Source organism: Miniopterus natalensis, chromosome 12, assembly GCF_054644295.1.
Source record: "Miniopterus natalensis isolate mMinNat1 chromosome 12, mMinNat1.hap1, whole genome shotgun sequence".
NCBI lineage: Eukaryota > Metazoa > Chordata > Mammalia > Chiroptera > Miniopteridae > Miniopterus > Miniopterus natalensis.
In genome coordinates, this window is record NC_142092.1 from 8,571,388 (window position 1) to 8,715,566 (window position 144,179).

At 38.6% G+C, this 144,179-nt stretch overlaps 1 protein-coding gene across 1 annotated transcript; it reads right to left on the reverse strand.

The window, feature by feature from the left end:
• Window positions 1-2,036: 2,036 nt before the first annotated feature.
• On the reverse strand, window positions 2,037-108,294 carry ERCC6L2 (ERCC excision repair 6 like 2). Its single transcript, XM_016206654.2, has 19 exons — window positions 108,228-108,294; window positions 102,971-103,395; window positions 93,228-93,350; window positions 82,826-83,019; window positions 80,284-80,445; window positions 79,662-79,869; window positions 76,748-76,888; window positions 75,697-75,810; window positions 75,294-75,413; window positions 67,174-67,245; window positions 66,486-66,631; window positions 58,372-58,467; window positions 50,127-50,226; window positions 46,366-46,518; window positions 42,029-42,109; window positions 39,833-40,994; window positions 34,691-34,845; window positions 10,770-10,951; window positions 2,037-3,815 (listed from the first exon to the last, which is right to left on the reverse strand). Exons 1-19 carry the CDS (start codon window positions 108,271-108,273, stop codon window positions 2,864-2,866), a joined length of 4,632 nt encoding a protein of 1,543 aa, XP_016062140.2. The 5' UTR covers window positions 108,274-108,294; the 3' UTR covers window positions 2,037-2,863.
• Between the last annotated feature and the right edge of the window lie 35,885 nt (window positions 108,295-144,179).

A 144,179-nucleotide genomic window follows, 5' to 3' on the forward strand; every position in this document is an offset into this window, starting at 1 on the left:
TGTCAGTTTATTCAAAGAAGTGGTTTCAGGGCTTTAAGGGAACCCGGAGGAATTCAAGCGCAAATGTCTCTCAGCTTCGTGCCTCAATTTCCAATATTAATAACTGTGTTGAGCCCTGGCTAGGCGGCTCGGCTGGCTGGAGCATCGTCCCATGCACCAAAAGAAGTTGGGGGTTTGATGCCCGGTCAGGGCACACACCTAGGCTGTGGGCTCCATCCCAGGTTGGGGCGCAGCTGGGAGGCAACGGATCAGACTGATGTCTCTCTCACATCAAGTCTCATTCTCTCAAATCGATAAACATCCTTGACTGAGGATTAGAAACGAAACAAAACACTGTGTTGAGTGCTAGCAGCCAGAAACTGATTCCTTTAAAGAGAAGTAAAAAGACATGTTATGGCATATAGATGCACAAAACTTGAATTTGGAAGGTTTTTTATAATGATCTCATCCCTGTGGTTTTCAAACTAGTGCTCCGTGGAGCCCCAGCGATACTACTTGAACCAAAGACCTCCATTTTAATTGCTTTAAATAGTTGAATTCCCAGTTAAGATAGAGTTCAACTGCTTAAAAAATGCCTGAGTACTGATTCAGTCCATCTCAGATATAAAGGAAACTGAGGCTGAAAGAAGCCCCAGGGTTTCCCCAGGGCCGCCTGTCTAATTGGCAGGACCTGGTGGCACAACAGTGGCTCGGGCAGGAAGGATTCTTATTGTCGACGCTTCACTGTCCACTCCCAGATTCACCGATGGTTGAACCAAATCTTCCACTGCTCCAGTGTCCCTTCTGGAACGTTCTGACCGGCTTCTTTTCACACTGGACCCTGTGCTCTGCTCGGCACAGTTTCTGCATAATGACAAAAGTTTCACTGGCAGCTGTTGGAAAGTAATTTAAACCCCAGGTCTGTGTTTTTGCTCCCATTTTTTACTATTACTGATGAAAATCTCTTGTAATAGTATTTTATTAATTTGAAGAGTATAGAGCTAATATGTGCATGACTCTAAGGTCGGGTCTATGTAAAAATTTAATAGGTGTTTTATTTTGTGAAAGATACACTTTTATTAAAACGCCTGAACTCTACTATCTGGTATATAAACTGAGACGCAGAGGCATCTGCTTGCTTATCTGAGACCCTGCACAGCTGAGCGCATGGGCTGACGACTCGGTCTCCTGGACGGCAAACACGTTCGTTTTGTAGCGAGCACCTCGGTGGTGAAATGGAGCAGATGATACGATGATAAGTCTGGACACAACTCAGCTGCAAGTAGCAAAAAAACCCTGAAAAAACAAAACTTGATGTAACCTAAAACAGTGATTTTTCAAACTCTGGCTCCCAATCATTACTGGGTCATGAAATGAACTTAGTGAGTTATGAGAACACTAAAAATAATACATGCACAAGAGCCAAAAGTGCAATAGAAAATATGAAAGGATACTACACGCCTTAAAGGTAACTAGTACTTTATAAACTTTTATTTCAATCCTATTTATGTATTGACCCATATATACTGGAATGATATAAACTATATTTCACAGCCCTCAGTGCTCCCCTAGAGAAGAACATACTTGGCCACTCAGCCCCTTGAGAGGGGACTTCTTTCTGACCCTTTTGTCATTTCTGAGCAGTGGCTCCTCATCCTGGTCCTGAGGGCCCCTCCTCTCAACACCATGACAGCGACCCCAACCCCGGAGCACCCCCATTTCCTGGCTCCCGGCTGTTTTCTGGAAGCTTCCTCCTATCAGCCCGCGATCCACGGAGGGCACGTCGCTACAGTACCTCTGAATGTGGTCAGGGACACCGCAGGTCCCCGCTACCCTGCGCCAGGCACCGGGCCCGGGCCTCAGGGACCTGGCTCTTCAGAGGCAGCTCCGTCTGGCCCCTGGGTAGCGGCTCCTGTTACCTGAATGTCTGGAGCTCCCGGCACAGAGCACTCGCGGGCGGAGCGCACGTTTCCAATGAAGGAGCTCGGCACTGAGCGCGTTCCACTGGGTATAAGCCAGATAAATTAAATCCAACAAAGTAAAAGTTACAAATAAAGCAGAGTATCTACTCGTTTCTTTATTCTTAAGAAGTACAAAAGTACTATACAAAGCTTTATGCTGATTAAATCCTAAGAGTTGTATAAAAAGTTGAGATTGGCATTCTGTGGCTAAGGTAATAATAATCTTACTTCAGCATCATATCTCATATGGTAAAGATGTACAACATTAACTCTTTGATTTCGAGCAGTTATAAACTTACCTTTGAACATAATACCACGTATTTAGTTTTAGTAATTACTGTCACCTAATTTAACAACAGTAGTACATGATACTGAGGGTAAAGGAAAACAGTTAATGTAATAATTTTCCAAATGTGGCTGAGAAAGAAACATACCAATGTACACTTGAATTGGGGGAGGGTGTGAACATAATTTGACCTATGATTTAACAGGCTCTGGGAGAGTGAACAAAGCTTTTTAAACTAGAAGTGTGCTCAAGTTGATCAAGTTCAAACACTTTATCTTTCATATTAGGAAATGCTGTACACCAGGGTAAGTGACTTATCTAAGGTCACATTATTGCTCAGCAAGGGAGATGCCCCAGGTCTGATAAATACAGAATCTTTTCTATTCCATAAGAGGTTAATGGAATAAAATCATATTTTTATTCTATAAATAAAATCATATTTTTAAAAAGATCCAATAAGGTGTCAAGGAGAGAAATACATAACATTTTAGACTTAAAAAACAACCCTAGAGCAAGAATTTAATAAAAATATATGTTGACAAGTGTGTTTGAGTCAACATACTCAGCGTGGGACACGGTGCTGCAAACACTGATGACAGCAGCTCACAGTGTAGTGATTCACTTGCACGTTTATATATTATTCTTGCGTATTGGTTGTGTTTTCATCTGTATCACCTGAATCACATTTTTTCCACAAAAAGTTCTCGTTTGATTTCCACAGGGAAGTTTCTAGATCCTCTCTCCTTCTGGAGGGTGCAGCCCGGGGCACCTTCTCACACAGAGTCTCGATCACTGCCAAGTCGGTGAGTCTGCTGAGACTGTCGTCATTCGGCTCATTCAGGATGTCCCAGAAATCTTTCGGTCTCTGTTTTGCTTTTTCCATGGGCCCTGAAAGAATTTTCTTTGGCGGCCGTGTGGGACTGTCCCTGTGACTTTTGAAGAGGTCATCGAGAATGGAGGTGTCCCCGAGTAGGCCTGCCACAGAAGCCTTTTCTAACCCTGGGCTCTGTAGCCTTCTGTTTTCCACTTGGAAAAGGGGTTCGCTCCCTGAGGCGCCCGTTCTTGTGCGGTTCTGCTGGCCTCCCCTGGTGTGTTCTAGCTTTTTCTCAGATGCCTCAGGCTTGCTGCTCAGGGGACTGGGCCCTGCAGCGCCTGTTTCACTCTCAGCCTCTTGGGAGGAGCCTGTGGGTAATTTCTGAGCCTCTGCAGCATTAAAAAGCGCCTCTTCTCCATGGAAACCATGACTCTGAGGCTTAATTGATCTTTCTTTATATATTTTTGCACTGCAAATGTGAGAAAGTTTTTTGGTAGAATCTTTAAATGACAAAGGTTTGGAATCTGGCAGCCTTTCTTTTAGAAAAGATGCTCTCTTTTCAGACTTCTTCCTGACTCTCTTTCCTTCCTCATGGGCAGGTTTAATGACTTCTGCAGCAGGATCTACAAAAAAATCTTTTACCTCTGGATACTGAGAAGCATAAAAATCTCTAAGCATTTTCTGTCGTTCTTCTGATGTGGCATTAGTTATATGTTGAGCAAATTCCTTTACAGAAGACGAATTAAAATAAGAAGCCATTTCTTCAAATTGTTTTCTGAAGATTTAATGAACAAAACCAGTGGTTATTTTTATCACATTTCATTTCCAAAGAGCTTGTCATCATGACATGAGATGTAGAAACACAGCAGTCCTATTCCTTAGCATATATTGCTTTAATTCCACAATAAACGTGCATTTTACACTAGCAGAACGTGACCTCTTTTCTTACATTACTGAAGCAAATATTTTAGCTCATGAAATCACCAGCTTTTAAAATTATTCTGATTTATACTATTAGGTATTTCCTGGGCATTATGGGATCCCAGCACTCTACTCTTCCAGTCAGCCAATTTATGACTGACATGAGAATCATAACTCATATAATCTGTATTTGAAAATCTATATTGCATTCAAGTTCCATAAAATAAAATTGTCAAAGAAGGGTCTTAATAAGCAGAAAACATTCTGAAACTAGGAAAGGAGTTTTTTACTTCTCTGTCCTATTTCCTCTTCTCCCAAACAAATACAACACCGAAATTCCACAAAACTTTTTGATGAGCCTAAATGAAAGTTCTAAACTGATAAACCTAGATTCTTTCTTCCCCCAATTGGTCCGACTTCAGTATAGACAGCTAAACTAAGAAGTGAGATGCTATTTTTTTACCCCACAGAACTAGAACAAATAATCCTAAAATGTTTATGGAACCACAAAAGACACCAAATAGTCATAGCAAACTTGAGAAACAAGAAAGTTTGAGGTATTGCAATACCTTATAACAAACTCTACTACAAGGCCATAGTAACCAAAACAGCACGGTACTGGCATAAAACAGATGCACAGATAAATGGAACAGAATAGTGAGCCCAGAGATAAAACCACGCCTATCTGGTCAAATTAGTATGTGACAAAAGAGGCAAGAATATACAAGAATCTTCACTAAATGGTGTTGGGAAAACTGGACAGATACATGCAAATAATGAAACTAGACCACTTCCTTACACCATACACGAGAATAAACTCAAAATAGATTAAAGACTTAACTGTGAGACCTGAAACCATAAAATTCCTAGAAGAAAACATAGGCAGTAAACTTTCTGATACTGCTCTTAGGAATATTTTTTTTGGATATTCCTTTCCCCTTGGGCAAGGGAAACAAAAGAAAAAATAAACAAATGGGACTACATCAAACTAAGAAGGTTTTGCACAGCAAAGGAAACCATCAATAAAACAAAAAGACAACCTACCAAGAAGTAGAAGAAGATATTCGCCAATGATATATCTGATATCCAATGTTTATAAAGAACTCATACAACTTAACACCAAAAAATCCGAACAATCCAATTAAGAAATGGGCAGAGGATCCAAACAGATATTTGTCCAAAGAGGACCTACAGACATATGAAAAGGCGCTCAATGTCACTAATCATCAAAGAAATGCAAATTAAAGCCACAATGAGCTATTACCTCACACGTGTCAGAATGGTCATCAGCAACAAATCAACAAGTGTTGGTAGGATATGGGAGAAAAGGGAGCCCTTGTGCTCTGTTGATGGGATTGCAAATTGATGCAACCACTATAGAAAACAGTATGCAGTTTCCTCAAAAAATTAAAGAGAGAACTGCCTTATGACCCAGTGATTCCACTTATGGGCATTTATTTGAAGAAATTCTAAACACTAATTTTAAAAAATATATGCATCCCTTTGTGCACTGCAGCATTATCTGCAACAGCTAAGATATGGAACAACCTAAGGATCCATCACTAGATACTTGGATAAAGAAGATGTGGTACAATAGAATATTACTTAACTATAAAAAAGAATAAAACTTTACCATTTGTAACAACATGTATGAACCTAGAGGGTATTATGCTAAGTGAAATAAGTCAGACAGATAAAGACACATACCAGATGACCGCACTTACATGTGGAGTCTAAAAAACAAAAACAAAACAGAAACAGACTCATAGGTATTGAGAACAAACTGATGGTTGCCAGATGGGAGAGGGGTTTGGGGGCTGGGTGAAAAGCTGAAGACATTAAAAAGTACAGATTGGCAATTACAAAACAGTCACGGGGATGTAAAGTACAGCATGTGGAATATAGTCAGTAATAATGTAATAACTACGTACGGTGCCAGGTGGGTACTAGACTTATTGGAGGTGTCACTTCTTAAGTTATATAAATGTCTAACCACTATGCTGTACACCTGAAACTAATATAATATTGAATGTCAACTGTAATTGAAAAATAAAATAAAAACACAAAAATAAAAATACAAGTCACTTCTAATATTAGGGGAAAAAAGATGAGAGATGCTACTTGAAGAGCGACTTTCATCTTAGTATGAGATACTAACTAAAGCTGTGATATGCATGTGTGGGAAATGGACCTTCTGGAACCCTGGTAAGACAGAGGCAGAAAGGTTGTTTCAGGACCCTGGGCACTAGACTCTGCTCTTTTTCCCAGGCAAGGGTGCTGTGGACTGAACTGTGCCTCTCACCAAAGCCATATGTTGAAGCCCTAATCACTCCCCTCCTACCCCGTGTGACTACGTTTGGAGACAGAGTTTAGGAGGTAATTTAGGTTAAATGAGGTCATAAGAATTCACCAGAGAGCTCTCTCTGTGTCATGAGAAGACACAGAGAGGAGGTGGCTGTCTGGAAGCCAGGAAGAGAGCCCTCATCAAATCAACTGGCACCTTGATCTGGGACTTCCCAGGCTCCAGATCTGTGAGAAATATCTGCCATTCAAACTCCAGTCTGTGTACTTTGCTATGACACCCTGAACAGACTAACTAAGACAGAGAGTATTGCTTTGCTGATGCTGTTTGGGCCATGAGTCAAGAGAGCCCAATGTTTGTAAACATTCCTTTAAACAAAAGCCATAGATGGTGCACAGCACATGATTGAAAGTCCCAAAGTGTTAGAATTACATCTATATTTTATATGCTATTTCCTTAAAACATTAATTTATTCACTCAACAAATATTTATAGAACCCTCTCATATGCTGGGCACTGCAGTAGGAACAAAACAACAGAAAAGCCCTAGTTCCCTATCTTCAAGGACTTTAAGAAAGTCAAACCAGAGCCCATGGTAAATCCCATGATGGGGGCACATGCAGGGTGCCCAGAGGGTACCTAAAGCAGTGACTGGCAGTAGGCAAGGCAGTAGGGAAGGCTTCTACGCTGTCACCTGAAGCCAGTCAGGCAAAGGTGAGGGATGAAGCCTTCCAGGGAGAGAGGGCCTGTGCACGGGCCCCGTTCTGCGAGGACGTGGTGCACAGCGGGGAGTGAGAAACTGCCAAGGACAGGCTGAAAATCATGAAGGGTCTGCATGACACTTTCAGTTTGAATTTTGCACACAACAGAGAATCCTGAGGATAAAATTTTTTAAAATGTGTGTAAATAGGAGCTTTAAAGTCACTCTTATTTTTGGCACCCAGACCAGGCTGTGTGTTTCCTTTGATTTTAGTGGCGATCCATACCCCACGCTCATGACTGCCTGCTGTGGCTTCGGGTGAGCACACGGCTTCTGGTCCTCACCTCACTGGGCCTGTTCCTGTTTCCAATCCAGGTATGACCTCTGCCTGATCAGCAGTCATGCTCGCTGCCAAAAGAATATTTAATAACGCAAACACAGGCTTCTAGATTTCTGTCCTGGAAACTGCCCATGTTCCTGTTGGAAAGCAACAGCATGTTCTTAAAAGGGCCTGGTTTTTACTTCACATGAAGCAACTGAGGCAGTATTATTTTGATTATTAATCATCTCCAAATCCATTTTCATGGTCTTTCTAGTAAATATTTATGCTGTGAGGACTGTTATTGGCAAGGTTGTAGGCTGATGTCTTTTATTTATCCAAGGCTTGGTGGTATCTCAGCAGCTGCCAAAGGACTTTCGCCTTTGCCACGCTGACCTTGTCCATGACCCTGGGACTCTGTCCCCTCTGGGAGGAGGTGCTTCCGACCCCAATTTATCTGGGTGGTATGCAAGGCAGTTATGCAGTGTGGCTGCCTGTTACAGAATGAGTTATAACTGTAGTTCATTTTGTTTTGCATTCTAACTTGCCTTCATAATTCTTGCTTGTAAAAGAACTTTCTGGAAAAATTTAAGGAACGTGAGGAAAATTTAGTAAACTAGAGTGGACAGTCATAAGCCACTTAGAGAAAAAAAGAAAAAGGAAACTCAAAATAGGTATCTTTCAGCAAGAGTATCCAGAGCAGTTATATATCATGGATAAAATTCAAATTTCTTCCCCGTTTTCTTGAGGAATTGGGGAGCAGGGGTGGAACACAGCTAAGATCTTCTTCTCTCGGCCTAAGCTTCCTGAAGGGAAGGCAGGGCTGCCCAGGCCACTCAGATGGCCCACCGGGCTGTGGCAGGGGAACCTTCATTCTCATAACACAGGATGGTTAGCAGGAAAGAGGTGTTAGCAGTTCGGACGCTGTTCCTAGTTCAGATGCTGGCACCCTAACATTAGACACCCTTCGCTTGCTTACGTAGCACGAGGCACTTACTCCCTAGGCTGGGGAGAGACAAAAGGGAGAGGCAGAAGCTACTCACTGTGAATACTTTCACGTTTACATACACCATTTAAGAAGATGAAGATGCAAGTGCTCCTCAAAGATTGGCTTGCCGCCTAGCAAAGTCCTTGCCCAAGGGGAAGGGCGCCCCTCAAAACCCAGGGCTGTGGATCTGCTGGGAGGAGACACCCTGCGGCAGCGGTGGGGGGCTCAGGGGCAGCTGAGGGCTGCGAAGGAGCTGAGGGACCAGCCTTCCCGGCACAGCCAAGGACGAGGCGCTGGGATTGCCAAGCCCCCGAGGGAGGCATTTGGAATCCACAGAACCACCGACATTCTCCCACTGTCCCCAGATGCCATTAGGACCAATTCAACCTCACCTCCCATCCATGTTTACCTCAGTCACTGCTCCATGGTTACCATAACCACTGGCCTCTCATCCCCTCCTCCACATCCTTGATCTAATCCCACCCCCATCCTTCCAGACCATTCCTCAGTACTCACAGATCCAGCTATGATCTACCAACCCCCTGTGTCTTCTATGCCGAATGGCCCCTCTGTTGCCTTAGGGCACTGCCTTCCTCCCACGTGGTATTTGCAAATCAAGGCTTAGACCTCACACTCTTCAACGTCAGGGCTCATGCTTCACATTGCTGCTTCCAGATCATTATTTACTTAAAAACTCCTTTCCCTCCAAAAGGTTTATGCTATCCAGATGAACCATTCTCTCCCCCATTTTGTTAACTGACCCCTTAGTTGCTTCCTGCTAGTAACTGAAAATCAAGACCCTGGATTAGTGTTGCTTCCACCCACCTCCTGCCATCATTCTTGGATCTTTATTGTCAATATCCATGCGGATGTCCCGTCCAACTCCTGGCCCACCAATTTCTTTACCTCACCTCCAGACTCAACTCCATGCCAGGCCCCTGTTCCCGACGTCATACATTGCCAGTCAATACCATTAATTGTACTACCTCCAAATCCTTGAATTCAACCATCTCATGCTCCAGCTCAACTGCTCAATTATCTGCATGACAACAAGGCAGGAATGAAGTCCTGCAACTCACTGACTTCTGCTTTCTGGTTATCCCCTTGGCCAGCTTGGGTTCAATTTTTAAAAAAAATATGTATGTATTGATTTCAGAGAGAGGGAGAGGGAGAAAGAGGTAGAAACATCAGTGATGAGAGAGAGTCATTGGTCAGCTGCCCCCTGCATGCCCCCTGCTGGGGATCGAGCCTGAAACCAGGGCATGTACCGGGACCAGGAATCAAACAGCGATCTGATCTCCTGGATCCTAGGTCAATGCTCAACCGCTGAGCCATGCCGGCCGGGCTTAGGTTCAATTTTATAATCACTCCTTTGCAAACATCCTTCTGCTTCCTTCTGTCTCTCCTGCCATTCTAACCCCTAGCAAAGCCCAGCCATCTCCCTATTCTGTGCTTGCGCCTAAGCCACTGGTGCTGCTGCGTGACGTCTGCAGGTCTGCACCGGTAGTGTTGCTGGAACTGCTCTCCGACAGGGGCTTACCATTACCCAGGAATTCTAGTCCCACCGAGCTTGCTTTCCTGCTTTATAAATGATTTATTTCAAACCTTTTCTCTCCCTACATCTCTCTCCCTCTGAACTGATGACTAACTGTTCATTAACTGAGGAAACGTCACTGAGTCTGTGCCCTTCACCTCTTCTCTTTTAGTGCCTTCCCAGGGGTCGAGACTCTACCCTCTCCTGCCTCTAGCGCATCACTCTTTTCAGCCACTCTGGCATGATCTCCGTTTTCCCTATTAGTCTGTTTCCTCGACACACAAACAGGGTCTGTTATCTTACCAACTTAACAAAGCCTGCCCTTGATTCCACAGTGCCCTCCAGCTACTGCTACTTTTCATACTCAGACTTCAAGAGCTGTTGCCAGGTCTGCCCATTCACTGTTAGCCCACCGCATCCCAGCATCTGTCTCCTCCGACTGCTCAGGTCAAGCAGCCAATGAGTTCCCTGCTGCCCACTCCAGGGGGCACTTCCCACAACATTTGATCAAGTTAGGAGCTACCACCTTTTTGAAACTCACTTCTTTTGCACTTCAGGACCTTACACTGTGCCTCCTACTCAACAGGTCACTGTTGCCTCCAAGCTCAGTCCTGGGCCTTCTCCTCAAGATATAAGAAAGGTATAAGAAAGGTTTATCTTTCTTAAAGACAAAGTAAAAGTAATGGCAATAATATGGTATTTCTACTGTCAAGACTATGGGCATAATGATACACCTGCTGATACACCTATATAAAGTGATTTTCTTTTTTATCAATTCAGAGATTAGCCTTCTTAAAAAATCTAAAACATTTGGAATCTATTTTTTAAATTGTACAAATTCAGATTTTTCTGAAATACTAAGATTCCAAGTATGGTTAAAATTAAAATAATTTGTTTATTTTACTAAGGACCTGTATTTCTTTTGAGAATTATTCTTAAAGTCCAATGTTGTTACAGATAACATACCTGCGAATCCCTTTTGGTGTTTCTCCAATTATGAAGGTGGTCTGGTCTGTACGGTAGACTTTTTTCTTCTTCTGGCTCACAGGGTGTGAAATGTAAAGGGGACTTGAAATGCCTCCTTCACTTGGTTGTTGAGCTTGCTTTGTAGGTGTCGATGTATCTGCCTTCATTTTGTCTTTATATGTCTGAAAAAAGGGAACGAAGCAAAACTAAGTCTCAAAACATAGTCATTTTTGGCCAAATGAGGAGACTGTGTTACATTTTCAATAATCAAGTATATCATCTTCTCCAACTCATATTATTGTCAGAAGATGTTAATGTAGATATTTTAAAAGAAATATTTTTTACATCTTTGTTAAAGATACAAAAGTAATGGGAATACTATAACGTTCCATTGTATCTATGGTTTAAGATATATGTTAAAGGTATATCTTTCTTAAAGACAAAGTAAGAGTAATGGCAATAATATGGTATTTCTACTGTCAAGACTATGGGCATAATGATACACCTGCTGACACCCACTATCCTAAATAAGGGTAAAAATTAATTATTATGTAAATAATGGGATAAAAATGAGACTTAAAATTTTTTATTTTGGTAATTTTTCTCAAAATGATTAAGCAGACTTTCAGTTATTTAATTTAATAATCTTTATGTGATAATTAAATACTAAACCATTTTCACAAATCCCACTTTTCATCTCTAGTGGGTTACAAGAATATTTAGTGATTTTTAAGATGCTAACTACAGTTCATTGAAATTATAGATAGAATCATATTTATTTTACAGACTATGGGTTGTTTGCTTAACATAAATTGTTAAAAACAGTAGGTCATTTAAACTATATGGTTCCAACCTCCCTGATAAGATGGTACAGTGAATATGTGGAAAGTTAACTGTCCCAAAGAGAAATACTGGATACAATTTGACAATAAAAAATTTATATTTGAGCTTAAAAGTAAGAAAGGAAAATCTCTAGGTGCCAAAAGCAAAGTAGTAACATAGTGGTGAGTGGGAGCTGAAGCTCAGTAGCCACCAGGGATAGAGTCTTAAGTTACAGTTTGCAGGACCCCATATGTGGAGGGGAGATCGAAAATGATTTAACTCCTGAATTTAAAAAACCAACCAGCCAACCAAAACACAGAAGGAGCTAAAAGGATACCCAATTTGCAATTTAAAGCAAGAAAACCTCAAACTGGAGACACAGGATGGAAGCAGGTTACCTTCTTACTCTATCTAGATAGAATCACTGGTGAAAAAGAAAAAAATGAAATGCCCAGCCTGTGCCATTTGTGGAATCTGATTTTGTAGCACCTGGAAAATGTAAGCTAAAGACTAACATAAAGAACTGGCCTAGAACCAATGAAAATCTCAATCAGGAGTGAATACAAAAAACATACCATAGGAAGACTTCCATAATCTAGAAGATGCTTGTGATTCCAATTGGGGGGCAGAGGGAGAGGAGTTCAGGCAAAAATGATTAGGATCATATAAAACCCACTATCATGAAAGTGGGCAGATGCAACAAATGTGAGAATCTATATCTGAGGAACTATAAATAAAGCAATCTGAAAAACTTTAAATCATTAACATGTCCAGAAAGACAAAGGAAAAGACAGAATCCATCAACAAGAACTATATATTATATAGGCAGTTTTGAGAAAGAATCAAATACAAACTCTAAAAAGGAAATATAGTTCTGAAATGAAAAAATAGAGATAGAAACAAACTCAAAATATGGGTTAAACAGCAGACTAAACAGCCCTACCTATAATGACAGTTGATAAACTGGTAGAATAAAATTACTCAGAATGCAGTGCAGAGATTAAACAAGAAAGAAAGAAGTAGAGAAAAAGAAGTAAAGAGACAGAATGTCACATACCAGAAAGAGAGAACAGAGAAAATGGAAGAGATAATGCCAAGGAGATAATGGCAGAGAATTAAAGAAGGCATGAATCCTCAAATTAAAAAAGGAGACTCTTTAGTGGAAAAAATAAAAATAAATCTGTACCTTATTATATTATGATAAAGGGAATATCTTTAAAATACCAGAAAGAAAAGATATCCCACAAAGAAATGACCATCAAACTAAAGGCAGACTTCTCATTAACACCACTTACCACCACCACCACCAGAAGATACTGAGATAATGTCGTCAGCATGTAGAGAGGGTAAACTGTCAACCTAGAATTCTATACTTAGTTAAACTATCACTTGAGAAATTTCTCAGACATACAAAAACTATAAGAGTTTACTAGATACAGATTCTTGCTAATGACATATTATTTTTCTTTTATGGGAGTTCAATGGAATTGAAGTGGCATATATCAATGAATGTGGGTAAGGGAATAGCTTTTTTTATTTTACAAATATTCACTAAGCACCTATTATGATCCTGTCACCATGCTCTGTGGTTGAGAACAAAGATATTTACAAATACAAACATACAAAATACCCTTACATGTACATACACAAAAAAACCTTAAGGGACTTAAAATTGACAAGCCTATTTTTTAAAAAAGATGGCACAGTTAAATCTTTCTTTTAAAAGTAAATGATTTATCTCTTTAACTTACATTGAGGTTCATTTTACTGAAGTAAACTGAACGTAAGACAAAACATAAGACATAACTATATGTGCTTTAGTAGCAGGCCATTTCTAATGAAAATAAATTGGCTTCTTTCAAAATCTACTGTGACTCAGATGAACAAACACAATGTTGAAAGTACTTTTCTTAAATACAATTTCTTAAATCTTAAAACATTATTAATAAAGGGAGGAAAATGCTCACCTTTAAAGATAAGTTTGAAAGAGATTTGATGCATTTATTTTACATCACAAGAAAACAAGATGAATGTTAACAGTTCCTCATAAAAAGGATCATTATCTTAGATGATCTCCAAGAAGGAATTACCCATTATTGTAAGGAGAGATGGGAATGTTTGAATGAGGGTAAAGGGAGTAAACAGAAAGAGAAGGAACTGTGCCAACCAAGAATACTCCCTCCTCATATACTGCAGTTTCTGAATCCATGGAGAAATTGTGCCAGAAATGGCAATTTTTAGTTATTTACATGATTACTATGGGTCTTTCTGACCCTGGAAGCAGTACAAAGCTCACATTTGTATAGATATATTTTTCATAAATCAGTTTTACAAACTCTCCAGAAGATTCAGCCTTTCCAACCATAGTTATCAGACATGTGGATCTTTTTGTTTTTGCCACATATTATACATTTAAAAACCTCATTATTTTACACAATAATAAAAAGGAAAAAGCATTCATCTCTCACATAAGCTCAGTGGTTCAGATTTCCATTTTAGTAGGGTACTTTAACACTTTATTGAAAGGAGGCTGTGAAACAAAATTTTGTTAATTTAATACACATTTGGTGTTCTTGTTATAAAAGCTGGTTTCATTACTTTATAGTAAAACAGTACCCTTTACAATAGTATCCACTACAATACAGATGAAATCATTTATGATAGATTGCTTTACAATCTTTTACAACTGATACAAGGAAAATAGTGCCACCATGCAATTGCAATTGTAGTGACAGTTATAATTTATTAAAAAGCAAAGTACAAGGTCTAGCCAATATGAAAAGATTCCAGATTATGTGAACTGGACTCAAAACGCATTCATTACTACATATATCAAAGCTGCAAAGTTATATGACATTGAGGGTAACACTATAAGGTAGCAACAGTACTGAAGACTCAAGCAACAAAAAAATTCAGTAAAATTAGCTGGATTAAAACATTAGGATAGAAGATGAGGTTGCTTGCTCAGGAAAGCAAAATAAATCTACTCTTTCCTCCAGAGAGTAAAACGGCCAAAAACTGGAACACTATGTCTGTATTTGATAAGAAATTTGTGATTATAAGACAAAGAAAGCAGAAATTCCAGCTTTTGCAAAATCCCCTAATTGTTTCTAACTTTTCCTTAAAAACTTTCTTCAAAATTATCCATCAAGATTTGCCTTGAGAAAGTACCTCTATATTCTGTGATTCTGATGGCTTAACTTCATTTTAAGATTTATGGTTTTAATAATAAGAAATTATGAATACAAGAAGTTTGTACAGTATTTGTATAGTATAAGTATTTCGCTAATAAGTATTTTAGAAAGCTTGACACAGAGTATAATTTATGACTTAGTAATTGCTATGCTCATGATTATTTCCATAAGTTACTGGATATTGTTAAGTATTTCTACTATAGTATTTGTATAAAAAAATCAAATTCAACTTACGGAATCTTTATTAAAAAGAAAACTTAGTAAGTGTAAGGAATGCAGTAATCATTTCTAGGTAATGTAAACATACAGTTAAAAATCCGTTTAATGATGAGATTAATTGCATGGAAATGGAGGATTGCTCAAGAAGCTGAATTTATCAGAGAATACTGAAGTAATAATTCTAATTTATGAGTGATATATCTTTCTCCTTAGGACATGCACATAGTACATAAAGCAGTCAGTTGAGATTCCAAAAGGGAAACCCCATCCCCTTCAGACCACAGTCATTAGGTCTAAAGGGGTAAAGGGTGGACTATGGCTGATTATGCAAGTCCTAATTTGACTCATATAATTGAAAACTTAAATACACAATATGTTATCTTTACAAAAGAAATTATTTGCTATTAAAATAAATTCAGAATATAAAAATTGTTTGATGAAATTAAAACATTAAATATATATTATTTCTATAAATGGTAATTGTTCCAATATATTTTGGCAAAAATAGTCTCCTCAGTTACCCACAATTAAATGTTTAACTTGGAAATGGCTCACTTCAAAGACTTCATAAATACTTGCTTTGATTTAATTTTGATAAAGTTATAAAATTATTATTTATTTTTCTGATGTATCTGTAAAATGTGTGTGAAAATATATCATAAAAATTACTATCTAAAAATGTATAATGTATATATTCTATAAAATAAAAGCTATAATTATTTTAAGTTATAAAAGATATATATTAGGATTATAATAAATGAGAAGGCACTTTTATATGAAAAAATTCCTTCTATAGTAGCCAAAGTGTATCCACATTAGACCTAATCAACTGTGTGCATTTCTGTACAACTTATTTCTTCTTTAACAATTTCATTTTTAAAGTACAGTTTACATTCACTAATGTATTAGTTTCAGGTGTACAGCACAGTGGTAGACAAAGCACACCTCCAGCGCCCACCTGGCACCATACAGAGTTACTGCAATGTACTGGCCGTATCCCCTGTGCTGAGCTTTCCGTCCCTGGGACTATTCTGTGACTAACAATTTGTACTTCTCAGTCCCTTCACCTTTTCACCCAGTTCCCCCCGTCTGGCAACCACCAGTCTGTTCTCTGTGTCTATGAGTCTGTGTACAACTTATTTCTTACTGTCAAGTTTCTGGTTTCTGTTGGTTCTACCAGGAAAGTTCCTTCAGACCAATAGCATGACACATTCAGACGATCTTTGATAACACACATTCTTCATCCTTTGATCCACAAGTGCACTGTCTATATTTCAAGGCATTAGATCTAAGCCTTACGTTATTTTCACTGAATAGTTATTTTCTGAAAGGCACACTTAAAAAAAGAGATAAGGTATAAGTAAACTTTCAATATGAAAGAGTGAGAAAAAATAAAACTGACTCTTAGAAAGTTTTCAGAGAGTAATCTTTTATGCCAGTGTACTGAGAAAAGATGAAAATGAATATTCCCCCCACCTCTCAGCCATATGACTACATTAGCATTTTTCTATTGACTCTTCTATATATGAAATCCATGTCTGTTTACCAGGACACTTCCCTGGGATAGTGCAGAGGCCGTTTAAGGAAAAGAAAAACTCTATTAATAGTCTTTGAAGTAAAAAGTTATTTTGGAGGTGAATTACTAAAGAACTGTAGAGGGCACCTATGTAGGAAAAGCAAGGAAATGAAAAGAGTTGGTAGGGATCACTCTCCCCCCCCTAAAAAAACCGGGCAAGAAATACTACAATGGAGGAGAGTGAGTTTCAACAGCAGTCACGAGTAGTCTCCGGTTCCAGGTTGGTCCGCAAAATGCTGCTGGAACCTCCGCCACCTTTCCCAGCCTCCCGAGGCTGCTTCCCGGAGGCCCCGCAACGGCTGGCGCGGATGCCGCTGGTCTCTCCTCTGCTCAGCTCCGTCCCAGGAAGAGGAGCCTGGGAGGGGAGCGGGCACAGTGAAGCCGACAGCCTGACAGGATGGGCCGGCTGTCCACGGTCAGCTACCAGAAATGACTGAAATGTTGCACTGAGCAGCTTTGGAGGGAGTCTGTCTGCTGAGCTGCTTTCTCCAGAAAACATTACGACAGAATACACCAGAACAAAGAGCAGTGCACATGGAAGTCATACGTACTGCTTTCCCTTAACCACAGGATTAGGCTTGATTAGTTAGAGAAAAATGGAAGCAAGAGGGATATTTGCAAAGGTGTTAGAAGGTCCTGGTGGCTCTGACCCACTGAGAAGCCCAAGGAAGGACTGAGTAAAGTTTGGACTCTAAGATCACCGGCGGGTCTGCCCGTCTACACCTAGTTCCTGAGAAGAGCACAGAGCTTCGTAAGCCACCCAGGTCACTACCCCCTGTGGGCAACCACGTGCCACTGGCCCTCAGTCTGACCTGATCACACCAACTCTGTTAAGTGTGCTTTCATTTTTTTTCTTCACTGAACCTTAATTAGTGAAGTCTGAGAGGCAGCAATGCTTTTCTTTAAACATCTGTTCAAACAAAAGATTTAAAAAGCAATCTCTTTGGGTAAGTGCCAACCCTGTAAACACATAAAAAGTCACAAACTTGCTTGTCTTTGCAAAGCAGGGAATCAGGGGTACTATAAAAACACAGAGCACATGCAAATAAATGTATTCAAATGGCACCCGAGAGTCTAAAACGACAAAGACTTTTAAGGATCTTTACACAGGTGTGAAGAGACCCTTCCTCAAAGAAATCATTCAGGAGACCTGGCTGCAGGTAGGAAATGTTTCCCAGCACAGCAAAAGGCTAAGGCGGCTGAGGGCTCCCCTGAATTGTCTTCACTCTCTAGAGAAAAACCAGCTGGTTAGAGGATCTACCACAAATAGATACTCGTCTGGTTTTCTGTATATATTAAAAATTACATTCAAATCTGAAAAAAACACTTAGATTCAAACCCAAAACCTTTTTTTGGGGGGGGGGGGGATAGACAGGTGAAAGCTTGTAACTATAGCTACAATCTCTCTCTCTATAGAGGGCTGGGCAAAAGGAGGGTTTCTATAATAACTGTAAATCTACTTTTGCCAACCCCTATATATTTAATACTTTGCTTTCTGAGTGAGCCACAAAAGGACAACTTTATATTTACTGCTCTGAGCGTAGGTTCCTTTTTATCCACAACAGTCCATTTCTCATTATCCAAGGAACTGACCTATTTAAAAGGCGGAACAAAGTGACAGTCTTGGGAGAGCACACACTTCAAACAGAAGCATGTAAGCCCCGTCTCCTTGGGATCTGCTAACCTCGGCACCGCTGGTCATGCCACAGTGGGGAACGTGTGCGAAGGGCCAGGTGCGACAGTGCCAGAGCCTTCCCCAGAGCCGGCAGATGGCTCACTAATACGCCCAGGCCCCCAGGCAGGAGGCCAGGCGCAAAGCCCCGCTAATACTCCTACAGATAAGGCGAGGGCTGGACGGCTGCCTCTTGGGGCTGCTGTCTGAGGACTGGATTCAGCGCCACAGGCCCAGGCCCAGGCCTTATCTGGACACTTTCTATAAACTCGGGGGAGGCCTTCTACCTTTTGAGCCCCATTAGGATCTAGAAGGTAGGGAGTTTGGCTCTGGGACTCCCATTTGCCTCTTCCTATCTAACATTCACAATTCTACCAGCCTTTAAGGGGTCTCCAGTAAGCAAAATGAACAGGTCCTTAGCATCGTACAGCCTTGATCCTGACTTCAATCTCTGCATTGAGTTTTATTTATATTACTGTAAACTTTAATGACTACTTGAAGGTCTTATACTAAATAATACCTGTTATGTGAAAAGATCACAGAAGGGTGGTACTGATGGGAAAAAAACTTTAAAAGCCTTTTTTGGCAGGCACCTTCACCCCTTGCCTTCCCAGTGGCTGGCACTTCCCCGGAGGAGCTTAGGCTCCCCATTTCCCTCCTCCGTGGCGCCCAGGCAAGTGCAAGCTGATCGGTTGCTAGGCCGAAGGCTCTCCAGTGGCCAGGGAAGAACACTTCAAGCAACATGCCGCGAATGACACCGAGACACTGAGACATAGCAACTAGTTGTGAGGCATGATACAGATTATTAACAATTAATAATAATTAATAAAGTACTTAAAACTCTAAACGATTAACTCTTTCAGTAAATTAGTCGAGTCCCTATAACCACATCACTTCACGCTTCCTATTCTGATAGGCTTTCCTGAGTCTACAGGAGAGGAAGTGAAGCTTTCACACAGAGAAAGACCAATTGGAAGCATGTCCCATGAGAACATCTGACTCTCCTCACAGGATCTAAAATAGCACTTCTGAAACTTTTTGGTCTGTGGGGGGTGCAAAAAAAACCCAAACAAACTTTCCTCCCACCTTCTAAGTTCTTCTACCTGGGCTAATAAATCAACAGGGACAGATAAACAGGAGAAATCGTCTAAAATTTATTTTATGGATGTATATTTGGGGGTCCATAAGATATGAGACCCAAAGATGCTTTGGGCAGTTAAGGTTTGTTTATTTGCCATTTTGGACAAAGGAGAAGGGGGCAGGGGTCTGGAATTTCAAGGGGAAGTAGGCAATTCACAGGTAGGGAGAAAGAGCAGGCACATGGCCAACAAGTTCCTGCTGGGCCCCCAAAAGGAGTGGGACAGGGGAACCCAGCAGGACAGGTTTCCACAGGGGCCCTTCCCGTCTGCACAACTGACCCAAACAGGCTAAGAAGATTCCCTTCCTGAAGCAGGTGCTTCCCTCTGGATTCCTTTTAGGCAGGAAGGGGGGGGCGCTGTCAAAGGTTTTTCCTGAGTCTTTTGTTTCGTAATAACCAGCTTCAAATCAATGTCCCAAAAGGCACATTTTGGGGTGGAACAACTTTGGTCCCTTCAGGTCTTAGAACCCCTTTATACTTTAAAAATTGAGGACCCTAAAGTTCTTTTATTTATGTGGGTTGTAGCTATTAAAATTTAAAATACTTATTAATTCATCAAAAATAACAAGTCAAGCCCTGCCCATGTGGTTCAGCTGGTTGGGTGGCATCTTGTGCACCAAGAGGTGGTTGGTTCGATTCCCGGCCAGGGCTCAATCCTTGGTAGGGGGTGTGCAGGAGGCAGCCAATTGGTTTCCCTCTCACATTGATGCTTCTCTCTCCTCTCCTTCTTCTAAAAATCAATTTTTAAAAAGTCAATTACATGTTAACTTAAATACCTCTTCTTTTTAAATCCTCACCCAAGGATGGATGGAGATATAAGAGAGAGGGAAAGAGAAACAAACATCAATCTGAGAGAGAAACATCAATTGGTTGCCTCCCGTATGCACTGGGAATGGGGCTCGATTGAACCTGCAACCTAATATATGCCCTGACCGGAATCAAACCCACAATCTTCTGGTGTAAGGGCGATGTTCCAACCAACTGAGCCACCTGGCCAGGCCCTAACTAACTCTTTCTAATAACAACAAAAAAGTTCCTATTATCCAAAGCAAATGAAAAAATGAGAGAGAAGAGGGGCTATGTTAACATTTTTGCAAACCTCTTTAATATCTGACTAAATAAAAGACAGCATATCTCATATCTACTTCTGCATTCAATCTGTGGCTACAACGTTGTTTTGGTTGGAGTATACGGAGATCGGTGTCACACAGATATGTGGAAATAAGTATTTTAATAGCCTTTTCAGATAATTGTAGATATTCTTTTCTGATACTATATCAAAACTCAAGGTTAATTTTATGTAAAATATGAAACCGTATCAGTGTGGATGAAAAAGGAGCCACGTGCTAAACCTGACAAGCTCAGGGGAGGCTTGCGTGGTGGCCTTAAAACTCAGAGACCTGAAATAACCACATAAGATGGTCTGAAATTAAAACCTCCTAACTAACTAAAAGTGAGCCATGGTGGGTAGACATGTCATAGGGTGGTATTTTTCCCTGACAAAGGTCAATCTTCACCTTAACTGAGCCTGTCTGCTGTCTTTTTTGCATCTACAATAATATACCAGATAATATACCTTTGGAATATCAAAGTAATTTCCTTTTTTCTGGACCCCTCAAAGCACAACCACTGTACCAGAGCAGAGACCACAAACTCCCTCATTGTTATTGTTATGTTAATTGTTGGCTGTTAACTATCCTAGACCCACCAATGTCAAAGATGTATGTGTCTGTCATTTGGCTTTTTATTCAATCCCAGAGGGCTCCCCCCATCCCCCACTTTGCTTTCTCCTGCATCCCTAATCCATCACCAGTGGACTTCATATAGCTTCCTCCTTTGACTGTAATGTATAAAGTAAGGTGCATAACTGCCATTCTCCAGAGCATTTTCCCAGTCTGGTGAGATTTTGCTTTCTGGCAATTGTGGTCAGTTTGTCTCAAATAAACTCATAAAAATTCTTATGGTTTTGGACGTTTCTTTACATTAACATTAGTAAATTTTTTATACTGTTAAAATTAAAATTCACTGGTATATCTTGTACTTTAACTGAACTTTTCCCCCATACATGATTTTGTAACATTCACTGGTCATTTGGAAAATATTAACTGAGTCACGCAGATCTTCCAAATGTTGACATTGTAAAATCATATTAATTGTTATCAACACTTATGGCATCAGAAAGATCTTTATGGGGAGGGTGTCAAGGTCATGGTAGCAAATACAAGATTTTCAATGTTTTAATTTTCACTTGAAAGCATAAATTTTATCACTGGCAACAAGTATTGCCTGTTGTTTTCCCTGAAGTGACATGCTAAGTTCATTTTAAAGAACATATCTACTAAATACACAGGTCTAAATAACCATAGTTCTGTGGTGGGCAGTTAGACAGAAGGTCACCAGGGTGAAAAGCCCCGGGTGCCTAGCAATGGGCAGCACTGGGAAAACAAGGACCTCGCTTCCAGGGTGACCTTTCCTCCCCCATCACAGGTCATGTGGTTTAGACCCCCTGACCTTCATAGTGCTGGTCATGCGGTTGGGACCCTCCCCTCCCCTTTCCTCCCCTGGCATGTTGCTAGTCATGCAGGTTAGAACCTCTTAGAGAGGGAATGAATAAGAGGGCTAGAGATTAGCCCTTAAGCATAAGCCCGCAGGACAATGAGGTTCTGTCCTGCATCAAATACATCTAGGCCTCAGTTGTGTTTCAGGACCAGAAAAGCAGCAAAACCAGACAAGCAATGCCATGGCTGACCTCAGGACCAGCTGCCTTGACTAATGACCCCCTGCCCTGGTGCCAATCAATCATGGCACCAGGACCCTGAGACCATGACCCTGAAAGGACACCTGGAAAGCTGATGAATATTCTACTGAAATCCTCCCCTAGGATCCCTACTAAAATCCCCACCCTTAAAAGCCCTTAGGCCCAGTCAGCGTGGCTCAGAGGTTGAGCATCAACCTATGATCCAGCAGATTGCAGTTCGATTCCTGTTCAGGGCACATGTCCGGGTTGCGGGCTCGATCCCCCGTCGAGGGCGTGCAGGAGGCAGCCGATCAATGACTCTCTCATCATTGATGTTTCTCTCTCTCTCTCTCCCTCTCCCTTCCTCTCTCTGAAATCAATAAAAAAATATTTTAAAAAGCCTCCCAAAACCCTTAGGGCTGAGGACCCAGCACTCTCCCTTGGGAGCATATCCCTGCCTTTCCCCTCCCCTTTTTCTTCCCCCCAGGTGTGTTACCTTTAGCCTTCTCTCCCCTAAGCTCCAAGGACCCCTCTTTTGCCTCTGTAACTTGCTTCCTGAGCCTTCCTTCTACTGCTCACCTCTTCTACCTCTGTGACTTTCTAAATAAATTTTCTCTTATAGTTGGAGTCTTGGCTCTGAATTCTTTCTTAGCCAGAACTCAAGTACTGAGGTTGCTGAACCAAGGTCCCATTTGACTCCAACAGTCTAACACCTGGTGCTGTTTTCACTGCCATCAACAGTTTGTCAACTATTCTTTCAAGTACAAATGGTGTTCCACAATAAAGTGGCTAGTTCAGTTTGCAATGCTTATGCAATGCTTATTTTAATGTTCAATTGTACAATGCTTATGTATACCTCCTAATTCATCAAACAGAATATAAAAAATGTGAGAATTAAAAGGCTGACATTTAAAAAATGCCCAATTTTTACTGCTTCATCAAAGATATTCCTAAGAGAAACTAGTTTTCTTTTTCTGTAAGTGTGATAGTAAAGAATCCAATGACCACTAGTACAATTTAGGGCCAGTGATTCAGGCTGAACTTCCAGCAGTTTCCCACCATTACTTTTGCACTGTTTGTGAAAATGTCAACAAGTGAAAAGGCCACTTAGTATTATTGTGAAAATAGTCCTGACCTTGCAGATCCCTGAAAGAGTCTTGAGTATCCTAGAGGTCTGTGGACCACACCTGGAGAACTGCTTGTCTCCAATAAACTGGCATGTCTTCATTCAGCACACACCTGACACTTCCATACTGGTCATTTCACCAGCATGAACATGAAAAAGCTCCTTCCTTACTGAATGAAAACTGTCTAGAACAATGATTATATCTACCTGCTCCAGGCTGGCTCTTGGCCTTCCCCAACCATGGAATGTTAGATGTCTACACATGTTTGAAAGTTACTTGTCAGAGTAACTCTAACATTTCAGTCTGTTCATGTCAGTTTAACACTTATTATTTCTCTAAATGGCGGACCTGTCATGGTCTGTTACCTACCCACCCCCTATGCAGCTTTACTCTCCTTGTTGTCCAATACAAGTTGTCCTGGTTAGGCCAGTCTTCTCACTATTGCCAAACACATCATGGCGTTCATTTCTGGTGCCAAATTTCTTCAACCTTGTCTCTGCCCCACACAGTCTTACCCGTGCTTAAAGGTCCAGGTTCATGAGACTTTCCTGGAGTACTTTTTTCTTGCACTGTTATTTCAATTTCTCATTTATTATATAAATGGAGTCTATCTTGAGTTAAGATTTTATATTATCACACCCAGCATACCAAACCAAGCAGCAACAATTCTTCATGTAGGTCAAAGATTCTAATTTCACCTTCTAAAAAATACAACAAAATGAAGGGTCTTTCTTTGATTAGGTAGGGCCCCTGTACTGCTGGAAACTATTTTGATTGTTTAGATCTTACCTATTTAAAATAGATCATATATGCCTCCAGTCTAGAGAGCAACCACATATATATTTTTTGTGTTGAGTCCTGAGTCATGTACCCTACAGGCTCTCAATAAATGAATATAAATTTATACAACACAACTTAAAAAAATACTTTTTGCAAGGTATTTACCAAATGATTTTTATGAACAAAGTGAGAAGTTCTTCCTCTTCAGGTATTCATTATCTTACCTGGTAATAGTAACAGGACAGCCTTAAATACTGAGTGAGAGAGTAAGATATGGCTTTCCAATTTTGAAGCAGTTAATGCTAAATAGTTATAAAAACTGTTTACAAATTAACTGAAATTTGATTCTGATAGTAAGTTGGCTACAAGATGACTGACATTTTTAAAATAAAACATCAACTTACCAACAACCTTGCTGTAAAAGCTGTGAGAATTGACTCTGGTTGTGTTAAAATGAGTATTATCTTCATCAGGAAATTTGCAAAAATATAAAAAATTCCATATTAGGTCAAGGGCCACAGTTCAGACATATTTATCCAACCGAAAGCCAATCCACCACAGAAGAATTCATACTTTTACCAATAAATTAGGGTAAATCTTCACATTTTTACTTATAAAACCTCTTTGAGAAAGCTTTACTCAGTATCTACGGAAATTCAATTAAAATCAGTAGGTCGTGGGAATAAAAGACAGAGTCAGATGCAGTTCCTAATGCAAAGGTTTCCCAGTCTCACCAGGGACATGGGGTCAGGCACTGCTGATGACCTGTTAAGAGATACTGCCTCGCCTTTGTAGTCTGAGCAAAACTGGGGTTTTCCTAGAAATGTGCCCGGGGAAGGTAGCTTGTTCTCTGTTTTATGGGGTAAACTGAGATTTGTGAAGCCAACATGTTCTGCCAGGGAGATTTTCCTTCCCAATAAAGAGAGAGATGAAGCGAGCCGTACCTTCCCGCCTTTGGGTGCAACTGTGAGGAAATGAGTTCCTGCTCACCACCCTGCAGCGCACGGCCAAAGGCCTCGTGACTGAGTAAAAGTTAACTAACTAAGGGCACAGGGGCAGACAATGAAAGAGCCCAAATCCTTATGGTGTCACTGGCCTATAGCACCAACCCTGGAAGTACCTCCTCCCAGACCTGCTGATATTTTAATTAATGACCTATTATGTAGGCTGCTTTAGGTGGCTTTTCTATTCCTTGCAGCTAAATACATCCTGACACATAGATACACTATCATATAATATAATGTGGTAAGTGCTACACAGACACACACACACAAATAAAAAGGAAGATGAAGATGACGTTTACACTGCTCTGGAGAAGCCTCAGGGAAAGTTGTCACAGATGATACAAGGGACAGGAGGCCAACAGGCAGGCACAGGTGAAATGGAATTGTAAACAAAGGAACCACAGAAGCAAAGGCCTGGAAAGGGAAGATAAGCCCATGGGTGCTTGGAGACTGAAGCCTGACTAGGAAGAGGCTGTTTGCTTTTATATCCCTGGTAATGTCCTGAATGAGTGTCTCGGAATGAGACTGGACAAGCAGGCAAGGGCCAAACTGCAATAGGCGTTGAGTGCCATGGAAAAGTAACACAAGACATTTCACACAACTGTGGAGAACAGAACAATAAGCTCCCCGGTGACTGCTCAGATCTATCAGTGCTGGATGGGGAAGGCTCACACAGCCATGGATGGGTAGGAATATCTTGCTGACACCATTCTCTATGCTCTCCCTTCTTGGGTGGGTTTCCTATGCCAGCACCATGGCCCACAGATGACAAATACTGAGCAAAGGTGAAGAATACCAGCACTTAGGCTGCTCCAAAATGACTCATATCTTTAACATTAACTGGGAGAGCCGAGGGCCAGGGAGCCCTTACTTGCAGTGAGAATGGCTGTGGGGATCTGTCTATGTAGTACTTCTGTACAGAATTACCGATGATAAACCCTTTCGGAACTCCTATTCTGTGCTGACTGTTGCTAAGTGGTGGTGTTTACAGACGTGCACACCACGGTCCTGCTCCTTCAGCAGCTTGTGACATACATGGAGAGCGAATACATGAGGTTAAGTGACAGGAATGTACTGCCCGGGTGTCTACAGTGATGGCTGGTGGGAAAGGAGTCTGGAACAGAGGGATCTCTGAAGACTGGGGCTCTGTGGAGGAAGTGGAGCTTGAACTGGGTTCACCTGGATGGAGGCTCAGACAGATGGCATGGCTGGAGGTGCAGGCTGAGTATATTCATTGCAGACGCGAACGCCAGGCAAACCTGAGAACACTGCCCATTCAGAGGAGAGAGGACTGTTTCCCCTGGCTGATTAAATACATTCAGTGGTAGCGCTGAACAATGTCAAGTTATCTCAAGAGAATTTCCAGGAAAACTATGGAAGTTGGTCATGGAAAAGATAGTTTAAACCACTTAAAAATTCTCAGAACATAGTTATGGGGCTCATTTTATCCTATAAACAACTGAAAATCTATAAATGTATTTAAAAAGTATCAGTTATATGCAAGACACTATTTTAGGTCTTTGGGATTATCAAAAGTGAATTAGAAATATATCTTGCTCTTTCAAAGCTCAGAGTTTATTAGAAAAGAGAAAATGTGTACTTATATAACTATAATAAAAATTTGGAAACCATACTTTAGAATAACAGGCCATATAAAGTACTCTTGGGTGACGCAAAAATAGTATAAGAGTAAAGATAGCTTACTTCCCACTTAGGAAGAGACTGGGGCAGCTTTGTGGGAGAGATGCCACATCTGAGGTAGGTCCTGACAGGTAGAGGAGGTGCGGAGATTTGGGGGATTAGAAAAGTAAGGCTATTCCTGTAGAGAAAACACATAAGTAAAGACAAAAAAGTAAAATCATCATGCCTTTACTGAAATGTCTTTGGCAGAGCAGATACTGCCAGCAGTCTTGCTGTATTTCTTGAGTCCAGATAGAGGTGTTATTGTTTTTTTTAAATATCTTTATTGTTGAGAGTATTACAGATATCCCCACAGATAGAGTTTAACTACCTAGAACACATTTTTTAAAGGAAAGGATGCACTCAGTCCACCTGATTATTTTTGTTTGTTTAATTGCTAAAGTGAAGGTAATTCCTCACAGGCAAGTTATCTTGAAAAATTAGACTGATTTGTCATATTGGAAAAGTAAAATGGAGTTTAAAAAAAAAAGTAAAATCTCCCTAACAAAATAGAAACCAAAGGAAATAAGGGATTGATATATAGAGATTTAAGTTAACTGCCATTGCTGGGCCTAATGGAAGCCACTTACCCTCTTATTTTTAAAAATCAGTAAAATAAGATGTTTGCACTAGTCTCTAAGAATCCTTCAAAGTCTAAAATACTGTGATCCCCTAACCTTCTAGTTTTGCTTTATCCAGCCTATAAAAATTCAGAATTCATATGTGCAGAGGCAGGATTCCCAGATGACAAGGCAATAGGTGTTTCCACTAAGTGTCCATGTCCAATTGATCCTATGGTTTTCATAGAGGGATAAAATATAATTTGAAAAGGGCTAAGTGCTTAGCATTCTTTAAGGTACTAGGTGGGTGGAGTCAACCAGAGCTCAGTGAGGCCTTATATCACTAAGCCTTTTTTGTTTTTTAAATATATCTTCATTGATTTCAGAGAAAGGAAGGGAGAGGGAGAGGGAGAGAGAGAGAGAAACATCAGTGATGAGAGAGTCATTGATCGGCTGCCTCCTGCACGCCCCTGACTGGGGATCGAGCCCGCAACCCGGGCCTGTGCCCTGACCGGGAATCGAACAGTGTTCTCCTGGAGCCTAGGCTGATGCTCAACTGCTGAGCCACGCCCAGCTGGGCTTAATGCCTTTCTTTCAAGAGATGAATGTGTCATGTGCACATTAGTCCTTCACTCCTCTAACCCTGGTGACGTCACTGTGAGGCAGGACGCCTCAGCTTATCCAGCCACTGGCTAGGAGGGGACAGGTATGCGTTTATAGTTAACATCAGGGTCTCCTTCCTCTGACGAGGTAACAGGTGTCCTTCACAATTGACAAAATATCTTTCTGAATCAATCCTAGTTTTAAAGATAGAAACACAAAAGCCTTTTTTTATGCCAACACTAGTCACATAATTTCATACATACAGAATGGGGCAAAAGTGGGTTTACAGTTGTGAGTACACAAAACGCAGAGTTTACTCTTGTGTTATTTATTATTGTACTATTTTCCATACAAACAACTGTAAACCTGCTTTTGCCCCACCCTGTATGTACACAACAATTTTAAAAACCTTGATCTTTACTAAAATTACTTGAAAGAATAACTTTCTGGTACAAACACCATAAAATCAAGAGCTAGATATAGAAAGGAAAAGAATAAGACCATGAAAAATCCCACCCAGTAAGAGCTAATTCCATTACATGCTGACACCATAAACCTCACTTACTGGACTGCTTCATAAACCAGTCATTTGTGAACAATTACTTTAAACCATCCTGCCACTCACGATCCTGAGAAGCGGGATAATGGATCGCCGTATCTCCCCAAAGTCTGCACTGTAAACAGTCCAGCCCTCCTCGCAGGCTCCGAAAGCTGTGTAAACACAGTGCAATCAGATCCACCACAGCTCATAGAAATCCTTTCTTTAAGTCATCTACAAAATGCCACGCTAATACAAATACAAGAAAGAGAAGTTCTTACTAACACAATATTTTGTATTTACAGTACTCTGAACAGTGCTTAAACCTGCGCTGGTTATATGAAAGCGCTTTCCCCGCGCCCCTCCGCCCCAGGCTGACAGCGTGCGTAGCTCTCATTTACACCACACTGCAATAACATAAAGAAGGGTTTACTATTAATCCAGGTTTTACTACAAAGCGACCCGTTATTTCTCTGTCAAATACTGGCGAGAATGCCAAGTGTCTGTCATCCAATTCAGGGGATTAAGTCTTCTTTTATAGTCTGATACTTGTACCAATTTATAAAAATACAGATATAGTTTCTTCGAGTCGGTCACAGTCTATATTTTGGCTTGGGCTCAGGCGCAGCGGCTGACTATGACAGCTGGCAGGAAGCTGAGGGGGGACACATCCTCCCCCGTTCAGTCACCACATTGCAGTTGCCATAGTGATTAATCCTTAATTGAATGCTGTCTTTGTACACTTCTTTTCAGAAAACTTTAAGTAAACTTAAGTTGAAAACATGCAGCTGATTGAAAAAATGAGGCACCACATCACACACAGGTATAGCTAAGTTTTGTGACATACTTCCATATATTAAAAGAACAAATTAACGCTAATAAAGGTATTATCAGCTCCTTTAAATATTTAAAATATTTTTTGGGGGCTCTGAAGCTTAACCCTAAGTCACACAAGTTTTCCCTCTTGTTACCAGACATCTCATCTTTTAAAATAAGCTGTCTTCAGAAATGGTTCTAAAATATCCAAGTACAATTTAAGGAGAAATCAATCCTTATTTTATATTGTTTGTATTACTATATAACAAAGGTATAATTAGAAATTTATTTTAGGAGAAATAGGTTTTCATTCAAGACATCTATAAAATGTGTTCCATAAACAGAAATTCTTTATGAAAGCATGAACTATAAGAAACCAAAGGAAAGGTGAAAAGATAGTATATTAGGCCTTTTTAAATATATAGTTGAATTTGAAAAGTGGGTTCACAGCTTTTGTCATTTTGGTTATCAACAATTCTATCAAAAGGCCTGAGAACCTCTGAAAGACCAGGCTTGCGGTATACATTACCTCTCTTTTGTAAGTTTTCTGTTTAGTATATCCCTGTGCAACTCAGTTAAAGGCTTTAGCTTAGACTCAACTTTGTATTCCTTGGAAGGTGAAATACTTGCGTATTGTGATCACTGTCAATCGTGTATTGCCGCCATGCAAATAAATAGGATTTGTTTTCTTAGGAAGTGAGGCAACACATCTGCACCGGCTGCAGACGCACGTGCACATGCACAGACCACACACACACGTGCGTACACACAGACACACAAAATCTTTTCAAACACAAGTAGAGGTCTCTAATAAAACTTTGGTGACAGACATGAAGCACTCAGAAGAATTCTCAGTAATCCAAAGATTCTTGCTGTGAGCCCCAGATGAAAGAGCCTGTACTGGAGGTGGGGGGTCTGGGGCTTAGGAGCGTTCAGAGGCAGGAGGAGTGCAGGTCTCTCTAACACTGTGGACGAGTCTCTGTTGTCTTCCCCTTGTTCACTTCCCCTCACCTTCGTCTATTCTTTTCTCCCCATACCTACTTTTAGTTTTTTTCAAAACTGCAAATTCACTATTGCCACCCACCACCATGCTACAAGCTGCAAAACCTTTCAGTGAGACACGTCTCCAACCAATGCTTCAATGACTTACTCGTCAAAGGTGCGGAGGTAATGCTGACAGATATGATGAAATCAGTGGTTGTGAACATTTTTTAGAAATTCTGTGAGATGGCTTTGAAATGTCATCAATGCCTCATCTACGTGAAATATTATTTTAAAAGTCTCTTCAGAAGTCTTTAATTTAACCATCTTTACAAATAGTTTTAGTAAAGAGAAAAACAACACTGCCATCACCCTACCTCTCCGACATTACTGAAGTAGTATTTAGCTTCCAGAAGGTTATAAAGAGGAGACTCAAGACTATTATGTGTGGAGATTGCAAAGGAACCAGTCTGAGGGCAGAGTGGTGTCTCCCTCATCTGAACGTCTGTCAGCAGCTATGGAGATGTTGTAAATGATAAGCAGTCACGTCAATTGAGGAATCAAAAGAGAAAATAAGTCTATCAGCTTTAAAGAAAAAAATTGCTAGTAACTTCAATTCTAATATAGATTACCATAAAATAAATTACTATAAATTATAAAGTACTGAGTGGTTTTCTAGTTTCATATGTGGTTGCATACAACTATTTATGGATTATTCCCTGTCGAGCCCTCGGGGATCAACAACTGCAGAGGTGCTAAAAGGGACAGCAGCCTCATCCAGTGGGAGCCGTGACAGTACAGTAAACCCTCGATTTTGCTGATCTCGATTTAACAGGCTTCAGATTTAGAACAAAATTTATGGTCTGTATGTCATATGTGAAAATTAATACCCTGTTAATTTTAAAACGCTTTTAACCAAGATTTGTTTACAGTTAAATTAACAGGATATTTTTTATTAATTCATTGTTATTTTTAACAAATTTTAAGCAAATAGGCCGGAAAAAAAACTGTAGTCATTTCGCCAACATAAATAAATATTACATATCTACAACTATAGTCAACATATTTAAATCCCAGAGTCACCCCGCGTAAACAATGTTCAGGGAATGATCAGCACATGGTCACACCACAGGGCAGGGTAACTGATTCTATTGTCATGTCACATGACTTCTGCACCAGTTTTAACACGTGGGGCCAATGTCCCACGTGTGCTAAGAGCTAAAACCACGCCCCAGCCGCGTGCATTTGTTTACTTGAGGTGACTGGTGAATGTTCGAATTTATTAGACCTATTCAGTATAAATTAAAAATTACTGTAATACATGTAGATATCTTTTCTGTGAAATTAAACTTTTCATACATACTTAATATTAATTACACAAACGCGTCTACATAAGTAAAAACAGGTAAACTAACTTGTCAATGTTTTTAACATACACATTCGGAAAACCTACCTTATTATGTAACAGACCTTCGGCTTGAACAGATACCCCTCCTCGCCCGAATTAGTCCGTTACATCGAGGTTTTACTGTACTTATTACTCATCGAGTGCTCCTTTGTGTCAGGCACCGTTCAGAGAATTTTACAGGTGTTATTTCATTTAGTTTTTGTAAAAATCTTTTGAGGTAAGAATGATAATTATTTGTATTTTAAACACAAGGAAACTGAGGCGCAGAGAAGGTGAGTGACTTTCTCACGGTCACCAGGGAGTGTGAGGCAGAGCTAGAATTCAGACCTGACACTGAGTCGAGCCCATGCCACAGGCTGGCGCTGCCTCTGGAAGGTGACACAGCTCAACACGCTGAAGGTGAGGCCCGCTGTATTTCTTTTATTTCTTTATTTCTTATTAAACTAAAAGGAGGGAAGCATGAGGTATATCAGGGGTTGTATTTTATGTAAAAAATACAGTAACCTTAGTTTTTGACATTGGAGAGAAACTAAAACATCACAAATAGATATGATCACAGTATATTTTGAAAATTCTGACTTTCGTATATTAAGTAAGGCCTTTCTTTTTTAATGGTAAGTCTGCAATGTCCCTGAGTAATTTCTGTACAGAGGCGATACGGCTCCCAGGATGTTCAAGCACAGCTATATTAATGTCCCGACGCTCAGCGGCGCGGGTCGGCCTGCGGCCTGCTGTCCTGCTGTCCTGCTGGCCTGCTGTCCTGAGGCACTCTGCCGGGCTTTCGCCCTGTGGGCGCCGATGTAAAGGGGCCAGTGGCCGGAGGAGCCTGTTCCCACGGGCAGCCTGCCTGCGGGGCTGGTGGCACGAGGCTGGACTCCCGCTTAGCGGCTTATAACTTCCCCGAGTGTTTTATACCGACCATGATTCAGTCATGAAACAACTGACTTCTTCCTACTCCCTGGAAAAGGTCGACTAAGTTGGTCTACGTGTGGGGGACACGCATGGCCTCCAAGGGCCTATTAGCGACCTGGGGTGGCCGCCCCAGTGTGTTTCCTGGAAAGCGCCCCGCGCCGTGGCCCGCACGCGGGAGCGGGCAGCTCGCCTCAAGGACAAGGGGCTGGTGCCGGAGGCTGGGACCACTGGCCCTGCGCATAGGGGGGTACAGGAGCCCCCCTCGGGCCCCTTCCTGCCAGTCAAAGGCAAAGTGTATCTGCAGCGTTTTCATTTTCACAGCCTTCCTTGAGAAGGTTCCAAGGGGCCTCTATGTCTAGGGGCTGCTTCTCAAGTTCATTTGGGGAGAAATTATATGCCTGCAAATTTCTTCTCTGAAAATATTTAAATAAACTAATGACTAATACCCAGTTACTTCATTAACATCTACCAAACAGGTTTCCAAGCTATCTTATTTTTTCCCCATTAAAATTTGTTGGTTTAGAAAAAGGCACGTTTTTTTTTGTTGTTGTTGTTGTTTTTAAAGCTAATGAAAAAAAACCTGGCTATCTATTTAAAAGACACCAATATGTTCTTCATTCTAATATAGCAAATTTCTGGCAAACCCAGCATATTCTGCCTATCTTTTCCAGATAGCTCCTACAAAGTAGTCAAACTAGAAATGCTGTCTACAGTGTTGGTTGAGAGACAATATATTTCTAGAGCAAGCGAGAATATAAAAAAGCAGCATACTTGGGTCATGAATTGTATCTTGGCACTGGGCCTTTGAATTACATTAAAAAATACTGCAAGCACAGCCTTTCAAAGTCTGTTATTACATTTACTCTAAGGATATTATAAGATGACTGACTGTTCACTAGATCATTCAGTGGTCCTCATTTAAAATCCTGGAGACAAATTTCCTTCATATTAAGTGCTAGGACAAGCTTTCCTCCTCTTTAAAGAGCTGGTATTCTTCCCCCCCTTAAGGATAACCATTTAGCTCAGTGTTTCTCAGCAGGGTGTTATGGCATTTTGGGCAAAACAATTCTTGGCAAATGGGATGTCCCCCTCCCCACAGAGCCATTTAGCATCCCTGGCCTCCAGACATTAATGCCAGTTGGGCACTCAGTCACTGTGACCACCCAAACTGCCCACACACATTTTCAAATGCACTAGTTGAGAACACACTAAATAAATTGTTTACTTCCTTTGTTTTGTCTACCAGGCCACTCAATCAGATTTGTCCTTAAAAATTATTTGGGTAAGAACATTATGTCCTATATATCTGCATTCTAACTTTCTCCCACTCTTGAACTTCCAGTATAATTTACATTTCCCTTGGTCCTGAGTTTCACTTTCTATTCCGATTTTATTGTTAAGACAACCTAAATGCTTTGTGGAGCCTGATGGGGTACAAATAAATGAAGATAGCTTGGCAGTTCAGAGGCACTTTCCCCTTCCTTCTTAAAAGTGATGTTAACTTGAAACAAAGTGCCAGTGTTTTATACAGTTGCAGTTTTAACTCCTACAGACAAAGTGGCAGAAAAACCGCTCCTCAGACACTTAGTGCTTAGGAATTAATAAAGGAAAATAAGCCAAAAAGAAGAAAATATTTTTTGAAACCTTTGATGAAAGTGACTATGTGTAAATAAATATCATGTTTATATTAAGCTTTATTTCTATATAACAGCAATTTTAAATGAGAAGAGTCCATAGACAGTAGTTATTACCTTTAACATTATAAACATCCTTTCACTAAAAAATTAAATTCTATATGAAGCTAGTTTTTGCGTGTTTTCATTCTAAATGAAAAATTTTGGAGGAAACCTAGTTTTAGTTCTGATTTAACTGCATGATTCCTTCAGATTCCTCATTTTTTGGCAAACTTTTATTGAGGGAAACGAATAAGTAACTCAGAACTTTCAGACATTTAGACACTGATTTGTCTTTTACTATAAAACATCTTCAGTGACTACAGTGCCTCAGATAATGTTCTGTTTTTTACACTTATTTGTACGTCACTTATAATCTTAGTAGCTACTTTTGAGGGGGAACTTAGAGAAGATCTTATTGAGCAACTTCTTGGAAAATGAGATAAAAGCTAACGATGACATGAGGCCACATGCTTCTTACCTTAGAAGTGCAAACGGCTATATTAGCAGGAAGCTGGGAAAACTGCTTCAGTTCAAATACCTCACGCGCTGCCCACCGGCTCAGGTGGTTCTCGGCTTTGCTCGATCCGATCACCTTCTGGTTTGAGTGGATGTAAGCCACTTCCTGAACCCCATCTAGGAGGCAATCGATGTTTTGTTTTTAATCCTCAAGAAAAACATCCAGTTTGTCTGTTAACATCATTATGGTCTTTTAAAAAATTTAAAAGAGTTTAAATATGTTGATCTATGTTAATTGGAAAGGACTTTCCACTCTCATCGATATGAGAACTTCTAAGATTAGTCTTTTTAGACTTAAACCTGAAATGACAGTTTTGGCCAAAGAAAAGTCATGGTGAAGGGTGTTTCTATGAATTTGTTGTTCCAGTTGATTTTAAAAAAGTTTACTAATTTAAAGAGCAGCGCTAGCCTCATCTGTCCCTTTACACACGCACCCGATTACCGTGATGAAGTGGGAACAAGGGGTTCATGACCAGGGAGCGTCCTTTGGTTGGCTTTGTTCAGTTTTACTGTTTGGATTCTGTCTTTTTTGTACATATGCCCAGAGAATGTCAAGATTGAAAGCTTTTTAGGAAAGGAAAAAAATTAACTTACAGCTTTTATCTAAAAGAAGTTTAAAAAATGGCTACTTTTTTATTGCTTTGCTTTTAGGCATCTAGAATTTACTTTTAAACTGTGTTCATAAAAGAGAAGGACAGGACTAAGGTCTGTAGAAGCTCCCTCAGACAGGTCTGATTATGACCTTCAGCACTTGTGCTGTTTCAGTCCTGAACCTCTCGACCGGGCTTGCCAATCATGCGAAAACAAGGTGCTAAATAAGATGGCTGGAAGAGCAACTACGATAATATTGGTCCTTAAGTTCCAAAGCACCAGGGAGTACATATGGCAACAGCTTAAAACCTTCAGAAGGATTCTTCTGGTAGAACATTTACTCAGATTTTTCTTAATTTTGATGATACATTTTTGCCTTACTCAAAATTACATTAGTTCCACACTAACTATTGACACTTTCAGACAGTAAAAAACAAAAAAAATACTCATCTGATTTTTAAAAAATGGTTTATGAAATAATCCCTCAAACCTAACATCCAATTGTAGCACACAAACCAAAGGATAGTCCAGTCCTTAGTTACAGGGGTATCAAAATATGTATCATCATGAACTTTTAAATGAGACCACTAATAACTGTCAAAGAAAGCTTGATTTGCAGACAGGTTAATACCACGCTGAAGCTCTGTATCACTGTATCCTTGCTTATATACTGGCTTCTTTCATACAGTTTTTTTGGGAATGAATAAGATCATTTTGAACTAACTCTTAAAATCACTGAACAGAGCCTCGGCAGGTGGTGGTGGCAGGGGCAGCAGGTCTTCAGTGAATCCCTACGTGAGAAGGGACAGCAACCAGGGGGCACATGCCACGGGGAGCACCTGCGAGATCAGATGACAAGATACCCCCAGGAGCCCTAAAACACAAGCAAGCGGGAAACCCCCATAGCTGCACCCTCGGCATGGACCAGGGGTGCGGGAGGGCAGCAGCAGAACGCATGGGGCAGATCGGGGAACAGGAGGCCGACAGGTATTCACTGGGAACAAACGGGCCAGCTGGAGGTAGCAGCGGGCTGAGGGGTGCCCGGGGCTGAGGTGAGAGAGCCCCAGGGCTGGAGCCGGAGAGGCCTGAACTTCCCAAACCGGCCCCCAGGGCTTCTGGGTCAGGGCCGCACAATGAGGAGAAACTGCCCGGAGGAGTGAAAGTGAGCAGGACAGAAGGAACAGGAACAGGCACAGGGAGAGAGCAGGTCCGGAGCGAAGCCCAGAGCGGGACACAGACTGGAAGTCCCACCACTTCTGAACACCATACAGTACAGAGATCACAGATGCAGGCCTTTGTGAAGTTACAAAAAATTTCTTCTACTCTGCCTCATTTAAAAACTCGGGGGAACAGTTTTGTAAGAATAAGCAAGATCTCATAAAAATTATTCTGAGAGAGAGGAGGCTGTAGGTTTTACCCCTACAATGAAAATATGCCAGGTCTACGTGCTAACAAAGCAAATGAAAATCATAACCGGTTTCAAAATGAGGTAAAAGACTTCAGGAAAATGATAAAACACAGGAACCAACAACATAAATTGGAATCAAAACAACTTAGAAATAAGTGGCAGGACTCAGGAAAAACTTAGGAACTTAAAAAATATTTCAGAAACAATGATTAAACTAGAAGGAACATAAGATGGAATGAACACAACAGATAAACAAACAAAAAAAAAATGAAAAAGACATGAAAACGGGTTTAGGGAATGTGACAAACTCTGAGAAGACTGAGCGTTTGAACAACAGGAGTCCCTGAAAGAAGAAAGCCACGCAAAGAAATAAAACAACTAAAAACACTGGCTCAAGAATGTTTACCTAAAGTAAAAACCAAGTTGAAACTATACATTAGAAAACTGACCCAGAACACCCAACACTGCTAGGGACTGAACCCTTGTCCCCCCACAATTCACATGTCGAAGAGCTAACCCCACTGTGATGGGACCTGCAGTTGGACCTTTGGGAGACAGCCAGGTCATGAGGGTGGGGCCCTCGTGAATGGGATTAGTGCCCTTGTAAGAAGAGACAGGAGAGAGATGGTTTCTCTCGCCACCGTGTGAAGACACAGCAAGAAGAGGGACATCTGCAGCCAGGAAAAGGGCCCTAAACAAGAACCTAACCATGCTGGCATCATGGTCTTAGACACCCAGACTTTAGAATTGTGAGAAATAAACGGTAAGCCCCCCAGTCTATAGAAATTTATCATAGCAGCCGAGTTGATTAAGACAAACACCAAAACACAACCTTGTGAAATGACTGGACAATAATGAAAATAAAAAAACAAAAATGCTTTGAGCATCCAGGAAAACAAACAAACACATAACACAACACTTCATGCCAGAAGAAAATAAAGCTACATATTTTAAATACTTTAGAAAGTGTGAGCCATGCATTTTATATCTAGCAAAAACGATTTTTTAAGTAAAAAGGGCACAAACTGTTATCAACAAGAGTCTCAGGGAATATTATTCTCACAAGCACTTCCTCAGGGATCTGCTGGAAAATAGGCTAGGAAAGCCAGAATGACTTGAGAAACACTGGTGTAAGGACTAAATTTATAGTTACCTGCAAACCAAGGATAAATTAAATCCAAGAGGGGAGACTATAATAATGCAATGTCTGCATGTTCCGACACTGGAGACATAGTATATCCATTTTAAAAAGAGGAAGAAATGGGAGAGCACGTTTCCAGAAATCATAGTATAGCAGTATTGGTATTTTTACTTTGATGACCTTTATATAATATGAGATAAAACAAATGAGTAATTATGGGACATTATAATTAAATCATTCCCTACATGCTTAAGGACCAGAATTAACATTACAGAGGAAATGGTATACAAATGTAATATAGAAGATGTTTAGTAAAAGCTCTATAGTCTCAAATTATCTCTATAAATATGGAAGTACCAATATAAACTATGAAGTATTTAGTCGTCATATATAAAAATACATATATGTACATAAATATGTATATAAATATATAAATACATGTAAGTATAAATATATACACATATACACATAAATATAAACATATGTATATAAATATGTGTGTATATATGTACATGCATATAATCTGTCCACTGAAAAGGCCCAGAAATAATAACCAAGCTAGTAGCAGCAATGATCATTCCTAGAATAAGACTGAGGTCTTGAAACATATTTTCTCACTAAAAGAAACCAAAGCTTCTTATCTGGGGCAGTAAATGTATGAGATGATCCTGGAACATTTTTTGTTTTAATCCTCAGCTAAGGATATTTTTTCCATTGTTTTCAAAGAGTGGAAAGGAGAGAGAGATGCGTTGATTGGTTACCTCCTGCACGCACCCCGACCAGGCCGGGGATTGAGCCTACAACCGAGGTATGTGCCCTTGGCTGGAATTGAACCTGGAACCCATCAGCTCGCAGTCAGGCACTCTAACCACTGAGCAAAACTGGCCAGGGTGATCCTGGAACATTCTGTAGTATAAGAGAGCAATCTAAGATGACAAGCATCGTGTCCGAGGGTCTCAGAAACCGAAGTGCTCATGTAAAGACTCCCACTGTCCAAAGATGAGACAATTGAGCCTCATAATGATATTAATTGCAATGGATTGAGACCCATTAAATGTGTTTGAATCAATTAATTCATAATGATTTTTAGAAAGATCATCCCCTCTAGGGGATAAATTTATTATACTAAAAATTGGTAAAGAAAGGAATTAAGTATTTTCCCTACCTTCTACATAAGAACTATACCACTAGGTAACAGTAGATGTAAGTATCTCCTTACAGAAGCATTTAACTAACAAATAAAAGGGAAATGAGAGAAGTAGAAAATGTCATTTTGTTACTCTGAATGAATAAACAGTTATAGGCATTAAGCACCAATGGCTGTCAAGACAATAAAGAGAGACCAGCAAATATTTTGTGCCTCCCATAGTCTTGCCAAACACTAACTTTTGTCTTGTCGAAGGATTGAACCTCAGTTGATACAGTCTCAGATACAGTTCATTTGCAGGAAATACAGAGGGCAGAGATATATGTTCAACTGCACCGAGAGAACACAATTAGCAAAATTCAAATTGAGGAAAACTCTTTAGATGGCCCAGGTAAAGCAACAGATAAATCATAAGGAAATGGAAGGGACGATAGAGGAAAACCATAAAATAAGAGAGATTATATAAAGTACATTTAAAAAAATAAGACCAAAGTATGTCTAGGGATACACGCTTGTGTAATAAAATCATAAAAATGCAAAAAGTAATTACTATAAAAGTTAGAATAATTAGCACTTATGGGGGTGAATGAGACTGTGACTCAGATGGGGCATATCTAGGGGTCCTGGGGGGCAGCGTGTGACCAAGTTCTCTATCTTGACTTAGGTCATCTTCCCTTTATCCTGCCCCCCACCCACTTCCTCACTTGTGCCTCAATGTAGCATTTTCATTGGAGACAGCTAATTCAAGAATCTCTTACAGAACTATGTGATATCACAAAATAAATAAGAAAAGTTTTCCAAAAGTATCTGTAGTTACCTAAAAATTTATCCATTGATTCATATATCTGCTCTTGATTGACAACAAACTCATTTGAAAATTTCACTGGTTTTCTTGGGACGAAAGTGCTATTTTCCTTATGGCCGGGCAATTTCAGAGAGAAACCAATTCCATCTTTAACAGCTTTTGGTCTACGTCTCTGTTGAGAGAAGCCTACGTGGCTAACAGAAGAATTGTCGTCGTCGGATGAAAATTCATCAATAGCCTGGGAGCCACAACCTTCACCTGTTGCGTTCAGCTGGTTTGCTCCCTTCATTGTTTTAGAAAAAGTGTCAAGTTCCCTTTTATTTTTCTTTTTTCTCTTGAACCTCAAAGAACTAGTAGATCTTTGTTTTCTTACCATGGGCTTGGAGGAAATGTCAATGTCATCGGACTCATCGCTAATATCACTACCACCTTTTCTTTTCATAATAGATTTCAGGGTTGCGTCCTTAGGATTTAATTGTTTTGAAACTAGTCCACTTTTTCTGACATCGGTTTTTCTATCATCGCCATTGTTTGTTATGTTTACAAGGTCTTCTGTTTCAGAATCTTCAGATCTGTCCCCGGGTGGCTTAAACTTTACACTACTCCAAGGGAATTTCTGAGCTGTATATTGTGTGGGAAGGATGACATCACTGTCTTCTGATTCTGTGACATTCTGTAAAATGCAATGCTGGTCAGTTGTATTTGTAAAATCTTTGTTATCATCAGACTCAGAAGAAACAGTCTGCTCTAAAATCTTTTCACTTTTATCAAATATACATTTTTCATCTGGATTTGGGATGTCAGCTGACTTCTGCTGTTTGGAAGCACTACGAGAGGCTTGAGTTTTCTGACAACCAACATCTTTGGCTTCTGCTGAAAGGCACGTGGGCTGTTCATCAGGACTTTCATCATCAGATGCAGTATTTTCATCACTATCATCAACTGCTTTACATTTTGTCTCGAGCAATTTGGAGAAACCACACTGGAGTAAGGAAAGCTGTCCAGAACTGGAAGCTTTACTTGAGTCAGATGCTTTGCCTTTAGCTGACTTTACTCTTGAGTTGTCCACAGATTCTTCATCACTGAGATCACTGCATAGACCATCTGCTTCTTTGGCCAGTGGTTCTGCAGGTTGTTCTGCACCCCTGTGCTCTTGACAGTCAGGCTCTCTAGGCTATGTAAGAAGCAATGACAGAAATATTAGGAAATGTCAAGATAATGACATCGAATCTATCGTACTGGGAAGGAATTAAACTTGGGCAGATAATTTGTACAAGTATATTATGTGGTATTTTGTAAAAGTACATTTAATAAACAAATGTAAAGGATTTAATATTATAGTCTGGTACATTCTTTTTATTTTAAAATGCTTTTATTGATTTTTTTTGAGAGAGAGAGGAAAGGAGAGGGAGAGAGAGATAGAAACATCAATGATGATAGAGAATCATTGTTTGGTACCTCCTGCACGCTGCCTACTGGGGATGGAGCCCGAAACCTGGGCATGTGCCCACAGGGAATCGAGTTGGCGACCTCTTGGTGCATGGGTCAACACTCATACTTCTGCCAACATTTGACATTCATATATTTCTAAAAATTTTAAAAAATATTTCCCCTATATTCCAAATCATTGGGCCAGTATATATATATATATTCCCTAAAAACAAACAAGAAAAAACCAATAATAATTTTTAAAAAAATCTCCTACACATATTCTTTACTTTTAAAAAGGTCCTTTGATAACAAATATAGGTATTTGTAGTATGTGAGATGACAAACTACTAAAAAGATTATAAGATCAAGGACTCAAAATATCTGTTTAAGTAAGAGAATAATTTTGCTGTCTGGATTTAATGATATTAAATACGCAGATTGCTGTTTTCCCATTTAATTTGTTGTCCAGTAAAAATTATTTTAATTTGGACTAGTCACCTGTCCAGTGTATTTAATTTTGAACTTACAGTTTGGGATAGTTATAATTCCAGCCTAGATATAAATGCCTGATGAGTGCTCCTGAGTTTGTTCTGATATAAAATGTTAAATTAGTCTAAATTATTTATTTTACTGACAGTACTCTGACTTTGTGTCCTTGACTTTTTTTGAAAGACATTTTTTTTTTACACATTGAAAAATGAAGGCGAAAGGGAAGTAAACGTAAAATTGTCACAGTACATGTTTTCTGTCAAGGCTACAGATTCAAAAATTGCTTACTGTTTCTGGTTTGTGTTCTTGAGGTTCCTCTTTCAACCATGTTGTGGCTGTCATGACCCCTGCTTCCACTTGACCTTCTCTCTGTAAAGAACGTAAATAACTGTATTATATATGGGGCAAAAAACACCCAGATAAACAATAGCAATGGCATGCTAAAACTTGGCACTAAGAGAAAAACTGAGTGCAGCTTGCTTTATTTAGCTCTCTTAATGTTATTTTTCAATGTGCTAATTAAGGAACTCATATACACTTTATATAACATTTTAAAATACTCTTAATTCTTAGGCAGTGGAGTGGCACAGTGAGGCATGCTAAGCCCGTAATACTCTTATTACTTGATTTAAAGGTTACTTTTTCAGATAGAAAACTAATATCACTTTTCAGCCAACTCTATTAAATGCTCTAGTAGGTGGGGGAGGGTGGAAAATCATTATATATATACACAGAGTAATAATTCCATAATAACAATGTCTATATAATAATTATAGTAAGGACATACTGTCTACATTTCAAACAGCACGGATAATGTTGAGCATTGAGAACTTGATATTCTGCTCTATATTGCCAGTGTATTTATTGTTCAGATTTATTAAAATGTTCATTGATTCCTTAGGTGCTGTAGACCTCAAAATGAAAAGGCCCATCCTAAACTAAAAAAGTCGTAATTATATAACAGGTTTTCTACATCTTTTGGGAAAGTATTTATGTGTTTAAAGCTTTTGGTATATCATTTAGCAGATGTAATTAATTTCCTTAATTCTAGAATATTAAATTTTCCTTCAAAAAGAAATTAATATATTTCTCTTTTTAAGGTTTTATTTGTTGGTAGAACATGGGGAAATGATACTACCATCCCCAGAGTTACAAATGTCCAATTTATGAATACACAGACATACCGACGTCCTGGTTCCAGCCACCTGGTATCCAGGGCAGCAAGTGAGAATTTCCCCTACAGATCTTTAGAGAATGACAAACAGTTTCTAAATTGCCACACTTTTTCTCCCAACGCCTAGAGATTATTACTGCAAGGGAGTGGGGAGCCTCCCTCTCAGGACTGCCTTCTATCTTTTCAACAGGTGCTAAAAGGCTCCAACAGATCCAACTGGCAGAACCAGGAACCCCGCAAGTAATCAGAACCCCTTTGTGGCAGGTAACAGGCACCTGGGAGTCATCATTAACTCTCTCTCTCCCACCCCTGATCCGTCACCACTCTCACCCTGGCCCAAACCACTATCATCTCTTGGCTGGATTCTTGCGGGATCCTCCTCCCTCACCTCTTGCTTCTCTTGTACTTTTACTGTCTGATTCTTAATATTCAATCTAGACAATATAGGTCAGACTATGTCCTTCTTCTACTCGAAACCCTCTACTTGCTTCCTGTCTCCCTCCAAGTCAAAGTTCCTGCGCGGCCTGGCCTCCTGCCCTCTCCCCCCACCTGGCTCTCCCGCTTCCTCCATGCAGCCACCCTGGCCTCCCGCTGCTCCGGGCCCTGCTGGGCCTTCTCCCGCCTCGCCTCGCCTCGCCTCGCCTCGCTTTGCCTTGCCTCGCCTCCTGGGCTTTGCAGGTGCCCCTGTTTCAATCCCATCTCCCTCCCTGTCTCCTCAAAGGATCAAGCTCTTCCTTGGCCACTCCGTTTACAACTGAAATGCTGTTTCCTTGACAGTCTCCCTGTTCCCCTTCCCGCTCTCATTTTTTTTATTGAGGTACAATTTACATATAACACGACACATCTACGGTGTACAACATGTTGATTCGATACATTTATACTGCAATATGATTACCACTGAAGCTTCAGCGAGCACCTCTATCATGTCGCATAATGACCACTTTTTTGTGTGGGGAGAACATTTACGCTCTGGTCCCTTGGCAATTTTGAAGTATACAATACAGTATTGTTGACTATAACCACTATGCTGTGCATCAGACCTCAGGACTTACTCGTCTCCTACCTGCTCTCCTTCATGATATGCTCTAGGCTTCACTTATTTTTTTCTGCTTATTATTTGTCCCTTTGCCCCCCCTCCCCAAATAGAATGTACATTTTTTATAGGCAGGATTTTTTTGGTGTATTTTATTCATTTCTGTATACCTAGCTCTATGAATAGTGCCTGACATTTAGTCTATACTCAATAAACATTTGTGAAATAAACTCTCAATATTTAATTCTAAAGGGAAATTATGATATAGATTTTAAAAATCAATGAAAAAATATAACTAAATTGCTTAGAAATCATCATATTAAAAATGTTCTCTAAGTTCTACATCTTCTACAACTTACGACATTTTAAAAGGAATTTATTTACTACAGCCTTTAAAAATTAAAATGTACCACAGGAAGTGAAATTCTTCTTTTACATTATGACACTTACTTTCATCATATGTGGAATCTAAAGAACTTAATAAACTGATGAACAAAATAGAGTCAGTGACATGGAAGCATGAGTCAGCCTGACGAATCTCGGGAAGGTGGGGATGGGTGGGTGGGGGAGGAGAGATTAATCAAAGAATTTATATGCATATATGCATAACCCAAGGACACAGACAATAGTGTAGTGAGGGACTGGGGTGGAGGGGGTCAATGGGGAGAAAAAGGGATGTATGTAATATTTTGAACAATAAAAATAAAATAAATAAATAAAAAAGTCAATGAAAAATACAACTAAGTTGCTTTAAAATCATCAGATTAAAAATGTTCTATAAATTTTACATCTTCTACATCTTAAAACATTTTAAAAGGGATTTACTACAGCCTTTAAAAATTAAAATGTATCACAGGAAGTGAAATTCTTTTATGTTATGACACATGCTTTCAGTACACAGGGTTTAGAGTAATAACATTTTAAAACACTGTTTGGCCAAAAGTAGCATGAATTTAACCAGGCTTGAATAATTTTTTATTCTGGTTGACAACAAATGAGCAATTTTAACTCAATACTTAATAACTGAGTCCCAAAGACATGCTCAGCAAGAACCACAAGTAAAATAAGACCTGGGAGTGCTGTCATTAATAAACAACACCCTTGTAGAAGAGAGAAGAGACACTTGGGGCAACCAGAGAAAGAAAGAAGTTTCCACTTAGTAACGTGCCACACTGATGTGTCTCACCTAATACTTGTTTAATCAAAGAATGGGCGGCTATTCTCATAAAATAGAGAACTAAATTGCAGGGGAAATGGGATAAGTAATATAATGCTAATGTATTTTGTAGATGATGATTTCGAGTTAGCAACATGAATCCCAGCTGGTATGCTGTGCGGTGCTCTGAGACCCAGGTGGGGTCTGAGAGAACCCTGGAGGGCAAACAAAGAATCAAGAGATTAGAGAAAAGATGGGAAAACAGTGGACGCCAACCACTGGGTAACAGTCGCAATATTCACAGGGTACAAATAAAATACACCTTTCTGCTACCCATCCATCAGCCACCACTTCTTAGCACTCGGTTAGACTCATACTGCTTCTTGCCAAACACATGCTTTCTGACTAACACGCTCACTATGCAAATGTTCTCGCCCACCTCCCACCACGATGGTCTAAATTCTTCAAGGACAGAGACCAATTGTTCCTTGAACTGTTTTTATGGTACCTAATGAATAAATGAAGTATGAATAAATTAAGGTTTTATTACAAAGTCCTGGAAGTTAAGGAAAACATCCTTAATTCTAAGACTCAGTTTCTTCATTTGTATGATGAGGGGGGTTGAAAAAGAGGATAGTCCAGGATTTTATGATACTCGCATCAATATCAACAAGAAAATAGGTTACTATCCTTAGTGGTGTGATACATTAAGGAATTTAAAAGACTTTTTTAAGGATATAAATATCCCATTTGAGGAATAAGAAACATCTGTATGCTGAGGATGAACACAACTGAGAGAGTTTGAAATATTGGTGTGGAATTTTTATTGGGAACAGAAAACAAAAATCTCCATGAGACATCAGAGTGCATCTCAGGGAGTATTTGGTAACTTTTAATCAAAACACATTTTATATTTTGTTTATTTAGGAAAGTCTCTTTTTTTAGTTCCTGACTTCAACAGCTGTTTCAAAATAATAAATATCTCTTTCCCAGTCTGAAATGGCGCTGGAGGCCACAGTATCTAGTATATGTATCCGTATTTGTGTGTGTACATTATTTGTTATTATGCATGGCAAAGTCTTAGTTTAGAGGTACAATGATTCATTTCCTATTGCTCAAAAAGTAGAAATTCTAAACATAAGGCATTTTTAATGAATAAAACCACAGACTTCTCTGAGAAGGCCCTAGCAATTATATTTCAAGTTTCCTGAGGGAGAAAACCACATTTAAAATACTGAGAAGGTCAGAGAGCAGTCTCACACCTCCAGGATGTCCTTTGTAAGACAAGATCCTTGGGGCCTCAGTTTGAAGAGATTATAGACTCCAAAAAGCTCTCCTCGGTGCTCTTTTGATCCTTGAACTGCTTCAAAATATCGCTTGGCATTTTCACTTCCAACCACCACACACTGAAGTTGCTAAAACAGAAAAAACACAAGATATTTTTGAAGTGTTTGCTCCAACAATATGTCAGAATTTCCTGGCATTCCATGTATATACACAGCTTTAGCTGGAGAGGCAGATTCTCTTTGGGGAGGAAATTTTATTTTAATTTCCCTAGCAGATGTTGCCATTATGGTGAAATAATAATAATCTGGCCAATCTTATTGAAGAAGAGATCTTATATTTCCTATTTCATCTGTTTCCCAGATAAAATAGGAAATATAAGATCAGCTTAACCAGTTCAGTATCAATGGGCTATCCACCTGACATAAAATCTTTAATACAGGCATACATTTGGATTCACTTTTCTCCTTTCTAGATTCTTACTACCATAGGAACTACTAAAACTGGTAGAAATAATCACTACATTACCAAAGTTAAATTATAATCTGAAGTAATTATGTAATAACCATATTGGTGTCAAACTAACTGTGGCCATGGTTACATTGTCAACTAACAGCAATAATCCATTTACTGTTTAGAAACATTGCATCTTTGAAACAATTGTGAATATAGAAAGAACACTGACATGGAACCCTTAAGGACACATGCCACTTCTGTATCAATATTACTGTGTCTCTCTATTTACTGGCTATTTTACTAAATGTAATATAAATACAATCTGATTAACCCTTGTACACATTAAAATTTCTTGGAAGAAACAAAGAATGTACAGAATTAAAACAACTTTAGTCTATTGTCGATAGAAGGATTAATAAGAAATCACACGTTATTGTGATTATTATCAGCTGATTTTCACTGTAATAAGTTACTCTAGGCAACTACAATTATTCTTAATAATAGCTATTTATAAAACACTTACTACATGTGTAGCATTTTTACATTCTCTCATTTAATCCCTTCCAACCCTATAAGACATTATCTCCCTTTCAGAAAAAAAGACACTGGAGTTGCTGGGAAGTGTCATTTCTGGAATTTACCTGGGTTGGGCTTAATCCAAAATTTATACTTGTAATAAATAATTTTTCATTTCAGGATGTTCCTCTTAAAACAAGACTCTTGAGACCTTACTTTGAAGAAGCTGGATCAGCATGTCAGCTTAACCAGTTCAGTGTCAATGTCCCAGAAACGCGGGCTGCAGTCTGGGAACAGAGTCACAGCAGCAGCTGACGACCCGATGGCACAGCGGCCTGATGGCTGTCCCCTGCTGCTGCCCTGGCCCTGCCCGCTGCCTGGCAGACCGCGGTACGGCTAAATATCATTACCCAAGTAATCTGTAAGCATGAAATGTGAATCTTTATAAGTTTTATACCAAAGTTTTATTACAAAAACTTATAAAAGGCACATTATTTTGTACTTAAAACGAGTTTTCCAAAGTGGTTCCAGTAAAAGTGAAGGTCAGATGCCTCCATCTGTAGGCTAACTATACATATTTTAAAAATCTTATTAGAATTCAAGAGGGTAAGGGGAAAAACCAGTAATTGGAAGATGTAACTTAGTTTCTAGCTTGAGAAAAACTACACAAGGCAACAAAATGCTTGGATTTCTCCACCACAATATACAAGACATGCAAGAAGAAAAAAGAAAAGGACTTTCTTCTTGGTTTCAGCAAAAAGCTGGAGCTCTGTCTTGCTTCTTTGCTCTCAGAATTTCTAATTATTGTTCCTCCTGGGAGCAGACTTGGTACAATGGGATAACACTGTAAGGGCTAAACCGCCTTGTGCGGTCAGCGGTGACACCCCAAAGAGCAGGCACCACAGTGACCCCCACGCGCCCTTACTTTTGTAGGCCTGGTAACTCTGAGCTTGGCCTACCCAGAAGTTACACCTACTCTTTTCAGTAGCCTTTTCCTCACTGAGTTTAGTTTAGTTTCTTCCTCTAATCTGATCCCAAATGCTTTTTTTCCAGGGTTCCTTATAATTTCTGGACAACAGAGAAAACTCTCCTTGCTTTCCAACATTTTTACAGGGTTTTGTTTTGTTTTTCCTAAAGGCCATTTTTGGATGTTTATTTTCCCCACATGATCTGAGAAACACTTGGGAGGCTAGAGTGCATATGACATACGGACCTGTGGCTCAAGGTCCAGTCGCATTTAATTTCCTCACTGGATTGCCATCTGATCCTTATTCGTGCCTACCAAGTTGTATGGCCCAATCTTCCCCCAGTGGCTCACATTTCAAAACTATTTCAATGAGTAACTAGATCCTACAAAGTTCTGAAAATGTCAATTAGCCCCATCTTCTGAAGCCTTTTGTGACATATTATATAATACACGTTGTATAACAGGCCATCACATGCAGACTCACAGCAGCAAGGACACGAAGCAGTCTCTCCTGTCCTATTACCCATCATGGCGCTACTTTCCACTCGCGCAACTGTACACCTACTTCTGCCCACCCCGCGTACATGCTGTGATGTGGCTGAGAAAAATTACATGACAGAGGAAAGACTCTTACTTGTGATAAGTTAAGATATCATTCTGAAGAACTGCTCCTAAGTTGAAAAAGTAATATCCTACTTTTTCCCAAGATTGATTAAACATGCCTAAAAAAATAATTTTTAAGTAGTTGTGCTGTACCAAGGAACAAAAAGATGAAAGACTTCTTATAGAGCTAAATGCTTTAGGAGAAAACAAAAACTGCTGTGTACAATTCTATTTTTAGAATTAAGAAAACAGCATTAATTTAAGATTGGATCATTCTTAGGTTAACTACCACCACATGTGGCAGACGTTTGCTCTTAAGGAGATGCCAACTCAATATACAGGGGGTAATTCAAATTAACATTTATAATCAAACTTGAACCTCATTACAGATCTTCTCAAGTCAGCAGTTATAAACTAAATAAACTTTGTTTATTTAGAGGCATAAATGGAAAGTAACTGATACCCTCAGGATATTAAAGAGTTAATGCAATTTTAGATAAGCACTAAAAGCACCAGCACAGTAGTTAGGGCCCTGAGCTTGAGCCCTGTAATCCTATTTGCTGGTGGCTCTGGGTCCCAGCTTCATTACATACAACATGAAACAGCAGCATTAGCTATCTCGAAGGCATTTCTCTCACTCTTCTTCATGGCAAGGCACATACTGAAAATGGTAACATACGTATCATACGAACATCTACCTGGAATAAACAGGCTGTTACTCAAGGCTGGAAGCAGGCTCTGACCATCTTGCGGCTCAGAGCTGTGGGGTCTGTGCCTCAGTGCACCTGTGTCCCTTCTGTGGCACGCCATTACGCCTTGGCCCCCAGTTTGGGAAACTGTGACCTCGCTACTCTAATTGTGACCTAAAGACTAGCAGTGTTGGCACTCTAGTTAAAAATGCAGAATCTTGGGCTCCACTCAGAACTACTACATCAGAATCTGTGTTTTAAAGATTCCCTAGTTGATTTATGTGCACATTAACGTCTAAGAAGTACTGCTCAAGAAACTTGCGGCTTTAAAAGTCAATGAACTTAAGAATCTGTTTAAAGAAGTATATTCTAGAGTATATTTCATAATCTTATTAAATGTCATATTACAGTTAGAATAAAATTAAAAACATATTTTTACACATATTTGTTCCTAACTTTGGAAAACAGGCCAATGTTTACTTTTTAATTAGAAGAGAAATGTATTTACCTGCTTATATACCTGCCGTAGGTACATGATCTCCTCCACAGTTCCCAAGGATATCAGCCTAAACACTTTCACATCCCTGCACTGCCCAATCCTATACGCTCTGCAAAAAGATGAAAAACAAAAGCAGACAAAAATCAGGCGAAGCAACTTTGGTTCAGGCAATATCTTTTGGACATAAAAATGAAACATTAATAAAATGTTAATTACTTTAAAAGGAAACATTTTCTGTTTAGATATGCTATACTATTTAATAATAATGCAACAGAAATCCATATAAAAAGACCAGTCATGGAAGAGAAACGTATTGTAGGAAAATGTACATATCAAGTTCATTTCTGTTATAAACATCACCTTCTTTGGTCCAAAAACTTTTCTTAAATTCAGATTTTTCTTTTATAGTGGTCTCAAGCGTAAGCTTATGCATATTCCCAAATGATTCCATTTATGTAAAACTCTCAAAAATGCAAACTAATCCATAGTGACAGAAAACAGATCAGTGGTTGCTCGGGAACAGGGACTTCGGGAGGGGCAGGAGAGACAGATTATAAAGTAGCACAAGGAGAATTTGGAGGATAATGGATACAGTCACTACTTTTTATTGTGGTGGTGGTTTCACAGTTGTATGCATATATCAAAACTTATTCATTGTACACTTTAAACATGCAGTTTATTGTGTATTAATTATCTCAATGAAACTGTTTTTTTTTTGTTTGTTTTAAAACCTGGGAAAAGCAGTTATTCAGCTAGGAAGCCTATGGAAGTCATATTTGTGGTCCTCACCCACGGAGATTTCCAGGGGTCTGACTGAGCCACTCAGCTGACTAGTACCCCAGGTGTCTTGGTAGGAGCCACGGTGCTAATTAACACTTAAACTGATTCACGACACTAGTTAGCTATGGCTCTAGCCCCCGCAGGATCTTCCAGGTGGAGGCTTTATTAGCTGCTCTGAATGAGGTCACCTGCTTCTCAATACCTGTTACAGTCACCAGGGGGGTCGAGGGCACGGCCATACTGCCTCATGCCTGAAAACGTTACAATTTGGGGGCATTTAATTTTGACCTTGTAAAGTCACTGTATGTTGTTATACTGTAGTTGGTGCTCCTTCTGCCTCCTTCCCCCACTCCTCACAGAGAAGGGCTTTGCAAGAGGGCATCATGGGGTTCGAAAAATCTTATACCTCCACAGGGGATGGGGGCCCCCGTGACACAGCACAGACAGGGGTAAGTTACTGCACTGCCACTTCCATCTGCAGCCTCAATATAGTGGGGCTCATAATCCCTTTCTCTCCCATAGTGGGTTTGGGGTCTAAAAGAAATTAAAAATGGATTTAAGGAAAGTCTTTTGGGTATATGGCCATCAAATTGTTTTGTGAGAGGGATAGACAGAATACATATTCTTTAATTTTTAAAGACAAAAACCTTATTTGCATGTTACTTTGGATTGGTGCTTCATTTTCTCATATACATAAAGCAAGGACATGTTATATGATGGGTCACTGACCGCGTAGGGACATGTGTCGTGAAACTGTTACATAGTATGGAGATCAAGAGCTTCCTTTTCGTGGTTCCTCCGAACAGTCAACAAAAGGGGAGGGAGGAGAAGAGGAACGCTGTTAGTTTAGTTTTACTGTCCACGAACTGTCGCTGAGTACCACAGCACTGTGATTAGGGGAATGCTGGGGTAAATAAGAAACCAGGTCTTGATGGCCTAGATAAAAAAGAACAAAATTACAACTAGTATCATAAGACAAAGAAAAAGATTTTTCTGTGGTTTTCATCTGACCTTTTACTTGGCAGCTGTCAGTGGCAAGAGGCTGATTAAGCACGTAGGCCCTGCAGTGAGACTGGGTGGACTCGGATCCTGGCCCTGCCAGTGACTGGCTGTGAACTTGAGCAAATCGCTTAAGTTAATTTTCTGCTTTTATTTTAATAACTTAGTAACTTATGCAGCTTCCTCACACGTGAAATGAGTGTGATGATAGTGCCTATCCAATAAGGATGTTCTAAGTATTGAGTGAGATAGTTGATGGAAAGCACTTAGGACAGTTCCTGGCTCACAGACATGCAGTCAGTGTTGCTGTTATTCCTTTGTTCTTGTTTTTACTGCCAACTAAAGAACCGAGGCTAATTTGCTTTGCTTTGTACCCAGCACAGTATTATGTGTATTATAACCGGGGTGATCTTAATAACACAGTGTATTATAAGCTGAATGGTATCTATCAAGCAAATAGTAATAGATAATTTTAATTTCTATAAGGACAAAATAAATCCATATCTGATTTTCTTTAACTGACATATATATATATATTTAAAGATGTCTTTATTGATTTCAGAGAGAGGAAGGGAGAGGGAGAGAGAGAGAGAAACATCAATGATGAGAGTCATTGATCGGCTGCCTCCTGCACCCCCCCGACTGGGGATTGAGCCCGAAACCTGGGCATGTGCCCTGACCGGGAATCCAACCCCGATCGCCTGGATCCTAGGTCGATGCTCAACCGCTGAGCCACGCCCGGTCGGGCTAACTGACATATATTTAATGTGAAATCTTATAAATACTAAGTGACCAATAAATATTTTTTATATTTATCTGTATAGCATTGAAAAAAAGAAATATCTCCATTTAAAAAAAGAAACCCACAAAGAACAACTGGGCCCAAGTCCTTCATAAAGTTGTACATCTGTGACTATGCTTTCAGTTTCTTCTAAGATTATTTAATTATTTTTTCACTTCATCTTTAGTCAATCTTAATCATTGATATTCTAGAAAAGGTTAGATGTTATAAATAAATACTCTTGATACTTATTTGGCCTTTCTGCTTCCTAAGCTTTTCTGCATATTTGCCTTTTCCCCTCAGATTAGACTTTTCAAAAGTTTGTCTACTTTACTTCTCAATGAATGATTTCTTATGTTTTACTTTTATTTTAAATAATTTGATAACTTATACAATTTCCTCTATTTTCCTTAGGTTTACTTTACTTTTCTAGTTTTCTAAATATCCTTTCACTTACTTTCAGTCTTTTCTAAGAAGTTTAAAACTCTAAATTAGCATCAGAACTTAAATATTGATTCATAATGATTTCATTGTTATTTATTTCTAAACAGTTTTTCTCTCTTGATTTCATTTTTTGTTGTAAAATATCCATAACAAAATTTAATAATTTTAACCATTTTTATTTAATTAACATTTTTACTGATTTTAGAGAGAGAGGAAGGAAGAAGGAGAGAGACAGAAACATTGATGTGAGAAAGAAACATCAATCAACTGCCCCCAGATGCAACCCAACCTGGGATTCAGCCCACAATCTGGGCATGTGCCCTTACTGGGAATTGAACCGGTGAACTTTTGGTGCACAGAATGACGCTCAGCCAACTGGCCAGGGCTAAACATTTTTAAATGTACAGGTCACTGACACCTGACATGAAGCACAATGACACTGCTGTGTGACCACCCTGACTCTCTTCTTTACAGAACTTTTTCATCTTCCTCAACTGAAGCACAGTACTCATTAAATAACTCCTCCCTATTTCCACCCCAACCCCTAGCAACTATCATTCTACTTCCTGTCTCTATGAATCTGACAAGCCTAGGTACCTCATAATAGTGCAATCATATTTGTTCTTTTGTGGTGAAAACAGGAATCCTTTCCTTGTTGCTGCTCTTAGAGGAAAAATTTTTAATCTTCCACCACTGAGTATGATGATAGCTGTGGGTTTTTCATAAATGGCATTTATTATGTTGAGATAGTTTCCTTCTATTCAGAGTTTGCTGAGTGTTTTTATCATGAAAGGTGTTAAATTTTGTCAAAAGCCTTCCCTGCATCAACTGAGATGATCATGTTAATGTGACGTATTTCACTGATTGATTTTATAGAATGTCAAACCATCCTAGCATTCCAGGAATAAGTCTAACTTGCTTATGATGTGTCATTGTTTTAATATGCTGCTTAATTTCAGTTTTCTAGTATTTTATTAAGGATTTTTGCATACATATTCATAAAAAATACTGGTTGGTAGTTTTATTTTTTTGTAGTATCTTTGCCTACTTTTGGGATCAGAGTAATGCTTACTTTACAGTATAAGTTAGGATGAGTTCTCTCTTCTTTAATACTTTGGAAGACTTTGAGAAAACCTGGTGTTAATTCTTTTTGAATGTTTGGTAGAATTTACAAGTGAAGCCATCTGGTCCTGGTCTTTTATTTATTGGGAGTTTTCTGATTACTGATTCAATCTCCATAGTCATTCATAGGTTTATTAAGATTTTTCTATTCATGATTCAGTCCTGATAGGCTTCTGGGGTTTTTCCATTTCATCTAGGCTATCCAATTTGTTGGCATACAATTATCCATGAGTAGTTTCCTAAAACCTTTTACTTCTATTTCTGCAAAAACATTATTGAAATTTGGATAGGAATTGCATTGAATTTGTAGATAGTCTTGAACAGTATTGATCAACACCTTAACAACACTAAGTCTTTCAATTCATGAACACAGGATGCTTTTCCATTTATTTGCTTCTTTCTTTCAGCAATGTTATTTAGTTTTCAGTGTACAAGTCTTTCATTTCCTTGGTTAAATTTATTCCTGTTTTTTTTTTCTTTGGATGCTATTGTCAAATAACATTGTTTCCTTAATTTTCTTTTCAGATTGTTCATTGCTACTGTATGAAAATACAATTAATTTTTGCATGATGACTTTGTATCCTACAACTTTTATGAATCAATTTATTGGCTCTAACATTTTTTTAAAAATGTGGAATCTTCAGGGTTTTCTACATGTTAGACAATGTCATCTGTAAACAGAGATAATTTTTTCTCTTCCTTTCCACCTTGGACACCTTTAATTTCTTTTTCTTACCTAATTGCTCTGGCTAGAACTTCCAGTACTATGCAGAAGAGAACTGATGAAAGCAGGCATCTTTGCCTTGTTCCTAATCTTAAAGTGTTCATTCCTTCGCCATTGATTATAAAGTCAGCTGTGGGTTTTTCATAAAAGAGCTTCATTATGTTGAGATAGTTTCCTCCTATCCCTAGTTTGAGTTTTTATCATGAAAATATGTTCAACTTTGTCAAATATACTTCCTGCATCAATTAAATGCTCATGTGTGTTTTTTCCTTCATTCTGTTAATTTAGCATATTACACGGATTGAATTTTGCATGTCAAACCAGGAATAAATCCCACTTGGTTAAGGTGCATCATTCTTTTAATATGCAGTTGAATTTGGTTTGCTAGTAATTTGTTGAGGATTTTTGCATCAATATCTATAAAAAATATTGGTTAGTAGTTTTCTTTGTGTATAGGTCTCTGTCTGGCTTTGATATCAATGAAATGTTGGCCTCAGAATAAATTAGGAAGTATTCCTTCTTCCAATTTTTGGATGAGTTTGAAAAAGATTGGCATTAATGTTCTTTAAATGTTTAGCAGAATTCACCAGTGGAGCCATCTTGTCCTAGGCTTTTGTTTGTTGGCAGTTTTGATTACTGACTGAATCTTTTATTAGCTGTAGATCTATTCATATTTTTTATTTCTTTATGATTAAGTCTTCACAGGTTGCATGTTTCTAAGAATTTATCCATTTCTCTAGTTACACAACTTCTTGGTGTATAATTATTTATAGTATTGTGTTTAAAATTCTTTTTATTTCAGTAAAGTCAGTAGTAATGTCCCTCTTTTCATTTCTGATTTTAGTTATTTAAATATTCTTTCTTTTCTATTTGGCTAAAGATTTGTCAAGTTTGTCCATCTTTTTGAAAAAATAACTCTTGGTCTTTGTTGATTTTTCTATTGTTTTTTAGTCTCTATTTTGTTGATCTCTTCTCTAATCTTTATTATTTCCTTCATGTTGTTACCTTTGAGTTTAGCTTGTTTTTCTTTTTTGAAAATATGTTGTTTAATTGATTTTAGAGAGAGAGGAAGGGAGAGGGAGGGAGAGAGAGAAAAACATTGATGTGAGAAACAAACATTGATCTGCTGCCTCCTGCACGCTCCCCACCACGGATCAAGCCCTCAACCTGGGCATGTGCCCTGACTGGGAATCGAACTGGCAATCTCCTGGTTCATGGGATGACGCTCAACCAACTGAGCCACACTGGCTAGGGCAGTTTGTTTTTATTTTTCTAGTTTCTTAAGGTACTAGGTTAGATTGTTGATTTGAGACCTTCCTTCTTTTCTAATGTAAGTATTTACAGCTATAAATATCCCTTAGCACTGCTTTTGCTGCATTCCATAACTTTCTACATGTTGTATTTAAATTGTTTCAAGATATTTTCTAATTTCCTTTGTAATTTCTTTTTGACCCACTGGTTGTTCTAGAGTGTGTTGTTCAATTTCAACATATCTGTGAATTTTCTTGTTTCTTCTGCCACTGATTTCATTTTCATTCTGATTGGAAAAGAAGTTGTATGAGTCCAATCATTATAAACCTATTAAGACTGCCCTGGTTGTGTCACTCAGTTGGCTGGAGTGTTGTCCTGTACACCAAAAGGTTGCAGGTTATATGCCCTGTTGGGGAGTGTACGGGAGGCAACTGATGGATGTTTCTCCCCGCCCCCCCCCCAAAAAAAATCAATAAAAACATCCTCAGGTGAGGATTACATTTATTAAGACTTGTTTTGTGGTCTAACATATGGTCTATTGTGGAAAATGTTCCATTGGTACTTGAGAAAAATGTGTGTTATGCTTTTGCTGTGAGGATAGCTCTATATGTCTGTCAGGTCCGACTGTCTAAGTGTTGCTAAAGTCCTCTGTTTCCTTACTGATCTTCTGGCAGGAAGCTCTATCCTTTAGTGAAAGTGAGGTATTGAAGTCTCCTACTATTACTGTGGAGCCAGCTTTTCTTCTTTTAATACTGTCAGTTTTTGCTTTACATATTTTGGAGCTCACATGTTTGGTGCATTTATGTTTATAATTGTTATAGCTTCTTGGTGAACTGAATCTTTTTTCATTGTGTAATATCGATATTTGTCTCTTACAACAGGTTTCAACTTAAAGTCTCCTTTGTCTGATATTACTGTAACTACCCCTACACTCTTTTTGTTATTCTTTCCATAAAATACCACCCCCTTTTTATTGTTGACAGTATGACAGACGCCCCCCATTTTCCCCTCCTTTGGCCCCCTCCACCCAGCCTCACCCCAGACCTTCCCCACACTATTGTCTGCGTGCAATACCTTTTTTTATCCTTTCACTTCCAAACTATGTATGTATGCAGACCCATGAGAGTCTTATAGGCAGCATATAGTTGGATACTGTTTTTAATCCATTTTGCCAATCTACGTTTCTTGATTGGGGAGTTTAATCCATCTACATTTAAAGCGATTAGTGATGAAGAAGGAGCTACTTCTGCCATTTTGTTCTCGGTGTCCCTTGTAGATACTTCATCCTTCATCGCATCCATTACTGGCTTCCTTTGTCATTATCTGATTTTTGTGTGTGACATATTTTGATTTCTTTCTCATTTCCTTTTGTGTATACCGTATACATATTTGTGGCTACCAGGCAGATTACATATAACATCCAAAAGTTATTAACAATCTATTTTAAATTGATACCAACTTAACTTCAGTTGTATTTTAAAAACCTCCTTTACAGCTCTGTCCCCCACTTTTATGTTATTGATGTCACAAATTATTGCTTTATGTATCATCTATCCATTAACACAAATTTCTGTGCTGATAAACTGTTTAATTTTTTTGTCTTTGTTTTTATAGATAATTTTATCTCTCTCCCACTCTGGCATCTTTTAGCCCGCCCTTCTCTTTGTTTTTGGAACTTAGAAATATCACAAAATGTGTCTATGTACATTTTCTCTCCCACCCAAGTCATTATTTATGTTCTAAATATTTCTTTCTTTCTCTGTTCTCTATTGTCCACTGTGGATTGTGGTTTTACTCTACTGGTTTCTTGATCATGCATCTTCTGTTTTCTTTTTCTATTGCAGGAGTTTCTCAAAACTTCTAATCTACTAATAGTGACCTTTCCTATTTTCCTGAAGCATTGTGGACTTATTCTTTCTTCTCAAATCAATTCTGACATAATAATGCGATTGTGAGATGAATGGAAAATAAATAGCTATTATCAGCCTGCCAGTTGGATTCAGAAATTCATGGTTATCTGAAATAGAAGGGGTTTTTTACAAGATTTTCCCTATCTCTTAATCACAGCCACATGATAAGCAACCTAAACAATTCAGAAAAGTGTTTAGGTTAAAAGTATTTGCTAGTCACTTTACATTTTGTCAGTATTATACCTGTCAATGGCTTGAAGATCATTGGCTGGATTCCAAGTAGGATCAAATAATACAACAACATTGGCACCAACAAAATTGAGGCCTAGTCCACCAGCCCTGGAGGAAAGAAAAAGAACATATTAAAATAGCAAAAAAATAATTGTTAGTCTATAACTCAATTATGCTAGATTTCTATAACCAAATCAACACAATATTGCATTCACATTATAAAAGTAAGGTGATTGAAACACAAATATACCACAAATGAAATAACTATGAAATGTTTTTCTATCGATCTAGAATATCCCTAAAAAATTTGACCATTAGAGTCCATATAAGTAGACTATGCTGCTTTATACTCAAATGTTATTTCTGTAAAATTTTCCTAATATAATTTAAAAAAATTTTTAAAAAAATCCTCACCTGAGGACATTTTGTTATTGCTCTTCAGAAAGAGTAGGAGAAAGAGACAAAGAGAGAGAGAAGCCTTGATGTTAGAGAGGCACATCAACCAGTTGCCTCTAGCACATGCCCCGACTGGGGCGGGGATCTAGCCTGCTACTGAGGCTGGATTCAAACCCAGGACCCTTCAGTCCAAGGGCCGATGCTCTAACCACTGAGCAAAACTGGCTAGGGCTTCCTAACATAATTTTAAAAAACTGTTAGTACATAACAGCTAAGTAAAGTAACATACACATTTAAGAAATCAAGCCAGGAATAGATAGACTTCGCCTATTCCTCCCACTGAGTGCAGCTAAATGAAAACCCTGAATATTATATATAAAATAAACATAAGACAGTGAAAGGTAAAGAGAATGCAGACTGACTAGGAACTACAAGACATGAGGAGTGACATGGCAGTGAGTTTCATGGCTTTTTTTTCTGCCTAATATGTCCCAGACAGGGTTCTAGAGAAGCTAGTGAACTGGATGCCAACCGTCACAGACAAAAAAAGTCCCAAGTAAATCCTTCTTCCTTTAGCTAAAGAACCAGGAAAGATGTAGCCTTTAAAGACAGAAAAATGTTAGCTAATAACCAGCCTATTCCTGCAAGCACCACAGAAAAAAAAATCTGTGGCCCTACCCTCAACCTAGTCAGTAAAGGCTACATGAAGAGACTAAACATCCACTCTTGCTTGAATGTAATGAGGTACCTTTAACCCCTGCTGGGGGTTAAAGAAGTGTCAGAGAAGATCGATTAAGGAGCTGGGGCTTTCGTTTCTCTCCAGTGACAACCAGGTCCCCCTCTGTGGTATCAGTGGAGGTCATCCAGAAATAGTAATGAAACACCTCATTCTCAGGATGTCAACAGAGGTTAGGTAGAAAACATGGATTTCCATCCCTATGTGTCTGGCACAGAGTCTGGATAAAACAGATTTAAATAAGATATAAAGTTTTGTAACATAATACTAAAGAAATCTAGCATATATTAAAAAACTACTAGTCATACAAAGATCCATTAAAATCTCAACTTGAATGAGAAAAGAAAATCAACAGATGGCACAGTGAATCAGATGTTGGAATTGTCTGACAAGAATTTTAATGCAATCATAATACAAATGCTTTGATGAATAATTATAAATATACTTGAAACAAACTAAAAATAGAGAGCCTCAGCAAAGAAAGAGGATATAAAGAAAAACCAAATGAAAATTTTAGAACTGAAAAATAACTGAATTATAAAACTTGCTGAAATGACTCAACAGTACAGTGGAAATGAAAGAGAACAGTATCAGAAACATGAGAACAGGTCAATATTAATTTACCTCACCTAGAACAACAGAAATAAAATATACTGAAAGAAAATGAACACAGACTTAGAGACCAGAGGGACAATAACACTTATATCATTGTAGTCCCAGAATGAAAAAATATTTGAAGACATAGCTAAAAACTACCCAAATTTGGGAAAAGCCATAAACCTAGACTCAAGAAGTCATATGAACTCTAAAATGGATAAACCCAAAGCAATCCATGCCAAGACACGATAACAAAACTTCTGAAAAAAAAAAAAAGACAAAAAAAAATTCTTGAAAGCAATGAAATTATACACTACTTTTAGGGAAAACCAATTCAAATGACAGTGGATTTCTCATCAGAAACCATGGAGGCCGGGAGGAAGCAGTACAACATTTTTCAAGTGCTTAAAAAACTTGTAAATCCAGAATTCTATATCCAGCAAAAATATCCTTCAGGAATAAAAGGGAAATAATGACATTCTTCAATTAAGAAAAACTACGAAAATTTGTCACCAGCAGATTTAAGGGGGGGGGGGGGGCTCCACAAAAACTAAAAAGCCATCCAATATCAAATCTTGTCAAATTTAGCTCATAAATGTGTTTCTGTAGTTCCTTCTCCATTTCTATTTTCCTTGCCCTATTTCAAGCCTTCATTATATCACATCTGTGAGTATTATTTCATTGGCTTCTTAAATGTCTTCCATTATCTCAGACTTTAAATCCATTCCCCTCTTACTTAAAATTATTTTAAGCACAGAATATAGAAAACTAAGTATGCCACTTCTCTGTTTTAAATCCCTCAGTTCTTATCCATCAGAGACCAGCTCTTGTATTCTTGGATATTCTCATGGAACTACAAATACACTTAAAGTTGCCTTCATACACTACTTGCAATTTTCTTTGCTCTCTTCTTTGCCTGGCTAACTACTTGTTTTTCAGCATTGCTAAGGACGGATGAACTAAATATTTCTCCTTTGTGCCTCCTTCTATTGGCATTTAGCATAGTATATTGAAACCACCCTTTTACATAATTCTTAACAACTATTGCATCCATCTTCGTATTTTTTTAGTTATAAACTTTAAAAAGAGCTGGGTATGAACCTTTTACATCTTTTCTTCTTCAGGGCCTGTCACAGAACACTCAATATGGTTTTTGTTAAATTAACAAATGATTCCTCCTATTTAGTCACATACCCAGCTCTTCCCTCCAATGCACACTAAGCTCTAACCACTTAAATTCCTTGGTCATTTTTGTACCTATGCTGTTATCTCTACCTAAAATGCCCTTTATGTAAACCTGCTTTTCCTCCTAATGAAATCTTATCTATAAGGGGGCAGTTTAAACATCACCATCCTTTTATGGTCTTTTTTGATATGCCTACTCTTTAAATGCTCATGGAACTTTATACATAACTTCAGTAAAGCACTTATTGCTCATAATGCTCCTCGGAGGGGAAAAAATCTATTCTTTTTCTTATCCTACATTAAATAAGGGTCAATGAAGACAACTGAATTGAACAGAGGGGTGTGAGACAAAACAAAATAAAGAATTAGAGACAGATTTTTATAATAGGTATATAATATGATTCTAATGACTTACTGAAAGAGTGGTTTAGAATCTCTTTCTTTTGGGACATAAAACAAAAGAAATGCTCCCATCTTTCTGAGATGGTTTTTTGGAATGAAGTTAAGAGAAATACAAAATTATTTTGCTCAACAGCATTTCAAACTATGATTCATGGGACTGTAATAATTAGGGGCACCTAAATATTGCCTGACAAACCCAAAGTATCCTCACTTTTTAAAGTTAAGTGTCCAATAGAAAATGAATTATATCCTTTGGAAAATTACTTATAGAGGTGATAGCATAAAGATATCACAGAGACTTGAACTCAAAGAAAAGAGTGAGTTGGGATAGGGAGAAAGTTTTGGAAAGAATAAAAAAATGGCCCGGCCGGGCATGGCTCAGCAGTTGAGCGTCGACCTAGGATCCAGGCGATCGGGGTTCGATTCCCGGTCAGGACACATGCCCAGGTTGTGGGCTCAGCCAATGACTCTCTCATCATTGATGTTTCTATCTCTCTCTCTCCCTCTCCTTTCCTCTCTCTGAAATCAATAAAGATATATTTAAAAAAAAAAAAAAGAAAAAATGGGTAAATTAGGGGAGTGAGTAGGACTTAGGCCCAAAGCGAGCACAAGAGAAATTAAAAGTTTATCTAATATTGTGATGGAAAAAATGGAAGGAACAAGAGCCATGAGATTATATAATTACATAATTATATGAAAAATCAACAAAATATATCTAAAATAAAATTAAAAATTAAGAACTATTTTCTAACACTGAATGAACAACACCAAAAATAAATCTAATCAACTGGTTCAGTTAGCTTCTTGTAAGGCTTGACATGAATTTACCTCAGATGCCCTATTTAAGCCATAGGAAGGCCTCTACCAGTTGAGGTAGCAATCTCCCAAGAGATTCTGAAGGTATAACTAAAGGCTGGCAGCGTTACAACAGACGCAAAGCTCCTTTTTTTTTTTAAAAAAAAATCTCTAAACTCTATCTCTGGAGATGAGATGATTCTGTTTCATGATAATGCAACTCAGAATCTTAAACTTTAAAATCTGTAACTCTGTTGTTATATGACTAACAGCAAAGGCCTGCGCTGTAAGCAATAAAAAAAAAAAAAATGTAGACCCCTTCAAGCTGAGGACTGGTATTAAGACAGACCCATAATGAGCATGAAGGCTATTCATTCCTCAAGTCCTTCTATTCTTATATCAAATAGGTATATAAAAAATTATACTTTAACTATATCTTAATATTCTACAAAAAATGCTTTCAATGAATTAAGTTTTATTGTTAGGTGCTAACTATTATAGAGGGTCAAACAAAATACCACTTAAATGTTGTTTATATGAAAACCTAAATAAATGTAGAGATACTGTGTTCATGGATAGAAAGGCTCAATATCATAAAAATGCCAATTTTTCTCAAAGTCTTTTATTAATTCAGTGATTCCAATAAAAATCCCAACCCAAGAAAAAATGTCAAATGACCCTTCTTTAATTAATTGAATGAGATGATTATGAAAAGCTAGGCTTAAGGTATTGATATTCCAGAATGAAGGTAATTCAGAGAGCAAAAGAGCTTGAAAAGTAAGAAAAATTTTAGACAAAAAATTAATTATTTCAAATAAAATAATAAGATTGGAAAATAACATGTGTCAGAATATAGAGCAAAAAGATAAAAACATGAAACATGAAAGAAAAGTTCAGAGATTTAGAGAATCAACATAGGAGCTCTAAAATCTGCCAACCTGGCACGCAAGAGAAAGAGATACTGGAAATTAGGAGAGAGGCCGTTGACAAATAAATGATCAAAGAAAATTTTCCAGAGCTGAAAAAGAATACAAGCCTTCAGATTGTGCCCAACATAAGAAATGAACAAAGGCCCACACCAAGACTCACATATCACTATAAAATTTCAGAATACCATAGATGAAGAGAAACTCTTGTGAGTTCCCAAAGAGGAATGCAAGTCAGACTGGCCTTAGACATCTATTAAGCAACATTAAATACCAGAAAACAATGCTTTAATGACTTCCCATGATTTGTGAGGAAATTATTTTCAATTTAAAATTATTTAGCTGTCCACAGTAGGAACTGAGAGGGCACATAATAAACAGTTTCTGATATAAGATGCAGAAAGTTTATTTTCTATAATCCTGACTTACAAAATTACTTGATATTCTCCAGCGAATCAAGGAGGCAAACCAAGAATAAAGATGGCATGAAATTCAGTAAAAGTGGATCCAATGCAGAAGAGCAGTGAAAGAAAACTTCAGGATAATAGTTCCTTATCAGGCCTAGAGAACACCAGTCCAGATTAAAACCAGAGCACAAAAGACTTCAGGGGGAAGTTCTTCAGGATACAGAGGAGTCAACAGAAGAGAAAGTGTGAAAGGGAATTAGTAATATATTGAAAATTATTATTATAAAAGGCAAAAACACACTGAGAGAAAAGCAATAAGAAAGTTGTGATTAAAATATGAACTAAACTGAACTGTGTAAACATAAGATGAATGAAGTGTTAGAAATGAGAATTCATTTGAGGCTGATGTTAAGACTGTTCTCCTTGAATTGGCCAAGAGGTCACAAACATTCAGAGAAATTACCTTAGCATTCTGTGGCCCAGCATTAAACAATGTTTACAAAATAATAATAATGTAAACGCTATTTTTTAGCCCCTACATTTTAGAGCCAATCTATGGGTAGAGCATGGAAGACTTGGTTATTTCTGTAGGATCCTGTGAAAACTCCTAATAACCACAATGAGGTAAAAGTTAAAATAGTTGATGGATAATATAAACAGGTGACAAAAGTAGAAGGGTGGATGCGTGCTAATGCCAGTACCACCCATTACAAGCACTTAGAAGATACTACAGGAAGTAGAGGGACTAAAATATAAAAAGTTGAAGTACATTATATAAAGTTACTAAACTAATTTATAGGTATATAATAAAAATAATGAATGTATTAAAAGTGGGGTGAGAGTAGTGAAAGTAGACTAAGTCGTCCTCTTTCATAACAGAATCCAAGCTGTGTAATGCTGATAAATGAAAAGATAAAGACTTAGGATGATTCTGGCCAAAGGATGGACTAAGCTAATGTGATAATTCTTCTGCTACAACACTTGGGAATTAAATATAAACTACTGCAAAATGAGAAAAACAAAACAAAAACTAAGCTTATGTCTTTTGCAAAACACAGCTGAAGAATATATTTATTACGTTATGTAAGATTCTTTACTGTGTAAAGACTTATACAACAAATTACTCCTTGAATTTAGTCACAGGAAAATAGGAATTGAAAGCAATTTCCTTTTCCTTAGCTGGGATGCCTAGCAGCAGTCAAAGGAAAGCCACACCAGTGGAAAACTTGTACAACCAAAGGATTTCCAAAGAGGAAAAAGACCCACTGAAGATAAGCTCAAAATAAAAAAATTTAAAAATTTGTGAAGATACCGTCTACCATAAGCAAGAGCTAGAGGACACATTAGATAGAAGGTACAGGAGGTAATAAAGCAAAAATGCCATTCAAAAGGTATTTTTTTAAAAAAAGGTTAAAATTACTAAAGAAATAAAAGAAAGGCTAGAAACCATAAAGAACAAAATATAAGTAAAAATGCTCAGGCAGACTTGAAAAATATCAAATAGAACTTCGGAACATGAAAACTAGTTGGATGGATTAAATAGCAATTTGAGAGATAATTAGGAGCTTTGTGGCAGATTTCATCAAATTAGACTGGGGGTGAGTTGACTGAGAGATGACTGCTTATCATAAGTTCTGTACTTGAACTGTTGAGGGCATTTATTATTTTGAAAAACATTATTTAAAAATTAAGAATACTTGTGCGTTTTTAAATTAAAATTAACCAAAGACAGTATTCTATGTCATTTCATGCTCTGCATGTAAGGACTCATGTGAGAAATTACAATTTGAATTCATTCACAGGAAATTGGGAATCCAGAGCTTCTCTCCTTTTGCCTTAGTTGCAAGAATTCAAGAATAATTTTAGTGTTCAACAGTAAGTAGCTCACTCATCATATATGTCCTTTTCTTCCTCATTTAAATAGTTTTTGAGTTATTTCTACTTTTTGCATTTTACATAAGTTTCTTTTTAAAACCCCTTGATATTCTTTTTGAAAGACAATGGGAGCAAGTCTATAAAATACTACATTAGATTCCAATAATTAAGAATTTGTTACCCCCCCCAAAAGATGAATTTTCCTTAGGTAAGTTTATATTGACTTAACTCTTCCTCTAAAGTATGTATATTCTTTAAAAGGTTTTCATTAGAGATTTGTAAACAGGTGTTAGAACTGATTTAACTTGGGTAAAACCTATAAATGTGGAGTTCCTCCAGCTGATACTAGGCAGAGACAAAGCAGGGAAATGCCTGGCCCAGCAGGCCCTGTGAGCTCACTAGGGCTCCTTGAACACAGTTTGCAAACCATTACTACAAATGATTTTCTGTTATTTGATTAAAAACTCAATTATTTAATTCAGTCTCGTTCTGACCATGGACATGAGTCAAAACACTACCAGAGAAAATTCCTTTAAAAAATAGAATTTTTGGATTACTGTCTTTATAAGTGTAGACATATAAAGGGGAATTCAGTGAAGATAAGGGAGCTGAGAGAAAAGGTTAGGTAAAACTGAAGAAATTGTTATTTCAATCACAATTAATAGCATCTTTGCTGCTTCTCCTTAAAACCAAATAAAACAAAGCAATAGAAGCCTAACCACTGAAAATTCAGTAATAGTTTTAAAATTACCCTAAATCTTAAAGGCAATTAGATAAAAATCAAGTTATCAAATTTCATTTTCTCACATTGTGGAGACAAGGCAAATGTTAACATCTTGCGTACTGTTGAACTCTTTCACGATCTTGATTCTTTCCTCTGATTTTGTGCTTCCGTCGAGGCGGCGGTAATCGAGTCCAGAGGCCATGCAGTATTGCTGCAGCACGTCGAGCAACTAGAGGAGAGGTCGGGGCGGGCAAAGGGGCTTCATGGTTTAGTACGCTTCAGACCATTATCGAGAGAAAGTTTACTAGGTATTAATTACTGCTGCTCACAATTTCTTTCTTATAATTACAAGAGCAACAAATATTTTTCTGACTTCCGACCCATATATTTCATTATCTTGAAACTGACTTTAACCTTCAGCAACCTTTCTTTAAAAATAAATCAATCTTTAATTTTTAAAACTAAAACCAAATAAAAAGAAAACTATTGGTCAAGCATTTATGTAAACATATTTCACTTATGTTCTTTTCTACATTTAAAAATCTCTTAAATCTCCTGAAGAACATCTTAATTATCAACAAAAACAACAGAAAATTAAGAATCTGCGCGTTTGCTATTTGACAGCGTCCCCGATGTAACCGAGATTTGTAAGTTGCCTCCCTCACTACCATTTCCTCCAGTGCATGTAAGACAGAAGACACGGCTGGATGCCTTGGATCTGAGGCTCCTGCTTCAGCGCTAAGGCTGGGCTGACCAAGAAGACAAACTCACCTTGGTGGAGAAGGAGAAGAGAAGAACTTTATCTTTGTTCCTCCTGCAGTGATTTAAAAGCTGCTGAAGGACCTGGAAATGAACCACAGGACTTCAGTGAGCCAGTTCCAGTGAAGAGGACCCTTTGTATCACTGTGCATCCCCCCTGAGATTTGTAAGGTGTGAGTTTGAATCCTGCTGTCAAATGACCGTTGGTGTCAGGAGAAGCATCTCGCGCTGTCTGCGTGTGAATGTCACAGCCTTCCTTCTAGGGGTTTCGGTCGCCATCACAGGGCGGGGTTTTGTTAGGAGCCTAAGCTGACCTGGGTCCTTCTCTGCCCGAGATGCGCAGGCTTAGTATAGAATATATCTGACCCACGTTTGCATGTCAAGCATTTGTTCTTTTTCTGCCTCTGCTTTCTTGTAAAATTATAAACCCCATCAAATCCTCTATTAGGTAAATATTTTTAAGCAATGCAGCTTTAGTGCTCTCCTCCCCAAAGAATGTAGTTGGTAGTTTGAAATTTTCTCATTTTGGTAGTAGAGGCCATAACTGCCATTGTATTACTAATAACGCAACATGAAATGGAAGGTGCCTAACTACTTAAAGAAACAAAACCAGCCATCACACTGTAACTTTGGGCAAATGCAGAAACAGAGGCACGAGAGGTGGCACAGGCACGAGTGGGCCCCGTCCACGTGAGTGAAGACAAGGAACCAGGCACGCGCGTCCTGCATTTTCACCGCACATTTGCTGCTGAGCATGTGTTTCTCTCTTACCTAACTTTGGTTTTCTTCGCGTGTATTCAAAGTACCTTTCTTGTGCTCTGCGTTTTCAGGTGTCTAAAATGTTAAGATCTGCACCAAGGAAAGTGACTAACACTGGGCTTTTTAAAAGCTGTGCTTGAGAACGTTTTCCCTGAGTGTGCTGAGGCCTCAAGGAGCCTGATTTTCAGCAAGAGAGAGGTGTGCAGTGTTTCACTTGGCTTTTATTTCATATCTTCATTAAATGCGAAGATGCAATATTGTTCACTTAGAATGGGGAAAGTTCAAAATTGTGTTTTTCTTTTAACTATGTGATTCTCAGAGCCTCAGTTCCCTGAAATGTAGGGAGGGGAAGCTCTGGAATTACAGCAAGATTTTTGTTCCATTAGCACATATTGCATCATTACCATTTTTAATGGTATGAGTTTTATAGCATCTGTGTATGTTTGCAAACATTAGGTTATTACATATTTTCAAATCAGCATTTTTCAGCCTAAATTTTATATATTTGCAAATATATATTTTTAATAAAAGTTCAAAACCAAGTTTTAGCACCTAAAAAATATGTACACTTTGTACATATAAACATCACTTGAGAATTTCTTTAAAAGTGCTTTTATATAACATAACCTGTCAGCCTTCCTTCATTTTTGGAGGTCAGAGAAATAAAGTATTAGATGTTCTATGAAATGTCATTCACCATCACATTGTAAAAAACGAGGTGAAGTGCCCAAGGACTTTTATTTCACCTCATCTTGCTTTGATCAAAAGGAAGCACTTTAGATTATGAGACAAATTTAAATGGAATAGTTTAATTTCTAAAATACACTTTCTTTATACCTACAATATGGTCAGAAACTAAATTACAGGGCAGCATTACTTTTAGGAAGTATTTAAATTTTCCCTAGATAGATGCAATGAAATGTGTTTAATTATATCTAGGTTCTAGAAGTCTTGATATTTATTTTCTTAAAATAATCAGTCAGATATATACCTCTTCTCATTTTCTCCTCTCTGTTTCTCGATTTACAGTAAGCCCTGACTTCCAGATTTGATTTTGATCTCAAAATGCCAATAATCTGCCCCTATACACAGTGCTTTTATGGAGGAAGCAAATAATCCAAAGCCTATTTATAATACTAATACTATTATTTTAAAAGCAGGCATTTCCACATCTGACAATGATAGCTCTAGAACACTGTGGAAAAGCAACCCACAAAGGAAAGAAAAGGAACTTACTGAACAAAGTCTAAGGTTTTTCTGGAACTCTGCAATAAACACTTAGTAATTTTATTTATTCAATTGTAAACATTTAACCCTTTAAATTAAAAATTATACTCAGTATAACACTCTTTTAATATTTGAGCAAGAGAAGACATTGTCCTAACTCTGACCTCTACCCTGTAATCCCTCAAAAAAAGCTATGAAATTAAAACAAAAATCTACTCAGATAACCAATCAAATGTTGAGTAAAAATGTAACAGATCAGGTAAAATTATTTTAAAACCTGGAGAACACATAAAGTAGTTTTATTGACATTAGCTTTATTTTTTTGTAAAATAAATTATGCTATATGAAGTATACGCATTTAATTTCACATACTACATTAACTTTAAAGATTAATACTTTATTTTTTAGAGCAACGAATTGAGTAGAATATGCAGAGAACTCCCATAGACTCCCTCTTCCACCCACTCCCATCCCTCCCTACACGGCTTCCTCTGTTAACATCTTACATTAGGGTGGTGCATTTACAACAACTGATGAATGAACACTGATAAATTATCATCAACTAAAGTTTACAGTTCACATTAGGGTTCACTCATTGTGTTGTACAGGTCTACGGATTTTAACAAAGGTATAATGCCATGTATCCACTATCACAGTATGACATAGAATAGTTGCACTACCCTAAAATTTCCCTGTGCCCCATCTACCCCTCCTTCCCTGCAAGCCTGTGGCAACCACTGATCATTTCACTCTCTTAATAGTTTCGCCTTTTCCAGAATGCCACATGTAGTCTTTTCTGACTGGCTTCTTTCACTTAGCAACATGCATTTAAGGTGCCTCTGTGTCTTTTCATAACTTGATCATTTATTTCTATTGTTAAATAATACGCCATTGTCTGGACAGATCACAGTCTGCTTATCCATGTACCTACTGAAGGACATCTTTATTGATTCCAAGTTCTGGCAATTATGAATAAAGTTGCCACAAGCATCTGTATGCAGGCTCTTGTGTGAACATAAGTTTTTAACGCATGTGAGTAAACACCAATAAGTGTGATTGCTGGATCGTATGGTAAGAGTACAATTAGCTTTATTAGAAAATGCAAACTGTCTTCCAAAGTGGCTGTACCATTTGGCATTCTCATCAGCAACAAATGAGTTCCTATTGTTCCATACCCTTGCTAGCATTTGGTGTTGGGCTTAGCCATTCAAACAGGTATGTAGTAGTATCTCATTGTTTTAATTTGTCATTCCCTAATGACATATGATGGTGATCATCTTTCCATCTGCTTATTTGCCATCTGTATATCTTCTGTGTGAGGTATCTGTTCAGGTCTTTTGCTCTTTTTTAAATTGAACTGTTTGTTTTCTTATGGTTGAGTTTTAAGAGTTCTTTGTATGTTTTAGACACCAGCCTCTTATTGTTTTGCAAATATTTTCTCCCGGTCTGTAGCTTGACTTATTCTCTTAAAACAGGAATATTTAAAATATATCTTTATTGATTTCAGAGAGAGGAAAGGAGAGGGAGAGAGAGATAGAAACATCAATGATGAGAGAGTCATTGATCGGCTGCTCCTGCACATCCCTGACTGGGGATGGAGCCCACAACCCGGGCATGTGCCCTGACCGGGAATCGAACCCTGATCGCCTGGATCCTAGGTTGATGCTCAACCGCTCAGCCACGCCCAGCCAGGCAAAACAGGAACATTTTAAATCAAGGATATTTTGCACAGAAATCCATTCTGATTGTTTGGGGTAGTACAGTATCATAACTATTGCATTTTCAGGTATTCTTGAATATCTTACAGTAAAAACAAAAACAAGTAATAAGAAAAGCGAATACTTTTGGGCTGGAGGTCTTTATTAGGTTGTTCAAAAAATAAAAAACACTCATTAACTAAATGAATAACTATAAACTAATATCCCTTATTAGAAATTTCAGAAATGGCAGTGTAGTCACTATAGGTTGGAGTCTTAACAATACAGACCCAATGCTTTATCACTCATCCTTCACAGACCAGGGCAACCCACCTAAAAAGGAATATTAAATTTGGGGATGTTCACAGCTAAGGAATCCTGGATCTAAATTTACTCAAATTAGTGAGGCATAGAGATTAATGTGACCCTTGTATGATTCCAGCAGCATTAAACTGGGTTTCCTAGTTTTTTTCCCCCCCACCTCCCACAGTAAGTGGCTTTGTGGCATTTCCTAAGGGAAAGAAAAATGAGGATTATTATCCAGGAAATGAGTGCAACTTGTGACCATCCCCCTGAAGAGTTGTTGAGGTCAACAAAGACACTTACACTTAAGAGAAAGAGCTGGACTTCATGAGTGTAGCTCTGAGGCTATGAAGGGCACAGTTGGCATTATGCCCACAAATAAATTGCACCTGTAGGCTAACCTATAACAAGAGAAACAGAACTAGGATCTTTTATCACCTGGATTAAAGAAGTACATGCAACTTGGAGTTCTTAACTCCACAGTCAATAATTCCATAATAAGCCTATAGATTTTCTATCACTAAATCACCACATGATGTTGCTAATCAAATGATGAGACACAGCCTTAAAAATATAACCTTAGTTTATTATGAAAGGTCTCTGATTTGTTGGTGCTCTCTCACAAAACAAATCAATTACATACTTCCTTCACATATAAAGACACCTAGCCTCCAGCAACAATTTTTATGCTTGCTTTTACACTTTAAAAATCTTAATAAAATATAAATGCAATAATTATCTTAATCAGACACTATTATTCCTAAATATAAACTCTAATTAACAGTATGTTTTAAATCATATATTTAATGATTATATATGAATATAAAGTGCAGAGCTATAAAATTTCATTTAATTTCAAAAGTGGTAACTTTTTAGTAAAAAGTCACAATGAATAAAATTTAAATAAATAGTAATAGATAGTGCAGTTTTCAATGGAGACCATGATTTCTGGAAATATTCTATTGGCTTAAGTTATGGGATAATTAGTACTCGGTTCTAAATTAACAGGGCTTTTTATATTTTTTAATTTAAAATAATAAAAGTCAATAAAATGGATGAGAAAAATAGATTTACCATTGTTAGAAAATCTGTTTATATTTGAAATATGTTATAATTAATCAGAGAATATTCTCACCAGAACCAATGTATATAGGTGTGTGTGTATATATATATATTTTAAGATTTTTTTATTGATTTTTAGAGAGAGAGAAGGGAGAGGGGGAGAGAGAGAGATAGAAACATCGCTGTGAGACTGAAACACTGATTGGCTGCCTCCTGCATGCCTCCCTACCAGGGACAGAGGCTGCAAACCAGGCATGTGCCCTGCCCGGGAATCCAATCAGCAACCTTTCAGTGTATGGGACAACACCCAATCCACTGAGCCACACTGGCTAGGGCCAAACATACTTACTTTAAAAATACATAACTCTCAACAAAGTAGGTATGGAGGGAACATACCTCAACATAATAGAGCCCATATATAACAATCCCACAGCCAACATGCTCAATGGTGAAAAACAGAAAGCTTGTCCTCTAAAATCAGAGATAAGACAAGAATGCCCAGTCTTGCCACTTTTATTCAACATAACACTGAAAGTCCTATGCGATTAGGGAAGGAAGGAAGGGAAGAAGGAGGAGGGGGAGGGAGGGAGAAGAAAAAGAATAAAAAGCATCCAAATCAGAAAAAAGTAAAACTGCCTCTACTTGTAGATTATACATTATATATAGAAAAACCCTGAAGACTCCACAAAAACAAAAACAAAACTGTTAGAACTAATAAACAAATTCAGTATACAGGGGTGGGCAAAAGTAGGTTTACAGTTGTTCATATGGATAATAATTCAGGAATAAACTCTTTCTCGCACTCACAGCTGTAAGCCTACTTTTGCCCCACACTGTAGTTGCAGGATACAAAGTAAATATACAAAAATCAGTTGCATTTCTATACACTAATTAGGAACTATCAGAAAAAGAAATTAAGAAGACAATCTCATTTACAACTGTATCAAAAATAATAAAATACCTAGGAATAAATTAACCAAGGAGATGAAAGACCTATACACTGAAAACTTTAAGGCACTGATGCAAGAAATTGAAGAAGACATGAATAAAAGGAGAGCTACTCTGTGCTCATGGATTAAATTAATATTGCTAAAATGTTCATATTACCTAAAGCTATCTGTAGATTCAATGCAACCCCTATCAAAATCCCAATGGCATTTTTCTCAGAAATATAACAAACAATCCTAACATTTTAATGGAACCACAAAAGACCTGAAATAGCCACAGCAATCTTGAGAAAGAAAAACAAAGCTGAAGGCATAACATGTCCTGATTTCAAACTATATTACAAAGTGATAGTAATCAAAAGAGTACAGTATTGACATATAAACAGACACAGATCAATGGAACAGAACAGAGAGCCCAGAAATGAAACCATACATATATGGTCAATTAATCTGCAACAAAGGAGGCAAGAATTTACAATGCTGAAAAGACAGTCTCTTCAATAAATGGTGTTAAGGAAACTAGACAGTCACATGCAAAAGAATGAGACCCATCTAAAAGACATCAGCACCCCATGTTCACCGCAGCATTATTTACAACACTAAGACATGGAAACAACGCAAATGTCAATGCATGAATGGACAAAGAAGATGTGATATAGATAGAGAGATAGATAGACAAATAGATGATAAATGCAATATTATTCAGCCATAAAAAAAGAAGGAAATCCTGCCACTTGCGACAACATGGATAGGCCTTGAGGGAATTATGTGAAGTGAAATAAGTCAGGCAAAGACAAATATTGTGGACTCTTAAAGCAAAACAAAATACCAAAGTCGTAGGTACAGAGAACAGATTAGCGGTTGCCAGAGGCAGGGGGTGGGGGACAAGTGAAATACGTGAGGTAGTCAAAAGGTACAAGCTTCCATAAGATAACAAGTCCTGGGGATATAGTGTACAGCACGGTGGCTGTAGTTAACAATACCATATTGTGTATTTAAAAGGGAGCAGATCTTAAAGTTTTTATCACAAGAAAAAAAAACTGTAACTATGTGAAGTGATGGATGTTAACTAGGCTTATTGTGGTGTGGGAATCATTTCAAAATATTTGCATGTATCAAATCATTATGTTGCATACTTAAACTAATACAATGTTATATGTCAATTATAGCTCAGTAAGAAAAAATACACTCACAAGGTATTAAGGTACTCTTCCTAGTTTACATTTTATACCATTGCATTTAGAGGTCTGGGCAAACTAAACTATGGTGAACTTATGCAGACTAACTGCTAAAAATATTTCCAGGATTTCAAAGGAAAAAACACTACCTTGAATTACTTCCTTTTTATTTTTATTTTTTTGCCAAAAGATTAAAACATAAAGTTGGAAATCATTCTGTAAAAACCTCTGAATCCATAAATAAAGATTTTTGACAGTTCTTAAAGGGTTAAACAATTGAATTCTGCTATAAGGAGGCTAGAAACTGTATTTCATGCAGCCGTGACAGGCAATGCCCAGAGGCCTGGGTCATGGTTGGGAAACCTAGCCTTACTTTTCAGACCCTTCCCTCAGTAATTCATCACCAAGAGCACACCTACAGGTCAGTTTCCCAGTGTACAACAAATGCTCCCTTGCACAAATGACATATAACAACCTTGTAAGCTAGGATGGCAGGAAAAAACAAGAGACAGAAAATTCAGTCTAGACACAGAGGCCTAGAAAACTCAGAGTTCTCATAGAGAACCCAGAGAACTCTTCAAGAAGTTTCTCTAATTCTGAGAGCCTACCTATCCCCATCCTCCCACGTGGCATTAGCATTTATATACCTGGTAAATTATCTCCTTAAAAATTTGAAGACAAATAATTACACATGTAGCAACAGCACACATTTTCAAGAGGATATGAATCCAATACAATGGGAAAGTTTGAAGTATATTTCATATAACTACTTCTAATTGAGAATCCACCAGATGCAGGTTCCTAGTGAGCTAGTAAATGCAGACAACTAGACCATTGGGCTACCGTCTCTTCCGAACGTTTGGGATCTGTTCTGATTCGCTGGTGTCCCTGCCATACCATTTGATAAATATTTTGTATATCATTCTTATGCGTATGCAAACTGAAAGAAGAGCACTTACCTTCATTTTTCCACTGTATTTTGGGTCAGAAAGTGTTTCAAAGGCTGCATCTTTGCTTTTCTGCACAAAATCTGGGAATCTGGAAAATACCTGGTCACATATCCTTTTGATGAGTGTTTCCTTAAAAAAAAGAGGTAGATGAAGAGAAATGTCAACTTAACACATTTAAAGCTGTATGAATTGAATACAAAAATTTTTAAAAGAGTTATTTTAACTTGTTTAAATTTTCTCACTTTGATTAAATATACTTCTTTGATGTGTAAATTAAAAAATGAGCAAGCCAGTTTCCTCTTAAATTTCATACAAATATAACTTGAAGATATTTGGTTAGGAAATTTCATATCAAATATAAAATATTTATACCAGATAGCATCACAAAGGCATTTTAAAAGGCGACCCACACCTGTTGTTTGGAGGTGCTGGCGGCCTGCAGTAGTGAGACGTGGTTAGCTGCCTTCTGAAGGACCGCGAGGTAACTGAAATATAAGGTTTTCACTGTTTCACCATGTGAGTTGGTCTGCAACCAGAGAAATACAGAAAATGAAAACAAGCGAACGACTAACATGACTATGTAACTACTTATATCACAAAAGTATCACTTGCAATAATATTTTTGGGTTACTGCTGGCACAATACATTCTGAGAAAATGATGGTCAGCTGTTTACACACATGTCCATGAATCGCTAACGTGGAATCACACTTTTGGTGAGCCACAGCACAGAGATGTTTTTAACCAAAGCGGGGAGAGTATCCTCACTCCAGGAAGTGTTCATCCCCCTGCTACAGCCATGGGAATGCTGCCACAGGGGCTCCTGGTAATGAAACTGCACGGTGGGGCGGCAGTGCTGTGTAGACGCCTTTACTCTCGCCTCTCATTTATATTCCAGCGTTTCCTAGGAACCTGGGCTATGCAAAAAACTGAAGTGGTTAAAAACAGCAAAATAAATGAGAGATACAATAAATATCTACCTAGATAAATATTTATGTGCGGTCCCTCTGTGTATGAAGCTGTATGACAGGTAACTTGATAATAAAATAGAGGTGAAAACGGGGCAGGAAATATAGATAGAAGGTAAAAAATATTTGTTTCTAAATAAAAATAGAACACTTTCTATATTGTGCACAGTTTCTATGAAGATAACACTACATCTCACATCAGAATGAGACTGTAAGCCTGTGATGAGAGAATAAGTTGACTCTTAGTCGATAATGAGACTTCCTGAAAATGCAGGATATCAAATTGAATCTACTTTCAAAAACTAGTTTTTTAAAAATATATTTGGATCTTGTATTTTGCTGTGATTATCTGATATTGTAAAAATTTTTAAAAACTATCCCTTTTTATTAACTTACGACCTCTAAAGTACAGAAAAGTCTGAGGAAAACTGCTACTTACAATAGAGCACTATGGAATCAAAGCAGGACAGCAAAGATCTCAGAGTGAAACGCTTGCCTTGTAACAGCAGTTTCTCCTCTTTCGGCCACTGCTGCAGGTACAGGGCTCAGAAGATTTAAGTATCAAAGCCACATCTTCGGACTCTAACACCGTTTGGTAGACAGCTTTCTGAAAGTCTGTCAGGGAACAGTAGACCATCTGCCAAGAAGAGCACAAGGTAATTATTAGTATTTTTCCTATAGCAGCAACAATCACAATGCACATCAAAATTCATAGGTTGCAATAGTGAAAACTGAGCATAAACTAAGCTGTTTTTCTTCTAGATACATGATTATGACAATTTCTCCCAATTCTCCTATGTTCTTTGCCAGCACCCTACCGAAAACTATACAAATTATAACTAGATTTTCAAATAAATCTCCAAGTAATTTTTTAATTAAAAGGAATCAAAATATGAAAAAAATAACTTATGAGATTTCCTTATGTAGGGTGGGGCAAAAGTAGGTTTACAGTTGTGACGACACGACATACAGAGTTTATTCTTGTGTTATTTATTAATTATTGTATTATTTTCCATATGAACAACTGTAAACCTACTTTTGCCTCACCCTGTATATTTCTCACAATTGTGGGTGTTTTCAGGGTTCCACATTATTAGTCTATCATTCAAATAAATGATTAAAATTTAGGTCAATAAAAAACTAGATAGGAAACAATAAAAAATTTTAGAACAATGGTATGAATTATAATTACTGAATTACTTGGACAACTTAGAAAAATATCAAAAACCCCTATTACTAAAAACAAGCTAAAGTATTTGTATTTAATATCTTCCTATAAATTCCTAAAATTAGAAATGATAAGAGTTAAGTAAATACCCAAAAGAGCAACTACAATTTGCTATTTTGTGCCCAAATTCAAAAAGAGAAAAAAATGATAAAATAAAGCCACAAATTACTGGATACAATTTACCTTATATTTCCAGTAGCACTGTAAATTGGTAAAATTCTTCTAGCTATAGGTGTATGTAACTAGGGTCATAAAACTAAATATACGCAAAATAGGACTTTGATCAATATGAGGAAAAGCCATTTATTTATAAGTACTTAGATGTGTATATCACTACAATAGAATATTACTGTCAAAAAAAAAAAGACAAAAATGTGCATCGAGCAAAAACAGGGATGTCTGTATAAAATAATGCTAGATTTAAAAAATATAAACATAAAATATGAGCTATATCTTGACTCTGCTTGAATACAAAAGTACATGTAAGAATAAAAAGAGAATATAGAAAGAAGATGGGTCGATGATGAAGGTATGGAGGGAAATTTGAGTTATTACTATTTTTTCCCAGCTTTACTGAGATATAGTTGACATAAACATTGTGTAAGCTTGAGGTGCACAGCATAAGAATTTCATACATATTCATATATAACCACAACAATAAGGTTAGTTAACACATCCATTACTTCACATAATGACATTTTAATTTTTTTGTGATGAAAACAATTAAAATCTATTCTCTGGGCAACTTTCGAGTATTTTATTGTTGAGTTGGTATTATTACAACATGTAGTAACATTTACTGAACACTTCTTACATGTTACACATTTTAGAGCAACCATATGAGGCAGGCACTGTTATCATCACTCCCGTATAACATAAAGAAACCAAGGTTTGAGAGACTCAGCAAATTGCTCAAGTTCATAAAACTCATAAATTGGGGAGCAAGGATTCAAACCTGTGATATATAATTTCAGAGTACAATCTCTAAACTTCTATGTGCAACTTTCTTTTAATATTTTTATGGTTTGTTGTCCCTACTAGATAGACAACTAAATAATATACATTAAATTACACAAAACATTCTTAAAAAGTGGAGGTACATGAATTAAATTAAATAATATTTGCTTTAGATTAAAAAAAGTCAAATGTCATATCAGTTTCCCTAACTTGCAGATCAGTGTCATTATTCCTTTCAAATTCATCGTTTTAAAGTAATAATCAATGGGATATCCAAAGACTAGAAGGTATTTTTTTATCCTCACACCTAAGGATATTTTTTCCATTGCTTTTCAGAAGGAGTGGAAGGGAGAGAGAGAGAGAGGAAGAGAGAGAAAGACTGACGTGAGGAAGCCACATTGATTGGCTGCCTCCCGTATGCTCCCTCGAGCCTGCACCCAAGGTACGTGCCTTTGACCAGGAATCCAACCCTTGACCCTTCAGTCCACGGCCAATGCTCTAACCACTGAGCCAAACCAGCTAGGGTGACTAGAGGATATTTGATAGGACTGCCCTCATTTGGGGCACCATTAATTAGATTTAATTCACAGTAATTTATAGAACTTTTATTCCATCGCCTGAGCTAGAAGAACCACACAATTAAAAACTATAAAAGAAAACTACTATTATTTAAAAAAAAAAAAAAAATCCTCCTAAGGTCAACTCCTTAAATTTTCTTAAACATTTAATAGAACTTAATTGTAATTTTCCTAAAAAGTTGTAAAATTAGGTTAGTTGTGTCACTGAAAATAGCATTCTATAAGAAATAAATCTATCACAACAAAAAGTTTTTAGTCATTTTGGACCTGTACTTAGAGTTAAGGTACCAAAGAATTTACTGAGTTGTAGATAGTAGAGAATGTAGAAATTACAAAATATGAACAGAAAACACATTAGGAAGAGAGGCTCTTCTTTCTTCACTGAGGAAGAATTATATAATAAGTATTTTTGTTCTAAAATAAGAGAAATGAGTTTAATGTATACTAACAATATACCTGTGAGCTGACAGGTTAGTAAGGAAAATGATTGGGCTTGATGTTTTCTGAAATTGTGCATAAAGCAATTTTTTTCACACTAAGAGGCAAAAACTATATTCAAAAAATATCACAAGAGATTTCCTCTTAAAAATAATTTTTTCAGAAAAAAATAAAACACACTTAGAAATGAATACAAATGCAGTTCTTACCCTGTCTTCCTTCTTAGGCAGCTGATCCTTGATGAGAGTCTTGGTACGCCTGAGAAACCATCCGGACATCCTTTTTGCGAGCCTTAGCATGGCCTTCCGGCCAGTAGCTAGTTCTCTTTTCGTTGCTGTGTGTCTCTGACCATGCTCTACTGGGTCAGAAAACTGCTTCTTGAAGTGGATCCTGCTACCTAAAAGTCCTGGCACAGCCCTTCATAAAGGCAGTAAGAAAAATATTAGGGCCTTATTAAATCATCTAAAAGGAAAAACACTGGCTTCTTTTTGCTTCTAAGAAACAGACTAAGTCACTTGTTTGTTAATGACAGAAGTAACAAAAGGCAAGTAAACATAACATTCTTTCTTTATGACAGTTTTTCAGTAAATAACTATAAGATGATAAAATTGGTAAATTAGTTCAGATAGTTACTTCAGGGACCAAGAGTAATATATAAAGATAGGTTTTCATACAACTCTTTATTCTGTGTACTATGTTTGGGATAAAACACTTATGTAAACAGACAAATAATTTTGTTTTCCCCCAGAAATGAATAATTAGCAAACAAGGTAACATTAAGTTAATGAGATGTATCAAATAATTTTCTAAAAAAGAAAGTGTTCCACTCACCAGTCCATAACACACCACAGCTCCTTCATGTTGTTCTGAAGGATGGTTCCTGTGAGGCCAATGCGAACTTCACACTTTAAAGCCTTCAAAACTTCTGTGACTCTAGCCTTTGGATTCTTGATTCTATGAGCTTCATCCACAACGACAGCTGACCATTCCAAACTATTAAGTGAGAAAAAACGGGGAGAGAGGTTGGGAAAACGTCCTTTTCTTAGCCTATATAATTTTTAGAAAGCAGCTTTCTCTACCCAAATTTTGGATTTTTCCCCTTTATTATGTGATGATTCCACAACAACCTTACCTAGTTAGTTCAATGGTCACAGGTTAGGACAACCCATGAAAATAAAATGTATATGGAGACAAAAGGGTACAGAGATTCTGTGTAATAATGGTGGAATAAGAAACTCATTTAAACAAATCACTAAAATGACAAAAAAAATTTGAGCAACAAACAAGAGAAATAAATATAAAATATAGGAAGCAATACTTGCAATGTTAAATCTAAATGGAAAAAATAAATATAAACTCATGATTTTGAAAGTTGTGTTCTATAGCTGTGTGTGCTAAAAAGGTTTAGAGCTGATGGTTACCCCAGTAGCAATGAGCACCCACAGCAGTAAGTCCACTAAAAGCTTCATGGACAAGTGGTTGATTTCAAGTATGCAGCAGGGGAAATACTGAAGAACCAGAAGGTACAGCTGCCCAAAGGCAAATGGGGGCCTGTCCAAAGGACCAGGATCCAGACTAATCAGAAAATTTGAGCATCAAGAATGACTATGACTGAGTATAAAATATTGAATAAGTAAAAACCCAGGAAGTTCTATGAAAGAAAAATAATTTAGACCCTTACCTCTGAGGGGAACCAAAGTCTTGCCACTCAAAGTATGCCTTAGAGATATTAATTTTTTTCTTTAATCCTTACTCGAGGATATTTTTTCCATTGCTTTTCAGAGCAAGTGGAAGGGAGAGAGAGAGAAACATCTATGTGATCGACCGAGGCTGGGGATCAAGCCTGCAACCAAGCTAAGTGCCCTTGGCTGGAATCAAGCCTGGGACTCTTCAGTCTGCGGCTGATGCTCTAACCACTGAGAAAAACCAGCCAGGGCAGGGATATTAATTTTAAACTGGTTACTAAGAAACAAAAGATTCAGAAAGAATCTTTGATCTCCCCTTTCCTGCCTAAAGGAATTCAGACAGAGAAACCTACTCCAGGAAGGGAACCTGAGCGCAGTCACCTGAGCACAGTCACCACAGCACACATGAATCAAGTGTGACAAACAGGGAGGACCCAACAAAACTCTGTTTGCCAAATTCCTTTGTGTCCCACTGTTTCTGGGTGGCCCAGACGAAGTTTGTTTACCACTTGCTTGCACTTTCTTGTGTACCTGCAAATTGCCTACTCTCCCTTAGAAATCCCAGACCCCTGCCCTCTATTCCTGTGTGCAAAGTGGCCAAGTAACCTGAACTGCCCAACGCGCCTTCAGGCCTCTTATCTACGGCATCCTAAATGGACAGCCACAATACATTTTGGACATTTTCTCTTGTTAATCTGTCTCATGTCAATTTGATTATTAGTCCAGCTAGAAGAACTTAGAAGGTGGGAGGAAAGGTATTCTTTGTAGCCCCACATTTTACATCATACACAAAAATTATCTCAAAATAGATCATAGAACTAAGTATATGAGCTATAACTATAAAATGTGAGGAAAAAATCTTGGGACTGAGGTAGGCATACAATTCTTAGATATGACACCAAAACAATTTTAATAAGTTGGACTCAAAATTAAAAACTTTTACTTTTGGTCTTAAAGACACCATTAAGAAAATGACAAGACATGCTGCAGAATGGAAGAAAACAGTTGCAAATCATAACCTGGTAAAGAGCTTGTACATAGAAAGTATAAAAAATATAACTCAACACAAACTGAAACAATTCAATTTAAAAACGGGGTAACTATTTTAATAGATAGTTCACCAACAAAGAGATACAAATGGCAAGTAAGCACATTTGAAAAGTTCTCAACATTATTGGTCATTAGAGAAATGCAAATTAAAACCATATGGTACTACTACACGCCTATTTGAATGGCTATCATCAAAACAGATTGACAATATCAAGTGTTGACAAGGATATAGGGAAACTGGAACAGTGGTTCTCAATATGTATTTGTATTTTTTGCTACTCTACATTACAACAGACTCACCTAATTAAAATCATTCATGAAAATGACTGTATTAGTCTTGAGGCATCATATGCATAAAGGGTTGCAAATGAGATTTAGAACAAGTCTTACCATTCTTTAACAGGCACCGCTTGGGGAAGTAATAGAGGAAATAGAGTAAGAAACTGTGGAAAATCTGATGCAGCTTTTTACTTCTCAGAAAATAAGTTAATTATTATAGATTGCCAATATCAATAATACTGAAATGCAATTAAATCATGCTAAAGAAAATGTAGAAATTTTTTTAAAAATTACAATATAAAGGGATAAATACAATTGAGGTAAGAACAGTAATGCAATCATTCCCATTCTTGCCATACCTGTTAAGTTCATCCAGACATAAGCGCAGTGTTTCATAAGTTGTTAGAGCAATTTCACATTTCCTCTGCTTTACACGAATCAGTTCATTGTCTTTTTTGTTACCATGTAAAACAGAGACTCTGAAATAGCCCCAGGTGTCCAATTCATCCCTCCAGTTGTAGAGGACAGAAAGAGGAGCAACTATTAAGAACATCTAAAAGAAAAAGAAAAAAAATTCTGATATGCAGTATTTTCTAAAATTGAAAAGGAACCCCAAAGTAAAATCCAGAATATCAATAGCCTTATTCTTTGATTTTTGACACTGCAGTTAATAATAATGAATACAACTACGAATCTGGATATATCTAGAGGTAGAAGACCATCAAAAAAAACTTTACTGTTTACTTAGCTTTTTATTAGGACAAAGAGATACTTAACCTTGTCCAAAAAAACAGCTATTTTTTTATTTCCCCACAAAAAAAAAAAAAAAAGGAGTTGAGAGATAAGAGAGAAGTGATTTTACAAAATAGAGAAAAGGTATAATCAGGATGCCAATAATAACTTCAAGAACTAAGCAAGTAATATAAATATGCAAAGCAGTCCAGGTATTTTTCTTAAATATACGGTCTTCTGAAGCTCTCTTTCCTTTTAATTTCCCTATTCCATTTCCTTTCCTCTTCTCTCAGATACTGTAAGTTGAAGACCTCGAAAGTTCACTGGAAAATCAAAACAATTAGACGAAAACCTTGGAGCTTCCAGTCAAGATGGCAGAGTAGGCAAATGCAGTGCTTGCCTCCTTCCATGACCACATCAAAATTACAGCTAAACTACAGAACAGCCATCATTGAGAACTGCTTAAAGTCTAGCTGAACAGAAGTCCTATAACTAAGGATATACCGAAGAAACCATGTTGGGACTGGTAGGAAGGGCAGAGATGCTGAATGGGTTGGTCCCACATACACGTGTGCAGGTTAAGAACCAGGAGGGATATCTGGGTTGAGGAGGTCCCTGCTGAAGAGCGAGGGGTCCCAGCCCCACACCAGGCTCCCTAGTTCATAGTTTCAGGTCCAGGAAAAGAAGTCCCCATACTACTGGCTGTGAAGACCAGTGAAAATTATGCTGAGTGAGACAGAGAGCTGCTGGAGTCTCAGGCGTTCCTCTTAAAGGGCCTGCACATGGACTTACTGCTGATGGACCACTCACTCTGAGATCTAGTACTGGGGCAGTATCTTGAAAAGTGCCAGGGACATATGAGGAGGAACTGAATTGTCTGGCTTTAGGTTGTGGGTTGGAGCAGCAGCTTTCTCCCTGACAGAGGTGCTGGCAGAGGCATTGTTCCTTTTTTGAGCACTCCACCCACCCAGCCACATATGAGTCTTCATCAACCTAGCTAACGTCATTCACTCCATACTGGTAATTCTCTGAGACTCTGTCCCATCCAAGTTTCAGGCCTACTCAAGATGATTCCAGTGGCTTTTCCATACAAATGATCTACCTTTGCTCATGCTGCAGACTTTCCAAAAGTCTCTCAAAAGTTCACAAACCCCAAACAAGCAGCATCTGGCCTCAGTGTGCCAAGTACCTCTTGCTAAGCAGCCCCAAGCAGCAGCTGGCCTCACAGCTGAGCCTCTCCCAGGCACCTTCATGCAGATGGGGCAACAAGGGGTAACTATCTGCAGATTACAGTGTAGCTCATACCAAGTGGCCCTGGGCAGGGCACAGGGAGTGGATGACCTTGGCCTGCACCAGAGCCCCTCCCAAGAAGATCTAAACCAACAAACCCAGTAGCCAGCTTCAGACTATACCAGAGCACCACCCGACTACCTCCACAAATGACACACCCAAAGGACAGACTCTGCAGGCACCAGAGCCCTGCTAAAGTGAATCCTGCTCAGTAGGGTCAACCCTTGCACAAACAGCTCCTCTATTGTGGTCATGTCCAGTCCTCACAACCAGTCAGCCTGAGGGTCAATCTCTCCCACTGACATGCCAACAGCAGTCAAGGTTCAACTGAGATAGGAAGGTACAAACAACCCACACAAGGCACAGCCCTGGTGTACCAAGCTGAGGTAACCAAGGAGACTGAGCCATTGGGCCCCACAGAACACCTACTACATAAGGCCACTCTAACAAAACCGGGAGATGTGGCAGCTCTACCTAATACATAGAAACAAACACATGGAGGAAATCAAAATGAAGAGACAAAGAAACATGTCTCAAATGAAAGAGCAGAACAAAACTTTAAAAATAAAGAACTAAACAAAATGGAGACAAACTTTCTATCATATGCAAAGTTCAAAACACTGGTCATAAGGATGCTCAATGAACTTAGTGAGAACTTTAACAAGGAGATGGAAAACATAAAAAAGAACCAGTCAAAAATGAAGAATACAATAACTGAAATAAAGAATACATTATAGGGAATTAACAGATTCAATGAAGCAGAGGATTGAATAAGCAACTTGGAAGCTAAGGTAGCAGAAAACACCCAATTAGAATAGCAAAAAGAAAAAAGAATCTAAAAAAAAATAAGCATAGTTTAAGCAGCCTCTGGGACAATATCAAGCATACCAACATTCAGATCAGCAAGGAACTGAAAACCTATTTGAAAAAATAATGATGGAAAACTTCCCTAACGTGGTGAAGAAAATAGACATACAAGCCCAGGAAGCTAAGAATCCCAAACAAGATGAACCCAAGAGGCCCACACTAAAACACATCGTAATTAAAATGCCAAAGGTTAAAGACAAAGAGAAAATCTTAAAAGTGGCAAGAGAAAAACAATTAGTTACCTAAAAGGGAGCTCCTGTAAGACTGTCAGGTGATTTCTCAACAGAAATTCTGAAGGCCAGAAGGACTGGCACAAAATAGCCGAAGTGATGAAAAGCAAAGACCTAAAACCAAGATTACTCTACACAGCAAGGCTATCATTTCGAATCAAAGGACAAATAAAGACCTTCTCAGACAATAAAAGGCTAAAGGATTTCATTACTACCAAACCAGTATTACAAGAAATGTTAAAGGGACTTCTTCAAGAAAAAAAATTATATATCAAAAATATGAATAATAAAATGGCAATAATTGTATCTATCAACAATTACTTTAAACGCAAATGGATTAAATGCTCCAATCAAAAGACACAGGGAGGCTGAATGGATAAGAAAACAAGACCTTTACATATGCTGCCTACAAGAGACTCAGTTCAGATGGGAAGACACACACACTGAAAGTAAAAGGATAGAAAAAGATAGTTCATGAAAATGGAAATTAAAAAAAAATCTGGGATAGCAATACTAATAACAGACAAAATAGACTTTAAAACAAAGGCTATAAGAAGAGATAAAGGACACGCAATTCCACTTCTGGGTATTTATCTGAAGAAACCCAAAACACAATTCAAAAAGATACACACATCCATATATTCACTGCAGCATTAATTACAATAGCCAAGATATGGAAGCAGCCTAAGTGCCCATTAATAGATAAATGGATAAAGAAGAAGTGGTACAAATATACAAAAAAGATTACTCAGCCGTAAAAAAAATAATGAAATCTTGTCATCTGCAACAACATGAATGGAACTAGAGAGTATTATGCTAATGAAATAAGTCAGACAAAGACAAACACCATATGATTTAATAGATATGTGGAATCTTCAAAACAAAATAAATGAACAAACAAAACAGAAACAAATTCATACATACAGAGAACATGTTGGTGGTTGCCAGACTGGAGGGAGATTGAGGGGATGGGTAAAAAGGGGAAGGGATTAAGATGTGCAAATTTCCTGATATAAAAAAGGACACCACATGTGAAGTACAACATAGAGAATATAGTCAATAATGTTGTAATAACTATGCCTGGTGTCAGATGCGTACTAGACTTATCAGGGTAATCACTTTGTAAGTTATATAAATGTTTAATCACTATGTTGCACACCTGAAACCAATATATGTCAACTGTAATTGGAAAATAAAAAGTTATTTAAATAGGTAAAGAGAAAGCCTCCACCTCTCTTACCATTTGCTTGATTGTGCTTACCAAGTGTTGCTTATTTACAAACTGAAGGCAAGACCCTCCACCAGCAAAAAGATTATGACTCACTTTATTGTGTTGTCTGGACCTGGAACTGAAACCGCAGTCTCTCCAAGGTGTGCCTGTATATTACTAACCTACCTATATTTATATCCGTATCTTCTGCCCTCCCACAGTTACTATGGATGAAATATCCACGTTCCTACCTAAAGACAAAGCCTGAATGTATACAACAGCTTCTATCTTCTTGCCAACCTAAAGTCAATGCTGGAAAATTTGCCTGCAGTCTCCCCTACATGATTAACTTTCCCTTTCTAATTGACAAAATCCACCCACAAGCAAATATGTTTTAATATTTCCCAGGGTTAAAAAGCAAAATATCAACAAACCTCTTCTTTAACCTTACATTTCCATCTAGCTTTCCTCCATTACTTTATTTGCTTTATAACAATGATTCTCAGGACTTATCCATACTTACTTCCACTGACTTTCCTCCTGCTCTCTCTTGAACTCATATAAGTGGAACTTCTGCCCTAACCCTCTAGTGAAAGCAGCCCTTGTCAAAATTACCAACACATCTCTGTTTAGTCTTCACATGAATCCTTCAAAGTTCCATGGACCTTTCCTGTACCAACCCTAAATCCTGCTGTTATCAGCCATTTTATTTTATTTTTAAAAATATGTTTTTATTGGTTTGAGAGAGAGGACTAGAGAGGGAGAGAGATAGGAACATCAATGATGAGAGGGTCACTGATCAGCTGCCTCCTGCAGGCTTCCGACCGGGGACTGAGCCTGCAACCTGGGCATGTGCCCTGACCGGGAATCAAACTCTTGGAACTTAGGTCGATGCTCAACCGCTGAGCTACACTGGCCGGGCTGTCGTCAACCATTTTAATGTTTAATGTTGTTACTTCTCACTGTTCCAACTACTACTAAGCTATTATATGTAATAGGGTTATACGTCTCTTTTCTAAAGTTTTATACTTGTCCTACTTAATATAGATAAACCAATTAAACATACTGAAAAATTTCAGTTTAACAACAAAATAATACAAGACAACTCTAACTCCTTCCCTCTCTTCTGTGAATATTTCAACCATGCCTTTTGTAAACTATAAGATGCCAAGTCTGTTACTGTTTTGGAAAGAGAAAGAAGAAAAATAACAGATTAGCTTACTAAATATGAGAATTCCTTTCCCCCACCCCATCATCAAGCATATGCTATAAGTACTTTTTTGTCACACTTGATTTACCTAAAATACATTTGAGTTTATGTTGTAACCTCCATTTTTCTCCTATTTTCAAATATAAAATTAGGGTGCTAAGAATGACAAGTAAAATTATAAATCCAATTATAGTGCCTCTGTCCCTCCTCCTTTTTTGCATATTATAAGATGAAAATGTTGGGTCCAAATTCCACCAGAGCACTTTGAGCAGTTTTTCATTTGAGAGGTCATTCATCAAAAACGCATGAAGCTAAAGATTTGTAGAAACAGCAACCCTAAGGTTCCAGAAGAGGTTTAAAAATTAAGACATTTCTTACAGTCATTATTGGTCTTCAGGTTGTGAAAGGTAAATCAAATAGTTCAATAACTCAATTTAATAATAAAAGAGGTCAGAGAACTGAGTTATGCTCTTTGCAAAGTTCAAAGAAAGTATATAAGAATAAAACTTAACATGTTTACTACCATGCTATGCACAATATTTTACTTAACAAGTCTTTCTGTAGCAAAAGCCAAATAATAAAATGGAAAGCAGTGTCCAACTGCCAAGTCAGAACAGAACACATGAAGCAACTCTATTTCTTATTCTGAAGCTAAGAAACAATTTTATAAAACTAAATCTAAAATATAAATAAAATTAAAATCCACTCACTTAAATATTATTAACAGAGGCCATGTTTAATAGTACAACTAGAGAATACTGAATTATTTTTATCTCTTTCAACAAATCTAGTTCAATTATTGAGGCACAAGCTTTTAAAGTTTGACTCTTTGTATACGATAGCTTTAAAAAATGATGTGATATGGATTGTGAAAAGACACCCAAAGGTGTTTCATGTGTGATGATTTTTGTGGTAGAAGTAGTTCTAGCATTAACAATATCATTATCATTATTGAGCACTTTCTGTGAGCCAAAACTGGTACAAAGTAGCTTAAGGAATTAATACAGGGACTTTACATAGAAATGTTATGAAGTAGAAATATTTAATATTTCCTTTTCAGAGATGAAAAATCTAAGGTGTAGAGATGTTAAAAAAATAAGCCTAACATCATATTGCTACTTCAAATGCGACAAAGTATTTGAACCTATGTCTAATTCCAAAACTCTTCATCACCATGATATATCATGTTAGCCCCTTAAATCAGAAAGCCCTTGATCTTGAAACACTTAACTTTATTTACCACTGTACTTTGTATTATGTTTAGAAAACAAAGGTGTTCCATTGATAAGTAAAATAATAAAATGACACCATGCATGTCAATTCCAAGGCAGAAACAGCACTGTGTATTCACAGGGCACAAAGTGAGATATCAAAGCAAAGAATAAAATATACCTTTATAGAGAGAAATTATGGACCATATAATTGGAATGTTTGCTATATAGTTGACCCTTGAACAATGGGTTTGAACTCTGGAGATCCACTTATGCAGATTCTTTTCAATAAATAGCCACTTTTAACACCGGACAGATCATCCAGACAGAAACTCAGTCAGGAAACACTGGACTTCAATTACACATGAGAACACATAGATCTCACAGACATACACAGAACATTTCATTCAACAGCCACAGAATACATATTCTTCTCAAGCGCACAGAGAACATTCTCAGGATAGATAATGTGTCAGGCCACAAAATAAGTCAATAAATTTAAGAAGATTGAAATCATATCAAACATCTTTTCCAACCACATGGCATAAAACTAGAAACCAATTAGAAGACAAAAACTGAAAAATTCACAAATATGTGGAGATTAAACAATTTGCTCCTGAACAACCAACAGGTCAAAAGGGAAATAAAAAAAAAATCTTGAAACAAATGAACATGGAAACAAAACACACCAAAACTTATGGGGTGTGGCAAATGGGGTGCACAAAATAGAAAATCTGAACAGATTGATTACTAGTAAAGAGAGAGAATCAGAAACCAAAAATTTCCCAACAAAGAAAAATCCAGGACAAGATAGCTTCACTGGTGAATTCTATCAACAATTTAAAGAATACCAATCCTTCTCAAACCCTCCTAAAAAATAAAAGAGGAAGGAACACTTCCAAACTCATTTTATGAGGCCCGCACACCAAAACCAGACAAGGATTTCTAGTACAAGAAAAGATATGCACAGGCCAGCATCCCTGATGAGCACAGATGCAAAATTCCACAACAAAATATTAACAAGTGGAATTCAACAGTACATTAAAAGGATCATACACCATGAACAAATGGAATTTACTCCTGGGATGCAAGGATAATTCAACACATGCAAATCAATAAATGTGCTACATCACAGTAACAAAATGGACGGTAGAAATTTTATGATCATCCCAATAGATGCAAAAGAAGAGCATATGATGCAAAAAAGCATTTGACAAAATTCAACATCCTTCGATGATAAAAACACACACCTCTCAATAAACAGGGTATAGAAGGAATGTACTTCAATATCAAAAATAAATGTACTTCAATATAGCTGTGGGTTTGTCAAATGGGTTTGTCAAATGTCCATATGACAAATCCACAGCTAAAATTACACTTAATAGTGAAAAGCTGAAAATTTCTTATAAGAGCAGTGACAAGTCAAAAATGCCCTTTCACCACTTTTATTCAACATAGTACTGAGACTCCTATCCAGGAAAATTAGGTAAGAAATATAGACATCCAGATTGAAAAGGCATAAGTAAAATGGTCTCTGTGTGTAGAGGACATGATATTATATTTAGAAAACTAAAGACTCCACCAAAATTTGTAAGAACTAATAAACAAATTCAGTAGAGGTGCAGGATAAAAAATTGATATACAAAAATCAGCTGTGTTTCTATATACTAGCAACGAACTACTGGAAAAACAAATTAAGAAAACAATGAAAAGAAATGGCAGAGTAATTCGTTAAAGGGAGAGCAATCATGCCAGTCATCTCTTCTAGAGAAGCTAATTCAAGCATCAGCATCCACTTCCCTACGCGAAGTACAGCGCACAGCTTTCTAGAGTGGAACTTGTTCAGAAGAATTCTACAGTGAGTGTTAGCCAGGGCGAAGGAAAGCTCTGAATTTCATGAATTAAAAAAAAGTCCTGAACACTTTCAAACAAAAAGAAAATTTCCTTTCCAAAGGAAAAAAGTTCAGCATTGGATCCTCATCTGATGCAACAAAACAAGCAATCTGCAACAAAGGCTAAGCCCCCCAGGCACTCCCCACGCAGTAATATATACTCACTAGACAATTTTAAATTTTCCTTTTTAACAGAACTTGGGTGAAAGAGAACAAAAACTAGAATTAGAGATAATTTAGAAAAGAATAATGAAAAGACTACATATCTAAAACTATGGAATGCAGCCAAAGGAAGTACTCAGAGGAACATTACAGCCTCAATGGAATTTATTAGAATACAAGAAAAGATAGAGAACACAGTAAATGAATTAAGAATTTAACTGGAGGTAGAAAAGTAGCAATGCATATTATAGCCAGGAAGATAAACAGATGGTGACAGATAGATGATAGATGATAGATAATAGATAGATGATAGATAGATAGATAGATAGATAGATAGATAGATAGATAGATAGATAGATAGATAGATATGATAGATAGATACATAGATATAGATGATGATAGATGATAGACAGACAGACAGACAGACAGATAGATAGAGAGATGATAGATACATGAGAGAGAGGAGGAAGGAAGTGAGGAAAGAAGGAAGGAAGGGGAGAGAGGCAGCCATTAGTGTCAATTAAGGTGGCTATTAGCCAATTCATCACACCATCAAGTGAATATCTTTCTTTACTTTCTCTTTTCTCCCATTCTTGCTCCTTCTAAAGTATTTTAAGTATTACTTTCCCTATTTTTTCTCTCCCCTGTCTGCTGATTGCCACAGGTGATATATAAAAGATATGTAAGTTTTGCACTGACATTTAGAACCAAAGAACAACTGAAACCAGGGCTAAAAACAGTCCTTGGACTCTTGGAGATTTAAAACACATTAATAATCATAATTTTTTGGATCAAATTTCATTTGATGCTCAAGGACCCATTTATGCTATTAAATATAATAAAGAGAATTTAAAGGAATAATAATAACTTAAGTCAGTGCATCTCCAAATTTTGCACTGAAAAGCTCCAAATGATGCACAAGAGTAAACCTGGACTTCTCAGTAATCTTATATATAAGACTCTTTTAAAACTTGTGGAAAGTGGTTCATTACCATAATATAACATAGACTTCATAAAATCACTTTCTTCATTTCTATCCAATTTCCTGGATGCTGAGGAATATAAGTCAGACACATAAATATAGTATACTTTTTTACGTTTCATTATTTTGTTAGAAATATCTTTTTTTTATTTACAAAACTCATGTGTACATTTACAAAGGAGAAAGCTGACATATGGATATGAATCGTATTCATAGTTCCACAGACAGAGACAGAGACAAGCCTAGGCCTTAGTCTTTCTGCTTCCAACTTCAATGTTCCTTGCATTAGAAGAATTTGTTTCATATTTGGGGGATGTAGTCTCCTAAGGAACTTTATTTTGCTTTTTTTTAACTGATTTTTGGAGAGAGGAAGGGAGAAGGTAAGAGAAAGAAAGAGAGGAGAGACAGAAACATCAATGTGAGAGAGAAACATCGATGGCCGCATTTGGCATCTGCCTGGACAGGGATCGAGCCTGAACCCAGGGCAGGTGCCCTGACTGGGAATCGAATCCACCACCTTTTGTTATACAGAACGACGGTCCAATCAACTGAGCCACACTGGCCAGGACAACAACTTTAAATATCAATGACACACCTTTCCTGCCAATATCTACAACTGTCTCCTTTTCATCCTCACGTAAATAAAAGTAACATAATGAACTTCGACTAACTTTATATGCACATTCATGGATAGTTAACAAATTAATCAAACAAAATCACATAAATTTAGCCAAGTAAAAGATTAAAACCTCAAAAGAAATTCAAGCTGAAATTACATTTTGCCATTCTGAGACTCAATCATATTTAACTTGAGGATAAAATTGGCAATCCTTCAAAAATTAGGTTTATAAAACAAATATTTTAAAAATGTTTTTAAATCTTATGTTTTAAATTCATACTGTAATGTGTGATGTTTAAAATTTTCTGTTTTCTGTAATACCAGCTTCATGAGTTGTATATTCCTAGATATCTTACCTTTTTTGCTATAGAAGACTGAGGTTCCTTTTTCAGACTTCTTAGTAAAAACTCTGGCATGTTATTTTCAATATCCTCACGAGTTCCCTTTTTATGCAAAACTGCAGCCAAAAACGAAATAACCTGGAAAACAAACAAACATTTTTCAATCAATGTCTATAATGTATCAGAATGGACAATATTCTACTGCTTATATGACTAACTACCTAATTAGTGACAAACACTAGTATTGGTTTTATTTGTATTAACAAATAAATGTACAATATAGATGTTATCTTTAAATACAGTAAAAATAATTTTCACATTGTCATCTCTTCCATGATAAGTTCAACCTACTCAAAGAATTATTTTTTGATCTCAACAGTTAACTGTTTTGTTTTGATCAATGAAAACTAATTGTTCATATTCTCTATTAGAATAAACTGTGTATATTCTTTTTTCCTTGCAAAAAGTAAACTCCTTAAGGGGGTAATATTTAGCTCATAAATTTGTGTACGCGTTTATCCAATAAATATACTTGGAATACAGTGTTATTTTAAGATAAATTAAGATAATTCATCAATATATACACCATTCCAAAAATCAAGTGAGAAAGACACAGAAAAAAGGAAGTATAACCTCATATAATAATAAAGACCAAGAAATTGTTAATCAATTGGACTTTAGTTGCTTGGCAGCTATGTGTATTTGGGCCAGTTAGTTAACATTTCTGAATAACTGTAAAAATACATGAAAACATCAAAAATAATATCAGCAGGGTTGTTTTAAAGATTCAAAGGGAAAAGTATGAGATATTCATATGGGAGAAAAGAATACTTTAGAAAAATAAATTATATAAATATTAAAACCTAAAGAAAAATGAGGTAATTAGCAAAGCTATTTATTAAATACTATAATAGTATTTTTAGCATGAGTGTGGATATTTATAATCTGAATCCCAAGTGATAGAAGAAAAAGAATGGTCCAGAGGCAGTATTTGAGAAATAAGGGCTGAAAGCTTTATTTAAAAGCTGACAAAATCAAGCCATATAGTCCAGATCCACTAAGAACATCAAGTCAAAGATATAAATGAAAACTGAAAAATCCAAGAGTAGGTGCTCCATAAAAAAACTGCTCAAAACTTGAGACATTAAAAATAAATCTTAAAAGCAGCCAGAAGAAAAAACAACAAATGACCTACAGAAAAGCAACAATTTGACAAACAACTGACCTTACAGCAGCAAAAACAATGGAAGACACTGTATAACAGAATGATACTTTCAAAGTGCTGAAGAATATAAAAGCAATCTAATTTTATAACCAGGGAAATTATCATTCAAGAATGAAGATAAAAATATTTTCAGACAAAAACTGAGACAATTCATCACCAAAAGAGCCACCCTAAAGAAAATAACTAAAGAATGTTTTCAGACACAAATAAAATGATCCTATGTAGACACTCAGTGACAAAGGGAAAAATTAAGAGCAACAAAAATAATAAATATATAGAAAATATAAATGTATATTGACATTATGAAACAATAATAAAATATTTTGTTGGGATTAAATAACAGAAGAATTAAAAGAACATGACAAGTGTGTGTATGTTAGAAAGGGCACAAGTGTAGTTATAATATTCAGAGGTCCTTATGCTGTCCAGGAGAAAAAAAAAGTGCTAATTTACATTAGATTTTGACAAATCAAGAATATCTGTTGTAATCTCTGGGGAAATCGCTAGAAGAATGCAAGAAATAAAAGTAGACAAATCCACAAGTACAATGGTAGATTTTGAAATAACTCAATAAGAGCAAAATAATCAGTAAAGATATACACTATTTGAGTAACATGGTTAGCAAACTTGACCTAATGCACATTTAATAGAACACAGCACACTGTTGCCAAACATAGTTTCATTTACAGTTTGTGTATTATGTGCTGTTATCTCTGACTCCTAGCGACTCTATGAATAATGTCCTGTCCTCAACAACCCTGCTCAGCTCAGCTCCTGCAGACTCATGCCTACGACTATGGCTTCTTTCATGCTATTTTTCCTAGCATTATTGTCTTTTCCAAAGTACCCTGCCTTCTCATGATGTGCGTGAAGTAGGACAGTTTCAGTTTTGTCATTTTTACCTCCAGAAAAGTTTGAGGCTTAATTTGCTCTAGGACCCACTTATTCATCTTTCTGACAGTCCAGGTATCCCTGGAGCTGTTCTCCGACATCACATTTCAAATGAGTCAACTTTTTTCCTATCAGCCTTCTCCACTGTCCAACTTTCACATCTGTATATAGTACGAGGGTGTGGATTACCTTAGCTTTGGTCTCTAATGACAAATCTTTGCCCTTGGTGCTCTTTCCTAATTCTTTCATTGTTGCCCTTCTGAGTCTCAGCCTTCTCTTAATTTCTTTGCTGCAGTTTCCATTTGAATTGATAACTGAACCAAGCAAGGCAAGCAAAATCTTTAACAATTTCAGCGTCTTCATTGTCTATGTTAAAATTGTGTACTTCACGCTAGCTGGTTTGGCTCAGTGGTTAGAGCATTGGCCCACGGACTGAAGGGTCTCCGGTTCGATTCCGGTCAAGGGCATGTACCTTGGTTGCAGGCTCAATCTCCAGCCCTGGTTAGGGCATGTGCCAGAGGCAACCAATCGATGTGTCCCTCACATCGATGTCTCTCTCTCTCTTCCACTCTCTCTGAAAAGCAATGGAAAAAATATCCTTGAGTGAGGATTAAAAAAATAATAAGCCCGGCCAGGTGTGGCTCAGTGGTTGAGCGTTGACCTAGGATCCAGGCGATCAGGGTTCGATTCCCGGTCAGGGGCACATGCCCGGGTTGTGGGCTTGATCAATGACTCTCTCATCATTGATGTTTCTCTCTCTCTCTTTCTCTCCTTTCCTCTCTCTGAAATCAATAAAGACATATTAAATAAATAAATAAATAATAATAAATAAATAAAATTGTGTACTTCTTGCTCTGGCAGGTGTGGTTCAGTGGTTAGAGTGTGGGCCCATACACCCAATGATCACAGGATTGATTCCTGGTAAAGGGCACATACCTGGGTTGCAGGTTTGATCCCGGGCCCCAGTCTGGGCTTGTGCAGGAGGGAACCAATCGATGTGTCTCTCTCACATTGATGTTTCTCTCTCTCTCTCTCCCCCCTCCACACACCTCCCTTCCATTCTCTCTAAAAATCAATGAAAAAAATATCCTCAAATTAAAAAACAACAAAAAAGTTGTGTACTTCTTGATTTTTGTCTCTTGAAGTTTAAATGCAGTTCTGCTTTAACACTTTCTTCTTTCACTTTTATCAGAAGTCATTTTGAATCATTGCTACTTTCTTCTAGTAAGATGGTGTCATCTGCTTAAGTTATTGATATTTCTCCCACCAGTTTTCATCCTCCTTCTTCTCAGTCTAGCCCAATTTTTTGTAGCATATGTTGTGTGTACATATTAAATAGGGAGTTAAAACACAACCTTGTCTTACACCTATAGAAACTATTTTGTCTCTCTACAGTCTGTCTCATTAGTGGTTACACATCGAGACGATCAAATGCTGAAGCATCCCCATTTCTTTCAGAGCACCCCACAGTTGTGCATGATCAATGCAGTCAAAGGGTTTACTGTAGTCTATAAAACATATAACCTACTTCTGAAATTCTTTGGAGCACTCCAGTACCACATGAAGTATTTACCAAAGTTCACATGCAAGATCATAAAGCAAATTTCAATACATTTCAATAGACAGAAATCATACAAAATGTTCTTTGATCACAATGCAAGAATCTAGTAATAGCCTGGCTGAACGTGGCTCAGTGGTTGAGCATCAGCCTAGGATCCAAGAGATCGAGGTTCAATTCCTGGTCAGGGCACATGCCCAGGTTGTGGGCTCGATCCCCAGTGGGGAGTGTGCAAGAGGCAGCTGATCAATGACTCTCTCATCATTGATGTTTCTCTCCCTCTCTCTCCCTCTCCCTTCCTCTCTCTAAAATCAATAAAGATGTATTTTTTTAAAAAAGAAGCTAATAACAAAAATATAAGTGGAGGATCCCCAAATATTTGGAAAGTAAGGAATATAGTTTAAAGAACTCACAATGCAGATGAGAAAATAATTTGAGTTGAACAATAATAAGTAACAATTACATATCTAACTTGTTAAATATACCTGAAGCCATGTCTTAGGGGCTTAAATGCATACATTAGGAAAGAAGAGAGGCTGTTAATCAGATATCTAAGAATCTATTTCAAAAATTAATGAAAATAACTGAAAACTTAAAAAGAAATTAATGAAACATGAAGAAGCATACAATAAAAAGGGTCAACAAAGCCAAATAATTATTTTGTGAAAAGATTTTTTTAAATGATACACCCCTAGCAAAACTGATAAAGAAAAAAGAGAAACTAAGAGAAGAGGCAAACATAAAAAATACTTATAGGACATAATAAGCAATGTTATGTCAAAATTTTGAAAATATAGATGAAATGGGAAATGGAATCAAACTTATCAAAGCTGACACAAAAGAAAAAATTTACATATTTGACTAGTAAAGAAATTTAAGTACAAAAGTATAATCCTTTCACATAGAAAACTAAGGGTCAGATGACTTCAAAAACAAAGTCTACTCAATGCTTAAGAAAGATATAATGCCAGTCTTAAATAAACTCTTCCAAACTTTAGAGAAAGGAAGAAACATTCTCAACTCATTTTATTAATTCAACATAACCTTGGTAAGAAAACCTGACAAGACTTCCAGTCAAGATGACCAGGTAGGTCAGGGCACATGCCCAGGTTGTGGGCTCAATCCTGCAGGGGGTGTGCAGGAGGCAGCCGATCAATGACTCTCTCATCATTGATGTTTCTCTCTCTCTCTCCCTCTTTCTGAAATCAATAAAGATAAATTTAAAAAAAAGAAAAAGAAAGAAAGATGGCCAGGTAGGTAAATATGGTACTCACATCCTCCTGCAACCACATCAAAATTACAAGTAAACTACAGAACCACCATCATTCAGAACCACCTGACATCAAGCTGAATAGAAGTTCTACAACTAGGAAAGTTCTACAACTAGGGAATTAAAGAAGCCATACTGAGACTAGAAGGAGGGGCTGAGACACCAAAGGGGCTGGTCCCACACCCACATGTGGCAGATAAAATGGGGAAGGATATTTCGGCTGTGGAGGTCTTGACCTCCACACCAGGCCCCCCAGCCCAGGGTCCCAGTGCCAGGAAGAGAAGTCCCTATAATTCTGGCTGTCTTGGCCCATCCTTCAGATTTTCCTAATATCTCTCAAACAAGCAGCATCTTGCCTCAGTAGCCCTGTACCTCTTACTAAGTGGCCCCAGACCTAACACTAGCAGCTGCCAGCCTTGGTTTACAGCTTGGCCTCTCATGTGTACCTCCAAGCCCAGCACAAGCAGCACCATCTACAGACTGCTTTGTAGCTAATGTCAGGTGGCCTTGGCAGAACACAGGTGGTGCTGACTTTGGCCTGCACTTCCCAGAAGGCCCCATACCCAGCACACCCAGTAGACAGCTTCAGACAGTGTCAGAGCACCGCTGCCAACCACCTCCACAAGTGACACACTCAAGGGGCAGACACAGTGGGTAGCAGAGCCCTGCAGAAGTAAATCTGCTCTGTGGGGTGGCCCCAGCACAGCTGATCCTCCACAGTGGTCGGAGGTCAGTGGTCAGTGGTTGCAGCCAGTCCTTGCAACTGATTGGCCTGGCTAATTAAATATTATATAAATATATAGAGAGGTATCGTTTTCAAGTTACCAAGTGAATTAGATGTGAGAATCCTGTAAAATACTGGGAAATTTTCATAAAAGTCTAGGATTTTACATCTCTTCCCAGCTTAATTTCTTAGTCCAATTAAAAATGAAAAGTGAAAACAGTAGGTGATACTCATTGGCGTTGAACATATCATAGGCACAAAGGAACATGAGGAAACTTTTGGGGTGATATGTTCATTACCTTGAGGGTGGTATTATAGTGATCATTTCTGGGGTGTATACATATATATGTGTGTGTGGGTGTATAAAACTTATCAAATTATATACTGTAAAATTATGCAGTTTATTGTACGTCAATTACAACTTAATAAACTATATAAACAACACACAAGCAAACACATATACACATACCTAACAAAAATGCTAAAATTAGTAAGACTGACAAAACCAAATTTTATGAGGATATGAAGCAACCATAACTCTCATATACTGTTGGTAGGAATGCAAAATGGTACAAACACTCTGATAAAAGGTTTGGTAACTTCTTATAAACTAAACATACATCAGCTCTATGACAAAGTGATTCCATTCCTTATTATTTACCCACGAGAAATGAAAACACAAGAGATTGTTCAAGAAATTTGTAAATAGTTTTATTCATAATAGCTAACCTGGAAATAGTCCATCAGCAAGAGGACGGATAAACAAAATGTGGCATCTATACAATGGAATACTGAAAAGGCAAAACTGATCTATGCCTTAAGAAAGCAGAACATGATTGCCTCTTGGGGCTAGTGGCAGGACTAGGAAGGGAAATGAAGACATTTTCTACGGTAATGATAAGATTCTATATCTTGAGAGGGTTTATCCGGCTTATACAAAGATGCATATTTGTCAAAACCCATGGAATGGTGAGTATAATTAAGATTTGTGCATTTCATTATAAATTTTAATTCAAAATGAAAAAAAGAATTGTAAATAAATATTGAACTCTAGCTAATGACATGCATGCTCAAGTACTTGGGGACAGAATATACTAATGTCTGCTACTTTAAAATGCAACAAAAGATGGCTTGATGGATGGACAGATCTGTGATAAAGCCATGTATAATGAAACAGAAAATTAACAGACTCTAAGTGGTGGGTATTCATTGTACAATTCTTCCCACTCTTCTGTATGTTTGAAAAGTTTCAAGATAAGATATTGGGGGGAAAAATCCATTTGTAAGATAGTAGCAATTCCACTTCTGCATACTTATGTATGTCTGCGTGTTCATGGACATGCAGACGTGAATTACACGCTCTGCATATATTCATGTACGTTGTGCCATGCTCATCTCAATCAGATCCTTCCAACTCACTTTAAAATTACACGAGTTCCTCCTAGTCCTAAATGATACAAACCAAAAGAGAAAGAAACTCCCTCAAAATGCTATCCTCTTTCAGCTGCTATTAGGTCACTGTCGCTCCCTCTCCAAGCCACATTTCTTAGAGAGGTGAGGACACTTCCTGTGCCCATGCCTTCACCTACTTCATTCTGGCTGGTGCCCCAAATTCCAGCAAAATGGCTCTTGCTCAAGATACCAATGATCTCCACACCACCAGAGCAAACAGGTATTGTTAATCCTCACCCCTCAAAGAATGAACAATATTAAATTTACCTACGTTTAAATTTGAAATTAGGGAGGCAAATTTTACTTGGCATGTCAAGCAAGCCTTTTTTTTTTTTAAAGAAGAGTTCTATTTCACATTATGGCCAAGTAAGAATGTAAGAAGGTGGAAACTTAGGGGACGATATCACAAAAAAAGAGATAAGAGAAGAAGATAATACTATAGTTCAAACAGTAAATGTCAATCGTCCGTTTGTATGGACCTAATTCTATTGCATCCTGAAATTCTAGTGAACTCATTAACTGTTGTTCACATTTCTTCAACTGACTTAGTCATTACATCTATAGAAGCTCTATCTTATATGGTCTCCCAAACTGCCTATTTATGTAGAAATTACCCTCTGAGTTACAAGAACCAGGGAACTAGGTCTCCAAGGATCAGACAAATCCAACTGAGTATCAAAATTAGTACAGAGACTGTTTCCTAATCTTAAGGAGATGAACCCTCAAAGACTTTCACAGCATCTAACACAACTCAGCCTTCCAATGATGTCTCTGTGCTAGGTAACACAAAATTATGCAGTAAAATCACTTTAAAATTCATTCTATGAAATAGAAAATAAAGGGAATTTCTTTGTAACATGGGCTTCACAGATGAAAACTAAACTTGAGCCTAAACCATGCAGAAGAATTTCAACTGTCCTTAGTAGCTTTAAGGTAAGGTTTCCCAAACTACAGGTCACTTTTTGCAGCACCCTCACGTTTCTGACTTTGAAGATGAACAAGCATTAGCTAGTCAAAGAAGTGTGGGAAAGAATATTCTAGCATGGGCAAATACTGTAAAAGTATATGTAAAGAGTTATAAAAGGGCTTTATTATTTATTTTCCTCTAGTATTCATCTATATATCTTGGTCACAGACAGTAGTTTATGAAAGGCTTTTTTTATTCTTGCTACCTATTCTCCTGAGAAAGCAAATTTGTTTATTCCATGAGCAATTATTTAGCACCTTCAATGTGCAAGCCTAGAACTATGTACATTGCCTAGACTTAAAGGAACAGAGCATATGGCTCATGGTAATACACTATGGTTATTGAAGGACTTAATTTTACCCTAGCTTTTTACACCAGAGCTTCATACATAGTGGTATTTGGCTATTTTTAAATGTTAAATTAGTTTTTCATTTATCTCTGGTTCCTACAATGGAGGTGTAATGAAGAATACAATAGCTTAAATTCATTTATAACAAAGGTAACACGGAAGGACTTAATCACAAAGTAGACAAACACTCCTGCAAATCCAGAGTGATTATTTAGCATAATGTCTAGATTCAGAACTCTAAACTCTTTGGATCATAAACCTCTCTGAAAATCTAATGAAAGCAAAGCATCCTGTGCTAAGCAACTTCTAACAGGGCTCCCAATAATCCCCATCTCTTGATATTCATAATAACCTTGTCTAATCTCCCCTTGAGTACAGGATGAACCTAGTAACTTGCTTCTAAAGAAGCGACTATGGCAAAAATGAGCAGCTATCTCTTCTGTGATTAGTTACAAATGATCATGAATTCTGTTTTACTAGGCTCTCTCTTACGCCCTCATTTGCTCTCCCTGATGAAGCATGCTGCCATGTTGTGAAAAGCTCCAAGCAGAGGCCCATGTGGCAAGAAACCAAATGAGGCCTCAGTCTGACATGCAAGAAACTGAATCTTGCCTAAAACCACATGAGCTAGGAAGTGGCTGCTCCCTACTCCAAGGGAGGACTGCAGCCTTGTGAGAGAGAGAGCCAGAGGACCTAGTTCAACTGTGCCTGAATTTCTGACCCACAAAAACTACAATATGTTAAATCATTTTTTAAGCTATATATTTTGGAGTAATTTGTTGTGCAGCAATAGATAACTAAAGTAGATCCTCTCTGCAGAAAAATATATATAGTACATGTACAAATTCCAGCACATTTTTTTAGGAAAATAGGAGGCCTCTCTCAAGTCCACCAATAGAACTCCTAGTGGCCCAGGGATCCCAGATTAAGAAACTCCTGATACAACATGCACAAAAGGCCTTCAAGAATCAATTTAACCAAGCTGTACAGCTCAACAAATGTCAGTATGCTTTCCTTCCATAAAGTATTACTAAGAAGGTTAAGCTATTTTATCAATATAATTGTATTACCAAAGGTAAAAATCAAGCCACATTATACCAAAACATTATTTTTGGTATAATATATGAAATAATATATTTCATAAATACTAAGTAAGTATTGAGGATAAAATAACGACTAAGGCACTGTCCTTAACTTTAAGGAATTTACTGTCAGGTGGGCAACACACACACAGTAGCTATCAAAAGAACTGGGAGTGAAAACAGAGATTTCCATATGGTATCTATTCATGTTTTTAATTATAAAGCAATTAAAATAATTACCTGTACTGTTTTTCCAAGTCCCATATCATCACCAAGAATACACCCTCTTCCTTGGATGAAGTGTCCATAAAGAAACTGGGCTCCTTCCCTTTGATAGTCTCTCAAGTACCTATTAATAGTATAAGGAATAGAGTCTCCATTGTCAGATAACTGAAAAGCAACAGCAGATGATGGAAATTTTCGGTCTGGGAAATAAGGTTTTTCTAAATCCTCATCATCAAATATGAAATTCCTGGAGCAATCTTTAACAGATTTTACTTCCTGAAGTCGTTTAAGAGGTACTTTCCTTTCTTGAAAATCTGAATATAAGATGATTGCAAATGACTTCCCATTTTCATCCACTGCGATAGATTTTATGCTCGCTTCACAAAGTTTTTCATTATCTGGAGAAGGAGCGAGACATCTTTCTCCTGGGTGCCATATGTCTGTAATAAAAAAGAAGAAAATAAAGCTTCCAAATCTAGTTTATAACGTGCCACCTCAATTATCCACTATCAGAAAACTACCTCACATAAATACGCCTTCCAAATAACTGAAACAAGATAAATCATAGAGATAACATGTGTAGATATTTTTCTAAACTATATCCTCAGATGTTCTCCTATAAAAAGCAGGATAAAGGGCGCATATTTATTTCCTATGGTTCTCAGCCTGCTTGTGTCATAATCTCCCCGTACATGCCTGGACACTGCCTCTGTTGTTTCTGATTCGGTGGACACAGGCCGTGGGCACCGGGTTTTATTACTATGTTTGGTTGTTGAATTCAAAAGCTGATTCTGCTGCACAGCCAAGGTTGAGAACCACTGATTTAAATATTCATGATGACTCCTTAACATAATGATATGGCAGAGTAACAGTGAATAGGACTTGGTGAGGAGTCAGCTAAAATCCTCTGGAAAGCACTGCTTTTGTGGTTCTGTCTCTTTTAAATAGTTATTCCATCTTCTTTCTCTGGAGACAGCTGTTTCTTCTCATTGTCAATACTGCTGCTTCTAAACTGTTGCTTTATACGTATGTACACAACCAATCAAGGGAACCCCAATCCAGTGATGTGTACCAGCTTTGTCAAGGTTTTTTCCCTTCTAGGTTTTGAAGAGTTAAGATTCTTAAAAAAACAGATAAATTCTAAGATCTCTTTCTGCTGATTCTATTATTTTTTGAAAAGTCTGACCTCTATATACATGAATTTGTTCTGTGCTTAACTGTACAGCTGTTTTATTTTCTATTCAGGAAATATAGCACTATGACTGAGGAGGGGAGTCTCTATAGAGTATACTATTGGAACAATTAAAAAGTACCAAATAGAGGAAGTTAAGTGAAAATAATTTTACAAATGGAATTTGTTATAGCAAGAACCCCAGAGGAACTGTACGGCTACAACTGTAAGGACAGTAGGAATTATTTTTCTCACACATTTCTCACTGAGACCATATAGCCATTGCTAGTTTCCTAGGGTCTTCTTAACGATTACAAGTTAGGTTTTTATAACATTCATGGTTATAATATGACTAGTATGTCCATACTCTCTTAAGAATAGCTCATTATGCTATTTCTCATCAGTTTTCCTCAAAAGTAAAACCATTATGCCCACTAACTTTGGTGAAATGACGTTTTGCATGACAATCAAAAGCAGACAGAGGAAAGTTCTTTGCCCACTCTAATGTCTGGATCCAAACTATTTAAGCACTGCTACACTATTCTAGAAGAAAAAGTTTAAATGTGAAGCTAAAACTCTGACCCGCTGTACAGGAAATAACACAGAGATCAATAGGCCCTACTTTCAAAATTGTATTCTTTGGGCCTTAAAACCTAAATTAATCCCTATAGCAATTCTTAACACATTATTTCTGTTTCACATGATTTGTCTGCCTACTCAGCAAATGCCTTCAAATTTTTAAAGACCCTAAGCTCATTAATTTATTTATTATTCAACATCTATGACTTGACACCAATTATTAACTAGATATTATTCCCTGCAATGGGTACAAAATGAAAAAAAAAATGTCAAAAACTGTAGTGATTTGGCATGCTCTCCCTCCCTGGAGCATGCCCTTGCCTTTCCCTTCCCCCTCCGACACCCCTCCCTTTCCCCCACAGACATGTATCTCCTAAACTCTAACGGACCCCAAGAGGCTTGCAACCAGGGCAGCAATGAGCAGGGGCAGTTAGTCCCAGGCTGAACCCCTGAACCTGCCCCCAAGGCCCCCTTTTCTGACTCCTTAGTGAGCCAAAGCAGCCCAGCCCAGGCTCATTTCCCCACCTAATCCCTCTCCTGTTATTCTAGGCCCTTCCTTGTTTCACTGTCCCAGCTTTAATAATCATCCTCTAAAATAAAAAAATAAAAATTTATAGTGATTAAAACTTGCTGAGAACCAGACTTTCTGAATCTCATTAAATGACATATGTAACCAACTTTTCAAGGTAGAAAATCTTTAGCCTGTCCTTACTCCTTTTTTTATATTACTCCCTATATCCAATCCATCAGAATAAAAAAATTTATTACGTTCCTCCCTGAAACAACTGTTGGCAAACTATTCTGTAGAGTCAGATTTTAGCTACTTGTTATATTGGATCTTGCAGGCCTTTTCCTTGTAATGTAAGAACAGCCAGACGACACCTGGGCATGGCTGTGTTCCAATAAACACCTGGGCATGGCTGTGTTCCAATAAAACTTTATCTACAAAAACAACTGTGCCAGATCTGGCCCACAACCATAGTTTGCTGACTTCTGCCCTAAAGCATGGCATTTTTGGCTTTCTCCTAAATTACTGCTCCAGGATCCTAACCATTTTCTCTGCTGCCACTACTTTCCCCCTACAATCCATTTTCCATATAGAGGCAATATTGACTATTTAAAAATACAAATTATTAGCAAACCTTTAGCTCAAAATCTTTCAATAACCATTGCATAAGCCCCTATATGATCTGCCTCTACCTACTTCTCCAACTTGCTCCATTTTCCCCTTGATTCACACATGCTAAGCAGGTCTTCTCTCAGCTGTTTTTCTCACCTCCGAGATTCTGTCTCTGAGCACCTTATTTAAAGTAGGGTGTCCCATTATTCCCTAGCTCATTATTTTAGTGCTTCCATAGTATATATACAATGTTTATCATGTTTACTTGTTTTTATCTGTCTTTCCCACTAGAGAAAAACTTCTTTTTGAAGGAAATGTCTGTATTGTTCTAAATTTTTATCCCATCACCAGCACACAGTAGGCATTCAGTAAACATGTGCTGAATTTATTAACGTAAACACATCCTTGATCTCACTGATCCTTGAGGGAGACAGATGCTAAAACGTTTACAAACATGAAAGTGTAGTAAGTGCTCTGGAAGAAGAGGACAGTGTGCTGTAAAAAGGAGTACTGAGGAAATAACATAACAGGCAAGAAGGCCTAAGAAGAGGGTGCCAGCCAGATGGCGCAGCACCGGCAGAAGCCTTATGGGCCTCACGCAAAAATTTATGGAGATCGATTTGGTTCCTGAGTTTGGCTAATTTCTAGAACCAAATAGTTAAGTTTGAGCTAGGGCTGGGATCACTCAGGATTCAAACTCTAGAATAAATAGCTTAAATTGGGAGGATTTCATGTTGGATGAACGGAGGTGGGGGTAGGGGTGGGGGAGTGTAAGGCTCCTTATGATCTGGTCCCTGTTTTCCTCTTTAACGTCATTTCCTCCCAGCTCTCCCTCTTGCATTCCAAACTGGCCTCCTTGCTGTTCCTCACTATGGCAAGCATGTTCCCACCTCAGGGCCTCTGAGCTTTCTGTTCCTTCCACCAACACTCTCCCTAAATACTGAAGTGACTGATGCTTTCAATTCATTCAGGTCTCTGCTTTAAATGGCATCTCCTCAGAGGTATCTTCCCTGACCACCCAATCTAAAATAGCAATCCCTGACACTCTTTCTTTACCCTGCTTTATTCCACTTTCAGAGAAAAATATTAAATATCTGTTACTGTTTATCTCCTCAACTTAAATGTAAGATCCCGAGGGCAGGGCTTAATTTGTGTTCACCGCTACATGCTGGGCACCTAAAACAATGTTTGAAGCTCAAATACTTGTAGGATTAACAACTTTTACATATAGCTACCATTTGAAGGCTTTATGTGTACCAGCATGTGCTTTAGATGCAGCAGTTCATTTAAGCCTCACAACAACCCTCTCATTACTTCTTGTAAGTAATATTATCAGTTGCATTTTACAAATGGTAGAACAGGTAAAGGTTAACCAACTTGCCCATGGTCACACAGCTAGAAAGTGGCAGAGCCTGGATATGTATCAAGCTATCTGATCTTGAAGCTATCAGCTCACACATGAATGAACTAGTCCCTGGAACTGAGTAGCCCCTGCTCCTTTTAACTGAGGTATGAGCATCCCAGTCACTATAATATCCACTCAGCAGCTTCATCTATTTATCTCACCTGCCAGGTTTCTACAGGTGTTGGTATTCGTGGTCCCTAGGTTATAGTGTCATCATTTTTGGCCTTCAGTTTTGGCTTGTTACATAAACCTCTTTGAACTTTAGCTCTGAATTAATCTACTTAATGAGATCGAGATCCTCCTCAAAGAAAAGCCTGTAGATAAACAGTCAGCATATTGCTGGGCACAGAACAGGCACTCAAGCTTTTGCTATATCTCTATAATGAAATCTTTTAACTCGGGGGCAAGAAGGCATCCAGATGACTAGTAGCAGATAACAAATCCTCCTTAAACCCTTTCTTGGTGACTCCTTAAAGGTGGACTATAAGGCCCTGCTCAATATATCATATATTAAGCTCTTTGTGTTATAAAGGAAACTGAACTAAGTATTTCAACCTTTTTTCATCTACTTAACAACAAACTTCTACCATTCATAAGAACTGGGGCATACAAGGATAAGGAATTAAAATATCAAACATTTCCTGGGCGCTCACAATGGGCCAGACGCTGGGTCGCATTAAGTGCTTTGCATATACCATCTCACTTAGTAATCACAAGAACTCAGCAAGCATCAGCTTACAGGCGAGGCAACTGCCCGCCGTTGCTCAGCACGTAACTGTCAGAGCCGTGCGAGATCCAAGGCCCGCCTGGCTGCAGGGTCCCGGCTCTCAGCACGGAATCGCAAAGAACCGGCCCCGCCTGGGAGAGGCTCACAGTCTGCAGCTGTCACTCAGCGGAGCCCCAGGGTGACACCCCAACCCTAAGGGGACTAGCGGGCACCGGTCCACGCGGCGCAGGAGACAGGTGTCAGCAGAGCGGCCAGGCGCAGAGCTTATACCTTTGCCGGCGGCTTCCGCTCGGGGCTCCGGCGCGGAGGGATCCATGTGGCCAGGGGGAGGGGCCTGGCAGCCCCGTCGCTTTTAACACCAGACCCGCGGCGGAGGCCGGCGAAGAGGAGGCGAGCCCGCTGACCGCGGCCGCCACCGCCGCCCGCCGCCCTCCGTGCATCGCCCCCCCAGACCCGACGCCACGGGGCGAGGGAGCAAAGGTGCAGCCAGATGCGGTCCGGGGAGAAGAGACGTGGCGTCCGAGGCGGCAGCAGGGCGGAGGGCACTGCGGCGGCTGGCAGGGCGGCGCTCGCCTAGCGGTCTCTAGCCGCACGGCCGCGCCAGGGTAGAGACGCGGAGCGCGACTCCCTAACCCTCCCTGTCAGGGCTGCGCCTCCCTACCGCCCACCGCGGCTTCCAACCCGGACTTGGAAAATCCCGCGAGAGCCGGCTTCCGAGCTGTCACCGGGATCTCGCGAGAGCAAAATCTTGGCTCGCAGGGGCGGAGCAGTCTTCCTCGGGCCTCCTCTCCCGCGGAGGACTGGAACACTAGAGAACGCGATAGTTGGGAGTGTCGCGAGGTTTAGTTTCGTTGGCTCGCGTGGTGCCGGGTCTGCGGCTCCTCGGGGAGTCGGGAAGGTGCTCGCGGGCCGGGTGCTTTCAGGGCCGGTGAGAAGGGCGGGGCCCTGCCGCGGACGGTCGTCCCCGCGACGTGGCTTCTATTTGGTGTTTGGTTTCTTTGTCCAAGCTGCAAACCCGGGAACTTTGGGAGGCGAGGGATTCCCGCCTGCAGTGCTGCACCCACGGGAGGCCGAGTGAATGTAGCGCGTTTTTCTTGTCACGCACTAAAATATAGTAAGTCATAAATTCCTAATGGGTACAAAACCAGCAACACGTGCCGTAAATAGGAGGCTGGGCGAGATTCTTTAATTTTAAGGGCTCGTATAAGATTGGGTTCACCTGGATAATCCAGGATAATTTTCCCATTTCAAGGTCTCTACCCTTAACCACATCAACAAATTCCCTTTGCCACGTAATGTAACATTCATGGGCTTCAGAGATTAGAATGTGAACATCTTTTTTAGGGGTGGGTTGGGGGATTAATTTCTGCCTACCACAGTGTCTTAATAAGGAAAATTATATGGCTATTTGCTCTCCAAATAGATATCCATTCTTTGATAAATACTAAAAATTATGGCTGTGCTCTCATAAAATTTTTCTGTTTATCAGCAGATAAAAACTTTATATCTAAGAAAAACATCTAAGTCATCCACTAATTACGGGTAAGATGTTGGCTTTCACCCATCACACATTTAGCCTCTGCTTCAGTGTCCTCACCCGGGACAGCAAAGAGGCGAGTAATAGTAATCCACCTAAAAAGGGTTATTGTAAGGATTAAATAAGTAAAACACCTAAAATAGTAGTGCCTGGTCATAGTAAGGAATGTATGTGCTGCTGTTACTGTTGTTATCAATGAAATGCATCCACTTGAAAGTTGCTTTCTGCATAGCCATTGCTTCAGTTTAATATTTTTGGCTAATAATTGGTACTACATTATTATTATTGGAATTTTGGACTGGATTCTAATTTAAAACACCATGGATTATAAGGCATATTATTTAGGTACAGCTTTTAAAAAAGGAAAAACAAAACAAAAAAAACCCTGCTATTATAATTGTAACTTGATTTTAATATACACCCTAAAATTGGAAATTTTAAAATGTAGGAAAAGAAATCTGCTTCTTGGAATTGATGAACTATATCTGTTTACTTGTTTAACTCCTTTCATATTGTCTCTAAACTCAATGGCAAATGGGCTATTTCACTCAAACCTTAGAAGTAAACCTAAGGATAAGTACTATGGCTGTCTAACTGCTCTGAGGTTCAGTGAGAAGATTGATGCATTTGAGTCCATTTAACTCCCAGGGTTTATTGTGACAAATGGATGCACATTTCCTCTGGAGCAAATGTGGAGATCAGGTGAGAGAAATCCAGCAGAGACTTCAAGATGACCCCACTAGGGGACCTGACAGCTGGATACCTATGAGTAAAGTAGTGACTCTGAAGAGCACAGGAAAGCATCCTGTGAGAGAAAGATGTTCGAGGCGGGCCTATTCAATCTCATGGCAGTATTAGTTAAGTGAGATCTTTCCTGTACCTTACTTTATCTCCTTTTCCCAAATCAATCTTGGGAAAGTCAGAAGCATCCTAAAAGTAGAGGGAGGAAGGCAGTCACCCCTACTTTGTCCACTGCACACAACTCATCTGTAGCAGGTATGAGCTCTGATTGAGCACAAACTTCCAGTTTGGATAACTGTTGAAGTTTCAATTTTAATATTATAGTGGACATATTAACTGCCAAATTAAGACTTCTTGCTTATTTGCCTAGTGACTAGAAGTGACCGCAGGATTTTTTTTCTTTTTTTAATTGAGAGAGACCAGAGATGCATGTAATTATCTCCAATTTGTTTTCAAGGGTTTGGAGAAAAACTTGTCCTCAAAGTTGGTTTCAATGAGCAATGTAACAAGTAAGTGAATTTGTATTCTGATTTCATCACCTGAGTGCTGTCATTTCACCATCCATTAGGACTGAATAATAATAGAAATACTGCATATCAAAGTTTGTGGGAAATTGATGCTTAGGGGGTAAGAAATACTTACATTGAGAAAGAAGAAAAGCTGAAAATTAATGACCTATGAACAGAAATTGTAAAAGAACAACAGTCTAGTTCTAAAGAAAGTAGAAGAAAAAAACAAATTAATGAAAGAGCAATAAAAAACACAGTAGAGATAATAAAGCCAAAAGGTAACTCTTTGAAAAGAGTGATAAAGTAGACAAACCACTGATGAGATGCATCAAGTAAAAAGAGAGAAGTTACAATAAAACATTAAGAATGAAAAATAGAGTAAAGTGAAAGACAATTCAAAGATTAGAAAAACATAGGTGTATACTATAAACAATTTCATGCCAGTTTTTATTTTTTTCCCTTAAAACGGAAAAGTTTTTTTCCCTGAACAAAACTGTAACTTAAAACTTAAGCACACACACACATACACACACACAGTAAAAAACAACAACCTTGAGTCTGTAGTTCGAAACACCCAAGAAAAGACCAATTTTACATGGCTATATAGGCAAATTCTACCAAATATTAAAGGGAATAAATTCATTATTATATAAACTTTCAGAGAATAGGGGGAAAAAAGAATACTCCCAACTTATTTAATCAACTTGGTGAAATATTGACAGCAAAATCTAATAAGGGTAGGCTGACAAAAATTATAAACCTATTAAAATTGTTATGATTATGGATGCAGAAATTCTAAATAAAGTAATGAACTGAACACAGTGATGCCTTTTATTACCATGCCTATTCAACATTGGTCCTAGTAATTTCAAAAATAAAGGAAAGCTAGATATAAATTATAGATATTAGGAAGAATCATAACTGATATCATTCAGGAATAGAGTCTGGGTTGATGTGGCGTGGGAAGCACCACAAGTCACCTCCTTAAACAACAATTGCAGGAACAGAATCTTTTTAATGTAACTTTTTAAACTCTAGAGCATGTTGAAGGCTTACAATTTCCAGGGAAGACTTCGAAAATAAATTGTAGTTAGTTTTGGTCAATTTCAGAGCTTAGCAAAGTGGGGTATACAAGTGTTCCTTTAGCAGCTGGCACAAAGTGTGTGGGAGGCAGGATGGGAAAAATGGATTCTGTCCTCCAAATAATGGGGATCTGTACTATAATTTCTGATTGCTACTTCTGATCAGAGGTGCAAAGAGGAAGAAGCCATTGTATGTACCCCGTTGTTGTAAGCCCCTCTCCCTCTGGCTGAGGTGATGTCCAAGTGATTTATTTAAAAAACTAGCACCCTTTTTGTCCTTTATTTTTTGCTTTTTCTCCTTTTATAAGCTAGACGTTAAAACTAGGATATTCAAAAACAACTGTATATGTAGGGAAAATTAGAAAATGAATTCTGAGCCCAAGGAAAGGCTCAGAAAAGACAGAAGGTACTAAGTTTACATCTCAGGTTGATCCTGGGCAGAGAGACAGTATACAGCAATCACACACATGCACAAAACAAGAAACAAAATCCCCCACAAAACAGCAAATGCTGGGGGAGGGTGAGAATCTGATTTCCTGAGTTATTATATTAGATTTAAATGTCCAGTGTTCAACAGAGAAACATTACAGAAACAGGAAACTATGGCCCATTCAAAGAAATATTAATCAATGAAAACTGTCCCTGAAAAAGACCTAATGGCAGATACACTAGGTAAAGACTAAAACAGCAGTCTTGCCCGACCGGGCGTGGCTCAGTGGTTGAGCGTTGACCTAGGATCCAGGCGATCAGGGTTCAATTCCTGGTCAGGGCACATGCCCGAGTTGTGGGCTGCAGCTGATCAATGACTCTCATGATTGATGTTTCTCTCTCTCTCTCTCCCTCTCCTTTCCTCTTTGTGAAGTCAATAAAAATAAAAAATAAAAAAAGCAGTCTTGAATATGCTGAGAGAACTCTAGGAAGATGTGGAGAAAGCAAAATGATGTGTGAACAAATAGCAGTTGTGGTGTATCATCCTATACTGGGTTCATTCTTCGTTATTATAATACTCAATTTCATAATATTAATGCTTTTTTACGGCTTGGGACATTTACATTATATAATGTCAATATGATTATCAGTCTTTACTACTCACTACCATGAATACAAAGTAATTAACATATGAAGCAATTATAGATGCAAATAAGAGAGCCATGCTCCCTTCAGGTAAAGGAAAAAAGAAACAAAATGATGTATGAATGAAATGGAAATAACAAAGAAAACCTAAAAAAATCTGGAGCTGAAAAGTGCAATAACTGAAATGAAAAACTCATGAGAAGGATTTAAAAGCAGATTTGAGCAAGCAGAAGAATCAGTGGACTTGCAGATAGGACAATGGAAATTATTGAGGCTGAGGAACAGAAAGAAAAAAGATTGAAGAAAAGTAAGCAGAGCCCTGGCTGATGTGGCTCAGTGGGTTGGAGCGTCATCCTGTGCACCAGAAGGTCAAGGGTTTGATCCCTGGTTGGGGCACATTTGGGAGGCAACCTACCAATGTGTCTTACATTGATGTTTATTTCCCTACCTCCCTCTCTAAAAAAATAAAAAAGTACACAAAGCCTAAGGGACCTTGTGGGAGTCCAGAAGGAGAAGAGAGAGAAAGGGACAGAAAGAATATTTGAAGAAACAATGGTTGAAAATTTCAAAATGTGGTGAAATACATGAACATGAAAATTCAAAAAATTCAACAAACTCCCAGTAAGATGAATCAGAGACCCACACCAAGACACATTATAATCAAACTTGCAAAAGCCAAAGATAGAATCTTGAAAGCAACAAGGGAGAAGAAAATCGCATACAAGTGATCTCAAAATTATGATCAGAATTTTCATTAGAAATTTCGGAGGCCAGAAGACAGTGAGCTGATATAATCAAAGTGCTAAGAGAAAAAACTGTCAATCGATCCTACATCTGCCAAAACTCTTTCAAAAGTGAGGGACAAATTAAGACAGTTCTAGATAAACAAAAACTGAAGGAGTTTGTGACCACTGGACCTTCCCTGCAAGAAATGCTCAAGGGAGTCCTGCAAGGTGAAATGAAAGGACACGAGAGAGTAACCTGAAGCTGTTTAGAGAAATAAAGATTTCAAGACAGGTAAGTACATGGGAAATTGTAAAAGCTAGTGTTATTGTAGCTGTACATTTTGTTTTCTACATGACTTAAGAGAGGTTTAAAGAAAAATATAGTCATTAGTGCATAAACTAGTATTACTATAACTTTGGTTTAAATCCAAATCTTGTTTTCTACATAATTTAGGAGACTAATGCACTTAAAAAAAATTATTAGTTTATGTTTGTGAATACACAATATATAAAGGTATAATTTTGTGACATCAAAAGCTAAAGGGGGTGAGGGCAGAGCTGTAAAGAAGCAGAATTTTCATGTGTTATTAAATTAAGCAGGTATAAATTCAAATTGAAGTGTTATAGCTTTAGGATGTTAAATGTAATCCCCATAATAACCACAAAGAAAATAGCTGTAGAATATATACAAAAGGATATGAAAAATAATTTAAAGATTTCACTATAAAAACATTAAACACAAAAGAAGATAGTAATGCAGGAAGTGAGGGACAGTAAACCTATAGGGCATATATAAAACAAATAGCACAATGGCAGTAGTAAGTCTTTTGTCTGTAATTACTTTAAATGTAAATGCATTAAGCTCTTCAATCAAAAGACAGAGATTGGCAGAATGGAGAAAAACGCATGAACCAGCTATATGCCATCTACAAGAGACTCATTTGAGACCCAAAGACACAAGCAGGTTAAAAGTAAAAGGATAGACAAAGATATTACATGCAAGTAGTAAACAAAAGAGCAGATATCTGTTAATATCAGACAAAACAGACTTCAAATAAGTTACAAGGACATTATCTATTAAGAGGTTCAGTACAACAAGAAGATATACCAATTATAAACATTTATGCACCTAATGACAAACCATCAAAATATATGAAGCAAAACCTGACAGAATTGAAAGGAAAAATAGGCAGCTCTATAATAATAGTCGGAAATTTTAATACCTCACTCACAATAATGGATGGAGAAACCAGACAGAAATTAAGGAAATAAAGGACTTAACATATTAACTAGATCTAACAGACATACAGAACACTACCCCAAAACAACAGTGTACACATTTTTCTCAAGTGCACATGCAATATTTTCCAGGATAGATTTACCATATAGTGGGATACTTAATTTGTAAAATCAATAGATTTTAAAAGATAGATATACAAAGTATGATACAAATTATCTTCTGTGACCATAATAGGATGAAGTTAAAAACCAATAATAAAAGTCAAACTGGAAATGCACAAAATTGTGAAAATTAAACATTACACTCTTAGCCAATTGACCAAAAAAGAAATAAAAGAAATTAGAAAATACTTAGAGACTAATGAAAGTGAAGACAATGTACCAAAATGTATGGGATGCTGTGAAAGTAGTGTTAAGGGGGAAATTTATAACTATAAATATTTACATTAAAAAAGAAGAAAGATCTCAAATTAACAACTTTAAATTTTACAACTTAAGGAACCAGGAAAAGAAGAAATTAAACCCAAAGCCAGCAGAAGGAAGACAATAATAAAAATTAGAGCAGAGATGAGTAAGACACAAGAAATAGAGAAAAGCAATGAAAAAAGTGGATTCTTCAAAAAGACCAACAAAATTGAGAAACCATTAGCTACATAGACTAAGAAAAAAGAAGACTGGAATTACTAAAATAAAAAATGAAAGTGGGGACATTACTACCAATTCTACAGAAATAAAAAGGATTATGAGAGCACTATGAATAATTTTATGACAAAAAATCGAATAACCTAGATGAAATTGACAAATTCCTAGAAACACAAAAGTTATCGAGATTAAATCTTGAAGGAATGGAAAATCTGACTATACCTATAACCAGTAAGGAGACTGAATCAATAATCAAAAATCTCCCAACAGAGAAAAGTCCTGGACTTGATGGCTTCACTGGTGAGTTCTACCAAACATTTAAAGAACTAATACCAATCCTTCTAAGACTTTTCTAAAATATCAAAGAGGAGGAAACACTTCCTAACTCATTCTATGAGGGCAGCATAATATTAATACCAAAGCCAGATAAAGATACTACAAGAATAGAAAACTATAGGTCAAATCCCCATGAACATTGATGCAAAAATCCTCAACCAAATACTAGCAAACAGAATTCAGAAGTATATTAAAAGGAATATATACCATGACTAAGTGGGATTTATTCCTGAAATGCAGGTAGTTCAACAAAGAAAATTTGATAAATATAATATGCCATATGAACAAAATGAAGGGGGAAAAAAACATGATTATCTCAATTGATGCAGTAAAAAACATTTGACAAAATTCATGATAAAACTCTTTCGTGATAAAAAACAACAACAAACTGGGGACAGAAGGAAACTACTTCAAAATAACAAAACCCATTTATGGAAACCCATAGTTAACATTATACTCAGTGGTGAAAGAATGAATGTTTTTCCTCTAAGACCAGAAACAAGGCAAGGATGCCTGCTTTCACCACTTATAGTCATCATAGTACTGGAAGTCCTAGCAATTAGGCAAGAAAAAGAAATACATTGCATCCAGATTGGAAAGGAATAAGTAAAATAATCTCTTTGCAGGTGATACGATTTTATATGTAGAAAACCCTAAAAACTCTACAAAAAAAGTGTTAGAACTAATAAATGGAATCAAAGTGGCAGGATACGAAGTCTACACATAAAAATCATTGCATTTCTATACACAGTGAACAATCTGAAGGGGAAATTGTGAAACATTTCCATTTACAGTATCATCAAAAATAATAAAGTACTTAGGAATTAACCAAGGTGATGAAAGTCACGTGCACTGAAAACTACAAAACATTCCTGAAAGAAATTAAAGAAGACATAAATAAATGGAAACACAGCTCATGTTCATGGATTGGAAATTTTAGTATTGTTAAGATGTCCATACTAACCAAAGTGATCTACATAGTCAACGTAATTCTTACTAAAATCCCAATGACTTTTTTTTTTTTTTTGCAGGAATTGTAAAACCCACTCCAAAGTTCATATGGAATATCAAGTTATCCAGAATAGCCAAAATCAATCTTGAAAAATAAGAACAAAAGCTGGAGGACTCACACTTCCTGCTTTCAACACTTATTACAAAGCTACAATAATCCAAACAGTGTGGTACTAGCATACAAGTACCATAGAAAGACTTTTGCCCAACTAAATAAATACTAATGAAGATGTATTTTTCCAAGGAGCTAAGTAAACTCCGAAACTTTATTACATATTAATAAGAGATTCTTTACGCCCCAATAGATCCAGTTAAAGTAATGATGAGAATTACATTATATATTTTCCTTCACTAAGCAGGATAGAAACATTAATTTCTGGATCACATTAAAAATTACATGGTAAGCCTGGCTGGCATGTCTCAGCAGTTGAGTGTTGACCCAGGAACTAAGAGGTCACTGGTTTGATTCTGGGTTTTGGGCTCGATCCCTAGTATGGGGTGTGCAAGAGGCAGCTGGATCGATATTACTCTCTTATCAATGTTTCTGTCTCTTTATCCCTCCCTCTCCCTTCCTCTCTCTCTCAAAGTCAATTAAAAAAAATTAATAAAAAAAAGTCTAGCCTCCCTTCCATCTGACAGTAATTCAAATGTTTAAAAAAATAAGTTATAAGGTGAGCCAAGCTGGTGTGGCTAAGTGATTGCACGTGGACCCATGAACCTGGAGGTCACAGTTCGATTCCCGGTCAGGGCACATTCCAGGGTTGCAGGCTTGATCCCCAGTAGGGGGCATGCAAGAGGCAGCTGATCAATGACTCTCTCATCATTAATGTTTCTATCTATCTCTTCCTCTCTCTGAAATCAATAAAAACATATTTTTTAAAAAATTACAGGGTGAATATGTTTTCAGCCCTTACCATAGCTTCCCTAATGGTCTTCAGGTTACATGATCTATGGGATCCATTTCAAGTCTGAAGTTCTACATGATTACTGTTAAAGATAACTTTTCCCTAAGTTATTTTAGACCACATCACCTCACCTGTGGTAACTGCTTGAATTTTCATTGCTTAAATTCTTCAAACAAGTCAACTGTTTCAAAAAAGAAACTATATACACACGGGTTAAAATGTTAAAGTTCAAATTTTAAAGTATGCCTATGTACTTTATAAAGGTTGTTGCCAAAGTTTAACATTTCAAATATGTTCTAGAAGGGAGCAATACCTTAGGAGCCATGAAATAATGTAGTTATTATAGGATGTGCAGACTTAAACAGGAGTTTATTCTGCTTCCTTCATGAGAATCATTTTATCACATTGCCTTGTTTTCATCAAAATATTTGAATGAGGTGGCGTGAGCTGGGAATTGATAGTGTTTGGTTAATAAGTTAACTCGAGGAACTAATTAAGGCAGGGAAATATGAAAAGCATGTAAAAGTTAAATAAGTTTATTTTTAAACTGGATACTATTTTTTATTATAAAGCAACTCTTTCAGGGGAACTGCTCTCTCCAATTTATGCATAGATTATTTGGCAGGCTGGTTGAAATATCCCACACCACTTTTGCATAGTAGAAATGCAAAACCCAACGAATTCATATTTTCAAGACTGTTAACACCTTCTCAAATTTCGATAATTCATTCAATTTCTGTAGAAAAACATGGGCTTTATTTTTCTTACTGTTAATTATTTATATAGTTCAGTTTTATAAACAGATTCTCAATATCTAAAGCCCACAAGAATTCCACCAGCCAGAGCACGTCTATTTGCATTTCCCAGCGTTGTCACAATAATGCCTGTTGTAGCTAGGGGTTGTCCCGACGCTTTCTATAGTCTCTACCATGGGAGGATCTATCTTCTCTTTTTCTATCAACTTTTTTATTACTTATGTTCAAAAAAGATTATAGCAGTTCCCAAGTCAGTGACAACTTATAAATTTGCATGACTGTTAAAGGTGGACATTATTGTTATTATTTTAGATGGTAGTTTAGAGAAGCAGAGATTATGATGATGGGGCCTCACACATGGTTGTTTATCATTAGAAAAAAAAATCAAACCACTATGCAAAATAAGCCTACAACCTTAACAAAGGTGATTTAAGCAAAGAAAATCTGCATTCTCACTTTTTTTTAACTAAGCATTCATTCATATAAGTAAGTGTTCTTTTCTTAGGTATTGAGATATGATGGATATATAACAATTTCAGGTGTACAATATAATGATTATATATTTGTATATAGTTAAAAAGATAAAAGTAGAAGTTAAAAGTGTTGAAAATGTACAAAGGAAATACAAACAGCAACAATTAAAAGGGCTAGAGTACCAATCAACCTTTACCTTAATGTTTATCAAAAAGGCAAAGAAATACACACACATACACATAGGTCAAGGAGATGAATCAGGAAGTTCAGTAAAGATGGTGTGTATAAGATCAATTTTTTTAAAGTCAGTAACATATCTCTGTACTAGTAATGACCATCTAGAAACATAATAAAAAATAAGCTACTATACAGGGCAGTAGAAAAACTATGAAGATAATAAACTTTTAAAATAATATGCAAGACCTGCCTGGAGAAGTTTTAAAAATCTAACTACAGGACATAAAGTTCTAAATAAATGGAGATATAGTTTACCCTCATGGATAAGATAACATTCTAAAAACATCAATTCCCACCCTACCCCCCAAATCATGCATAAATTCTACAGTACGCCAATCAAAATTGTAGCTAGGTGTTTTTTAGTACTTCAAATACTTACTTTAAAATGTATGTAGAAGAATAAAGATCCACAAATAGTTAAATCAACTTTGAAAAAGAAGACTAAAAGAGGGGAATTTGCCCTACCAAAACTTATTAAGATATACAACAAAGCTATAGTAATCAAAACCAGTGTGGTGCTGATGCAAAAACAGAAATAAAAAATAAAGGGAAGGAACAGAATGGAGACCTCAGATTGAAGCCAGAGAAAAGTACAAACTACTGTATGGTAATGGGAAAATTAGCTCACTATACTGAGGAAAACAAAACAGATCCATATCTTATATCATACACACATATACACGTATGGCGAGAGAGAGACAGAGAGGGAGAGAGGGAGAGATAGAGCCCGGCCGGCTTGGCTCAGCAGTTGAGCATCGACCTAGGATTCAGGAGATTGTGGTTCGATTCTCGGTCAGGGCACATGCCCGGGTAGCGGGCTTGATCCCCAGCAGGGGGCGTGCAGGAGGCAGCAGATCAATGACTCTCATCATTGATGTTTCTATCTCTTTCCCTCTCCCTTCATCTCTCTGAAATCAATAAAGACATAATTTTAAAAGAGAGAGAGAGAAAATAGAGATATATCTCAGATGGACTAAAGACCTAAATATGAATTTTAAAACTATAAAGCTTAAGAAGAAAATATAGGATAATTTTATGATCCTGATGTTGTAGTGAAATACTTTGTAAACAAGATATAAAAAGCACAAGTGAGAAGGTAAAAAATTGATGATTTTATCAAAATTGTTCAATGAAGACTACCATAGCCCAATTAAAACCTGTGTACTAGTATTTAAAATGCACAAGAAAACTGCTGCAAATCAATATAAAAAAGTCAGGAAAGCTAATTGGAGAATGCACGAAGACTATATACACGCAAATTACATAAGTCGAAACCTAAATGGCCAAAGAGTATATGAAGAATGTTCAAATTCATTGAACTGAGATGAGAGTAATTTAAACAAATTCATGAATTACAACTAAGCATCCATTAGATTAACAAGCTTTAGAAAATCAGATAAGTCAGGTTATTTGCAAAGATGTAGGAAAACAGGAACCCATGTGCGCTGCTGGTAAGAGTAGACTGGTATAGCTAGTACAATTCAGTGCTTAGAAATACTGGATATACATCCACCCCTGAACCAGCCAGCCCTGGCCTGGGTCTACATAACCTATAGAAACTTTCACACACAGTAGTCACTGAAGCACTGTTTGTGGGACAGGCCTTAAAGGAAATCTTCATGCTCATCCCTGGAGGAATGGATGATACTTGTTCATACCGTGGAATATCCTTTGGCTGCTTGAAGTAATAACAAACCACAGAGCAATATGAATGGATCTTCAAAATCCAATGCTTTGTAAAAATGGGACAAGTAGAACAAAGTCTAATAAAATATAGAACTCCACATTTTACAAGATTACATATACATTTCTGTTGTACATCCAACTAAGCAGTGCCTATGGAGAGGGAGGGGAATGGGAATGGGGAATGAGGTAAAAAGGAACAAATGTCTAAATTAGGTGTTTCACTTCAACTATAATGATTAGATTATATGAACTAAGGAATATGGTTAATTCAGCTCTGTGATCAATCGAAAATAATAATAAAATATTCTCTCTGTACCTGATGAATTGCAGTATAATATGAGAAGATAAGACATACTTACTTAACTATGGAGTTAGAAGTACTGAGTGCAAGAGGTGAGATACAGGTATAATTGGAGACAAGCATAATCGGGGAAAAAGCATTCTGGAAAAGATGGCATTTTTACCTGGCATTGAAAAATAGCTATATTTGGATGTGTAAGTAAAATAAAATGTTATTCAATAGAGAGTAAACTGAGAAAAGTCAGAAAATGGAAAAGGTTCAGTTCAGGTGTGGAAAACAGTGATTAAGTTCTGCTGGAGAACTTGGTGCATGGATGGGATCAGAGATCAGAGGACCTTAAGGGAGAGGCTAGAGTCCAGCCATTCCAAGGGCACTAGGAACCCACTGAAGGTTTATAGCAGGAGAGTGACAGTCCAAGGACAAAGAGGTCATTGCTGATGCTCCCAGAGTTCCTGCTGTCAACGTCCATTTGATTAGTGGCAAAGATTTTAGGGGCACAGCCAGGGTTCTCAGATTTCCTTGTATTTGATGAAAAATAAAGGACTTAGCCAACTGGAGCTACCTCCAAGAAACAGTGAAAATAAGCCTGGGAAAACCCCTGGTGTCTAAAATTAAGCTCCATGTCCTTGGTTTCCTGTTGCTGTTGCAGCTTCATTAAGTTTCTGTTCCTATTTCCACTCTAAGTCATTACGGTCCTTATTTTATGGCTTTAAATTAGCAAGTCCAACAAGTTTTTGTACCGTAGGTATAAAAACCCAGCCTTGGGCTGGGCTGACATCAGACAAGCCAGAAGACTAGCAGCAGCTGCATCGGGCCAGTGCAGTGAGGGAGAGAATTAAAGAGCGGAACCAGAGTCCTAGGTGCCAGGGTTGGGCAGGAAGCTGGTCTGGCCACCTTGGGATGGCATGGCAGTAACAGCAGGTGAAGGCAAACACTGAAGATCACAGGGATCTAATTTGAAGTAGCCCAGTTATCCTGACCTGGAGCCCTGGTCTCATTTTCTTTCTACTCAGTTCTAAAATTTAGCAAGCAACAGAACAGAAAAAGCCCAGCTCAGTTCTCCTGCCTTCTCTCGTCACTCAGTGTGAACATGAGTGTTGCTGGATTACTTTTCTTCTTGCCCAGTTCCTTCATGCCAAGACTCCTTTGCCAAGAAGAGCCCTCACATCCCTGATCCCAGTTGTCTAATCCCCTGGAACTGGCCTCTGGTATTCAGATATTTTTGTCCATGTCCTTCTTTTAAGATTTCCCGAAGCTTGCCTATCGTGGTAGCTGAAACCCTGGCTACCAACAGCAGGCTCACTCTCACCCCAGTCCGTAAAACCAAGCCAGACATTCATAAGAGGAATGAAGTGGCTGTGACTCAACTCTTAGGTACTCTAGCAGCAAGGACGCCTGTGATGTCCTGCTCCAACCCTGGGCCCCAGTTTTCACAAAAGGCTTTAATCTTGCTCTTTACCTTGCACACTTTGCTCTTTACTTACAAAAGGCCTTCACGTGGCAACATTCCTGGTAACAGGGGCCCTCCAGGCAAGAACAGCCCAGCCTCGCTCTTGCGCTTCACCCTCCATCTGCTCTGCCGCCCTCTCGTTTACTGAAGCCTGGCCCTTCAACACTGGCTTCCTGGTACTTACATGTCATGCTCAGTATGGCGGTTGTGCCACAGAGGACTAGTAAGGAAATGCACAACATTCTTCATTGGAGGAGGGGAGCGGAGGGCCAAGGATCCATTAAAAGGATGTCACCCATTGCTGAGGTCTTAGAAGCTACGAGCTGCCAATATGGACCAAGGAATCACCTATTATTTTACCTGGATTGCATCTAAAATTGGGGCTATGGGAAAGAGTGTTTACTGAACTTCACCCCCAGGGATAAATGCAGAGGATTATTCTATGTTGTGGGAAGGTACCCCCTCCCCCCCCCCCCCCCGCTGTCTTTATAATAGGGAAACAATCCCCATTTTCAGTCCAAATTGACCTTAGGGGCATGTCTCAGCAGAAGATGGAGAACGGGGATGCTCTTCCTTCCTAAACCCTTCCATTTTCTGGAATCTTAAATTCTCACTTCTCAGGCCTACCTATATTGCTAGCCATCCAATCACGGTTTCCCTGTAGTTCCGACTTTACCAGCCTCCTTGCTTACTAGCAGCTAGAAGACTGAACACATCACCTGTCAGGGCTGAAAGTCAAATAGATAAGGAGTCGTTCTGAGACACAATCTTCATATTCTGCAGGACCAATCAACAAACTGTGGGAGTCACCAGGGAAGGGACCCGTGGGTCATTTATGACCTTACCAGGAGCCCTACAGTTGCTCTGGAGACCATTTCTAGATCACTGTTCGGGACAGGTCTGAAGAGTCGGGACAAGGTGGGGGGGGCATTTTCTGGAGGCACCTCAAACTGAGGCCAGTATCTGCTGACTGTTGTAACAAACAGTATTTATATTTGCTAAAATAAATATCAACATGTTTTAATAACAAGTTTTAATAGCAACTTTGTTTTTTAGCAAATCCCAAAGAGATAGAACTCCTGAATATAATTTAGAGGGATCACAAACAAAAGTCTGATCCTCGTGTATCCCTTTACCATCTTCGCTGGAACAAGGATCGGGAAGTTGGATAACCATGTCAGGGTCCTGCGACCTTTCTGACTTTGGCCATACTAGCTGCTTGCTTATCCTATTTCTTCTCAGAGATCAGGAATAACATTCTTAAAGTTAAAAGGGCCTATGAACAGAAGAAAATGAGAAATTAGGGAGATGATGCAGTAATGTGGGGAACAAAATTTCAAGGGCTAGAAAGCAGCTCAGCTAGAGAGGAAAGGAGGCTGAGTTCTGGGAAAATACTGGGTCAGAGATGGGTTTTTGTGACTGCAGTTCAAAGGCCTAGTAGTGCTTTTCGATGGGGTCAAATATGAGAGGGTAATATTAGTTCCAAGCCCAAATCAGGTTCTAATATGTTATAGCTTTTAGACACAATATTCAGTATAACCCTTGACAATTTGTTTCACATACAGCCTTTTTCCTATCATTCTTTCAATAAACATTTGTTAAATGTCTATTCTACAGCAGGTATAACTCTAGGTAAATTAGTCAGAAATGAATTGATTGAAAGCCAATCTCCTTTGTGCCAATTTAGCAAAGGATCTATTTGTCTAATAATCAACTTGCTGAATTGATCAAAAGTACACTTTAAGAAATATTCTTCTTGAAAATATGAAATGCATGCATTCATGGGAACATTTTAAGGAACATTCAACTTGTAACAAGTGATGACACAGGCAATCTAGTGTTCTTACGGCCATTTTCTTCTACTGTAGTCTTTGTAGTAAGTATTGATTAAGGAATTTATCTTTAGGTTCTTTATATTCACTGTGCCTTCAGCCTGGACTATTCTTTCCCCAGATACTCTCATGGCTCATGCTCCAAGTTTATTTGGTCTTGAGTCAAATGTGATTTTTGTCATATGCTTTACTGGATAAACCTGTTTAAAATAGCACCCCCGTCACTCATCCAGGGAGGCACCGTAGATCCACGCACGACCTGACCAGGGTCACTCCTTTTCCTGGCTGCCCTGCAGCGGATGGGACGCAGATCTAGACCACTGATATCTAGTCCGGAAAGAAAGGAAGAGGAAGTGCAGGTAGAACTTTGTAGCACCTATCACTACCTGGTGTTATTTTTTACATATTTTACGTGTTCACTGTTCATGTCCCCTAAATGATGAGCGCAGTGACTTTTTGTTATTGATGCTCCCTGTTAAGGGTACAGCACACAGAACATGCCTGGACATAGAAGGCCCTCAATAAATATCTGTTGGATGAATTAACTGCATATATATAATAATAATTTATTCCCAGTGGGCAAATATATTCAAGAAGAATGTTAGCTAAAATTAATTTTTGGCAAATTAGTAAATTAACTTTTAAAAAATTGGTTTTCTGAGCCCTGGCCTCCTCCAGCAGATAATGTACCTCAAGAGCTTACTGGTTCTCTCTTTAATTCTCAATTTAAATGACTAATTAAATGAATTTTTAAAATCTCCTTTTCTGGCTTTCATCTTCTGTACTATAAACGATTCTCAGATGCATGCTGTATTGTAACTCAGATTATACATTTTATTGTGTCTTTTTGCCATTGAATTTACGATCTTCTGGGCCAGAAACATGTATGCTAGCTATATAAATCTCATTTCCCCCAAGAATCAAGTTAAAAGGTGAATTTTGAAAAGACTAAGATGTCCTAAAATTAATATTTTGCATAAATAGTCAAATCAGTCACAAAAAACATTGAGCTTTCATCTTATTTTGAGAAGAGTATAAAGAATTAAATTATCAATTGTAATTTTTTGTAATTAGTTTAATTTGCAGTCCCTCTGAAACCTTGGGACATCAGTCTTACAGATATTTATAGCTTGGGTTAATTACCAGTTCCACAGTTCTTTACAGACTGTCTTACTTCATGTTACTCAATATACATTTAGAAGTGGTGTACAGATTTCCCTCACACTTAGTTGGTGCAATAAAAATTTGGTTATTTTTAGAAATTTCATTCATTTTTAGGTAGTCATAAAATATGTTCTTCTTTTAGAAGCAGATAACTAGCTGTCTAGATAGTTCTAAGACTTTAACTGCCTATTAGTACTGAAGAGTGTGTTCAATTAAAAATCACAAGATAGATAATGCTAAGGGAAGAAATATGGCACAATGACAGAAAAATGATATTTTTAGTGTAGTGTACCCCACTCTAAATAAAAATGCAAGAATGCAAAGAGGTTGAATAGGCATGACGTGATTAAATTGGTAAATGTGTGCTCCATATTTTGCTAAGAAATAAAGTGCAGGAGAGAGGTCTCACTTAGTGGCACTTACATCTTAGAAAATCAGAAAGACTTTATTTTATTGGATAAGGCCAAGTCTTATATGTACATGCAATGGTAAAAGGCCAACATAAGCAGCTGTAAGTCAGATCCAATGTTTAAGATGGATCTAAAGGACTAAACTTAAAACTCACAAGAAATACACAGGAGAGATGAACAAGTTAACTGACACTATGAAGAAATAATCAAACACATTTGGAATGTAGGACATTATACAAAACAACTGGCCTGGACACTTCAAAAGTTCAGTGCCAAAGAAAAGGAAATGTCTGTGTGAGGGGTGGGGAGACCTGGGGACAACACTGGTCTAGACGGAAAGAGACTAAAGAGACACCAGAAACCAGCTCTACAATATGTTACATAAAATATATTTGGGGGGGAAAAGAAGAAATTTGTATATGGTTTGGTTATTAAATAGTATTATAGAATTATTGTTACAGCTGAAACTTAGGAAAGAATTTTATGAAGTCTGCAACTTATTTTGAAATGGATTCGTCAGACATACACACATGCACACACACACTCAACATGCACGCAAGCACATAGGGCAAAATGTTAATAGTTGTTGAATCTAGATAGGTATATGAGTGATATGCATGTTAATTTTTTTCCCTCCAAATCTCCTCTATGTCTAAAAATGTTCACAATTAAAAGTTGGATAAAACAAAAATGATTTAAGCACTTGTAATAAAAGACAGGTCCTTGTAGAATTTTTAAAATAGTACCTAAAGGAGCCCAGCTGGGGTGGCTCAGTGGTTGAGTGTCAACCCATGAACAGGTTCAATTCCTGGTCAGGGCACATGCCTGGGTTTCGTGCTCCATCCCCGGTAGGGGGCGTGCAGGAGACAGCTCATCAATGTTTCTATCTCTCTACCCCTCTCCCTTCCTCTCTCTCTCAAAAAGTCAGTAAAACATATTTTTAAAAATAAATAAAAAGTATCTAAAGGAATTTTCTTTATTAAAGATACAGAGCTAAGCTCAAGAATGAACTTGTTACAAAGAGTGCCATTAGCCTATTACTAAATAAAATGCTAAGGAAATAACGGTAATCATCGTTAAGATGTGGGCACTTGGCTTTGCAATATCAATTATCCGTGTTTCTCCATATTATATATGCTCTCAGGATAAGTAAGGATGCTAATGGCTTAGAACACTACACAACTTTAAGCTCATAGAGACCAGTGTATTTTTCATTATTTTCAATGTCATAGACATCCAACTTTCACATAAACTTTAGATAGAGAAGTCAGGTGAAATTCTAACAGTATAAAATCTAACAGCCTTTGTAAGCAGAATGACTGAATAAATATTTAACAATTCAGCTAACATAGCACATGAATCAGTTGATTTACCTGAGTAAGTGTGGATCTCACGGAAATTGTGTCTTGGCATCTCTGTAACACTGCGTTAAGTAAATACGCTTTCCAGAGGATGCGTCTTTTTTCAGCTCAGGTGGGAGAAACAAGCTTAGTAGCAAATCTGTCTACCTGTTAAATATAAAAGTGAAACACTGAACTGAAGAAATATCTGTGTTGTGCAATGATGATAATTTCTCCCTTAATACCTGGCACTGACATTTATTGATACAATAGTAAGCAATGTGATCAGGATTAAGTCACTTATTTAATTTAGGGGCTTTGGAAAAAATAGCATGATAATTATATAATTTAAAATAAAGTCTATGCATCAACTATGTCATATGCCGTGACTGAAATTAGCATTGAAGGGTTCAAATGTAAATAATTGATGTCAAATCATTTTAATAACCCTTGCTTTCACTCTACAATTAACACTAGCTCTTTTTTTTTCTATTTAGCTTTCTTTTGTCCTGCTGCCCTATCCCCTTTCCCTTCCTTTTGCTTTTCCCCTTCACTTTAAATGCATGTGAAAATCGGTTAGAATATCCTGGGAGCATCACCAAGTGCTTAGTCATTGTCCCTCCGGCACAGCCTTGCACCCAGGCCCTCGCTGCAGCTTCCCCTTGTCCTGGAGCTCCCGCGACTGTCCGGCCCGCCCCGAGTGCTGGATGGGCCGGTCCGCCCTGCAGCCCGCTGTGAATAACACACAGGTTCTCCGGCCGGTCAGGGAGAGCGGCCCGGGTCCCAGGGCAGCCCAGCATTCAACACGAGCTTCCCAGTCACCTTCAGCTGCGTGGAGATCCCACCTCGGATTCACAGGCCGTCCGTCAGCCAGCTGCGCTCAGGGGCCCTGTGCTGATGAGGGCTTCTTAGGAGCAATGTTCTTATTTTTCTGAAAATCCGAAACACTAGAAAAAAAGTCTTCTTTTGGATGCCAAGTGAAGAACTCTTTTGAGAAGATTCCTACAGCAAGTCATTGTCTTCTGCTGCGTTGAGAGGTGGAACTTGGTAGCAGTAAGCACTCTGCTTTAAATATAACACTCTAATCTCTTGAAAAGAAAGTTTCCCATCATAGACTTGGCTTGTTGTGATGGGCGAGGTGAAGGCCACCTGAAGGGAAACTTCTACACAGCAACTCATTTCTTCTACTGGAAGATGGCAAAAGTAGAAGCTGGTGAATCATAGGGAGACTGCTTATCACCAGTAAACAGGTCAGCTGAGTCATACAGAGAACATTTTAAATGGACTTTTAAGAAGCTGAAAAGTTTGCTTCTCTTGATCAGCAGTGCAGGGCGGGGAGACACAGGCGCTCACCCACTAACGGGTAAATACAGTGCTCTTCCCCTCAAACTCTTTCCTGCGCATGAATGAATCAGTGAGAGGAAAAACAGCGCCAACGTAAAAGGGAAGAGTTCACTTTCTTCTTGTTTCTATGAAGGATGTATCTTGTTCGAATATTCTCACTACTGCAACAACCCAGAGAACACAGGGAGGCTATGCCAAGAACTGAAGCACAACTCCAAGGGTCTCCTTAAGTATCTAATTATGGTTTTATAAATTCTCCGTCTCGATTTGCTAGAAGTTTAGACCCACAATTTGCACACTTGTGAAATTGGGATGGGGTAACGGCCTTCCCTCCTTCTCTCCTTGTGGTTGCTCCTGTCCCTGCCCCTTCCTCGCTGGTGTCCCTCCTGGTCATGTCTTCTCTGTGTGCCTCTAGGCTCTTCGCTGATCCCTTCACCAAAACAACTCTGTTCCCTCAAGGATGGACTGAAAATCTGCCCAACAGAGGACTTGCAAACCTCCATTTGTGTTTTATGGCATAGTTGCCATGGACTACTGGAATTTTGGTTTTAAATCAAAGCAAAAACATTAAAGCTTATCTTTCAAGTGAATTCTTTTTTGTGATGTTGTTGTTGACTTTCATTATAAAATTAGAGCTACATTATTCTGCAAGCAATGATAGTGTCTGAATGAGGCTCTTAACGCAACAGTTTTAAAAATCATGTATTTAAATGAATTATTATAGGTAAAAATATGAATGATTCTTAAAAATGTTAATAATTTCAAAAACGTGAGGAAAATACCACACAGCAATTACTAAAAATAAAATGTCCCAAGCACAGTTTTTGTAAAGTACCCGAAGTTTGGTACTTTTCACACATTGCTCACATGGTTGTGGCAATTCTACATGTTCACATTAAAACTTGAGAGTAATTTAGTTCACTGTCTCCCATCTTGAAATAACATTGAACTTTTAAGCTTATTTCGTGTACAAAAGCGCGTGCCTGCCTGGGACACTGAGATTTCTTCATGCTCTGTACCTGGGCCCTGTCCCAGAAGACCTGGCCAGCATTCTGCTCCCCCTTCAGACCCGAGGGAGGCTGGGCTGACTCCCCAGCCCCCAGCCCCCAGCCCCCACCCTGGCTGTTCAGGTAGAAGACCACCCTCAGAGGGGATGTATCTCCCCCTCCACCTGCCCCCTCACAAGAAGAAGGCATATTCCTTTTCCAAGCAAGACTCATGCAGTTGTGGCAATTACATTCTGATCCAAACCTGAGGCTGCTTTTTTGTCTTTTTTCTTAGAAATAGACAAAAAGATCATCTTTCTCCTGATGCCCTCTCAGGACCCTGACATAAGATGACGACCACCAGCTATTACCACAAAATGTCCTAAATTCAGGGTGGCCATTCCTATTGTAACCAAAACATCTGACTAAAAATACACCATAGTCACCCGGCCGGGTGTGTGGCTCATCGGTTGAGCATCGACCTAGGATCCAGGAGATCAGGGTTCGATTCCCGGTCAGGGCACAGGCCCGGTTTTGGGCTGCAGCCGATCAATGACTCTCTCATCATTGATGTTTCTCTCTCTCCCTCTCCCTTCCTCTCTCTGAAATCAATAAAAATATATTTAAAAATAAAAATAGAGCATAGTGATAATGACAACGCACTGTCTGCTCTGCGGAAACTCCAGTCTCACATCCTGCCGATGTCTGGGCAGGTTTGGGAGGCACCCGTTTCCCAGTCCGGGGGTTGGGGCAGAGGACATGCACCGTGTGGCTCAGGGCTGCCTTACTCTGGCCCTCTCGGGGGGGGGGGGGGGTGGCCTAGCTGAGTGGGGAGCCTGGGCTGGTGAACTGAGCAGTGGAGCTTAGCTCCTCCTCCTGTGTTGCTGGGGCCCCTTCCCGCAGAAGGCACGTGTTTTAGGCTGTTGTGGACTGTGAGGGAGATGGTAAGGGCTTTGTCCCTGCAGGGGACCAGGCGGCTGTGGCTTCCCAGCACTGTCTCGAGGGGATGAATGCAGCTTTCTAATCCTGAGGTCAGGAACCAGGATTCCATTCTTCTCGTATTTCTGCACCTTCTCCCAACGCTCCATCGATGATGAGGCCGACATCTACCTGCCCCCCTTCCTGCTGAAATGGTTCAGGACTCCAGTGTGAAACAAGGGCGTAGGGGCGTTGGCCTCCTGGCCTGACAGCCTTCTCCCAAAGGGCGGGGTTCCACGCACTGCTCCTTGTCGCCCCCACAAGGCAGCCGCCACTGGTCTCCTTCCACCTCAGCGGTGAAGCCTTTGGCCCCGCCACAGAGCAAAAACATCTGTGATGGCCGCATCGCCACCCCTCTGTAACGGCAGGTGCTGCTCCAGCTGCTGATGCTGGAATCAAAGCTGTAAATGCCTGGAGCTGAGGACAGAGCTGTCTACACAAAGGGCACTGCTGCTTGCGGGCCGCCTCCTCTTACCACCAAAGCTGCTGGTACCTTGGGCTCTCAGTGCTCCATAGGATTCAACGTATGACCCCCACCGATCCTTCATCTTGGGGCCCCGCACGAGAACATGGGGAAAAGACTGAAGGACAACCTGCGGGAAGGACTCCATGCTTTCCAGTGCACAGCTCTTAAGTGTGCTGCTCAATGAATTTTATTTCTGGTTCCTGGTACAGAACTTCTAAAACTCTTCTAAATTCCCGAGTAATAGGGGTGATAGGAGTGTCTTTTGTTATTCATAATAAGACCCTTTCAACCATTCAGGAGTTTATGTTAATAAGGTGACCTAAGGATGGGGCTGGTTGCCAGAGGAACCAACCACGTGATTGATTCTGGGGTTAGAACTTTCAGGCCCACCCCCTGAGCTCCAGGGAGGAGAGGGGAGGCAGACTGAGTTAATCACCAATGGCCAATGATGTAACCAGTCAGGTCTACCTAACGGAACCTCCATAAAAAGCCTAAGTGATGGGATTTAAAGAGCTTCTAGGTTGGCGAAGGCATCCATGTGCCAGGAGGGTGGCACACCCTAAACTTTAGGGACAGAAGCCCCTGTGCTTGGGACACTTGCAGACATCACCCTGTGTATCCCTTCATCTGGTTGTTAATTTGCATCCTTTAAAATAAACCATTAAATATAAGTAAAATGTTTCCTTGAGTTCTGTGAATTGTTACAGCAAATATCAAACTTGAGGAAGGGTTGGGGTGCATGAGACAGCACCCAACCAGCTGAGCCCCACCGGGCAGGGCAAGAGCTTTAAAGCCTCCGACTTGCCCACACTGACGCGTCAGCAATTGGCCTGTTACAGCTCAGGTTTCCCAGCCTTGGCACTGCTTCCCAGGGCGGTTTCTGCTCACGAGTTTCAGCTTCAGTAAAAGTCGTGAGTCTGTATTTGCCTGTTTGTCTCTCCGGTTCCGGAGGTAGGACTTTGCCCTGTGATTCACTTCACTGGCATATCTAAGAATTGTTTATTTTTCTGTTTGTTCAGCTTTTTACTTGTTAGGACAGAGTGATGACTTCCAAGCTCCTTATATGCCAGGCTGGAGACTGGAATATGCACTTGTTTCTGTCTCCTAGGAGGAGAATTGCTGGGTCATGAAGTATACGTTTGTTCATCTTGCTAAAGAGTTTTCCAGAATGGTTGTTACAATATACACCACCTTCAAAAATGAAAGCGTTCCACCCACTGCACCCCTCAGTAGCTCTTGGAACTGCTGGTCTCTTCATCTCAGCCACTGCGCTGCGTGTCCGGGCCATCGCACTGTGTGCCACGGACGGCGAATGACGCGGTCACACGCGTTTTCATTCCCTGCCGTGTTTAACTTCTACTTAAGACTCTTCGTTTCGGACGTATCTGAAAGTTGTCTTGCTTTCTGAGTTCGGCTCTGAGATATTTGGCGTGCGTGTCCCCTTGATGTCACGTCTATTGCTGTTGGCCTGCTCTGCTTATTGAATCCTGCCCGGCTTCCAGGACGCTCAGGCCCGCCTCCTTCTGCTCCAACTACCTGCGAGGGTCGTGAAGAAAGAACCAGACGCCAACCCTTCCTTCCTGCCATAGCCCCCCCTCCCGCCCCCCAGCGAGCTCTCTGGATGCCCACGCGAGGAGACGCCTAGTCTTTGCTATGTCTGACGACACCCCTGTCTCACGGTGAGGCTGGCATCGTCTCAGGCAGGGGCTCTGCTACACTTAACTAAACCTGAGGCACAATTTAAAATTTTGATTCTATGTATTTTTATTGACCAGAAAATACCAGGGATATGACTTGGACACGACTATGGATTTCCTCTAAACACCAGTTCAAGTTTGCAGCTCACTAACATTCCAAAGCCAAATGTAACTGCTGAGCGCCTCTTCAGCGGCTGCCACTGAGGCCGGTTATCGCGAAGCCACAGGCTTGTTGGAAGCTTTTGATAGTAGAAGCTGTCTTCCCCCATTGTGTTAATAAAACTATATCTTTGCCTAGGAATGATTTTAGTATTAGGAAGTTAATAAAGTCAGTAATAGAGACTGACGTTGATTTGGAATGACGTTGTTTCCAATTGGGTTTGAGTTTAAGTCGGCGTGCGTTTCCTCTGGGGACTCCAGCTTCCTCCCACACCCCAAAGACGTGCACATTTGTAACTCGAGTGCCTAACCTGTCTGAGCCGGGGTGAGTGAGCGATGGCAAGGGGTCCTGTCCAGGGTGGGTTCCCCCCTTGCACCCTGAGCTGCCAGGAGAGGCTCTGGCCACCGGAAACCCTGAACTGGAACATGTGGCTTGGGAAAATATTATCTTCCTTGTTTTTATTAATCTTTCTTATGTATGTAAAGCTCACATTTGTTTCAACGTTTAATATTATAAGTTTTGGGGGGCCTTTATTTAGAAGTTTGCTGATATTCTTGTGACTAGAAACATGACGTAGGAACTTAATTCTTGTTTACACCAATTAGCCAGTGGTCAATTGGTTCCCTTATGTGCCATTTCTCTTAAAGTCACAGTTTCCAAGAACCTGTACACAACCTTAAGTGGGGACTTGTATTCGTGTCTACTGCTGGTTACTGTATAGAACTGAGATCCCCATTATGTGAGCAAACTAGAAGCTACACACTTCCCACAGTTAATTATGATAAAAACCATAAACATCATCAAACATAAGCTGAAGGAAAAAGAGGACACCATGGGTTTGAATTTAAGTCGGCGAAATCTTTTTAAAAGCCTGATTCCTGATCTGAAGATTGTTTTCAACAATAACTTGCTCAGATTTCTTCTGCGTAGCATTGACCCAATTTCTAAATAAAAAGTTAAAGAATTGGTCTCAGCCCTATAGTAGTTAGTGAATCTTCTGTCTTTTAATAAGTCTGGAACAAAATCCACACATATCCATCATTATGCATCTTTGAAATCTAACACATTATTGTTTTGAAAGCTGAAATGAAATCTCAAGGGTTTCGGCAGGTCTTTTCCAGCATGCAAATTCCAGCGCGGGTCTCCCAAAGTGAGCCTTAAAACAGGCCCTCCAACGGTAACCCGCCCTGGGGGTCTGGTCACACTGTGGATTCCAATTCATCAGGCCTGGGGTGGGGCCTGAGATTCTGCATTTTAACAGGCTCTCAAGGAGCGCCAATCCTACCGGTCCACAGATCACACTTTGAGTAGCAAGGGTCGGTGACCCTCGATGAGCCCTCATTATTTATGAAAACACAGCTGGGAATGGTGCAGGGGGTGGTGTGTTGCAACAGGAAGAACAATGCCCCAGTATCAAGTGACACTAGTTCAAGTTTAAATCTTGCCGGTTGCTAGCTGTGCAGTCTTGAACAGATACATGCTTCAGTTTAGATCTAAGCTTTAGTTTCCTTACCTATGATACGTGCGTAACACCCATCCTACCCAGCTCAAAATACAGTGAGATTTCTTCTTACTTGAAGGTTAGGTTCTCTATAAATGTGTAAGGCAGAAATGTGTGCATATATGTACATATATGGTATATATAATGTACATGATGTATGTGTATAAGTTTGGAAGAACCTTTAAATCTCCCATTAAGTGCATCATTAAATAAATCCAACACAGGTAGGTAGAGGCTTTGCATACTCATCTGCACAGTGATCTCTCCTAGACGGCTGGCATCGTAACATCTCTCAGTCCCAGTGAGGTTCCAATTGCCTCCCGTCACCAGGAAGGGGTGGAGAGCACAGTAATAGTTCAAATCCCCTAAGGACTGCCCCCCCACACCCTCAAAGACAGAGAGTAATTTCAAATTAACTTTCAAATACATTTGTGTAAACTGCTGTATTCTTTTTCAGAAAGAGTAATCCAGGACATTCACTTATAAACAGAAACTTAAATTGCAACAGATGTTTCCCTTTTTGAAAAGGTTCTTGAATTCATTGACAGACCTTTGGCTAAACTGATGAATTAATTTGTTCAGGCCAGATTTCATAAATCCTCTAATAATTCTTCCCTTTACACACATTGACTTGATTTTTGAGATCTACAGCATGTGGTTTAAACGTTTTAACCTTTACTACTTTAATCAACTAACATTTATTTCAAGATTGGATGATGACCGACCATTGAAAGATATAGTTAACTAAAAAAATAAAGCCTAATTTGTCAGTTAAATAAACCTGGGTATCTAAATAATAAGTAGAAATCAATCTGTGTCACTGAATTTTGAAATGTTTGGCAGCTTTGATGTAACTCTTTCTCTTCCAGGGCTATGTTGATGATAAATTTCTGGGCATCACTACCCAGCTTGGAAATGCACAGTGTTGCCACACTTAGATGACTGGGCTTGGCTATGTACAAGCTGGTTTTCAACTATACAAGCAGATTTATTTATAATGTGTTAGACTCTTTTTTCATTAATACATGAAAGCTAAGTACCAATTTAGCATGGTTCAAATCAGGCTTTAATACAAAATTCAGCAGAGCTTTTAACGTTTTAGTCTTCTGAACTCACCATACTACACTTGATATGGACATTGCCTACCATAAACAAATTTCAGATCAAGTTTGGTAAAATCTTTCAAAGAGTGTATAAAAACCTTTTAAAAAGCATCTGTTAGAAAACTTGATTTCTAGAGCCCAATTCACCAAATGTCATGGGTCTTTTTTGTGTGGTTAATTCTAAAAGGCAATAAGACATTCAGTGGATGACTTACTGGTTATAGCAAGGATGGATTTAAGTTGGTAATGTTTCCCTTTTTGATAGGAGCACTCTTATTGTCTAGGATCCCCATCAGACTATCACAGTGAGACAGCTCATAATTTCAAGATAAAATGCCTCCTCTGTATGGAGGGCCATTTTGGTTACGACTGTGCTAATCTTAGGTTGGTTAAGTGTAAGATAAAGGGATAAAATACGCAGAGTAGTGCTTCTCAAACTTGAATGTAGATTAGAATGATCTAGAGGCCTAGTTAGGACACAGGTTGCTCCAAGGGTGCCAAGATCATCCCATGGAGAAGGACCCTTTCAAAGAAGGGTGCTAGGAAAATTAGCTGCACCCTTACCTTGCCCCATATGCAAAACTTAACTCAAAATGAAGCAAGAACCTAAACATAGAAACTACAACTATGAAACTCTTAGAAGAAAACGGGGGGAGGGGGGCTTCATAACATTGGATTTGGCAATGATTTCTTGGACATGACACCAGAAGCACAAGAAAGAAGAAAAAAACAGGTAAAACTTCATGAAAATTGAAAACTTGTGTGCATCAAAAGACTATCAGGAGGGTGCAAAGATAACCCACAACATGGGATAAAAATTTGCAAATCACACGTCTGATAAGGGATTAATATCCAGAATATAAAGAGATCTCCTAAAACTCAACAACAAAAAAATTAACAACCTAATTCAAAAATGGACAAAGGGCTTGAATAGACATTTCTCTAAAGAAGGTATACCAATGGCCACTAAGCACAGGTAAAGATGCCCAAGATCACTAATCATTAGGGAAATGTTAACCAAAACCGCAGTGAGATATCAATTCACACCCATTAGGATGGCTGTTATAAAAAAAAAAAATAAAAAAACAAGTGTTGGCAAGAAAGTGGAGAAATTGGAACTCTTGTGTACTGTTGGTAGGGGTGTAAAATGGTGCCGCCTCTGTGGGAAACAGTTTGGCAGTCCCTGAAAGAGTTAACAGGGAATTACCACATGATCCAGCAATTAATATAAACTCACAAGAACTGAAAGCAGAGACTCAAATATATACTGTACACCAACGTTCATAGCAGTATTGTTCATAATAGCCAAAAGGTGGAAACAACCCAAATGTTCATCAGCAGGTCAATGGCTAAACAAAATGTGGTAACTACGTGCAGTGGAATAGTACTCAGCTATAAAAAAGAATGAAATTTAGATCCATGCTACAACACACATGAGCCTTGAAAACACTACGCTAAGTGAAATAAGCCAGGCACAGGAAGACAAATGCTGTATGATTTCATTTATATGAGGTAAGTGGAATAGGCAGATTCATAGAGATAGAAAGTAGAATAGAGGTTACCAGGGACTTGGGGGTGGGGTGGGGGAAACGGGGGTTAGTGTTTAATGGGAACAGAGTTTATGTTTGGAAAGATGAAAAAGTTCTGGAAATGAGTAGTGGTGATGGTTGTGCCACAATGTTAATTACTTAACCCCAATGAATTTTATATTATACAAATGGTAAAAAGGGTAAATTTACATTATGTATATTTAACCACCATAAAACAGCAACACAGATTCCTGGGCCCTATCCCCAGAATTTTTGACTCTATAAGGTTTGGGTTGGAGCCAAAAAATTTACATTTCTGACAATTTCCCAGGTGATGCTCGCGCGGCTGGCCTAGAAACCACACTTGAAGGAAACTCTCCTTTCAAGATAAAGGAATTCAAAAGGAGATTTTTTAAAAAGAGTTTAAATTGTGGGCCAACTCTGTTTGAAGGTGGTAGATACCTGAAGCTTAGTGCTGAGGAGTCTTGAATCATGTCGGAGCTCAGTGGTTAAAGTTCCAGTTCAGAGTAGCCGTGTACGCCACATAGGTGTCACCCACAGGCTGATGGGCTTTAATCTTGTTTTCATGATATCTATTTTCATGATACACTCCAATTTAATTCCTGTCACAGAATTATATCCGTTTGCTGTAAGGCTTGGAAAAGTCGACTTGGCCCAGCCAGGGGTTTGGGTTTTACTTTTTGGGGGTGGGATGGGGAAATGGAGGAGGGGATGAGAGGACTGGAATAAAAAGAAATGGGCTCGAGACAAAAGCTGACAGAATCGAGCTGGAGAAAAGAGTAGGCAATAGAAAAGTGTGTGCAAAGATTTCTCGAGGATTCCCAAGGACGCAATTAAAAACAGACCGCAGCTTGAGAACTGGGTTGAAGCTAAAAACTGTGAGGGGGGTAAGGGTGGGCAATGCATTTTTCAGCGACCAGCCTCATCCCTGGCTCAGAACCTCTCAGGCATGGCTTTTCTTAGGCAAGTTGTACCAGAAGCCTGGGTTACATCTGGAATTCAAGAACTCTCCATGTTTTGAACATGGCGAGAGAACACATGTGGTCCACAGGCTGCATATTTGCCACCCACAACTTTGGGCCACATTTATAGGAGCCAGTGAAAGAATCAATCTGCTGACTCAGAATAAAATCTAACACTTTAAAAAGTCTTATCCAAATAGACATCCATACATGTTGCCATATTAAACAGAAGAGTCATCCCATTAACAATAAACACTTTAGACACAAAAGGCATTTACAGCACCAATTATGTTATAAACAGAGGGCAAAGCATATGAAAATGTGAAGTCAGGAGTCCTAAATTCTGTTGCAAGCTCAAGCTCAAACCTAAAAAAAACGCACTCACCTCTCAATTCAGTTCAGTTTAACAATATTTCTCTGGTATCTACTAGGCACTGAGATAGATGGTGTATGAATGAGACCAACTATCTTTCTTGAAAGTGCTTAAAATCCAATGAAGGGGGTAAGGTGGACACATGAATCAATAAATTCAAGATGTGGTATTGAAGATATTATGAGGGACAGACAAGTGAAGCAGTAAGTTTAAAAAAACCACTAAGGTATTAACTTCTCCAAAATCAATTAGAGTACTCTTAGCACGTCGAGTTCCCAGTACAAAGTAGGCATTTAATAAATGTGGGTTGTTTTTTTAAAAAACACACACATCTCTTTATTGATTTCAGAGAGAGGAAGAGAGAAGGAGAGAGAAAGAGAAACATCAATGATGAGAGTCATTGATCGGCTGCCTCCTGCACGCCCCCGACTGGGGGTCGAGGTCACAACCGGGGCATGTGCCCTGAAGGGGAATCAAACCTTGATCTCCTGGATCCTAGGTTGATGCTCAACCGCTGAGCCATGCTGGCCGAGCTAATAAATGTTTTTTGGCTGAACTAAATGACAGTATCTCTTCCCAGGCCCAAATAGTCCTATAATGGCCTAATTTATTCACTCTTAATTTGCATAATTAGACCCAATATCTACGTCTGTGCCACAAAATCATACATAGATTACTGCATTAAGAACTGTGAAATGACCCTGGCTGGTGTGGCTCAGTTGGTGAGCACTGTCCCATGCACCACAAGGTTGCTGGTTCGACCCTGGGTCAGGGCACATGCCTGGCTGCCGGCTGGATCCCCACTAGGGGGCGAGCAGGAGGCAGCCGATTGAAGCTTCTCTCTCACATGGATGTTTCTCTCTCCCTCTCTCTCTCCCTTCTCCTCTCCCTAAAAATTAATAATAATAAAAAATGGCGAAATGCTTTATAGTCCTGGACTCCTGTGGTGGAAGACGAGCTATTTTGGTACAACAAAATTAAAAGTAAATCAAAGAGGGTTTAAATAGAAGAGGCTATTGAGAGAGCCATAAACAGAAACATAGTTAAGGAGAAGTTAAAATCTGTAGGTAGGGTCAGCAGGGTTGAAGGAAACAATTATTTACTGTTAACCTGTGAAACTGGTCTTTGTCTCTACCGGGGGAGCATGGAACAGTTATTAAGAGCAGACTGTTCCAAGTACTACAAGCCGTACGAATCAGCCGTCCAGGATCTCTTAGCATCCAGTTCCCATCACATGCCGCATTTGGCTCACTGACCCAGTTTGCGGGAGGCCCAGGGAGTGTTTCCGAGGGGGGATCCCTTCATTTTGCACCCTGGAGGGCGGCTCCGGCGGATTAGGCTCCGTGTGCTTGGCAACGTGGAGGCCGAGCCGAGCTGTAGAGGAAAAGGAAAGGAGTCGAGCTGCTTGGAATTTCTTGGCAGTGGCAACATTTTTAAAAAAGAAGTGATATCAAGGCAGTGACTCAAAAGTTATTAGGTTCTAAATGTGTTTTAGCAACTTTTTTTTTTTTAAGGAAAAGCCCATGACTGATTTATTTCTGTTCTTCCGAAGAATACTATAAATATGTTATGCTTCTTGATCATAATTAATCTCACTAAACACATAAGCAAACAAGGGTCCGGGGCTAATGAACTGCACATTCTACTGGTGCGGCAGGGGAATGAAGGGAGAGAAGCCAGGCCTTTTGGAGGGATGTGACAGAATGCTGCGATACAAACTGCTTTACAGTCTCCATAATAATAAGGTCAGAATTCCTTTCACTTCTCTGTATAAAGTTTCTGCATTTAATGCATTACCACTTGACAAATAAGTGAATGCCTAAGTAACTGACATAATAACATCACTTCTTCCCATGAAATGTGTTAGGTAATAATAAGGCATTCCTTCAGCCGCTGACAAGCGTCCACACCTAAGGAAGTTACCTCGTTTCTTTGGAATTTATTTTCTGTCTCAGTTTGTGTGCCCCCAGAAGTAGAGCAGGAAACAGACCTGAGTGCAGGCGTTTCCTCGGGAGGTGCAGGGAGTGGGGTGCTGCGGCCCCGCAGCACTGGCTGGGACGCTGGCTGTGCACGTCTCTTCTCGGGACAGTGGTGCCGCACTGACAGCTTGGAAGAGTATTTACACCACGGAAATTGGCAAGTGCTACCCATCAGGGCTGGCTTTGTTTTGTTTCCTTTCCTTTGCGTTTCGAGCACTGGTTTACTGGCACGGCATTGGTATAAGAAACACAGAGCGGAGCGGAGCAGTAAGAAAGGGAAGAGACGGCGTCCAGTTAAGGGCATGTTACTAGACTGCTGCCCCGGGAACTAAGCTGGAGTTTAATTCTGTGTAGAAACTGTGGGAAACGGTACAGCACCCACTGCGAAGAATCACAGTACAAAGGCGTGACACCACTGAGGGCTGGGGAAGCGGGGTATTTACCCACCAACTGTAACCAGTCGCTGTGGAGGCCGTGGGAGCAGGGATGGCTGGTTCCCTCGGCACCGCTGCCTCCAGTGCGTGAAGCTCCCAGCAGCTGGAACGTGGCAGGTCCGCTCTGAAGTGAAAAGCACCCTTAGGACACCAACAGCATCTGCTATAATATCTTTGCCTACAAAATAAAAATAAAAACGTGTACCAGCGCATCTCACATGAACTTAATGAAATATTCTAATACAAAATACACATATTCTTTTATAGAAAGTACTTGACATTCCTGAGAAAGGCAAGCTGTTCACTCACTGTATTATCCTAAAAGCAATAATGAATAATAATAACCCACCAATCTAGAAAACAAGAGGAATAAAAGAGAAAATAATTCCTTAACAGCAAGTCTAGTTTATTTTTTTCATAAATAAAGTGTCACTGCTGGTGACCAGCAATCTGTGAAGCTGAAATTGATAGGCACATAGTATATGATTTGGGGCAAAGGCAAAGATCTCTACTTAAAATGACCTTCTCACTGGACTATTCTGATCCCTAATGTTCCCCCCCATTGGTTCCCTCACTGGGTTTGGAGCATGAAAGACCCTGGTGATGGTTAAGTAAGTCATTCAAAAATAGTACAGGAACCCACAAGCTTCACTGACATCCTTTCACTGAGAGTTGTCCGAATGCTGGATGCTAAGGAAATGGACAGTAAAGGGAAGTTTTACAGGAGAAGAAGTTTGGGAAAAGTTCAGAGCCTGGCCTCCTGGGTGAGCACAAGGCAAGTGCTGAATGGAGAAATCAGTAAGCAAACGGCACCCCACGCCGAGATTCGCCCAGAGCTGGCCTGCTTCCACTTGCCGTCCACTAACTGCATGGCACTGCCAGGGGCTGGCCTTAGTACATTAAAGTAGTTGGGTGGTGCCTGGCTGCTGGCTCAGTTGGCTGGAGCATCCTCCCATACACCAAAAGGTTGTGGGTTCTACTCCTGGTGAAGGGACACACCTAGGTTTTGGGTTCGATCCCCAGTCAGGGCACGTGCAGGAGGCAACCGATAGATGTTTCTCTCTCACATCGATGCTCCCCTCTCTCAGACTCTCTCCCTTCTTCTCTCTCTAAAATCAATAAAAAGACCCTGAGTGAGTATTAAAAATATAAATAAACAAACAAATAAATAAAATAAAATAGTTGGGTGGCAACTGACCTTAAAATGCTTCCTTTATTCTTTTCTTGATGCTTGAAATTCAATTGTTATTTGTTGGTCTTAACATAGAAATCCCTTAGAGACTGTAAGCAACCGAACCTTAACAGTAAGTTAAGAGTTTGCGGGAGGGGAGGGGAGGGGAGGGGAGGGGAGGGGAGGGGAGGGGAGGGGAGGGGAGGGGAGGGGAGGGGAGGGGAGGGGAGGGGAGGGGAGGGGACTGTGAGGTAGGAGACTGCACAGAGCACAGGATTCCTGGAAGGTCTGCCTGTTTTAGGAGAGAGGATCGAAGGATACTAGGAAGAGAAGAAACAGACCATGAACTAGGTGTGGGCACGTGTTCCAATTTGGCAGGGCACCACCCTGACGTTCCATTTGGCCTAAGGTACCAGCAGCTGAGAGAGAAGTTTTATGTGGGTAAGGGTAGTGACTTACCTACAACCTCACTATAGGTTATAATGAAAGTAAGTCTCACCAAATTCTGCTACTTACAAACACTTATCGAACACACATTCTCAGGAAAGCAGGCCCCAAACACTTCTTACCACCTGTTACATAAACTCCACAAGGTCCCAGATTACTAGGCTCTTAGGCGCTCTGACCACTACATTGCAGGAAAGGCTCACCTGAGGAAAAGTGACCATATTCGAAGCAGGATCCTGTTAACCTTATTAGTTCACTCACTGGAGCTCTCAGCCAGTGACTGGACACAGGCCTGTTCAGGGGCCAAGCGTGCGCACTGTGGCAAAGGGCACACACAGGCCATAGACTCACTCGATTTTTACATTCAAGGGGGGATATTTAAAAACAAATTTTTTTTAGCCACTCCCTGCATCTTGAATATCTTTAAATTCAACATGAAAGCTCATTTATAGCATTTATCATGACCGTCAACAGGCCACTACTTTCACTTCCAAAATCCCATTTTCACATTCACTACCTTATTTATAAAAGCCTCAAGTGTGAGTCAGAATGGCCTCTTGAGTGGGGCTTTTCAGTACAATGCAAGTTTGCCTTCGTAGATTGTAGATTCTTGGTTAGAATAATCCATAGCACCCAGGACTGCACAAGTATTTTGTGATTAATTGTAGACATTGTAACCATCCACATTGGGGGGGGGTGCATCAAAGACAAAACCCACACTCTTTATAATTTTGAGTAAAACTAACCTGCCGACTGGAATTTCCTAGCTAAGTATTTTTTTCTGTTATTTTTATTAAACACGTCCTATTAATTCTAATTTTTCAGGTCTTAGATTTTCTAGGAAAATAAAACTGTTGGCTCTTCTCCAACAGGGAAAAATGTTTTATCTTCTCACCACGGGAGACACGTACTTTCCTTGCCTCACTTTTCCAGTACTCTTAAAAGACTAAAAAATGAAATGATAACAGACTTCAAAGGATACATTTTTAAATTAAATTTATTGAGATGACATTAGATAATAAAGTTATATGTTTCAGGTGTACGATTCTATAATACATCGTCTGTATATTGCACTGTGTGCTCACCACCCAAAGTCAAGCCCCCTTCCATCGCCATGTACCCCCCTTCACCCTCTCCTGCCTCCCCCGCCACCCTTCCCTCTGGCAGTCACCATATTGTTGTCTGTGTCTCTGAGTTTGTTTGGTTTTTGCTTAAACCTTCACCTTTTTCACCCAGTTCCCCAACTCCCCACCCCTCTGACAGCTGTCAGTCTGTTCTCTGTACCTATGAGTCTGTTTCTATGTTGTTTGTTAGCTTATTTTATTCATTCGATTCCACGTGTTAGTGAAATCACAGGGTATTTGTCTTTCTCTGACTAGCTTATCTCACTTAGCATCATACCCGCCGGGTCCATCAGTGCTGTCACAAAAGGTGTTCCCTGTTGTTTTTTCACAGCTGCGTAGTATTCCACGGTGTGACTGTCCCGCGGCTTTTATATCCACTCTCTACGGGTGGGCACCTGGGCTGCTTCCAGATCTTGGCAACTGTAAATAACGCTGCAATGAATATAGGGGTGCATGAATTCTTTTGAATTAGTGTTTTGGGATTCTTTGGATATATT

Excerpts from the sequence above, each read along its gene's own strand:
- ERCC6L2 (XM_016206654.2), bottom strand. The coding sequence starts at position 108,273 with ATGGATCCCTCCGCGCCGGAGCCCCGAGCGGAAGCCGCCGGCAAAG. Across the intron at positions 67,246-75,293 it reads AATACAGTGGAAAAATGAAG|GTCCTTCAGCAGCTTTTAAA; the intron begins GTAAGTGCTCTT and ends GTTCATTTCCAG. Across the intron at positions 10,952-34,690 it reads TAGCCGTTTGCACTTCTAAG|ACATATAAAGACAAAATGAA; the intron begins GTAAGAAGCATG and ends CCCTTTTTTCAG.